The 134,216-nt window shown below is 41.2% G+C and overlaps 2 protein-coding genes across 3 annotated transcripts in view; both read left to right on the top strand.

Annotated features, from left to right (window-relative positions):
* Window positions 1–13,201: 13,201 nt before the first annotated feature.
* Window positions 13,202–86,902, top strand: LOC118117604 (xenotropic and polytropic retrovirus receptor 1 homolog). Its single transcript, XM_035169958.2, has 16 exons — window positions 13,202–13,674; window positions 48,369–48,420; window positions 61,131–61,232; window positions 61,486–61,709; window positions 62,701–62,850; window positions 64,175–64,258; window positions 65,843–65,924; window positions 67,055–67,144; window positions 67,438–67,535; window positions 67,913–68,092; window positions 73,480–73,645; window positions 73,735–73,929; window positions 76,347–76,501; window positions 77,014–77,153; window positions 78,110–78,331; window positions 79,925–86,902. The coding sequence occupies exons 1-16, from the start codon at window positions 13,606–13,608 to the stop codon at window positions 79,977–79,979; spliced, it is 2,064 nt and encodes a 687-aa protein (XP_035025849.1). The 5' UTR covers window positions 13,202–13,605; the 3' UTR covers window positions 79,980–86,902.
* Window positions 86,903–131,996: 45,094 nt separating this feature from the next.
* The window catches only part of LOC118103743 (aromatase-like), a 3,979-nt gene continuing 1,759 nt past the window's right edge, over window positions 131,997–134,216 (top strand). Inside the window, exons 1-6 of one of the 2 annotated variants that reach the window (XM_047342120.1) lie at window positions 131,997–132,141; window positions 132,234–132,437; window positions 132,530–132,684; window positions 132,775–132,939; window positions 133,091–133,205; window positions 133,310–133,421. In XM_047342120.1, coding sequence (XP_047198076.1) covers window positions 131,999–132,141; window positions 132,234–132,437; window positions 132,530–132,684; window positions 132,775–132,939; window positions 133,091–133,205; window positions 133,310–133,421 — 894 coding nt within the window. In that variant the 5' untranslated portion in view covers window positions 131,997–131,998. Of the gene's footprint in view, window positions 132,192–132,233; window positions 132,438–132,529; window positions 132,685–132,774; window positions 132,940–133,090; window positions 133,206–133,309; window positions 133,422–134,216 lie in introns of both variants that reach the window. The other variant, XM_047342119.1, reaches the window with a different exon arrangement.

Below are 134,216 nucleotides of genomic sequence, written 5' to 3'. Positions count from 1 at the left end.
AGCCAATTAGACATCAGATTAACAGAGGGTAAGGGAGTGAGCAGGGTCATAGCTGGGGACACCCACCATGACACACAAGATATAACAAGACACTTGATGATCCTGGTCATGGTTTATCATCAAAGGTTTGCGAAGCTGAGACTCAAACTGGGGGGAATCAAACAATATATAGTTAATGTTATAATTAATGTATCAAAAGTTTTTTTCAAATTTTTTGTAATTTCAAGCTTTTTATTTCATTTTGAAATGCAGGTGTGAAATAGAAACCAATCGACGGCCCTGCTTTTGGTGAGGTTTCCATCAAATCAAGAGTTGTTATGTTGATATGAAGGTTTATGTGTCTCAAGTTGTAATTCTGCTAATGAAACGCTGCCCTCTGCTGTTCATCCACGTAATAGGATCTGTGGCTGCTCAGTTACACCTCTCAGTGTTTCACATGCATTGTTTTATTTGTAACCACTATCACAATACTAACACACATCAACAAAAGATTGTTTTTCAATTTTTCCTATATCACACACACACACACACACACACACACACACACACACACACACACACACACACACATGTGGAAGAACTGTGATCAGAGAACTTGAGATGGATGTGAATAGTCTGATCTGTGTCCTGTAATTGGCATTAAATAGAGAACTATAGAGAAAGAAATATAGGAGAGGCTTGAGAAAGGATATGTTTATATATTATAGAGTATTGTATGGTGGTGGGTTCTGCAAAAAAATGTGCCCTGTGACTGATCTTTTCTTTCACATCACAATATTAGATTGTTAACACTGATGCATAATGCACACGTATTAGTTTAGTCAGGTGGTACGCAAGCTATAGGACCTTCCAAATGCTCACATGATGAATGTCGGTGGTTGTGAAGTGATTAGTGGGCGAGTGAAAAAGTATAGAAGTATTATGTTTTTAACACCTCAGTGTGAAAGGTAACTATAACAATGCTGGAACCAAGACACTCAGAGAACACTCAGGTCCAATAATCCAAGCAGACAAATCCAAAGGGAGCAGGCAAAAAAATCCAAAAAACTGAGTCAAGGCAAAAGTCATACACTCAGATGCAACACTAGGAAAACCTTGAGAGAGATTAGTACACACATGGTGTATGAGGAGGTGTGTATATATACTGATGGTGATGAGGTGCGGGTGAGGTGCGGGTGAGGTGAGGGCAGTGGCAGCAACCTGAACAATGGGAAGAAGTGAAGCTGGAGTTCATGAACAGAGTGAGTGAAAAACAAATAAAACAGGAAGTGACAAACTAAAATGCATGAAAGTTAAAGAACTGATGTTACAGTAACAGGGAATTATAGCTGCTAAAAAATTAGAAGTAGAAAATACATTTTATTCTGAAATGAGAAGGAGCAACAAACAAAAAACTAAAATTTGTTTAAGAAAGAGACATAGTTATTAGTTTAACAAATAATTTTGTTAATAACATGGGTACCACAGAGACAATGATGGGAGAGGGGGAGATGAAGAATAAGGGTGTGAAGGAGATGAAAGATGAAAAGGAAGGACAAGAAGAAGAAAGAAGAGAAAAGCATGTGGTCAAATTTGCTGCTCCAGCCTTCAGCTGATAAATGTGTATGATGATGTAACACACTGGAGAGAGAGAGAGTGATGTTGGTTTGAAGCGTCATTAAACTTTCCAATCAGCTCTTCTCCAGAAATGCTGCCAAAACAACTTTTTATTGATTCTCTTTTTATTGATGTAAAACAAGTTTCCATTTGGCCAGAAAGTTAACGTCATCTACCTGAGTCTGTGTGGGGAATTGAACAGAAGCATGTCATATTGAAATTAGGGAACATCACTGTAACACAGTCCTCCATCCCTGAGGCCACTCCAGCCCGTCAATGCTGGACTGACTCCCAGTCCAACAGCACTTAACTCACAGCATGAAGCACTGCAGCTGTCAAAGACTGCTTTCACCCTCAGAAGTCAGAATCAGTTCACAAAGGATTTTATGCTGAAATGTCCTCAACAGAAAATAGTCGTTTAAATAGTCATTTAGGCGATCTGGCAAAATCCCTTCAGGAGTTGAAGGACAGCAGAGTCACTATGTGACTGCTGCTGCCTTGTCATACAGACATGTCACAATTTGGCAAATTCCCATCGTCCAAATGCGTCTGTGAGGAAGACACTTGATTCCAACCACCTCCTGGTTTCTGTCCTGTACCTGGCTCTGTCTTCAGTCTGAAAAGAATGTTTCTCTCTTGAATGAATAAATCATCACAGTTGCAGCCAAATTCATAACAAAGTCAAGGGGGATGATGGCATCAATAGAAAAAATAGAGATATTCACATTCACAAGTGTCATACAGCCACGCAACAAAACCATGTAACCTTGCTAATGAGGGCACATAGTATCTTACATAGAAAACTGGGATGGCGTTTTGTTAGTTGTAAATGACTGATGTGTAATTTAGTGAAAAACTTGGTGCTATACACAAAATGTGTTTTGAAAGACAGAAATCCCAACAAGTGAACCCTGGGGCTTTATCCAGAGTCAGTGGCTCTATGGAAAACTGAACACATAGACAACAGACATCATAACCAGCCTGGAGTTTGAATATTCCACCGCTGCACTTTAACTTGAATGGGAATGTTATACTCTTTTATACATAAGGTTCAGTATAAGTGTCATTACCTCTTCTCAGCCTGCATGGGAAAACTCTGCCTCTGGAAGGGTATATAACTGCATCCAGGCCAAGCATTTTCAGAGGGACTAAAAGTCAGGATGAATCTACTTAAAATTCAACTTCAATATTGATCATAATTTTAAAATATCTGTCTCTTATGAGCCTGCCAAATTTATAGAAATGCAATGTTAGATTACTGGAGTACGACTGTGACTTTGCTGCATTGTAACAGCAGAGTTCGACTTAAATTTGATAGCAACAATAGCCTGCTCCATCATAGTCATAGATAAAGCTGTCAAAGGAGCTGTGATGCATGCAAACACAAGCTATCTTTTTGTGAGATTAAGTTGTGATGCAGATATGAGTATATGACAACAGAAAGAACACACAACGAGTTAATCTGTCTAAAGGTAACAGTAGCAGTACATATATTGTAAAAATGTTAGTTTGCTGTTTCAGGGAATTATGTGCTGTATTTCCAAACCTCCTGGATTTGGTTGCACCAGCAACTTTATATATCTAATACTTTGAAAGTTAAGTCCCTCTTAAGTTGGCAAAATAACTTTTTGTATATTGGGTTGAATCACAAAACTTAAAAAAATTCTTGACTAATGAAGAAGGAAGTGGTTGTTAGCAGCATGCAAACTTAAACAATGTTAACTGTAGCCTCGTACGATAGAAGCCTACAATTTCTAAGAAATATTTTAGATTTGCAAATTATACCTTTTCTAAATGTAGCTTAGTTAGGTTTCTTTTAAGAATCAAGTTCATTTATGTCTGTATGCATGAAGAAATACATTTATTTCACAGTAAGTACAGTTTGTAACTACAAGGGGACTTGTAAAAAAGCAGTGTTCATTTGCAACAGAAACGTTTTTTCAACATGCATTATTTTTTTCTTATCCAAGGTGGGTAAAGACCTGCCCACCCTGCTTCCTCCTGCTTCTAAACTCTGACCTTATCTGAGGAAGGGGAGGGACGGGCCTTTGTCCACCTTGAGCAGGTAAAAGTTAGACAGTAAACACATCACCATCTCCATTTTTACATTTGTTTTACTACTTTTTTGTCTGGGCCGAATGCGCTTTATCTTGGTTAAATTGACATGGTTGACAATTTATTGTGCCAATAGAGAGCAGCAGAGAGAATCTTTTCTATTTACAGTCATGACCAAACTCTGAAACTAAAACTGTCTCACAAACCAAGAAATGCAAACCACAAGTTCAACAATGCAAGCAGTGATCGTAGATGCAAATTGTGTTTCTTTACATTTCACAGCATTGCTCTTTGTTACAGCTTATCTCTGACTGATAGTTGTAATGGTTTTATCAATGAACACTGCATTGTGTCCCTGTAAACCAGACTGCTGTATAATAGGAAAACAGTGCAAAGTGACGGATCTAAATGGCAGCATCAACTGTACATGAGGCCTATCTTGGTCTCAAGGGCAAAGAGGGGGGAAGGGAGAGAGAGAGAGAGAGAGAGAGAGAGAGAGAGAGAGAGAGAGAGAGAGAGAGAGGGAGCATCTGTCTGAATGGTGACGTCACTCGCCTCATCCCAGCCCTCTGTGCGTAATCCACCACCCGCCCGTCCACACTGTCCGGGAGGATGAATCCAAACACTTTGATTTCATTTAACAAATCTGTCTCGAAAATTGAACCAATTATGCAAGATCATTTCTCAGCATCCAGGCTGTGGGAGGAGGAGACTGATAAGACACTGCGCCTCATCCAAAAGAGACTGCTTTTTATTTTTCCGTCTGACATGTGTTGTTGTTTTTTTGTCCAGGATGACAGGATGTGGAGAGGAGAGGAGAGGAAGGATGTGAAGGCGTGAAGGCTTCGGGACGGATCCTTGAGGAGATCATGCGACATGGACAAGACGAACAGCTCCGTGTTTCACTGCAGATATCGACGCTCGACATACTTAGGCAAATTCCTGCATGTTATTTTAAAGCATGTTTTACGATAAGAAGTTGCCTTTGTGCGCAGAACAGCCTGATGTATGCTGCATCAAACGGATTCTTCCCACTGTAAACTGATATATTCATGTATATCCCCGAGCTCCTTTCTATTGAATTGAACATATTGTGGATTCCTATTGTTTGGCAGAATGTGGTGGTTCAGGCCTTGGTGGAGCATATGGGCTAATGCTGCATAGCCCGGCCCACACACTGTAATAACCTGCTTCAGTTCATGTCGGGAGGGGTGACATGATATTATTATATCCCAGAAGGAACGTTTTGTCTGTCTGGACTTGTCAACATTCGGTTTATCGTGAATTTGTGGCAACTGAATTTTATTTTTTTTTATTCACTGAATATTCCACCAAGGACAATGTGTCTGTAGTAAACTATGAGTTCACTGCGGTGCGTGTAGTTCACGTAGGTTTTATTAAAATCCACGACATCCAATTAGACAATAAGAATATTTTAGTACTCTGACCTATTTGGTTATATTTTCTTTTCATGAGGAAAAACACTGTCACCATTTGGCACAAGCAAAGAGGAGGAGATTTCCATATAAACATTTTTTCCCCACAATTTGCTTCATAAATAATCTCTTATCCATCATTAATAGTTGAAATGCCCTGGTTTCCATTTGTTGACATTCTGATGGGGCTTCATACAATCCGGTTTTAGCCTCATTTAGCTCCTGCAGACTGGGCTCCACTCTGTAATGGCTGCCTGCTTGATGTGTCCTTGACATGTCATGATAAAGAGAGATGGAATATATTGTTGGTGTGTGCATGATTTTCATTGCAGAAGCAGACTGTGTTAGGGTGTAAAGGTATAAACAGTTTATGACTGCTATATATTACAGATTAAAAAGGAAATGTTCTGGAGGTATGTGTGTGACCTTTACATATTATCAGTCAGAAAGTGTGTTTGAGAAGAATTCTAACACAATTTATCATTTTGTCACAGCTTTTCTCTTAAAAGTCTCTAGTCATTTATACATAATTTCCTAGATGCCCGTGAGGTACTTGTGACAGTGCTACAGAATTTCAGAAATACATGCTATACGCCTGAATAGATTATTTATTTTGGACATTCCACAGAGATGAGTGGTATTCAGAGCAATACACAGTAAGTAGAAACACAATAGATGCACAGTAGGTTTAACCTCAGCACATTCTTCCTCAAGGTTATTTTCCCTGTTTGTCTATCACTCTGGGCTCCCTCTCTAAGTGTTCACAGTGGACCTTGATTTAAAATCAGTCAATTAAGGCACGCGGTGAATGCCAAGAGAGGAGCCTCACTACTACAGAATGGCAGGAATGCCCTAAAAGCTGCTGTACATGTTGATATGCCTCTCTGTGGAATGTTATATGTAATGTATTGTACTGTACCAGGCTCTGCTATGCTGAGAACAAATGTTTTTATGCATAATCAATATATAACTTATAATGTATTGTTTTTGGATCAATATAAAACTGTTAAAATTACAGCTTTACCGACTGTAACATCACAGTGATGCTTAGATATTATTGTATCAAAATTTTTTATCTGAAATAGGACATATTGCACAGTTAATTGTGTTACTTAAAATATACTTTAATTTAAATACTATTGAATCTTTATTTTTTTAATGCAAGACCTTCTCCTTTGTACAGAGTACTTCATTGAATAGTGCTACTTCCAGTTGGTCAAAGATCTAAGATGTTCTTCCACCATCGGTCAGACTAAAGGTGACATGAGCGCGCATTCAAGATTAAATATTTTTACTTAATTTAACTTTATATTGGTTTCTAAACTCAGCTATCAATGTATTTACCAAATGTCTTACTGTACTTTATGTTTTTATCTGATGTTTAAGGACAAATAAATAAATAATTTAATTTTGAGAAGTGATGTTTCTTGAGCTTTTAAAGAAGACCAGAGCTCCATGGGTTAAAGCAACCAAATGATATGTGAAAAGACCGGAATATATTATTATGTATTCATCATAAATGTATATTTTAAAATATATTTTCAATTAAAACAGTCCACGATCCTCTAAAAGCTATCTTTCAATGCATTACATAATGAATATGGTACCTGATACACATTCAATATTATTACGATACTCCACGTATTTTCTACTCATCTTGAGGAGTCGTAAGTCTTAAAAAAGTTCTGTAATGTCTTGTGTGTCTGGAAGTGATGGAGAAAATAACACTGATGATGTCATAGTGATGTCATTACAGTTATCTCACCTTGCACTTGAAGACCTGGACCTTGAAATATTGTATCACAAATCAGGGGTATGGCATGCAGAAAGGCTAAATGAGAGTTTACTAGGCAGCCATACTCAAACAGAAGATGCTTTTGTGTTGCATTTTGGGAAATGTAGGATCAAGCTTTTATAGTCTCTTTTAAATAGGGATACCTCTATATTGCTGACTATTTTATACTGAACCAAACAAAGCTGGTGTATTGCCCCACAGTGTGATTTTATAAGTAGCTACCAGAGTTCTGGAATCAGAGGAGTGACAAATGACGTGTAACACAACAGTGTCAATGTCATTCCAGGTCTTTTTCATGGACATGGATCTGGCTCTGTAGCTATCTCCACTGCCGCCTTAATGCTTGAACAACAAAGCCCCCATTCTGTGTATGTGCCTTTAATACAGAATTGTGAGGAGGAATAAAGGCACAACATTCTTGCAAAATATCTCAGCCTCTGCTATTCGTGCTTTGACTATTATTATTTAAATTAGTTCCCTTGCAAGTTTTGTAGAAATACAACACTGAATTGCTGAAGAATTGAATTTTAAAATATAAACAAAGCTAACATTATTTTTTATCTTTGCAGTTCTTTGCCAATTTGTGCAATTTTATCATTTTGTAATGTATTACAAGAATCATTTTTCTTTGTTGGCTGAAGGGCATTAGTCACACTGAATAGAATATAATCCTTAAAAAGGAAATGAATAAAGACATAATGCGATCTATCAACAAGGACAATAATGGTCCCAACAAGGATCTATATACTTCTGAGTTTTGACTGTTGGTATTTAATTTAAATAACCTCGAAACAGATTTAAAAGAAAAAGAAAATATCTGAAAATCAGAAAATCTAAAGTAAATATGAAAATGCAACCTACACACAATGAAAATACAAAAATGAAAATTCCTGGGAATTACTCTATTTTTTTTTTTTTTAACTACAGACAACAGCTAGTTAACATCTGAACAGCTTTGTTATAAAAGGCGAGCCACCCTAATCTTGCCCTGGCTGGCTGTTAATCCTCACTAATGACTGCTCTACATTTAGTCCTGCTGCCTCTCTGGATGTTTCCACAAGCAGCAGCTCATATCAGATACACTGTGTTAAATCAGTGTTCAGGCCCTGTCTATAAATTTATGTTTAGAGTTATGTTGTATGCACATACACATGCTTACACTCATCCACTCAGCTCCATCCAAACACAAACACAAACATGCCTACACAAACACACACATATTATGTAATCTGACACTATGTTTATTTGTATTGATCCAGTTACATGCTCAAATTTAACTGGAGCTCAAATTTTGAATCACATTTTATGTAACAAAATGATAATCAAATCAAATCAAATCAAATTTTATTTGTATAGCCCATAGTCACAAATCACAGTTTGTCTCATAGGGCTTTAACAGGGTGTGACATCCTCTGCCCTTAACCCTCAACAAGAGTAAGGTAAAACTACTAAAAAACCCTTTTAACAGGGTAAAAAGAAGGTAGAAACCTCAGAGAGCCACATGTGAGGGATCCCTCTCCCAGGACGGACAGAAGTGCAATAGATGCCACGTGTAATGGAGAACATCAGAAAGATAAGGGTATTTGCAGCATTGATTAGAATAAACACTTTGTAATAAGGCAACTGCAGCCAACACAGTATATTTTAAAGTCGGAAGTTGCAGTGAGTCTTCAGTTAGTTACAATATAGTTTAGAAACAAAGGCACATGAGTTAAACCTGTGTATCATTATGCATATAAAATTAATTAGTTATCATCCACAAAGAGCATTAGGATTGAGAAATCCAGATTCTCTTCCAAGAAACGAGATGAATGAAGTTAAAGAAGACAGTACTACAATGTATGTTTCAGGGGGTTGATTTTAGAGCTCTATAGAAACTTGAATGCATTTAAATGTATCATAAGGTTCTCTTGATATGTGCTATGCAAACTATCAACTGATTGTTGCCTCCCCCAAGGAGGTTATGTTTTCACCCCTATCTGTTTGTTTGTTTATTTGTTTGTTTGTATACCCAAACTTGGTCGAAGGATGGAAAATGTGCCAAGAAATAAGCCACAAAATGTTGGCATGGATTTGGAATGAGGGGTAGTTACAGGAATTTATTTTCTTTTCTTTAAAAAGGGTTTAATCTGTCTTTTTGAATACAAATACAGGCATCACTCGCTATTATAGCTAAATAAAATTACGCTTTACAAATAATGCCAGTGAGGTTGAGGAATGACTTGAAAATAATCAATACATGTGTTTGCCAATTAACAATAGTTGTCCTCAAGAGAACCCAGAGAGCAGCTGCAGCTGCAATCAACTAAATGATAACTTCACACACTAAATGATGAAACAATGAAGCAAGACTGCATGCAGTGATGACAGACAATATACACCACACAATGAATAAACAGTATTGTTTACAGTGTGTCTGTGTGACTAAGAGACAAACTGAAGATGTATCATTTTTCACTAGGATTCTGTATTCACACACATTTTGACAAAAGATCACAACATCATATATGTATTCATTCATTTAATTTATTCATTTATTATGATGATGTGTGAATAAATGTAATTTAGTAACAAGGCAGATAGTTATGACTACCTTGTACAGTAATTAGTTTGGCTTGTAATATAATTATTTTAAAACAAAATCATGAATAATATTGGATCTTAAAAAACAATATGAATGGATCCTAACAAAATAATAATCAGCTATTACAGGGGTTTTATATTACAGAGAAACTCTAATTGCTTCATGTTAAACCCTATGTGTATGTGAGCCATACACAACTGATAAGGGCTTCTTACATGACCTCTGGGTGGCACAAGAGGCTCAAACAGTGACTCACCTCAAAGATGCTGTGAATAGAACTAAAGCTAAGTCAGTTTAGTTTCATTTAAATGTTCTTTACAAACACTCACTCACACACACACACACACACACATACATACACATATATATAAATTTATATATAACCCTAACCCTAAATATTTGTTAATGTTTACATACAATACTTACTATAATGTCATTTAATGAAACAAGGAACATTTACTTTTGATGTGGGTTTTGTAAGTTTGAAGACTGGACACTGCAGTGATCCACAATCATTTACAACAGCAGTGCTTTCCACCTCCTGAGACAGGAATTTGTGAGTAAAGGAATGACGACACTGAACTGGATATGTATTCTGATGTTGTTGTTTATAATATTTGATAACTAACAGAGTAACAATCTTAGTTGATATTGAATTTTAGTGTTCAGCCTTGACTACTGCTACTGTGTGGATGCACCATGAATGTGCAGGGTCGTTAACTTACAGTACAGAAACATTGACAGAAAGATCAATCTTGGGATGCAATGTATTAAATAAACACCAGGGAGTGCTGTTCTCATTACCAATAACCCTATTTGAAATTGCAACAGTGATATAACTTTATGATCCATTTTATCAAAACAAGTCACAGTGGCATTAACATGTGCATTATTTACTGAAATTAATGAATGTGATAAGAGGGTTAAATAATGAGCTTCTCTGTATGTGAAATACAGACTGTAACCCATTAAAAGGTCGAATTTCTCTGCACTTTTTCAAAAATTCACCCTTCTATTTGTGATTCTATCCACAGAATGTATAGATACAGTGTTTTAGATAAACACTGAGAGCAAATGTGAATGTCTATGAGGTAAATAAATAAATAGGAGGACAGTATTCACAATGGTATTATGAGACAGATTTGTAAAACATTAGTCAGTTACCAAAAGGCATTCTGAGAAAACGTATTAAGAATTGGAGGCCCTTGTTCAGAGGCAGAACCCAAATAGTTATTTTTTTGTCACCATGACTCATTAGGAGCTGAATAAACCAATGTTACATTTGGCTGCCAAAGATCCTCCTGGTACTCCTTACTGACCAATCAGCATGCATTAGTTCAATGCTAGTGTTTCATGGGCAAATCCTCCCATTATATAAGAAATATTTAGGGATATTTACTTTTTTTCATTTACATTTTTATATATAATTGATACTATGTTTGCCATAGTAAAAATAAAATGTGGGCCTTTTGATAAGAACCAGGTGTCAGGGATTACCTCCTGCCAACTGGGTGCAATATAATGGTATTAATAGGATGTGCAGGCTCCCTGTGGATGGGCTTTGGTTAGTGAGCATTGGCTGTCCACTATTTGTACATGAAGTAGTAAATTGTAATGTAGTGAAGGATCTCTGTGTTTAGGTCTAGTCCAGGATGGTGTCAGGGCCAGGGATCGTTAAAAAGTCTGATGTCAGTTGGATAAAAGCTGTTCCTCAGTCTGGACGTTCTGCATTTCACACAGGGCAGAGGTGTGAACAGTTCGTGTTTGAGGTGGGAGGAGTCCTTAACAATGGAGCAGGCTCTTCTGTGGACTCTGCGGTGGTAGATGTCCTGCAGAGAGGGTAGTGATGTCCTTGTAATCCTCTCAGCGGTCTTTACCACACTCTCAAGGCGCTTGCGGTGCATCGCAGTGGTGCTCCCATACCACACGGTGATGCAGCTGGTCAAGATGCTCTCAATGATGCAGCTGTAGAAGTAGCTGAGGATCTTTGGTGACATTCCAAATTTCCTCAGCCTCCTCAGGAACTACAGCCGCTGTTGTGCTTTCTTGACCAGCTGGGTGGTGTTTAGTGACAGGGTGAGGTCATCACTGATGTAGACCCCCAGAAATTTGAAGCTGTTCCCCCTGTTCACCTCAAGCCCACAGATGAACAGTGGCTGATGAGTTATTCTCTCCTTTCTCATGTCCACGATCATTTCCTTGGCATTGTCCGTGTTGAGGGTGAGATTGTTCTCTTCACACCATGTCACCAGACTTGCCACCTAACGTAGTAAGTCCAATGACTGTGGATATGATGAGTCCAATACATTCAGACAGCACAACAAAATGGCATACTCACTCATGACAAAGACCCAGCATCCATCTACTGCTGTATGCAACATTTAATGTTTAGCAAGCAAATCTCACTGTGGGACTGTAAGATAGCAACAGTGGTTTGTCTTACAGTCATTATAATAACTATTTTGTTGGTCAGGGACATAAAATAATTTAGACGTGAAATTACCACCAATATGTTAAAGGATTAAAGGTAAAAAATGGAGTTGGCATCCTTTTTTGTATTTCTATCAATCCTTCATAGTACTAGGGTTAGGGTTTCCTATTGGTCTTTTTCCACTCTAAATGCTCTAAAGCTGTGAACCTATGTGCAGCTGATGGTATTTCAGTCACTTCCTACAAGAGATTTTCATTGTTTCTCAGTATTATATGTCCAGACTCACAACCAAATATAAATATGAATCATAAAATCCCTCTAATGTCACTGTAATAAATGTTCATCCCCCTGCTAAGCATAACCATGTCTGCTTCGTTTTGGCTCCTGTGACTGTTTCCATCAAGTAAAGCACCATCAGCAGAGGATCTGTGATGGAAACTTTCCACCAGAAGTTCCCCAGCCCCACTCAGAAAAGACAACCAGTATCAATGTCATCTTACCTCTTACTATCTATGTCACGTGTGGCATTGAAGTGTTATTGGAATATATATATATATATATATTTAATATATACAGTATATATATTTAATATATATTAAAATGATTGACGGTGTTTCTAAAGTTTGTCAGAGACATTACTGAACAGTGCATTAGAGATGCAGAGTGACACACATTATCTCAAGAATATATAATATAATAATAACTACGGTCAAAACATCTACCTATTAATTCCACAAACGTCTGTCTGTGTGTATGCATGTGGAACACATATCTCGCGAACTGTTCATTTTACCGGCTTCACATTTGGCATTATAACATATTATGACAAGGAATAATTCTGAAGTCTCTCTGGTGCATTAACACGGGTTCATTTAATAAAAACAGATTTAGAACAGGCATTGCACCAGACATGAAAGAGAACATCACAGAATTGTTACGGTGGAGCTCTGCTTGCTGTACAAAAGTCAAGAATGAAAAGGTGACTGCTTTTGCCATCAGGGCCCCTGGGCTTTGGAGTGACCTACCTGAGGAGATAAGGCTTGCAGTTGTGATGTTGTGTTTCTGCTTTTATGTGTTCAAGTTTTCATGTGACATAGCTCGATGTCACATTGCGTCTTGCTGATTGTAATTTCTCTTATATTTAATTTTCAATATGTGTCAAAGCACTTTGTTTATAAACTCTGTTTATTATTATTATTATCTGTCCTGTCTGAAGAACTCACCCCGCGTTCATGTGCGACCTAGGCCGGTTCTAGTATTTCCAACTGCCATGAAGGCGGCGGGAGACAGGAGGTGGAGACAGGAGGTGGAGGGAGAGAGAGAGAGAGAGCGAGAGAGAGAGAGAGAGAGAGAGAGAGAAAAGGGGGAAGATAGCAGGATCCAGTTAGCGTCAACATTGAGCTTGTTTACCTGAGGCTAAACGCTGCTTTTGCGCGACAGATTAAAGCTACATTCAATCATTGTCATGTGGCTATGAGTGTGTGTGAAACGACGAAGATATGTGTCAGTAGCTCGCTAGCTTAACGTGAAGACAGGAAGGGCATCATCTCTGGGCGAGCAGCACGAACGTAATCTTCAGATGGGAGTTAGTGTGTAAACGCTGGTGAACCATCACGGTCAAATAAAACGCGCCTGTCCTCTGCTGAGCTGAACCACCAGCTCCTGGCCCCGGTGACGGCAGGAGAGAGGAGTGCAGCCAAGAGTCAAGATGAAATTCACAGAGCATCTCTCCGCTCACATCACCCCGGAGTGGAGGAAGCAGTACATACAGTATGAGGTAAGTTAGCTTAATGTTAAAGCCGCTCTCTGATGGCTACTAGCTAGCTGACTGGCTAACAGGATGTGCTTCCACTTTCTCACCGGTTATTTGTGTTCAGAATCATTTGGGCATGTCGTTTAGGCGGTGGCTTCCTTGTTTTTCGCGGCTCTAATAACAGACGAAACGAGCTGGTTCAATTGTTACGGCCGCAAACCAAGCAGACAGTAGCCCTGTACTACTGTGTAAGCTAACACGGTGTTAGCTAGGTTTGTGTTTTGGCTCTGCAGGTGCGAGCCTCGGTCACATCCAGCCACACTGAGCCGCTGTGTGCGGCGGGGGCCTGCAGAGCCCTGTGTCTCTCCCCCATGTGTTTACCAGACAAAAGGAATTCAGCTGACTCATCATTTATTGAGCTGGTTAATCTTTGCACCCCCCCGACTGTCCTCAAAAGCAGATTCAGCTCCCATCATGCAGGGTCAGGGTGGAGGGGGGTCAATGAGGGATGCTGTCAGCTCAGTCTTCAACCTTTGATCCATTAATGCCATTAGAGTTTATCTTTATGATGCCTTAATTCTTAATTCAAATTACAGTGATCAGGGCTGTGTACTGGGATTGCGCTGTGTATGTTTCTGATCCTGAGAAAAGCCATATACTGAAGGCATATATCCAGCTTATAAGGGTAAATAATAGCTGTTACACAGCTGGTCTGTGTGATGGACTCATGTCATTATCACTAATCAATCTGCAATCAGTCCACATGAATCAGTAATGATCAGTAACTTAAAAAGCACACTCTGTTACAGAGTCAGTTGGGACAGAGGCCATGAGGGTGAACTATCACTCGAACAACACCAGCATTATCTCTGCAAGGGCAGGTGAATTGTGTCAGTTCAATGGCATTTTCTCAGTTGGAAACCAGTATCAAATCTGTGTATCATTCGTTCTTTTCATATTCAATTAGAAAACCAAAATCGGAAAATAAAAAATCAAGTCATTATTTCGTTATTCATTTATGAATCTGATACCAAAAAAACAATAATCAAAATAGAAAATGAAAAAACGGGTCACGGGCCGATTTTGATATCTAACTTGTATGATTTGTTTGACCCAGAAGTTACTCACTAGTGCTTTATTTTGAAAAGACACTACGCATGAACGTTTGTAAATTGACAGTAAATTTAAACTAGTCTAGGGACGTGCTCAGATCATTTCTTCAGGCGTTATGTTGTTAATCTAAATGGTTATCTATTCTGATTCTTATCGATTCCCCATTTCGATTCCAAAATGGTAAAAAAAAGAGGTCAAATGTTTAGATAAAAAAAATATCTTTATTGGACTGGACCAATGCACAGTAGCTGTGCTTCATGGTACACCCGGGCAGCAGTCGTAACGCCTTGTGGTAGAAAGGCAACATTACAAAAGAAAACCCACACGACTCATCTTAGAGCCTTATCAGACATGCTCAATGTCTTTAACCCAACTGTGTAAATAGTAACTGAGATAGAGGCAATGTTGAAACTTTTTGCCTTGAAAATACTGGTGTTTAAATGAACCAAACAACACATTGTCGTATTTGTGGATAATTAGTAGAAGAAAATGGTCTAATTGTCCCTGTAAACTAATGTTACATCAATATTTGTCAACTTTAAGATCTGTGATGAATATTAATCTCTAATATATTCCATAACAACACAGTTGAAAGCAGTAGCAGTTGAACCATTTGTGGATAATCACGTTTTGAGCTACTTGTTGTACGGCTTATTTATAGGAAACCTACTGACATAATTCATAAAAGTCATGTTAGTCAGCTTTACCTTTTTCTAAAATGAAGCCACACTTCTGACAGTTTATCGCGGCTCATGTTAGCCATGCATGCTAGGTCGCGTCTAAACAAATGGACAGGCTGTTGCATTGTGCGTGACGTAGTCGTGTAGGCAGGTCCTGGCAGATACATACGGCGTCCTTGCAGTTTAGGAACCGATAAGCAGTACCGAAATTGTATTTTTTTTACGGGTACCCGGTACTTGGCATTTTGGATTCGGTCCATTTGGAACCGAGTTTCGGTTCCCAACCCTACTAGTCAGTAACTTCCGGGCCCAACAAATCATACAAATTAAATATCAAAATCGGCCCGTGACCCTTTTTTCATTTCCTATTTTTGATCTGAGCAAAAAATTCAAACTACGAAAAACAAACCGTTGTTTGTTTTTCTAAACTGAAACGCTGCAGTTTAGAGAGGCAGTGTCATGCCCAAAAGCTGTAGCTCTAACCTGATAATGAGACTGAATCTATATCTCACATTATAAAACAACAACTGTAGCCTTTTAACTTTGTTTAATTGATTTATGTAATCAGAAATACCTTTTTAATGGAGAAGGCTCAGCAAATGTGGACCAACACTTGGTCACCAACACAGTTATGTTGAGTGCACATTGTTTTTTCTGCTCCTGCATAGAAAGTGTGGTGTTGATTTTGTCTTCTACCTATGTTCTTGAGGGACCACATGGGCCTAGCACATACTCAGCTAAAAGTTTCCTTTCTGTTTTTGTGTAGTTTACCACCATAATGAACTTGAATTAAATGACCTACAGCTACAAATTTTAATTAAACCAGAAAAAACAATTGTCAATATCAGTTAAAGATAAGAAGCAGGTTACCTGAAAGCTTTTTGCATTGTCCTTTGCTAATACAAAAAATAGCAAAAAAGGAGAAAATTAGGACTTTATCTATTGTTGATTAATCTTCACATTATTTGAACACATTGGGCTATAAAATGTAAGAAAACAATAACAAATGCTTATTGCAAATTTCCTCACACTTATGTATTTAAATTGCTAATTTTGTATAAACCCCAAGATATGCAATTTACAATTCTATTGTATCTGTATAGTGCCAAAATTAAACACTTTTCATAGTAAGGTTCCACTTACACTTCTATAGAGAGAGTCACCATCACATGATAAAAAGAAGAGCAGAAGATCTTCATCTGAGCAGCTCCAAGTGAATGTTTGGCATTTTCACCAACTTAAACGTCTCATAACAGTTGCAGATTTATTTTCAGTTTGAACTTATACAGGCCATTAAACTTAATGTTTCATTTCAAAACTGAGGATTTATTCTGAGAGTTGTTAATTTTTAGTTCAGTGAATATGTATAGGTGTGATTGTGATCAACCTAGAATCATCCAAAAGGCTAATATACTGGAACTCCTCCCTAAAGTGAATGTACTGTGTTGGACTATCATGCACAGATCTTGTTTATCAAGAAACGCTATTTTTGTTTACAATTCATTTTCGTATAATATTATGAATCATGCATTCACACAAGCATCAAACAAATGCAACAGGTCGATTTTGGTACTCCAGTTATGACTCAGTATGCAGAAGTAATTCATTAAACAATAATATGTTGTCACAGTCCATGTCAACATAATTGTGTGTATATATAAGCTATAAAGTTGCATCAGGAGGTGTAGTATTCTATGTTTCGATGCTGTGAGTGCAGATGTGGCAGTAATGCAGCTCTCGTGTTTCTGCTCCACCTCTCTGTACCTGTGACTGGTGTTGCAGTATTCTCTTAAGTCATTGTCTGCACTTTGCATGGTCACATACTTGTGCAGCTTAGTGCCTGCAGCACATTCTTTCACTCAGTGCCACATGAGTTCACCACCACACAAAAATCTTTAATCTTATGACATTAATTAGATCGGGAATGAGTTTCAAGTGACTAAATACCTATTTATAGTGTCTTACTATATATAGATTATTTATTCATTAGTATCATGCATTTGTCTGTTTTTCCAGTCAGTATAGCCGAGCTCTCTGGCTTGAAGTCAGATGCTATCAGTGGTCTTCTCTCTGCTCTTCTGACACATTGTTTTAATTCTGCGTTCCACAGTCACATTAGGCTTTGAGCCAAAAGGTCTTTTGCTGCTGGTACTGGCTGACTGTGCAGGCTGATGAGCAACTTCAGTCATTCTTTGTATAATTTACCCCGCTTAGCTCATCTCAGATCCAAACAACAACCAAATCAGCTCCAAACAGCCTCAGGTGAACTAAAAAGCTCAAAGAAATCTAAACTGGTCTTTAATGTTTGGCTGTTGTAAATTCTCTTGTCACATTTTTGTCTACTGAATTGACCTTGGTCTTTGTTAAAGTAAATTGTCTTCAAGAACAATTTAGTAGGAAACAAACTGCAGAGACAAAGGCAATGTTCATGTTGATATAAAATGTTTTTAAAGACAGATGCTTTCTTTGTGCTGTGGTCGTTTTTAAGTTTTAATTTTATTTACGCTTCGGCAGTGTAGCAGTTAGTACTGGCACTTTAAAGATTGTGGATTTAAGCTCAGGGGCCAGCCAGGCCTCTCTGTGTGGTTGTTCTGTTTGTGCATGTGTGGTTTCCTCTGTGTGCCCCGGCTTCCTCCCACAGTCCAAAAACATGCATTGTAGGTTTATTGGCAGCTCTAAATCTGTGAATCTTAGTGTGAATGTTGGGGAGTCAATACAGAAGTATGATTGACCTGTGGTTCTTGGTGTGTGCTTGTGTTGACTGAATATTTTTATATGTTGGTATTATCATCAACTGATGAGGCTGTCTGTGTGCACGAGCCTCAGACTCAGACCAAGAGGTGCAGCCATGCCTCTGGTGCACAAAGAATGCATGCGAGTGCTTGCTTATATGGGGACCAATTTCTAATCAATGTTTCCTGACTTTAAAATTGAAGTAATTAATTCCGTGTCCAGTGTAGCAGCAGAGCAGGGGATCAACCTTCATAACAAAAATGTAAATGTCCACAAGTAGTCTGTTTAAGGCAAAGATGCACAACCTTTAGCCACTGCAGCAGTCTGCATTGATAGCGCCCTCTCCTGTCACTGCAGAAAACAAATCAATCATCAGCTCTGCGACTCTGTTCGCCTTTCCTCTCTCAAGTTTGTTGCATCTATTAAATGTTATTATAATGTAGTTGTTTGAAAATGAAATGAAAAAGACTATGCCTCATTATCAATAAAAAATGGAAGTGAAATTGGTGCTCAATAATAGAATATAGCCGCAGCTTAGATTTTTGACCAATAATTATCATTTTAATAGGAATGTGTATCTCAGTCTCACAATGCTTCATACTGAATTTGGTGTTGATTGGTTGAAAAAAGTATTTTCAAGATTTTGGGAGATTGTAGCGCCCCCTATGGGCAAATCTCTACATGCTATTTGGACACGATACAAACATATCTACCAAGTTTGATGATGATTGGACTAAATGTTGATGAGTTATGGCCAATGGCCTGTTAAGCTCGGCCCTTTGCGAAAAGCTTTTGGTAAATAGCAGTCATATTTTTGAACTAATTCCGCTCATTTCTAAAATGTGTATCTCAGTATCATAATGCTGTGTACTAAATTTTGTGTTGATAGGATGAAAAACCAAAAAAGAGATGTCACATTACAGTTTTTCAATTTATGCAAATAAGTGACAAATTTATCACCGCAGACTTTTATGTTCCAAGAGGCTTTTTTGTAGAACACATTGAGCTGGTCTTGTGTGTCAAATTTCAAGTCAATCGGACTAATGGTGTGAGGGGCGTGGCTTGCCAAAATGTGTCTGGTTGAGGCCTAATTACAGCGCCACCATGAGGCTGATTGAGCTTATGTTTCACAGAAAGTTGATGAACACACATTACAGTTATTGTGCCAAGTTTCGTGTTTCTAGCGAAAGGGTTCTGACCCTTCAGGCCTCAAACCCTAATAACAAACCGGAGTAAAAACAATAGGGTTCTGGTCATTCAGGCCTCAAACCCTAATAATAATAATACGAATAACGAACCGGAGTAAATACAATAGGGTTCTGGCCCTTCAGTTAACGATAATTAGACGATATTTGGCATCCTTTAAAAGTGTTTGTAAAAAAGTATTGTATTATACTAGGTTGCTCTTGTTAAGTTAGGATATTAACTATTACCTACTAATGATAGTAGTGAAAACAACTTGTTAAAGGAAAGCAGCCCTTATTTATTTACTTCAAACTCAAGTATAAACAATACAAAAAAACATGAAATTACCAGTGCTAATATTACTGCTTTAATCATACAAGTATGAGTAAAGACTTTAAAATAGACACTTCCCCTTAATGTAAACAAGACATGAATCCAACAGAAATAAAACACTTAGAACCTAGAACATTAGAACATGAACATGAACAACATCTGGATAAACATTCACTACTGTAAGGTGAAGTGTGCAGCACTCAAGCAAGAACAAAACACAACATATTGTACATACAGTATGTCACCAATTCCAAACCTCAAGTTTTGTCAAATAAGTGAAATAAAATGATTTACAAAAAAACAATTATAAAACAATTGTGTAAACATTTATAACATGTGTAAACATATTACTTTCAAGTTCTGTCAAATATTACATAAAGATACTAGAAAAAAAACAATTGTAGAATTTGCTAAATAATGATACTCTTCTGTTAAGATTTACTATCCTGAGGAAACTTTAGGATTTGTTTGCAAATGCCACTAATGACAAAAAAATTAAATACTCATTATGGTCTAAAGCAATCACTGTTGATGGACAGAGGAAACTGGTTTTCAGAAGCTTGAATTTTGCGGTGAACTGGGTTTCTGGGGATCCACATTTACTTCAAGTTGTGTGACAAAAACACCAGCCTGTCAACAGCATCTGGCTTTAGAGCAGCACGGCTACATGTTACAACATTTCCTCCAGGCAGGGATGCATAGGTACTTTTTCGCAAGTTTCCCCAGTTTGGGGAAATTTACTTATTCTGTTTTCCAACAGTTGAGTGCATTTACATCACTGTCCAACTCGGGTATCATCAGGTAGCTCCTGATCTCATTTTCAATTAGTGTGCAAGACTCAACTCCTCTGAGTTCCTGTGTTTTCTTGAAATAACTGCCAAAATACTTTTTGGTCTTCTTCGCTGCCTCCCTTGTGTCATCACCTGCTCCAACTTCTGCTGCCATAGCCTGATCTGAAGAAGTTGAGGGTTCTGGGCTGTCTTCCTCCGTCACTATAGCCACGAGTTCTGTTGTTGCTCCTGCCATTATGGCTTTGATCCTGACATCATCATTGTACCGTTTTATGAAGTGGGGATCAAGTGTGGATGCCAAACTCAAAAGCTCATCCACACAGTCTTCTGTGTATTAGGGTTGAGGTACTCAAGAATGGATTGTTTGATTTTTTTTTTTTTGGTCTGTTTCATCAGACTTTACTGCCAGGACATCAGTGTTAAACATGGCCAACACAGGTTTTAAGTAAAGACTGAAAGAGCATTGGTGAACTCTAGAAGAGGGCCAAGTGCTTTGCTCAACATCTTGCCATGTTGGGACAAGGTGTGCTTTTTGTCTGCAGCCAACACATGATGAATGGCCTTTTCTTGCTCAATAAATCTCTCGATCATGTGCTGTCTTGAGCCCCATCTTGTTGGTGACTCTGTGATGAGTTTGTGCTCGGGAAGATTCATCTGCTCCTGTGCCTCAGCAAGTGCTATCTTTTTTTTATCCAGCTGGTGGAAAAAGCTCTGACAACCTTCTTGCAAACTCCAATTTTCTGTCTATTCTAGGATCCTGCGTGCTCCTCTCTGGAAAACCGTTAATATATATATTTTATGAGTCAACATTCAAAGTGTGCACAACACGTATGTATGATGACATTATAATATAGTATATGCTCTCACATAAATTAATAGGAATATATTATATTTATATTACATCATATTGTCTTTTTCATATAATTGTTCTTTTTAGCATCCTAACAAATACAAGATCTGTCTCACTTAAATTGCATTTCATTGAAGCACCCAAATAATTCACCAATGGCAATATGAAGTCTTTGGCCAAAACAAGGAAGCCTCTTCCAGTTGTTAATGCGTAGTGCACTGACAACATTAGCCCCGCTGTCTGTGGTCATGCAAACCATGCAGTCCTCCTGCAGCGACCATGACGACAGCGCATCTTTCAGACCTTGGGGAATGATGTTGCCAGTGTGGTCCTCTGGGAAGTAGGATCTTTCAATCAATCAATCAAATTTTATTTGTATAGCCCATATTCACAAATCACAATTTGTCTCATAGGGCTTTAACATGGTGTGACATCCTCTGCCCTTAACCCTCAACAAGAGTAAGGAAAAACTACTAAAAAACCCTTTTAACAGGGTAAAAAGAACGTAGAAACCTCAGAGAGAGCCACATGTGAGGGATCCCTCTCCCAGGACGGACAGAAGTGCAATAGATGTCAAGTGTAAAGGAGAACATCATCAAGATAAAGGTTTTAGCAGCATTGATAAGGGTAATCATTTTGAAGCATAACTGAAGGTCAATGAATTGGTGGATTAATGTCATTAATGGTCAAGTATCTGAGGAGAAATACTATGTATTAAGCAGTCCTGCTGCAATCATAGTCTACGGTCAGCTGCCACCACGATCATGATCCACCATCAAGATCGGATGCCACTATAGTCCACAGTCATTGTCCACTGCCGCCATTAGGATCCATCATCAGCTGCCACCTCGGTCGTGGTCCACCACCATTTATAAACAGTAGCTTTGCAGTTCCCAGGTTTGGTCGATGAAATGTACCGTCAAGGAGAGGTATGGCTCGAAGGGTTCTGCTTGACCCTAAATCTGTTGTTGCAAAGTATAAAACATTCTGCAGTTTATTTTGTAAAGTTTGGCGAATGAATCATATAATTTCGGCAGAGCTGTTTGACTGAAATATTTTCGGCCAGGAAGTGTGTATCTTGGTTCTAAAGTATTCAAAAGTTGCTTGAAACCATCTCTCTCAACTACTTGTATTGGCACCATGTCTTTTGCGATGTAACTGGTGACAGCGTTCGTTATGTCCTGCCATCAGTTACTCTTCTTGCGGTTTTATTTTAAATTTTTTTACTCATTAACGTGAGCTCACACATTGTTAAAACAACAATTAAGATATAATCGTAGACCATAAATATCACACATCCCTATAGGATTCTGGCCCTTCAGGCCTCGAACCCTAACAATAGGGTTCTGGCTGGACAGATGTTTTCTGGCGAACCCTCTGACACCGCAAACATCAACAACATTGTCAATTTGTTTCCATATATTTTTCTTATTATTTGTGTCCTAGTAACTTGTTAAAGACATATCATAGCAAATTTGGAGCGGGAGACTACGACAATCAGCCCTTGCCCTGGCAAACACTTTGTGGGTCAGTGATATAAAACTGGTACTCAGCCTAAAGTGCCTTTGTTATAGTGAATGGGGTAAGTGTGAATATCCTTCTGTTGCTTATTTCCACAGCAGTTTCACATAGAAGTGTCTTCCAGCTCCTGCAGGGTGTGGACACAGACCAGATGTAGCTTGTTGTTCTGTCCAGCTGTAATTCTGGCCCTGAGCCCAGTTAGTTTTAGTCCTGTGAAGATGTGGGACCCAGGCCTCTGAGGTTTGCAGAGCCATGCTGTCGAGAGCTGTTACATGCGTGTTGTGTTTTCTAATGATAGCTGTGTTTGGGTCAGACACTAAACAAAGGTGTACCCTGAGCTGCTGTGATGTGATGGGCGCTGAAGTAAAGACTGTCAGCGTATTTGTTTTCATGCTGGCCTGGCCTCTTTCAAACATGCCATGATTTATAAAAGCTCCAGCTCATCTCAGAGCGTTGACATTGTAATAATATGCAGTTCTTTTTTCCTGAATCCTTATCTGCAGATATGTGTGAAATATTCAGATTCAGTGTGGACAATAGAACACACTCAGACTTTGTTGATACTCATTTCCCAATGAAAATGTATGATGGAAGCAGCTTTATTGACAGATTTGTAGTGTGACGACCAGACCAAATATGAGAGTAGGCCTGATGAATTCAACAGACACATGAACTAGCTAAAAAGACTGCATGGTTGGAGCACTCACAGAGCAAACACAAATTCTGGGGTGCTTTTTATTTTCATTAAAAGTCAAGATGTTGTTAGCTGCGTTTAAGCAGAAAGTACATAACTTGTAAGATAAATGGACAAGTTAGTTGTCCCGGATCAGATTCATCACTATGAGCTGTTCTCTCGCTCTCGCTCTCGCTCTTTTATTAATGAGTTAAATCTTTCTTCAGAGCACCGCATTCACACATACTAACAAACAAACAGTGTGATCGGGCACATGTAAAAACAACAGACTTTATAAACTTAGTAAAAGTATGGAGCTGGAGGAGATGGGAGGGGGGCACTCAATTTGGTATGATGCAGTCGGGGCAGCGCACAGCGTGAATGATAGTCACAGAGGAGCAATAAATTACTGACAGAGCCGCTAAAGACTGTAAAAAAATTACTTTTCACGGTTCAAACATGTAAGAAAAGACCCACATTAACACTGTAAGTGGATTTAGTGGAGCTGTGTATGGCTCCCTGGTATATTCCCTGGACTTGGTGGCACTGTTACCGGGCTGTGCGCCTTCTCCCGGCTGTGGAGCTGTCTGTGGTCTCTGTGTACATAGCCAGGGACTGTTTATGTTCATTTATCGCAAGACACATCGTCATCGCGATATTCAACAACATTATCAATATCGCATGTTTTCCTAATATCGCACACCCCTACTAGCAAGTCCAGAATGATGCAAAAGTTCTAGAAACAGGGAAAGTGACTTGACAATCTTTTCATTGCTTGTTTTGTCAGACCAACAATCTAAAATCCAAACTTAGCTAAAACAAAAACAAAGAGACAATAAAAAGCAGCAAGAAGCTAGAACTCACAAAAGCTTAACTGATGTTTGCCTGAAAGAAATTCTCTAGATTAAATTAAATGGTCACAATAGTTGCAGAATCATTTTATTTTATCAATTGAGGAAGGGCAACTTTGATGATTTGAGTTCTTGCCTATTTTCTTCACATACATGCGTGGTTCACAGCCGAATAGACAGTGAAAATTATCATTCACCACAGTTTAAATGTCTACCTGTTGAATAAGTCACAACATAAATATTTGCAACACTTTCTGTACCCTTTTCAAAGTAAAACCATTCCCACATTTTTGTTCCTGAATCCATCAAGGTTTTTATGTTATTTTTATGTTACCGGAAGATACACAGCTTCATTCCATAGAGTCCTGGCATTTAGTTGAGTATGTTGGCTACTTATATTTAGGGAAATACAGTTGTCATACCAGAAACCTCACATTGCAGCTCTGCTGCAGGAACACAGCAGACCTGTGTGAACAACAGGTCATCTGTTGTTCACACAGGTCTGCATTGTTCCTGCAGCAGATCTGTGGCGCTCACACAGTCAGGGTGGCCCAGGCGTAAGACGCCAGTTTACACTGTGGTGCTAGCATATAACTTCAGTTACAGTGGAAATGCTCCGGTGCTAGCTTACTATCAAATCTCTGGGAGGCTCTTCGTGTAGTGTGTTTTTCCCTATCAATGTAACTGAATGACAACATTAAGTTAGAAGCGAAATGTAGTAATACCACCCCCATTCTCACAGGTAGTATGTCCTACACACTGCTGAGAAGAACAGATTAATCCTGGAATGGTACTGATGTAACACTATTATTCTTAAAGGTTCAGTGTGTAGGATTTATTGACATCTAGTGGTGAAGTTGCATGTTGCAGCCTCTTCTTCCAAACATTAAAAATAACCTGTAGTAGCCTTCAGTTGTTATAAAAACTCAAAGGATGTTTAGTTCGTCCAGTCTGGGCTACTGTAGAAAACATGGTGGCCTCTGTAGAGAGGACCTGCTCCTAATGTAAATATAAGGTATTTAAATATAAAGGGGCCATTCTAGGGTAAAGAAAACAACAATTCATAAAATTAAGATAAAACACATAGTGAAAACATTACAAGGATTATTTTATATTCAATTTCTTTCAGTAGATCCTTTTCACCTAAATCTTACACACTGAACCTTTAACAAAGTGACATTGTGATTGTCCGACTAATGAGAATTTATTTGGACAAGAACATATTGTGGGGATATCTGAAAATAAAGATTGTACAACAGACCTGTCTTAGTATATTTTTTAATAAGAAGCTTCAAACCTTTGCAAAGGGGTCAATACAGAGCCAGAGTCACCAAGCGTCTGCCAGAGATTGACAAAGTCTCTCTCTCTCTGTGAGAAGCTTTCATGCTCTTTATGTTATCTGGTAGGAAGGAGATGAAAAACGGATGTCCTAAGCATTGATAAGGTCTGCCACTAAAAATTATTTAATGATTGTTTTGCACTTTGGATGAGTTAATCAACTTTATGTCAGCACCCTGCAGTTTCTCACTCTTAAATAAGCAGGAAGAGAACAAGACACCATAAGTTCCATTACATTTCCCCCCTTTTGATTATCCTTGATCAACCTACATCCAAAATAAAGAAAAACCATCATCATGAAAGCATCTACAATGTCAGTTCCTTCAGAATTTTAAACATTACTTCATTAATTCACAATAGGGAAAGCATATTCATTTTTATCTGGACTAAATCATCTGAAAACAACATTAACAAAAACTCAATGTATTTACATCATTGTTACAGGGTTAAAATCAGGATTGTCAGTATCGTCATCATGGTAAGGTGGAATCCAGCCAGGTATAGGAAACAAGCCTCGATCCTTTGACAAGAGTGCATATTGACCCATTTTCTCAGGTAATTGACCTGATACTGTGTCACCTATCCATCTGTCCATTAGGGCCTTCATGCATGTTAAAGTACATGTACAGATACAAAGAAGTATGCCAAATTTAACGAGAACCAGGATCAGCAGTTGTGCAAGCATTGCACCCCATGGTCCTAGTTGATCTGTGAGCTATTTATTAAACGAATAACCTGCTGAGTCAAAGGGCCCAAAAGCACCTCTGGTTGCTTCAAGTGCATCGATGGCAGATGTGATGTCCGAGTTATCTGGGATGAGAGTTATGCACGCTTCTCCTGTACAATTAAATGTAGCACACAGTCCTCCAGTCTTGGCCAGAAGGAAATCTAGTGCCATTTCATGTTTTAACAGAGTCAGCCTATGCGATTTTTGTGTTGCAGAAAGAAACTTGAATCCTTTGATAGTTTCATTCGCAAATTGAGACATAGAGTAGGTAATGTTATCAATGTGGTCCACTAAGAATGTGACACCATACCAAGGAAATCATTCTATGCCCCATTTTTCACCTATTGATATACTATATGCCAATGATAAGACTCCAGGATGGTAAATGTAGCCATGTCACGTTTTAGTCTGTGTGGACAGATTTTTGTCACAATAATCTTTACATTAGAGATAGTGTGGTTTAGTAGTACAGAGCATCCATTCCACTTTATTGGCAGGTACATGTATGAAAATCCACCACATTGCCAATGTAGAGACACTGAAAAACCAGATCTTTGCTGTAGTGCACATCAATAATACCACCATATTCAGAGAAATTATTGGAGCACTTTGTCATACCAACATATTGACCTGTGCCGTTATTACAATAACAATGATTGTATTGTTGATGTGGAGAATAAGCCAATAAGGGTTCTGATTTCGGTGTTGGCTTGAACGGGAAGGACATTAGGCCTCTGCAGTGCCAATGAATGCAGGCCTCTCGGGTAGAAGTCATACGATTTGATATATTGTGTTGAGTGTATTTCAGGCACTAGGAGTCATTATAGGTAATTCTTCTTTTCTCAGCATAAGGTAGGTCATGAAGAGGTCCTGTGGCTGGTGTTGGAAGAGCTTCCTTCACCTGCTTGTGGATATCAGATGATACAGAGGAAAGGTTTGCACAATAATGCAGCATTTCATCTTCACAATGATCAGTAATTGGCAAGTCCAATACCTGTATTCAGTGGTTGACCAAAAAGGATTTTGAATGGACTAAGACCATTCTTTGGTCTAACCCTCGCTCTTATTTCCATCTTAGTGCCTTTGTCAAGGATAAACCTGTTTCTTCACAACATTTTGTCAATTTGTATTTTAGGGTGTTGTTTTCTCTCTCAACAGTACCACCACTGGCTGGGTGGTAAGCACAGTGTCTCATGTCAATACCAAAGTATTCACCAACTTTTTTCAAAGCAGCACTGACAAATGGTGTGCCATTGTCACTGCTGATTTTTGTAGGAATTCCCCATCTTGGAATTATTTCACGGATGAGAGCTTTGGCAACAGCATTAAAATCTTGTTTAGCTGTAGGGAAAACTTCAACCCACTTTGAGGACATGTCAATAATTACTAAACAGAACTTTTTCCCTTCAATTGGTGTTAGTTCAATAAAGTCAATTTGTAAGTGATCAAACAGTTTTCCTGGAATAGGATGTGCAACTTGTGGTATGCGGATGTCTCTTCCAGTGTCATTTGTCGCACAGATTACACACGACTGCCAAAAGTTTTGTGAGTAATTTGTGAAACTCTTTGTAAACATGTGTTGTGAAACAGCATCCATCATTCCAGTCAACTTAGCCTAATAGGGAAACAAATATTTCGGCAGGCATGGTTTATTATTGGGCCATACCACACCCCAGCTGTACAAACATAACCACTCTTTTTCCACAGATCGTTCTCTGTGCGATCAGCTCTCTGCTGCAGTTTCTGTAAATCAGCCATAGGAGTTTGTGGTTGATCTGAGTCACTGTATAGAAAACATCAGTCTTAATAAATTCCTGTTTTGCTGCAGCTTTAGCAGCTGCATCTGCTCTGGCGTTCCCCTGTGAAACCAGATCAGTTTTAGAATTGTGAGCTTCGCATTTACTAGGGGTGCAACGATTAGTCGACATAGCCGACAAAAATCGATGACAAAAATAGTTGCCGACGAATTTAATAGTCGATGATTCGTTGGTTACGTCATAGCGCATGTTTTTCGTGCCGTGCAGCTGAACTAAACGTCGTTTTACCGGAGGTGCTGATGGAAGTAGCTGAGGAGTGAGCCATCTCGCTCCCTTCCTATCTCTGAAAGTCGCGCATTTGCAATAGCGACAAAATATAGACCAATGGCAGCGTCTGTTGCAACACCATTGCGTACCAGAAAGTCAAAAGTATGGGAGAACTTCACCCTTAACATAGCCCGAAAAAAACAACCTGCAATATTTGTAAGGCGGACCTTGCTTTCCATGGAAGCAGGACACGAGCATTTGAAGAGGAGGCACGTTTGACATCGTAACGTAGACGATGCAGACTCGCCTCGGTAAGATAGCCTGTTATCTAGCTTGCTACAGTATATAAACTGAGTTGTCTTGGCAACTCCATCAATACCTGTGTGCAGGATTCTAGAATCCATTATAAAAATATGGTTTGAATGTAGATTTAGCGTAATGTTATACTATTGCCTGACAAACGTCTTTTTTAATCACAATTATGCAGTCCGAAGAAGACTGTAGTTTTGTTTGTTGATGTTTTTATTGCTGCTACTTTCCCTGTCCTTTTGTTTACAGAAAAAATGGATACTTGATTTTTAATTTATTTTTAGTATCGGCACTTGGCCTGTTCTTGGTTCACAGGAAAAAGGGAAACTTGAATTTAAATTAAAAAAATTATATTAGCACTTTGCCTGTCCTTGGTTTTAAATGGACAAAAACTTCATCTTTCATTGTTTTTGTATCAATAGTAGCCTAATATGCAGCAAAGTTTATTAAAAGACATTTTTGAGTGAAGTATCGATCTTTATTGTCTTTGTCAGTCATCACATGCCGCGAACAACCTCAAGCTAAATTTAAAAGCTGATGGCTAAATAAGAGCTTGATTGGACAGCAGTCAGATAGTAAAAGTGTCTAAATTTGCCTGTAAAATCATCTGTACACGATAATGGAGTTGTGTACTTTTCAAGAACTGTTTCACCTGACGCCCCGACGAAATTCACGTATCCGCCGCTCATTTTTGGTAGAGTTAGAAAAGAAAATCTGATTTGATAACAAAGTGTGTTGCACCAGAATCAACAAGAAATGTCACAAGTATTTGATTTACCATGAGTGTGTATGTGGGCATACCCTCATAATCATCATAATCATATTCAACTTATGTGCCTATTGGTAGTGTACTTTCTTCTTTCTGTTTCTTTTCTAGCTGATGTATTGCATTTTCAATATAAGTTCAAATGTGTGTCTGTTTGTGTTGTGCAATCACCAGTCTGATGTGTAGTTTGTCTCCCATGTGCGTCAGTGTAGTCAAAGTTGCTTATTCCTCCGCCGCCGCCTGAAGTAAATCTGCTTTCTGGACATTTTTCTTCTAACATTTCCTTGCCCAATGTCCTTTTTTACAACAGTGATAGCATTCATCAGGGCCAACCTGGCATTGTCCTCTGAAACCTCCTCTGCCACAGCCGTGACCTCGCCCTCTGGCGTATCCCTGGAACATTGTCAGCGCAGCCATGTGCAGATCCTTCTCGCGCCTTTCTCCTTTTGTCTTCTGGCCATCTCTAATGATTTTCTCAGCGTGCACACCATGTGCTTCAATGAGGCTTAATTTGCCTGAGTCCCATGTGATGCATGTGTGCTTCAGTATTGTGGAAATGTCTGATTTCATGCCATTCATATAACTGTTTCTGAGTTGAGCGTCCCACGGTGCAACAGCGTTATTGTGGCAGTAGACCATGCCACGGGGCTCTCCCACACACAGCCAGAGACACAAGTGTTCCTTTTAAGCATACTTTATTCAATCACCAACACACAGGTGCAAACATAAACTTGAATCTCAGATACCCCAGCAGTTTATGCTGGGGTATCTGAGTTCAGCCGAGGGTTCTCTTGTGTCATCTGTCTGCCGTGTCTCTGGAGTCTCGGAGAGTCCTCCTGAGGCAGCTCACATGCTGCCTTTTTAAGCGTGAGGACCAATCAGCTAACAGCTCTCACCTGTGCTGATTGATCCTCTGTGGTGCAGGTGAGGGTGCTCTCCCAGACCCCTCACCTCCACAGTTATCATTCAGATTTGCTGGACGCGTCAAACCGCTGTGTGTCATGTGCCTCAGTCAGATGTGTGAGGTTTCTCCATCCTATTGTCGGCAAGCCAAAATTTTGCACGTCTATTCTTACCGTCTCTGAGTTTTCGACAAAGATCTGTGATGACCACTCTAAAGGGACCATTGTCATTGTGATCCCACTAAGGGTTTGTCAAGTTGACATAATTTTCTGGATATCCCGTTGAGATTTTGGCCCAGTAAAAACCCATCTTTACCATTAAGAGTCTTCTGAGTTCAGAGGTTGTTGATCTAAATTCTCTGCAAAACACAATTAATTCTGCAGCAAACCTTTCCCCATCGACATCCGATGGTGATGGGAGGTGAGTCATTGCCTGTTTAACATCCTCCATGGTCCATGGTCTTTGGACCAACATCGGTGCACTGTCAGGGCCTGCTACTTCCATCATGGGCAGTGTCAGCTCCCTATGTGCGATTCCGTGTGATTCGGATCTTACTGGTGATGCAGCGCTGAATTGGTTGTAAGGCTGCACATCTTTATAGGGTTTGCTGGATCTGAGAAGAGAGGGACTAAAGTCACCTAATTGTCCTTTTCCCACTGCTTGTTTATTCAAAATTCGTTGAAGGTCAGATGTGTCAGGGTAAAGGAGTGGAGTAGGATTATATGGTGGGTTTGAATTAAAGCTCATCCATCTGAAGTTGTCGCTGAGAGTCAGGCTGACCATACTGTTCCACAGCCTGTTGATTCTGTCGTTGTCTTCTTGGCGGAGCACAGTCAAGGGTGGAATCCTGCATCTTGACACACTGAGACACAGATGAGATCTTATCTGTCCCTGCCTGTGTTTTTCTGTCCCTACTTTGTGCTTTTTCCATCAATACGCTAAAAGCCTTCCAGTCTACTGTGAACTTACTCTTGCGTTTCTTGTTTTCTGTCTCTTTTTTTTTTCTCTCGCAGCTGTTTGAGTTGTCTTTCACTGAGACTGCCTTAATCAACTTGATGTCAGCACCCTGCAGTTTCTCACTCTTAAGTAAGCAGGAAGAGAACAAGACACCATACATTCCATTACAATATCAACCAACCAATTGATTAGTTAAACAGGAGACTTCAGCCATAATAGTTGGCACCTTAAAGGGATAGTTCACCAAAAAGGCACATGAGCAGTATGAAGGCACGTTATGTTTTTTCGGTTTTACTACGTCTGAAGTCTCGGTCACCAGTTACTTCAACTGTATCAGATTCTTCTGAGACTCCAGATGTGTTTTGTGGACTCAAACACTTCACCCACCCCTCCATTGGCATAGTGGTGAGTAGATAATGAGTGAAGTTTAGTGAGTAGACTATCCCTTTAAAGGCCACCAGGAAGCCTTGGAGACATAGAAAAATGCGCACCATTTTGCCTTTGTATAATGAGCAAATTGCAAAAATATTTTCATCAGTGTTTTAACACAGCACCTAGTAAATTGAAACTGCCAATATTTAATCAAAGAATAAATAAATAAAACATCGAAACAAGCATTTTAGTCACAACTTTTGTGCTCAACACATTATTCATCTTTATTATATATTTTCCTTATCATACATTCGTCAACTTCTGATAATGCATTTTTTTAATATTATCATCACTGTTTTTATTTATGTGACCCATATTTTAAATGCCTAAAGAAAGAAACAGCCAACCTTAGATTTTTGTTCTATTTTAATACTCTGTTTGTGTCTTATGTCTTTTCCATTTGCAGTAAGTAACTATAGATAAAGAGTGAATAATGTGTAGGAGCAGGATAACCACTACACTCTTCAGTAGGCAGCAGCACCTGGTTTGTGATATAACTTCCATATGTCATTTACCTGAAGTGTTTTATTCTTTCATACTTTAATAAATTAGTTCCTTAGCTTTACGTAGTCAACATTATGCAGTGGTGGAAACTAAGTGCCAGTACTCTTAGTTCATGGGAAGTTAGTTTGCTGATGGTTGCTGGTTTCAGTTGAGTGATGAATAGAGAAGCTGACAGAAAAATATGGGAGTATCAACAGTCCTCAGTTTTCAACTGCAGTCATAGGCGTAGTCAGCAGACATTTCAAAAAAGGGACTCTGAAAAAAATACTGACAGCCTTTATATAACCAGTCTGCTTATTTTGTCAGCTTTTCATGTCAAGTTGTCTCCCTGAAAAAGTTGTATCTTATTCCTGACACTAACTCATTTATATTCATTAAATGTTGAAGCGCTTCATAAGATTATATTTAAAAAGAAATAAACACAGTTTCTAGTCACATGATGTATCTGTCATCATTTGTTTTAGTGCTAGTTTTCCCAGTATAGGGTCAGTGGTGGCGCAGCACGGCACAACGAGGCTCAACATGGCACATCACAGCTTTGCTAATGATATTAACAATTAGCTGCTAGCCACCGTAACTAAAATTAGACAAACTGTAAAATGTATTCAGGAACATTTGTGCAAGTATACATGTGCTAGCCCATGCAGTATCTATTCAACAAAAAGGTTGATAATACAACAACAATAATGATACAGCTGCTGCTCTGAACCAATATTGTTAGTTTTTCTTGCATCATTACCATAGCCTAGGGCTGGGTGATAAAATGACATATATCGATAATTATCCCAATATAACTTTTCCACAATAGAAATTTTAGACATGTCGATATAACGTTGATAGAACTCATCCCGTCCATGTATTGACAGACAGCACGAACAGCCAATGAGAATAGCGCAGCGCCGAACCAATCTTGTGGCTGGTATAGAGTTACACGCACACAGTACAGAGTGGAGGAGCAAGCAGCACACGTGTTAATGTTTGGGCTCCTGCACAGAGGTGGAGTCTGCATCAATGCAGTGACTGTACATAATCATGTTTTCTGCTATGTTCATAGTTTCAGCGGGTTTCCACCTCTGAATAATTATAACACTGCTGCTTCAGGACAGACGGTCATTAAAGGTCCGGTCGTCCTGTGTCGGAGTCTCTGTCAAAGTCTGCTTCCTCCTCACTCCCCCTCTGAACTGCGCTCACTATACACTTTAACAATAAACACCAGCACTGATCAGAAGTTATTAGGACACGTACAGGACTGACGTTTACTTTGTGTTTGTTTAATTTGCTCAAGAGTTTATGAGACACATGTTTAAACGTGCGACACAAGACGTAATGTGACACACGCACAGACAGGACATTAGTGTCGGAGTCATAATCTGACACCATCACTTAATAAGTAAATACAATGTGATTATCAGTTCGTGTGTGAAGTGGGGCAGAGACGAACAGACACACACACACCTGCAGACAGACGTTCCTCCCGCAGATCATGAAGCACCGCTGTTTTAACTTCCTTTGCTGCAGAAGAAGCCACGCCCTTTTTATCCAGGAACATTAATATGAATTAAGCAGGTTTTTATAAAGACGGGCGGGGTAATGCGCCTCAGTGCAGTGGTGCTGATTTAAATTAAGATTAGATAATATAAAACTTTATTGATCAGCACACCAACGAAATTCAGTTGTTACAGCAGCGAGCATGTATCCGAATGAGGTAGACAAGAGAATAAAGAAATATAAAAAGACAATAGAAGAGAATAATTGTTTTTTTAATTTAATTTAAAAATGCTGAGTATGTACATTATATACACCTTACTGTAGTGGTTTATATGAATTGTTATAGTATGAGCAAGTAAAATCTGTTTTTACACAAATTTGCAACATTTTTATGTTCTGGTTATTTAAATTATATCGTGATATTTATTGATATCGACTGATATGAAAAAAATTATCATGATAACACTTTTTTCAGTATAGCCCAGCCCTAGCATAGCCATGATTCCTTCGTCATCCCTATTTGACCTGAGAGCGGATGCACCTAAATGTCTCCTCATATTTCGTAATGCACCTTTAATTGCACCTCTAAAGTTCTTTACATTCTACCAAATTTTTCAACACATGGCTTGTTGGGGAAAAAAATAAGTAACAGGCTGTGGTCTTGAGACAAAGTTCATGCTGTTTGTGGGGAGAGTTTTAATACTTCAAATGAAGAAAGTAAATTATAATCTGCCCCAGTAGTCAACTGGAATTACGTTTCAATGCACAATAGATGGCCTGCAAACTGATCTAAGGCAATGGAGAATACTTCAGTATTACATCCACTATGGGACCGGTGATTAACAAACTGTTCTGACTTTACAACAACAGAAGATGGAGATAATGCTTTGCTTCTGTTGTTTACACTGGGCAGTGGATTTTTGTTTTGTCCCATTAGTATAATACTGTAAATTCACAAGTGACTGATCAGAACACGGACAGCTGATAAATATGACATAGTGATGGGATATTTACATGCAATGAGTAACATTTGACCAGCATGCAGTGGACCGTTGGATAGTCAGGGCCACCGAGCATGCAGTGGATGTATCCTCCAAAGTTTGCTGGATGTTGCCACATTTCTCAGATGTATTTGAAGGATCCTTCCAAATGAAAAGGGTCTTATCTTCCTATTGTGACATATTTAGTTAGGGCTGTGCAATTAATCGAATTTTGATTGTGATTTCAATTTTTGGGTCAAACGATCTCCAAACTAATATAATCGAGTTGAAACAATTTATTTGCGGCCCTGCTGACTGGCACTCACTCTCAAGCAGCTGTAAAGTGAAGGAGGCGAGTTGTGTGTGTGGTGACCGGCGGTATTTAAAAAACAGCGCGAGTGGAAAATGGCAGAGGGAGGGCAGCCCCATTTGATCGACAAAAAGGGTAGAAAAAGTTCTCTTGTATGGGAACACTTCGGATTCGAAGAATCCGACGAGGAGCAGCACCACACAATGTGCAATATATGCTACAAGGTGATATCTGCGCCACTTGGCAACACAACAAATCTATTCAACCATCTGAAACTAAAGCACAAAGTCACTCACGACAAATTAATAAACAAACAAAAAGACAACGCCACAACCCCCACGACATCAACGCAGAGACAGACATCGATCTCAGCCACACTGTATAATGCGACTCCTTATCCGCGCCGCGCCATTCTCAAGCGCGCAGCCGCCTGGCTGTTCACACCGGACCCGCATTTCTCCGCGCCGGTCAGCCCGCGATTCTCCGCTTGTTGTTGTATGTAACCCGTTCAATGTAGGGGTTCGGGGGTAAATGATGATGGTCCTCATAGCCATCCCCCACCCCTCTCTTTCTCTCTCTGTCTGTCTGCTTGTGTGCTTGTAGTGGGGGGGCAGATGGGGACATTTAATAATGAGAGGAAACTCGGGGAAATTTCAAAGTTCTCAGTTACAAAGTGTTTTTTTGGAGAGAAATACTGAATAAATGCATCATGTTTTCAAACTCAAAAGTAATCGTTTGAATAATCGTGATTTCAATATTGTCCAAAATAATCGTGATTATGATTTTGTCCATAATCGAGCAGCCCTATATTTAGTCATAAAATGCAGACTGTGTCTGTCAGCATGCTTGTGTTTTACTCTTGTGGCAGGTCCTTGGTGTTGCTGCCTTCTGCAGAATATAGTCATGAAAGGAAGCTGCTGATTCTGCTGGGCTTACATGATTTGTAAGAAAAAGCGAACAATAAAGGACAATGGAGGAGGAGTTGAAAAGAAAAGGGGGTCAGAGAGAGTACATAGAGAAAGCGAGAGAAAATTGAAGGAGAATTTAGTTGCAGAGATGTGGACACTAGAGATAACTCACAGAGATAACCGTGCAGGTAGAAAGATGGGCTTGGTCCATACAGGGGAGTTGGGAATAGCTGTGGAGAGGGATTAAAAGAAAGAATCTGACATTTCTTCAGGTTTTATTGCCATAATCCCTGTATGAACTCTTAATTGAACTTCTTTCTTGGACCAAGGGGAAACAGTTGGACAATGAAAATAAATATCTTTAGAGATTGAGAAAAAGAGAGAGAAGAGAAGAAGTTGGTAAAAAGATCAAAGGGATGTGAGAGACCAGAACTGAGTGATGACATCAGCTACCACTTGATTGGTATTAGAGGGTCGGGGTCCATACTTGAACATTGTCACTATTCATGCATGCCAACACACATGTCATGGATAGATGTCTTTTCCCATACCTGTCTCTCAGCCAAGTCTTATGTAAGACAAACCATGTGTTGTTTCCTTCTTTTTGCTTTGTTAACTTCTACTGCAGTTAGATATTTCAAGAGAATGCCCTTATTCAGCTCAAAGTAAGTAGAACAGTAGTAAAAGCACACAAACATTGTTGGTGCCCCGTTCCCCCATACCAAGTCTCACTATCACATAGACTTGCTCTGTGATATTCTTTGTTCATTTATGTTATACGGAACAAGGAGGCAAGGAGGCAAGGAGCAACCTTCCCTCCAGGCTTTGTAACAGGGACTTCATAAAACAACAAGGCTTGTGGGTTTTCCTGGTCAGCAGTGGTGAGTACTTACAGACAGTGGTAAGAGGCACAAAACACTGACTGAAGACAGGGTTGTGCTGAAACAAGCCTGGTCCATGGCAGATCCAACACACAACATACCGGACTTAAAGGGGACATAGTATGCCCATTTTACCACAAGTTGATATGGTTCCTTGGGGTCTTATTGAAATGTCTGTAACATACTTTGGTCAAAATACCACAAGGATCATTTAAAACAGCACCCTTTTTACCCTGTCTAAAACAGCCCTCCACAGAGTGACCTGTTTTGAGTGCCTGTTCCTTTAAATGCTAATGAGCCAGCTCCCCCCTCTCCCCACATGATTTTAAACGATATAAATTACATATTTTTTATGATATAAATTATCAAATATGCATCCATACTTTGTATTCCCCTTCTGTTGTCCTGGAGTTTTAATTTTCCCAATCACATAATTAAATGTCCCCCTCTGCCCATCCACTACAAGCACACAAGCAGACAGAGAGAGAAAGAGAGGGGTGGGGGGGGCTATGAAGACCATCATTTACCCCCGAACCCCGACATTCAACGGGTATAACAACAAGCGGAGAAAGCAGAATCGCGGGCTGACCTTATATATACAGTCTATGGGGCTGACCAGCGGAGAAATGCACGTCCCGTGTGAACAGCCAGGCGGCTGCGCACTTGAGAACAGCACTGCACTGCCTCGCAGCCTCGCTGCGTCCGGTGTAAACTCGGCGTAACGAGTGTGGGGGCTCTGTGTGTTTGTGCCAGTGTTACAGTAGTGCTGAACACTGCGGAAGTCTTCCACACTGCTGGCTGTGTGGCGTTGACACAAATTCCAGCTCACGCACGGGAGAGCGAGCGGTCGCTCCCGAGCAGCTGCTGCAGCCTCCCAGTCCCAAAGATCCAGACAAATGCCACATGTGAGTGAATCGCGGGCTGACCAGCGCGGAGAAATGCGCGTCCTGTGTGAACAGCCAGGCGGCTGCGCGCTTGGGAACGGCGCTGCGCAGCCTCGCTGTGTCCGGTGTAAACCCGGCGTAACGAGTGTGGGGGGGCGGGGGAGGATGAGGTGGGGGTTGGGCCAAGGCCATGTAGGGAGACTTCCAGTGTATTGTTACGACAAAATACACAGGAAGCTCATTCAAGTCACTCAAGCATTACGTTTCTGACTTAGAGGAACCATAACAAAACGCGCGAGTGTTTTTTTTCCAGAGTTTTGGGGTTGGTAGACATGCCAGATACCCACATTAACGTGTAGAAGCACTAACAAAGTGGAATTTGCATGCTATGTCCCCTTTAAAGGATCTGCTGCTAACGTCTTGGTGCCAGATATCACATGTCATCTTTAGAGGTCTTGTAGAGTCCTTCCTCACAGTTCTGAGCTGTTTTGGTGTCATGTTGAGGACTAACAGCTTATTAGACAGGCGTGGTCATAATGCAGTTAGTGTAAAATAAGGATGTGAACCCTTTGGATGAGCTAATTTTGTGCATTAATTGGTCATGAAATGTGATCTGATCTTCATTCAGGTCACAAGTGCAGACACTTGCTTAAGATAATTATCTACACACAATTGCGCGGCTGTGGCTGAGGGGTAGAGTGGTCGTCCTCTAACCTGAAGGTCGGCAGTTCGATCCCCAGTCTTCCCAATCTGCATGCCGAAGTGTCCTTGGGCAAGATGCTGAACCCCGAATTCCCCCTCATAGAACAACAAAGTGCTGCTAATAGATGCACTGTATGAATGTGTGTGTGAATGTAAAACTGTACTGTAAAGAGCTTTGAGTGGTCATCAAGACTAGAAAAGCGCTATATAAATACAAACCATTTCCCATTTACCAATTGTAATCCTTTGTGTCTTTATTGACCACACCCATAAAACATACTCAGTGCTGATGAAAACAGCAAGTGAAGCCCTTGCATTTAGAAACCGGTTGAAACTTCTTTGGCATCATAGCCTCAACCCAGCATCCAGCATCAACTACAGTGAGCAACGGTGTCCCACACACAAGCACTCTGGCGAAGCATGCAATGATCAGGATAAGAGAGGGGGAAAGGAATGTATAATGGAGATTAGGAAAAGTTGTAAGAAAGAGGAGAGAGTGAGCAGGGATAGAGATAGTCAAGGTCAAAGGGAGGAAAAGGGCTAAAAATTATGAAATGAGCAATTGAAGAATACATTGGAAAGCAATCAAAGAGTAAACAAAGAGAGATGGGGAAGATACCATCAGTCCTGCAGATTTTTGGTCAGTGTTAGTGATGCAAAATTTGCCTGGTAATCACCACAGGTTGTGTATCTGGATCGTGTGTGTGACAGAGGAGAGAAAATGCTCTCGACTGAGTTTACAAGGACAGCAAGATAGCGAGGTAAGTGAGAGAGTTCGAGAATGAGAGAGTGAAGAGGAAAAGGAGAGAAGTAGGGTAATCTGTGAGGATAAGCAGAGCTGCCCTGCTTCCCGCAGGGCTGCGTGTGTTTTGTTTTGGAAACTTGTGCCTTAGCACATGCTGAGCCAGCCTACTCACACACACCCTGTGGGCGTCAGGAGAAGTGACAGAAAGCTTGTTGTGTTGCAGTGTCTTTGTGAGCTTGCTGCTGAGGATAGCAGTTTGGTGGAAAAAAGCAGTGAGCAGTCAGCATATATCAGCATCATAATAAGCGAAACTGTTCCATGTGGCTCTACGTTGTCTAAACTTTAGGATCGGACAGACGTGGTTGAGGGGGTAGAGTGGTTGTCCTCTAACCAGAGGATCAGCAGTTTGATCCCAGTCTTTTGACTATCTGCATGCCGAAGTGTGCTTGGGCAAGATACTGAACACCGGATTGCCCCTCATCGAAAAAGTGCTGCCCATAGATGCACTGTATGAATGTTGTGTAAATGGGTAAATGGCAATAAACTAGGTCTGCACGATATATGGGTGGTAATATATCGTGCGGAATCGCAATATCAATGTGCACGATAGACGTATCGCAAAAGACTGCAAAAACTGCGAGACATTGGGTTACATGCACCACGCATTCACGCTCTGCATGTCAATATATTTGTCAAATCAGATGGAGCCCTGCTGCCCTAAAAGATAAATTAAAGATATTCACATCATTGACAGGTTTTTCCGTAGTCAATCATTGTCGGAAGAAGAGAATAAGAAGAGAATAGAGAGAAAAGAGAATTTGAAAACAGGGATTAGATCTCGCTCCACCACGTCCAGACTAAATTGTATTGTGGAAACTTCTAGTGATCATGTTTGTCCCGAGTTAAATTCATCACTATGGAAAAGTAACAGCGCACACACACTGACTCCACATCTCTCTCTCTCTCTCTCTCTCTCTCTCTCTCTCTCTCTCACAGACAGACAGACAGACAGACAGACAGAAGACAGACAGACAGACAGACAGACAGTGTGATCGGACACATGTGTAAATTCAGTCTGGGTAAAAACAACAGACTATAAATTAAGTAAAAGTATGTAGAGCTGGAGGAGATGGTGTCGCGCTCGGTTTGTTTTGACGCGGTTGTCGCAGCACACAGCGTGAATCATAGACACAGAGAGGAGCAGTAAAATACTGACAGAGATGCTAAAAACCGTAAAACCGCTAACTTCTCACTGTCCAATGTATGAAAAGATCCCATATTAACACTATAAGTGGACTTAGTGGTGCTATGCATGGCTTCCTGGTGTCTCCCCCGGACTTGATGGCGCTGCGGCCGGGGCTGTGCACCTTCTCCCGGTTGTGGAGCTGTCCATGGTCTCTGCATCCGTAGCCAGGGACTGTTTATGTTTATTTATCACATGTCATATCGTTATCGCAATATTAAACAACGTTATCACATATCGTATGTTTTTCTAATATCGTGCAGCCCTAAAATACACTAAACTATAAAGAGCTTTGAGTGGCTTATCAAGACTAGATAAGTGCTATATAAATACAGACCTATTTACATCCCAGTCAAATACAGACAGTAGTTTGTCATTACTTTTAGAGCAACAAAACAAAAACACTTAGATTTTTTGGGGCAAGACTCTCCATGCAGGTACATCCAAAGAACTGATCCCTATAGAAGATTTGCTTGTTCATATTGTATATTTGGTCTTAGTGAAAAGCAGAGAGCAGTACATAAGCTCTGAGATTAGCTCAGTTTCTATTCTGTGGACACCAGTGTTTTCATGACTGACCATCTTCAAGTAATGAACATTCAAGCTTCTCTCACCTGCATTAATGTTCTCTGTCACTACGACATGTATCTGGACAAAACCCCAAAATAGCCCCTGGGTTAGCTCTGCACGTCTCTATCTCATGTTGTGACTTGTCAGTCAGGTTGTTTGTCTCGTATCATGATATGTCCTTGATTGGTCAGTAGGGAACAGTAGCTATTTATTAGTGAGTATGGAGCTGTTTGGGCTCATAAAACAAATTACTGCTGAATAGGAAATTACTGCTGAAAAGGAAATGAGCCTACTCCTATTTTCTCAGGATGTTTACACCACTACTTGCTTCAGTGGAAATTTCCTATAGAAATTAGATAGAGAGACACCTATTGGGCAGAACTACATATTTATGGAACATATCAATTTGTGACTATAATCTTGACTGAGATTTCAATGAAAATTATTTAATATTAAAAATGACCTAATTAGCTCACTTGGAACTATATTACATTTGAATCACTTGTCAATATATGTGCCGTTATTTACTGATAGCGAGCAGCTGTACTGCTTCCTGTATCTGTAGGGAATGACGGCTTCAGCTGGGTTTATTACAGGGCCCGCCAGTCCCAACTTTTTTTTAAATACTGTATGTTGCAAGAATCAAAATTCATGAGGTTAAACATCATATAATGTGCTTTTGTATTGTTTTTATTGTAATACAGGTCAAAGATCATTTATAAATCACTGTTCTCAGTTTAATTTTAAATGTAACATACCGTGCCAACTTTTTCTGATTTGGGGTTGTAGATTGACTGAAGACTCAGTGGTCTCAATAAGTTTTCATAAGAAGTAGACACACCATCCCCATTCTCGCTCTTAAAATTATAGTAGTGCTTATTGAATGATTACCTTTTTAAGGTAACTGATGAGTTTGTGTGTGATAGATTTTATTCTGCCTCTCTCATGGCAAATCATGAGGACAATAAAAATTAAGGTATTCATAATATTCCCTGGAAATAATGGCAGTTATGTGAATCTTAAGGTATACTTTGTCTGACTGGTTTTCTGTTTCCCACACAGCATGTTGAAACGTTGATCCCAAGTGGAAAAATGATCTAAGTAAAAAACAGGAGGCCTGACTTGGGAGATAGCTTCTACTCGGCTTGTGCATATATTGTGTTTGAGTGAAAAGAAACTGTTTGTATAGTGAAGGCTGTGGAGCTGATGGGAATGCTAGCTGAAGTACATGGGGCTCACAGCAGTAGACTTGACTCCCTCCTATCCTCTCTGTCCCCTCCACCTGCTGAGTGTTTTATCTCAGTTTACACTGACAAACTGTTTTGTATTGATCCTGAGTTCTCTTCTCAGATTGTAGCTCTGGTTTTATTGTCACTCAATTAAAACACAAAGAATTTATCATAAGTACATAGCACTGTGGTACATTGATTGCATTTGCAGCTTTTTCTGTGCGTTTAGGTAAGACATGGCTCTAGAAAATTGCTTTTCCATGTGCCGCCTTAAAGCCATTACGTCACCATATATGTGACTGTCGACGTCTCAACGCCTTAGCTTTATGAATGAACTTAAATTATGTATATCCATTCATTTATTTAATGTTCGCTCACTCTCTCGCATGCAATGACTCAGCTGACGTCTCTGGGATGCTACAGTTTAAACGTTGATTTGTTTGAAATGAACGCCGCAATATCAACACTAATCAACGAATAATGATCTATGTTTTTCTTAAATTAGTCAAATCTTTCTTCATAGCTGCACATTTATTCTTTTATTTGCCCCCCGACTCTGTGCTGAGAAGCACACACACGCAAACACACTATGCCATCTGATACATGTGTAAACTCAGACTGGGTAAAAACATCATATTTTGCGCTTCACCAACGCAAATGTCCTGTTTTGCACACAGAGTAGTGTGAGATCCGATGCCAAGTGGTCACAACAAAGTTGTGGTTGTTCTTGTTGATCACGATAATCCCGCCCTCTGAAGTAGGCAGTACTTGCTTCTAGACCAGCAATGAGTTGGTGCCACTCTCGAACCAGTTTTTCTGGCCAAGAGCCAGTTCTTTCGCTGTCAAAACACAAAGAACTTGTTCCAGATTAGGCACTGGGTCTGAACTGGCCCTGTAACTGCCTTGGTGGAACAGGCCTTCCTGTCACCTGTTAGTTGCAGTGACAACATGAAGAAAGTCCTTTACTCTTATATTTATGAGGAGAGGGTTAAATCACCTAATGGGATCTAAATGTTTCTTTAGTGAGGCAGACACACTGAAGGATGGGAGACATCGTACTGCCATCTCTTTGATTTATACGTGATATTTGCTGTTGCTTACCCTGTGTGTGGTGTTGTTTTGTTGTTTACATTGCTGTGGTAAAACGGTGAGTATAAACTGACTGTGTAGGCAAAAACATGACCTTGACTTGCTCTGTTGTTGGCTGCAGAATCCAGTGTGTCCCACTGAGCTGTTCTTTAACTGGCTGGCAAGCAGGGTGGCACACAGTGAGGCCATTGTGGTCTTGTGCTCTGTTGGCATTCTGCAACACTAACTCACCACTCTTCTATCTAACCCTTGATCGAGAGCGGATGAAAAAGGCTGTCTCTGTCCTCTTGTCTTACCAGCACTCACTGAGACTGAATGACTGTTGTCCTCTCTACAGCAGAGACAAGCTGCAGTATACACTGCAGACTCATTAACAGAGAGCATGAAGGAGACCGTGTCACTGCATTAACAGAGCGCAGAGTGAGAGCATCACAGACAAATGCATCATAATAATCATCTTAAAACGAGGGTGGGAATATCATTAGTCAACACTAGAGCTGGCATTCTATTGGTTGGAGAATTTTGACAGAATTGCATAAAATACCCAAGAGCAGAGGAGAAATCTGAGAGCATACGTTTCACACGCACACTGAACACACTAAAGCAGTGTAAAGGCGAGGAGAGAAGAGCTGGAGCAAAGGAAAGAACAACATATGTTTCCAAGCGCATAGTTTGAATACAAGCAGAGCAAATCTAAGCACAAGCAGGGGCTATTTGAGAGTGACCACAGGGTTTTAAATGAAAGCATAACAAAATCTGAAGGTGACATCAATAGACCCTGCTCTCAAACTGAAAGACCATGAAAGACAAGGACTTTTTAACTAGCGCCAGTCAGGCTGGAAAAGCCTATGTTTAGGCGGAGGGAGAGGAAACAAGCCAGGCTACATGTTAGGCTAAAGGCTTGTCTAAGGGCGAGGCTAAAGGCTAAGCCATACAGACCAGCACTCCCGAGTTTGTTCCTTGCCAACTCAATGTGTCCTACAAACAAGATGGATGAGATCAGAATGAGAATTACGATACATTACCTCATCACTATGCATCCTAGAGGTGTGGAAATTTCTGAATGAAGACGTGGACGACTCTGCATTGATGCAGAGACGGAACATAATCGATTAATGTTTACTGCTACGTTCATTGTTTTAGCGATGTCCTCCCGCTGAATAATTATAACCCCACTGCTTCAGGACAGACGCTCATTAAAGGTCTGGTCGTCCTGTGTCAGAGTCTCTGTCAGAGTCTGCTTCCTCCTCACTCCCCCTCTGACCTGCGCTCACTTAACAATAAACACCATCACTGGTCACAAGTTATTAGGACACATACAGGACTGACGTTTACTTTGTGATTGTTTGATTCACTGTAGAGTTCATGAAACACACTGTGCACACACATGCCACTGCTTCACACAAAACGAGACGTAACGTGACCCGCACAGTCAGGACATCTGGGTTAAAGTGACCAGAACGATCTGGAGACATGATCCGACACCATCGATTAATAACTGACTGATTGTATTAATTGATGAAGCAGCCATGTGCAGTAATATAGAAAATTGAGGATGTGATACATTGAAGTGCATCGTTTTCAATTGAATCTTTGACTGCTGAATCGTAATCGAATCGTGAGGCTAGTGAAGATGCACACCTCTAATGCATCCTGCAAACAGCTGTGTTTAATGGTTTGGTTTGATAAACCAGCCAACTTTAAGCCCCTATAAATTGAGTGACTTGGTATTGTCTCAGGTCGGATGTTCCATTTTCCCACAATAAGAGGACAGGGGAAGTATGGGTTTCTCATACTTGTATAAATGTATTTAATGCTCAATGGTCATGTTAAATCAGTTCTAATATTGTTGGAAGATTGTCATTACTGCTAGTGTTTTCTTGGTGTGTGTCCTGAAATCACTACATGTGTCTTCACTAATTACAAAACAAATGCACATGCTGTCTGGACAAAGGTTTTTACGACAGGTGACAGTGGAAACACTTTCGCATTTGTTCACAGAGGTGCCAAAATCAATGAAATGAAAAGTTCCTTGTAGTAGCTTTAAGATTTGGGGGAAAAAACGATATACCTGGTCACTGGATTTGTTTGTTTGTGCATGTGCACCCCGCTCCCAACATGCAATAATTAATTCTGTGGGAAACACTGCAAAGAAAGTGAAAAAAAATCTTGCTTCTGCCGCTTTATTTGGGTTTGCACTAAAGTTAAATGGATTCCTTCTTGGTCTATGTCCCACCCCTTCCGATAATTCCATGGAAATCCATTCAGTAATTAGGCCCAAGCACCGAACGGTGGGAGGCCCTATTGAAATTGTAAGGATTTTTATTATTATTTCCCTTTGGGGGACTTTTTCAGGGCTTAGACATGCTCAAAAGATCATGAAACTTTGCCGGAAATTCAAGACCTACGGATATTTTACTATTCTGGAGTTGAAATGGGCGTGGCAAAATGGCTCAACAGCGCCCCCTGGAACGCAGCCCCTAGGTTTCCCTTTGACCGATCTTCACAAAAATCGTAGCCCAGGTGTATCATGACCAGACAAACAAAAAAGGGGCATTATGAAAAACGCAACAGGAAGCCCGCCATTTTGCATTTAGTGGCCATTTTGGCCATATTCCACATTTTTACTTTGACGAACTTGTCCCAGGGCTTTCATCTGATCAACTTCAAATTGAGAAATTCATCACAACAAGATGGAGATAAAAAATAACCCAAAGATGGATTTTTCGTCACACGGTGTGACCGTGGCATGGCGTCAAAGTTTGATTACACGCCATCAAAACACGAGGTTCTGTATCTTGGACATACATGGTCCAATCGATTACAAACTAGACATGTAAGACAAGAGTCCGGCCTGATGACATCTACACAGAAATCATGACTTAAAATCACAGCGCCCCCTGGTGGCAACAGGAAATGTCTTGTTTTTGGAACGTCTTACACTTGGAGGTATTCCTCCTCACCCACTGCCCGCAGCCATGTCAAACTGTATCAAATGGGTCTCAAGACATTGATAATGAAGGCATAAGATTACTGTGACTTTTCGTCAAACGCCATAATAGTGACGTGGCGTCAAAGTTCATCAACTCGCCGTGACACACGAAATTACTATAACTTCGGTGTTGGAGGTTCAACCTCCCTCAAACTACATTTGTGTAACAACAGCCCCCCCCCTGCAGACATTCAGATGGTTTTAAGGAATGGGTGTGGCAAAATAACTGACTAGTGCCCCCTAAAGTGCAGCCCCGGCACTACGATTGGCCGACATGTACAAAAATCTATAGGGTCATGTGTCTTTTCATAACAAACAAATAAGTCTCTTGGAAAGATATGCTAGACCAAACAGGAAGACCGCCATTTTGACTTTAGTGGCCATTTTGGCCATTTTTCACATTTTTATTTTGACGAACTTGTCCCAGGGCTTTCATCAGATCAACTTCAAATTGAGATGAGTGTCATCACAACAAGACGGAGATAAAAACTAACTCAAAGATCGATTTTTCGTCACACGGTGTGTGACCGTGGCGTCAAAGTTTGATTACACGCCATCAAAACACGAGGTTCTGTATCTCGGACATACATGGTCCAATCGAGTCCAAACTAGACATGTAAGACAAGAGTCCCGGCCTGATGACATCTACACAGAAATCATGACTTAAAATCACAGCGCCACCTGCTGGCTAAAGGAAGTGACATGTTTTATACTTTGATGAACTGCTCCTGGCTGCTTTACAATATACAGCTCAAATGAGCTCAGTCAAGTCATTGGATCATGGTCAGAATTGTGACATTTCCTCAAACCGTGTCAACATTGAGGTGCGGCGAAGGATCATCCTTCGCCAAAGGAGACGATGTTGTCATAACTCCAGTGTGCATTGTCCTATCACCGCCAAACTGCTGTCTCATGATCAGAGACCAAGCCTGAACAGCTCTGTGTCAATATTTCCTCAGTGTCATAGCGCCACCTACTGATTCGCCATGAAACAGGAAGTACTTTGTAAATCTACTCTGCACTATCCAACCGGCTCCAAACTACTGACCTATGATCACAATCCTGACCTGAACAGCTCCATATATTAATATTAGTTCAGGGTCATAGCGCCACCTACTGATCAGTGTGATAATTAAGTTGCTGTTACATTGTCCAATTGACACAAAATTCCTCACGCTACATCAGAGCCCCTAGACTACAGACAGACAGCTTTCATTTTAGCTTCTCCGTAAAAATCTACTATTAGCTCAACCAGTGCACTGTGTACTGTACGGGCCCTCTTAGTTCGGTAGAGACTGTGGTCTGTGAAAATCCCAGGAGATCAGCTCCTGACCTGTATCTGGAGAATTGTATTCATTGCACTGCTGCCACATGATTGGCTGATTAGATAGTATGACTATGCGGATGTACAGGTGTTCATTGAGCTCATCTCACCTGACAAATCAAGATGCTTCATAACATTGATTTAAAAAAAATCTTTTAAAAATGTATATCTGGCACAAAGCTGTCATGCTGAGTGATTTGTTGTGTTGATGTTCTTGAAATGTCACCACATGTGCAGACTAGGGCTGGGCGATGTGGCCTAAAACAAATATTGCTATATTTTTGGGATACATGATCATCAAAGTCCCCAGGAAGTGGCTAAGCAAGTGGACGTTAGCATTTACGACGGTCCCTGAATGCACCTCGTCGTAAGACATCGGCGCACATTTAGGCTTAAAATACAGTGTAAATGACCTCGTTTGGAGTCGAATATAAATGGCAGGGTTTGCCTTCTGATCATTGAGCAGCTGTGGATGTTTGTCTCCACTGTTCCTCAACAAACTCACTGACCGGCTGCTTCACGTGAACGTGCCCTCTCTCTCTCTCTCTCTCTCTCTCTCTCTCTCTCTCTCTCTCTCTGTCTGTATTTGACAATATAAAATATCCCACTAATGTATTAATTATAAGACCTGATTCAAAAAGATTATGCAATCAATGTAATTGTTTAATTTCTTCCTCTTGCAGGCTTTCAAAGAGATGCTGTATGCTGCTCAAGACCAGGCACCATCTATCGAAGGTATTACATACTGTATGTGTGTGCGTGTTGTCCTGGGTCTATTGACTTGAGCATTTTATTTAGAACATTTTAATAAGTAAAATATTATGTAATTTAATACATGATACTGTGGGAAATGACTTACACTACCAGAGGGTGTAGGCAGATGGCATTTATTTGGCTTAGATTTGTCAAACCGCTGCTATCGTACCTTAAATGATTTTACATACAGACCTTGATTTAAATGATTACTGAAATGAATATAAGATTAAAATGAACAGTATTTGTTTGTGTCTGTCACACATTCACAAATGTGAAGGCAATAGCAAGTAGGGCAGGGGCGACGACGTTGCATCATGGATTAGGTAAATACGTCGACTGGCAGAACGAGTGAAATGGGAAAAGTCAGACCTTTATTTTAAGATGCCTTTTTCAAAAGCTCTTTTTTATTATTTTATTTGTTATTTTGTCAGTTTTTGACTTTATACAGACATTGATACAACAACTAGGCTACTTCAAGATACATTTTTTTGATCGACTGCTAAACTAGAATTTACAGTGTTTTGATATTCCTCCAGAAAGTTGCTTGAATTTTACTATGGTTTTCATTTATTTTGCTGTTGGACAGCATAATGTAGATTGCTATATTCCTTTTGCTTGAATGGAACAACCTCTTGCACTAATTTTATTTTGGAGAGATTTTGTATGGGACTGTAAAAGGCAAATTCGCAGTAAGTAAGTTTTTATTTTTTGATAAATTCATTATTATATTAATCGAGTTTTAAAAAAGAATCGTTATACATCGAAAAGATTATCGCTAGATTAATCTAAAAAAGAATCGTTAGATTAATCGATAAGAAAATAATCTACGGTACAGCCCTAATAGCAAGGCAAGTAAACTCACCGGCCACTTTATTAGGTACACCTTGCTAGTACCGGGTTGGACCCCCTTTTGCCTTCAGAACTGCTTTAATTCTTCGTAGCATAGATTCAACAAGGCGTGGCATTTAAACAATGCTCAATTGGTACTAAGGGGCCCAAAGTGTGCCAAGAAAATATCCCCCACACCATTACACCACAACCACCAGCCTGAACCGTTGATACATGGCAGGATGGATACAAGGCAGGATGGATCCATGCTTTCATGTTGTTTACACCAAATTCTGACCCTACCATCTGAATGTCGCAGCTGAAATCAAGACTCATCAGACCAGGCAACGTTTTTCCAATCTTCTATTGTCCAATTTTGGTGAGCCTGTGCGAATTGTAGCCTCAGTTTCCTGTTCTTAGCTGACAGGAGTGGCACCCGGTGTGGTCTTCTGCTGCTGTAGCCCATCTGCTTCAAGGTTCGACGTGTTGTGCATTCAGAGATGGTATTCTGCATACCTTGGTTGTAACGAGTGGTTATTTGAGTGACTGTTGACTTTCTATCATCTCGAACCACTCTGCCCATTCTCCTCTGACCTCTGACATCAACAAGGCATTTTCGTCCACACAACTGCCGCTCACTGGATATTTTCTCTTTTTCGGACCATTCTCTGTAAACCCTAGAGATGGTTGTGTGTGAAAATCCCAGTAGATCAGCAGTTTTTGAAATACTCAGACCAGCCCGTCTGGCACCAACAACCATGCCACATTCAAAGTCACTTAAATCCCCTTTCTTCCCCATTCTGATGCTCGGTTTGAACTTCAGCAAGTCGTCTTCACCACGTCTAGATGCCTAAATGCATTGAGTTGTTGCCATGTGATTGGCTGATTAGCAATTTGTGTTAACAAGCAATTGAACAGGTGTGCCTAATAAAGTGGCCGGTGAGTGTATATGTTATTTATAAAGCATGTTTCATACACAGAGGTCGCTGGTCAAAGTTCACCAAAGTTGAACTCAAGCCAAGCCATGCTGCGGATTTGCTGCACCACGGGAAGTGAATGTTTTAATTGCCTCCTCACTCACACATTTGTGTATGTCTGACCGTGCCCTTAGAGGGAGATATATGTTTCACTTGGTCTGAATGTGAATGTTAATTAATGTGTCTTTGTGAAAATACAGCCAGAGTATGACAAGAATTTTAGGCTTCATACAGTCTTAGAAAATTCTTAAAATCCGTTATCAGAGACCTTATTTTTGATCATGTAATTACAGGCCTCTCTGTTCCACTGGGCTGTTAGCTCATGAAATGATACAGAACAGTGTGACAAGCACAATATGTTCTTCCTTGTATCTTTCATGTTATATTGACATTGAATTTTACCAGAGCCTCCATCTATCTAAAATGTTAAGCACGTAACTCATTAAAATAACAAAGGGAACAAACGGCATCGATGCCGTTGGTTCTGTTATAGTAGGGGGACATGTTACAGGTTACGGTTTACATGTTAAATATTACTTGGTGCTATACACACACAAATAAAAACTGGAATGCAAATTAGGCATTTGAGCCTCTTCAGGAGCAGGGGTTTCTTTGGATGGTAATGGAGAAAAGAATCGAAGAAGTGATTGACAATATTGTAATGCTTTCACCATTGCACTGCAACCCAGAACTTTTGTAGACATTACCTAGAGGAGCTGTATATGAGAAGAAAAATGTCCAAATCAGTCAGAGATTACATTAAACAAACCCTGCCTTTAGAAGGACGGTGTAATTTCCAGTTTAACTGTTGTGTGAACTGAGATGGTTGTTGTCTGGTGATGAACCATCCGAGTACAAACACAAGTACTCACCACTCTGGTTTATTAGCCAATATGTGTGTGGTATGATTTACACTGTATAATATTTACCTTTCAATGTAGAGCCTCTTTTAATAATTTTTTTTTATGTATTTATGCCACTGCTGTGGCCACCAAACAACCTGTCTTTCTTCACCTCCAACTCCAAAAAAACCACCTTGATGTCAGTGTCAGACAGTTTCACTTCTTCTTCTCATAGCTTGATGTCATGATTCACCATAGAAAACCATTGGTCAGCATGAGAATTTAATATTCATGATGTGCTTTGCATTGACCATTTATGGTTAAATGTGGGCGTGCAGACTTTGAGGCAGATTCACATAGGTACGTCTTCAGGCGGACTGTGATTAATAAAGGGAACATTGCCTTGAGGTGTGCGTGCACCAGTTTTATAAATCTGAATCTTTTTTTGCATATGCAATTTGCGCACGTACAGTTTTAGTATGAATCCTACGTACGTATAAATGAGGCCCCAGATGTGTGGACATTGTCTAGAATTCATATGAGAAAATGACCTTGGGTGGTTGGTCCAACACTTGAGCTCATTGTAAAATATATCAACTAGGGCTGCACCTCTCGATTTATTTTTTTTGTGATTATTCTAACGATTATTTTTTCGATTAATATAATAATGAATTTATCAAATATAAAAAGTAAAAAACTTAATTTATATCTATTTAACCCTTGTGTTGTCCCTGCTTCCCCCGGCTGTTGGCCCCCTCACATAGCCCACCCCATATTAGGACGCACACGTAGCGCAATAGACAAGTGAGCAGTCCGTGCAGTCCCTCCGTTACATCGAGCACTACCCGCAACCCCTGGTTCCGTTCTGGGCGTCCGCCGCTCGGCTTTCCGGTGTACACTTGCATCTTCCAAGCGTAGCTTGATTTCGCATCGCAGGCCACCCACGACTTGATTCCGTATTTCGCCGGCTTGCTGGGCATGTACTGACGGAATGGACACCGGCCTAGGGAGAAAAACAGGAGGAGAAGAGATGAGATGAGGACGAGGACTAGCAGCCGCTATCTACATAACATAACATAACATAACTAACATAACATAACATAACATAACATAACATAATAATAATATGAGAAAAAAAAAAGACTAACCTCTGAACAGAACCAGTTGCTCGTCCACGGTCACTTCGGGCCCCGGGTTGTAGAGGTGCGGTAGCCGCGACACCCACGCGTCCCAGACCTCTCGCACGGCCGCCAGTTTGTCCGTGGCTCGTCTCGTGCGTCTCGTCTCGCGGTCGTCAAAGCGCAGCAGTCTGGAGTACGTGTGGAAGAGTTTTAGGGGCATCGTGGCACGAAATTTCGCCCGGCCGCTCTCGGCGTCCCACAGGCTGGCGGCGCCCTCGCACCGGGACCTGTACACGCCCGCTAAGATCAGCAGCCCTACGTAGGCGCGCAGGTCGGTCTCGTCCATCCCTTTCCATTCGTCACCGTATTTTCGACGACCCTCCCGATTCGTCATCTCCAGGATGATGTTCTCTACTGTCGGTGTGATGAACAGGTGGAACGTCGAGGCTAGGTCACCGGTGCGGGACGTCGCATGGATCGTGGGGCCCCGGGGGACCCCGCTTTGAGCCGCAGCAGAGGAGGAGGAGGAGGAGGAGGAGGAGGAGCATGTTATTTCCCCGTTTCTTGAGGGGAAGGTCTCTCTTTCCACGAGTCCGGTGGTGGTGGTGGTGGTGGTGGTGTCTTGTCCTCCTCCTTCTTCTTCTTCCAAGGATGAATAATCTGCAGAAGCATCACCCACTGGGTCGTAGTCTTCGTCTTCGTCGCTATCGCCGTCGTCTCCGTCTCCGTCTCCGTCCTCTCTGTCTGCTTTTCTGTCCGCTTCTCGGTCTGGCTCTTTCGCGTCCTCTTCGGGTTCAGAGGATGGTTGCTGGGAGAATAGCTGTTGGAGAACCTGTTCTCTGGTGAAACGCTCCTGACGCGACATCGTGCCATGGTCCGTGAGAGAGTGGCACACTGAGACTTATATGTGGGTCTAATGTACCCCCCCTTGATTTCAATTGGAATCAGGTGTGGGTCTAAATGACCCCACAGAGCACCACAGCGCCCTCTCTGGGGGTCTAAATGACCCCTCCCATGACAATCGAGAATGACAATCCATTGGTCTCAATTACCCCAGGAGAATTGGATAATGACAATCCTTGGGTCACCCTAACCCTAACCCTGACCGGCCAGGGCTTGCGTATGATCACACGCACGCACACACAGACACACACAGACACACACACACTCTGGGTCAATTCCACCCAGGAACAACACAAGGGTTAATAATCATCTGTTACAAACAAATCTGACAAAAACAAAGTATGGACTGCAAGGCATTTTTCCACAACAAAAAATAGCCCAGTCTGAACTTCTATTACAGTCCCATATCTCTCCAAAATAAGATTAGTGAAAGAGCTTGGTGCATTAAAGTAAAAGGAATATATCAATCTACATTAAGCTGTCCAACAACAAAATAAATGAAAACCAAAGTAAAATTCAAGTAAATTTCTGGAGGAATATTTACACTGTGTAAATTCAAGTTTAGCATAAAAAAAAAACAGTCTTGAAGTAGCCTAATAGTTGTATCAATGTCTGTATGAAGTCAAAAACTGACTGTCAAATAAAACAAATAAAGTACAATTTAATAGTATTTCAACAATGTTTATTATTAATTTTCACACTGAACTGAAGTGTACTCTAATAATTAATTAACTATTATTTTCTCATTTCAAGTACATGTACATTGTATTATTGCATTCCTTTTGCTTTTGAAAATAAAAATAATATAAAAAAATAAATAAAAGGTTTTCTTTCCAAAATTTTATAAAAGACTTTAAAAAATGGCATCTTTAAATTAAGTGCTTAATTTTATAAAAAAAGTTTCCCCATTTCTTCTTTTTCTTAATATATAACTGCATTACACATATGAACAATCTCAACAAACAAACAGCTTAACAGCTTTAACTTTGATCTTTGTTCCAACTTTCTATGGTACAGTGAAGTAAACTCTACCATATGCTGCCAGGATTTACTACCGTAAAGACGGAAAAAGCTGCTCAGGTTAAAATAAGACTACCGTATATGCTAGAAAAGGTGTGCACGTTAAAATAGAAACGCTCTCACTCACTTTGGAGTGAGAGCCACCTCTGTTCATTATTAGTACTTTCTGTAACATAAGCTGCTTTCAGAGAGATTTCTCAGGAGGAGGTTTTTGTGTGAACCTGAATGTTCGAGTGAGAACCTCCAGAGTTTCTGCAGACTTTCACTGTCAGGCCCCCATCAGGTATAAAGTCTGCAGGAACTATGGAGAAGTCGATGTGAGAACACAGCGGGAGGTCCTCCTCTGTAGGATTCACCTCGAGAAAACAAGCAATGGATTTATCCTTAAAATATCAAAGCTACATGCCCAAAGCTATTAGCATGCCTGTCTGTGTCCGCACAGACAAGACCACATATTTCAGTCCTGCAGCTCTGAAGGAACAGTCCGCACAGGCATTGTAATATCTTGCATTTCACTTGTACTATATGCACTTAAACACAACCCAAAGTGGTTTGTGTTTGCCTCTGAGCTTTGCCCAAAAATGGTAACCTGTACCAAATACTGTGCTTGATAGCAGCATCCAGTGTAGACACAGACAAAGAAGTAAAACAGCTTCTGCACCTTCTGTGTAGACATAGTGTTCAGTGCGTTATATACTACCATACTCCATTCTTCTTTTTTTATCAGTTATGGTATGACTCATTGACTGAGTAATTAACAGCCTGGCCTTTGTCTCTCTAACCCTAAATATATGTTCTATACAGAAGTCTACAGTCACATGCTGTCACTCAATATGACCGTGTGATTCAAAGTCTTTTCCATTCTCATTTTCTGACTAATGAATAAATCCACCTGACTGTCTCGCTGGCTGTCATTTTGTTTCATTTCTTCTCCTTGACTTTGGTTTATTTTCAGATTTGACTCACAGGTATAGTTAATAGCTGGAAATGTTAAATGTATACGTTGGCCTGAAATCACCTGCTCTCCCGAAGAAATTCCCTTCTCCTCTTCAATGCTAGTGTATTGGTGTAAATTATACAGTGAATTATCAGTTTAATGGCTCATTCTCACAATTATGAAACGTTAAAATACACAACCTGTAAAATGTCCACTAAATCCAAAATGGCTGACTTTCTGTTGCATTAATCAAGTTGGTGGCAGGGACTTTTTTATTCCGTCTGGCCATGATACACGTGTGTACCAAATTTTGTGAAGATCGGTTAACCCAGACAGAATTGCTGCGTTTAAGGGGGCGCTGTTGAGCTATTTTGCCATGCCCATTTCCAATTACTCCAGAATACGTACATTATTACCATGCCTGATGTGCCTGCAAAGTTTGGTGAGTTTTTGAGTATGTTCAAGCTGTAATAAATTCGATAAATTTGCCTGAAGTCATAAAGCATGGCACTGATTTAGGAGACGGTGGACTTTGAGACACAAGCAGATTTAAGAGATGTTGGCTATTATTGCATCACATGAACAGAAGCTTGTTAAATCAATCCCACTAACCAACTACAATGCCTAAAAGTATTCACTCCCCTTGGATGTTTCACCCTTTTGTTGTATAATTTGGCTTTTTTGACAAGAATTTGCACAAAAAAACTCTTTAATATCAAAGTGAAAACAGATTTTTACAAAATAATGTCAATTAATTAAAAATATATAAGGTAAAGTAAATGATTGCATAAATATTCACCCCCTTCAGGTCAGTATTTGGTAGATGCACCTTTGGCTGCAATCACAGCACTGAGTCTGTGTGGATATGTCTCAATCAGGCTGGCACATCTGGACACTGCAATTTGTCTCCATTCTTCCTTGCAAAACAGCTCAAGCTCTGTCAGGTTGCCCGGGGATCGGGCGTGAACAGCTCTTTTCAAGTCCAGCCACAAATTCTCGATTGGATTGAGATCTGGGCTTTGACTTGGCCACTCCAGAACATTCACCTTGTTGTCTTTGAACCATTTCTGTGTAGCTTTTGCTGTATGCTTGGGGTCGTTGTCTTGCTGGAAAATAAATCTTCTCCCAAGTCGTAGTTCTCTTGCAGACTGAGTCAGATTATCCTCCAGGATTTGGCGATATTTTTCTGCATTCATGTTCCCCTCTACCTTTACAAGCCTTCCAGGGCCTGCTGCTGAGAAGCATCCCCAGAGCATGATGCTGCCACCACCATGCTTCACGGTGGAGATGGTGTGTTTGTGGTGATGTGCAGTGTTTGGTGTTCGCCAAACATAGAGTCTAGTCTGATGGCCAACAAGCTCAATTTTTGTCTCATCAGACCAAATAACCTTCTTCCAATTGACCTTGGAGTCTCCCACATGCCTTTGGGTGAATTCCAGGCGAGATTTCATATGAGCTTTTTTCAACAGTGGCTTTCTCTTTGCCACTCTCCCATACAGCTTCGACTGGTGAAGAACCCAGGCAACAGTTGTTGTATGTACAGTCTCTCCCATCTGAGCCACTGAAGCTTTGAACTCCTTCAGAGTGGTCGTAGGTATCTTGGTGGCCTCCCTCACCAGTCTTCTTCTTGCCCGGTCACTCAGTTTGTGAGGACGGCCAGCTCTAGGCAGATTTAAACAAGTGCCATACTCCTTCCATTTCTTAATGATGGATTTAACTGAACTCTGTGGGATGTCCAGTGAGTTGGAAATCTTTTTGTAGCCATCTCCTGACTTATACTTTTCAATGATCTTTTCTCTGAGTTGCTTGGAGTGTTCTTTTGTCTTCATGTTGCAATTGTAGCAGGAATCCTGATGAACCAGAGACTGGACCTCCCAGACACACGTGTTCTTATACTCCAGTCACTTGACACACATCAACTGCACTCAGGTGATCTCCATTTCACTAACTGTGACACTAGCTGGACCTCTGTTGAATTAGGTCAGTCACTTTAAAGGGGGTGAATATTTATGCAAACACTTATTTTACACTATATATTTTAAATTAATTGACATTAGTTTGTTCTGTTTTCACTTTGACATGAAAGAAGCTTTTTTTGCAAATTCTTGTCAAAAAAGCCAAATTATATTGACCATGATTTCATGTATAAAAGCAACAAAAGGGTGAAACATCCAAGGGGGGTGAATACTTTTTATAGGCATTGTATCATTTCATTATATCCCTTCACCTTGTACTATGCTCTCCCTCATGATCTATTTGTTTTCTTTACTCACTCTGTTTCCATTATCCTCTCTCTCTCTCTCTCTCTCTCTCTCTCTCTCTCTCTCTCTCTCTCTCTCTCTCTCTCTCGCTCCCATGAGACCAACTTTGGCTTCAAACTGAAGTGACAAAATTCTTTTGAACACAGCAGCTTGATACACTATCAGGAATTGCTTGCACAGCATTTGAAAGACAGGGTGCCTGCAAAAATCCATTGAAGATTGCTGCATTTTTTTTTTAAAAACATGACTGACGTTTACTAATGAAGTGGAAAGAGCGCAGTTTTCAATTAAAGCTGAGGCAATGATAATTTAATTACACGGCTGTTTGTTTTGAGTGTAAGTTGTACAGTAAGTCTCATTTACTGGGTTTGGGAGTAGTAATACATATAATTGGCTGGTATAAAGTTTGGAAAGATCAACTTAGAGAAAAAAATGCAACTATGCCATATACTATGAAGGGTACTATATGAATTGTCAGGTTACTTAAGTCTTAATTCTGAGATTCTTACATAATCTTTGTTTTCCATTTCCCTGTTATGAAAGGCTCATAATTCTTAGAGGCTAATCCCTTGTTGTCACCAGATAATGTGTCAGTGTTCCCTCGGCACAGTCTGTCTGCTGGTTGCCTGTTTAACCACTCCTGTGCCTCCCGTTCAGCTCTGGTGGAACCTGCATCACAGTGTCTGTCAGTCTGCATTTAAGTTCCACCTTAGGCCTGTGTAAGTGAGGCATCACAAAATCTGGCTGAGCAGGTAACCAGCATGAAACATCCAGACTCTCCTGACTATTTAGGGCAAGCATCAGGCATGAACAGCCAAAATACAGATGGCACTTCACTGCCCCACCAGGGAGGAAAACATACAGGACCACTGCTCCAGCTTATTGAAGGACTACAACTCAGTTACTTGTGTAGCTTTGAGACTCTGATCACTTTCTGGTTCATCTTTTCCTGCTTTACAAACATTACACAATAACCCCAGTTCCCAGTCCCAAACAAAAGCCTCCATCACAGGACCAGATGTTCCGATAACACTTTTCCCTTCCTGATACGGAATATGATACATGGACATTTTTGTTACCAGTGCAAAAATACCAACATATCTTAACAATATGTTACTAACCCTGTATGGAAGTGATGTTTGCTATCATTGTTGTTTGACCTGGCACAGTTTAAACCCTTTGAAAATCAAATACATACAGCCATAGAACTTCTTTTATTATCTAATTTGAGAGTCAAAACTGAATAAGACAATATATATATATATATATATATATATATAAGCTAGAACAAATAAAACCAGCCTTTATCATTTTAAATGGAAAACTATGTCCTTGTCTAACTACTGCAGAGCCATGATGGCAGAAAACACCTCTGCACTGGGTGGCGAAGTGTAAGTGTGTGTAACTGAGAGCAAAGGAGGGTGTTGCTGAAAAACCAAAAAACACCAATTGACCAGTGGAAAGTACAGCCTATTACTGAGAGACAGACATGTCATAATGGTAATAATGATAATAATCACGATGGCATGAGCTGAGACACAAATAAAAGAGCAAAATAAGGCCAAAAAGGGATAATGAGATTACTGTAGTCTGACTGTGGTGGCTGTTTTTGTGTTTGTGTGCTGGTGGGAAAGGGGGAGGGAGGGGTGAGGGAGGCAGGGAATGACTGGGACACTCCAATTTAGTTAATTTGGTGTCTTGTCTAAAAGCAGCCAGTCTGAAACACAGTGAATCACTGAGTGTGCACAGCCTGACTCAAAACCGCCTGCCTGGTCTGCTGTTTGGTTGTTGTTGGCGTGACAGTGGGTGCATGTTAGTGGTTGGACACACAGGTTCTCTGTGTCCACTGTTCAATTAGTGTTTACCAGACTCTAGACTCTCTACCAGCACCAGTCTGAAAGACTTGATATCAAAAATTAGAAAGTTTACAGGATTCTGTAAAGGCATCTTAATTGCTTAAACAGCACTTATACCTTCTGCCATACCACTGGAGTACATATAAGTACTGGGAGTAAATATAACTTTATTATATTTCTGATCACACAATCTGATCACATAACATTTTGTTGGAAAAACTTTATACTTTGCAGCTTTCAAAAGATTGGTTTCTAATACATGTTTTTCTTAACAACCTTTATCAGAGATTTTAGATGATTTTTTTTTATTGGCACATAACAGTGGGCTCTGTTGAAGAAGCTTTAGAGTAAATATTGACATGGATCTGATCAGGGCGGGACTCTGATCGTGTAATACAGTTTTGAGGCTGATTGGACAATGCACAGAGGAGTTATAATAAATCCCTCTTTTTTGGCGAATCATCAAAATACGATGCCACGCCACGGTAACACCGTGTGACGTACACAAAAAAACTGAGGTAGTTTTAATCTACATGTTGTTGAGATGACACTCACTGAATCTAAAGTTGATCTGATGAAAGCTCTAGGAGGAGTTCGTTCAAATACAACAAGTATAAATGGTCAAAAATGGCCACTAAATACAATGCTCCTTGAGACTTTTTTGTTCGTCTAGTCATGATGCACGTGTGTACCAATTTCCGTGCAGATCAGTGGAAAAGCAAACTCGGGGTGCGTTCTAGGTGGCGCTGTTCAGCCATTTTGCCACACCCATTTCAAATTACTCCAGAATGCTGACATTTTCACAACTTTTGAATTTTCTGCAAAGTTTCATGAGTTTTCCAGTACGTTTAAGCCCTCAAAAAGGCAATTAATCAGTTTCCATAGGGTCTTCGCAATGTCTGTGCTCGGGCCCTAATTACTGACTTAGAGACGGAGATAACCTGAAAGAGAGCACAATGCCTGATGACAGTATTGAAATTATCAGCTCTTATGTTGGGATCAGATCCCATTTTTAAACTGGTTTAAGTGTCCCAGCTAAGGCCCCATTAGGCGGGGCAGTCTGAGAGGACAGTTGATGGAAATGGAAAAGATTCAGCTGTGTTTACAAATGGTAGCATGTTGTGGAGCAGTGAAATCTGGCACCTTTCTGTGCATGTCAAGAATGATGGAAAGCTGTGACTGGTTGGGATGTAGAGAGAAGTCTCCACTTATCTGATAGAATGCCTATCTCAAGAGACACAACTATTATGTTGTCTTGATCCCAGCATTAGAAGTCTTAATTACAATGTTTGACATCCTGCTAGTGTTAACACAGATTATAGTAAACAGGGCAAGCAAAGAGTGCAGCCTCTTCTAGAACATAACTTTTTAATCCAATGACTATAAAATTTAATTCATCTTTTAATGGGAGTTAATTAGCTGGTTTGTCTGTGAGGGACACAAACAATCTGAAAACTATTGTGTTGTGTTCTCCAATGATATTGTATACAGAGTGATTTAAGTTCATTAAGCTGATTGAACCTATTTTTGTACATTTTAACAAATTAACAATTTTCTTACATCAGGATGTGACTGTGACTACCTGTTAAAAATAATGATTCTAACCCTCCTCTTTCTTCTCAGATCTTCATCGTCATAATTTTTTACATGTTATATGGCTTTATTCATATTGGCTTTTTCAGATAGCATTAGATTATTTGTGTGTGTGTTCCACAACAAAAAATGTCAATGGAGAATCTGGAAGCAGGACACCTACTGCTGTGTCTCTGCTCCACCTGCTGGTCAGAGCAGGACAGTACAGGGCTTTGCTGTATGAAGTGTGATAAAATAAGAAGAAGACACACATAAACAGAACTATACACACAGTCACCTGTTTATTTCCCATCTAAATTCAGGTACATTAAGGTCTCGTTCATGAATCTAATGACTCTTATCTTCTCACAGTCACGGATGAAGATACAGTTAAGAGATACTACGCCAAGTTTGAGGAGAAGTTCTTTCAGACATGTGAAAAAGAACTGGCCAAGATCAACACCTTCTACTCTGGTAATGACTGCAACTGATTAGATTCGGGATATGGTAGAAATGGAGTTGGTTAGCATGAATGTGCAACTGACAAATCTGCAAAAATATTGTAATACAGGAAGGAAAGTTTCTAACATCTTTAAGAATCCAGAGCAAAGGGATGAACTACCCAACATTAGTGGGGCATTCCTAATAAAGTTCTGTTATTTTAACTGTGTTAAATGGATAGCATCCTTTCTGTCTTTTAAATCGTTTTCCATTACTCTCTCTTCAGAAAAGCTAGCTGAGGCTCAGCGGCGTTTCGCCACACTGCAGAATGAGCTGCAGTCCTCACTGGATGCCCAGAGAGAGAGCGCGGTTAACAGTAGTGGCCTGAGGAGGAGGAAGACGGTGTTCGCCCTGTCGCAGCAGGAACGATGTAAACACAGAAACATCAAGGATCTGCAGCTGGCTTTCTCCGAGTTCTACCTGAGCCTCATACTACTGCAGAACTATCAGGTACACACACGTACACACACACACACACACACACACTTCATCTCAACACTCACAAATAACCAAACACAAGGGACACATTTTTACTGCTTGATTCAATTTTCCAAGGCTCAATGAAAGCAAAAACTGCGTTTCTGTTCATATACATACAACATAATAATCATTCATCTTTAAATAATTCAATTAGTACAGACAGGTTGACACATAGTTAATATTATTTATTCTTCATAATTATGGTTTGAGCTGCACCAGTTATGGTATTTTAGGGCCAATCATTTGTTTGTGTCCTTTCCTCATTGCTAAAACAGGTGTTACCATAGCTAAAGAGAACAATAAATGTCAACTTCTTATTTTTAACTATTTACTCAGTTTGTCAAGTAAAATCAAACCAATGCTGCACTAATCAGTCATTTAATCAACTTTTGGTATTAAAATAAATATGTGTAATGTAAGTGGTGTGATGAAACCATCGAGGACTAGCACCATCATCCACTGTTCACCCCTGCCTATCACCATAATATACGTCAGTGATTAGCTGGTGAATGTAATGAAGCATTCAGCAGGGAAGTTGTGGAGACCAAACCAGACCAAATAACTACAACTTCTAATGTTGCTCTGCAGCTGCTGGATGTGTGAATACACTGCTATGAGCTAAAATGTTCACCATATTAACTTTATAATATAGATGTCCACAGCTTGTTCTCACTCAGTCAAAGCCAATTAAAACAGTTTTAAGTAATGAAAGGAGGTTGTGCTTGCATGTGTAGATGAAGCCGCTTTTATCCCCACTGTTCAGTCATTGCAGAACAAGCTTATAATTCACATCCAGTCTGCATTTCATCTTCTTACAAAACACAGCTGGACCACATGCAGAGCTCTTACTCCTCTTTAGCTCATTTCACATCTTTCATCAAGTGTTTAATCAGCTCGTATTGATTGTTCTAATTCTTTTTTCATCAAACACTGTTCTGTCTCTCCCTCTGTGTCTCTACAGAACCTGAACTTCACAGGTTTCAGGAAGATCCTAAAGAAGCATGATAAGATTTTGGAGACTTCGAGGGGGGCCGACTGGAGGGTGGCCCACGTTGAAGTGGCTCCGTTTTACACATGCAAGAAAATTACACAGCTCATCTCCGAAACTGAGGTACACACACAATTGTTTATATGTAGAGTTAAATAAAAAAATCCAAGTAAAGAAGTTTGGTGTACAGAGCATGAAGAGAATGACTTAAACTGAAGCACAACACAGGACAGGAATGCATCAACAGCATACCTAAGAGCAAACAGATTTGAGCAGGAGCAGAGAGAATCTGCCCTTGATCAGGGGTTATTTGAGAGAGAGGACAGGGCGGTGAGGGAAATCATTACAAAATCTGAAGGTAAAATGAAGAAAGAACTCTCTCAAAATAAAAAAGCACACTCTTGAATAAAGGAAATAAACACAAAATCACATGCCAGAGTTTGCACTTTTCTTCAGTGTTTTGGGGTTCATCTGTCACATTTTCATGAACGAGGGGGCCTTGAGGGAATTTCATCAAATTTGACAGAAACGTTTACTTGGTCTTGAGGATGAAATGTTTACAGTTTGGTGGTCAAAGGTCACTTCTCACCATTATTTAACAATAACACAGAAGTTAAGTGAGCGACTGTTTACTGACACTTGGCTGGTTGCTGCTGATTCTAGACATTTCATTATCTTCGACATTTGTAGGCCAAGTGAGTAGCTGTCATCAAGATTTGACAGGGAATGATAAATTCTCTGACTCTTTGTGTGAACACTCAGCAAACATAGGCTCGAAGCTGACTGACTGAGGATCTGAACATGAAGCTGACTGATGCTATAAAGCAAGAAGAGTCTTCCAGACTGAAATCTCAAAGTGAAATGTGGAAGACCAATAAAACATAGAGATAAAGCTGCAGGTCGGCTAGACCGAAAGAAAAACCCTCACATGACTGCAGAGGAGTTGACAGTTCAGAAATAACACAGAATTAATAGAGTCTTATGTCTCATGAGGAAACCTCATATGTGACTTCAACACAGAAGTCAACTGACTGACTGCAGAACATTCACATGGATGTCCTGCAGTCAGTCCAGAAAGTTAAAGTGAAAAAAATACAGATCCACAGGACATTGACCCAAAGCTGAAGCTAGAACTCCACCATGCACATATTCAATAAACATGCTGAGACTTCTGGAATAACCCTCACAGTCCCGTGAATTAACATTTTTGAAGAATGAAGAATTTATGTCTATCTGCTGCAGTGTTTGGAATCACCTCTTTTCACAACAAAAACATCAAGTATTGAATTTGTCCAGGGGCGCATACATGTCGTCTTGCTCATATTCACATATACACATATACCTGATTGCTACAGTAGGTTGTATGATATCTACAGTGTTACGATTCTGAAAGAAGTTGGCATGATCAGAGAGGAACAGGACAAATCTCTAAATCTCTGTTTCTCAGGCGCTGGTTACAACAGAGTTGGAAGGTGGTGACAGGCAGAAGGCCATGAAGAGGCTGAGGGTACCTCCCCTGGGAGCTGCACAGGTCAGATGCATGCACACACACATACTTTTTAATTTGTCACTGTACTGCCTCTGTGAATGAATAGAGAGCCAGTGACTTTATAACCCATGCTCCAAAAGTAATTTATTGCATCGTCTGTCTATCTGTTTCTGTCAATGTTTAACATTTTTAAAAACAATAAAAACTAAATAATACAGTATCGATATGAACAGCTACACCACAAAATGATTATATTCTCAATGTATTCATAATTTGCTGGACTGCATCCCTCTTACAGTTGTCAAGTTATAATCATTTCATCATTATGTCAATCAGTAACATTCACCAATGCTTAAAAGTTCAAACTTTTAGTATTGATACATTTTAACAAGGAAGCACTTATTTAATATGTATAAGAGTGTAACATCTCTCTCTCCAGTCTGATAAGAAGTCTTTTGAATATGATCACAGAGATAAGATGTGGAGAAACTCGAAACAGAAAACATCTCTCTTTTTATATTAATTACAAAATTATACTCCGTGTATTGCTACCTCCCTTAACCTCTGCCTCTCTGATCAGTTCATAGAACAGCTGCTTCAAATTGAATGTGCTTCACTTCAACTCTACATTACTGCCAAAGCAAATGACATGTTGTTAAATCTATATGCAAAGATACTGTTTGTTTTTGCCGTTTTAGACATAATTAAATAACAGAGAACTGCAGCAGTGCTTCTGCAGAGATACAAGAAGATAACATAATATAATGTCCGTATACATATTGAGGTGGATGGGTGGGGGAGTTGGTGGGTGGATGGTGTAGCTATTGTTATGGAAGTTTTCTGGAAGCTGGTCAAAGGAGAACTCAGGAAGGGGCTGATGTCTTATGCAGAAGGTTTTAATGTAGACTTGATGCATCAAGGAGACCAGAAGGAAACAAATAACAGAAAAACAGTAACAATATACAAACGCTAACAGAGTAACGAGCAATTGTCACCCCCAAGTCTGAAGATGTCTCCCACAGCATCCCCATATATCTTCCTCTACTTGCGTCACCCATTCCAACAGCACATCCATGATTGGCTAGAATTGCTGTCACTCTCTATGTTACATGTAGGTGTTCGCATCCTATTGGATAGTTAAGCCTAAAGTAAGCATTCCTAAATAACGTTGTGTCCTTACGTCTTGCCACTGGTGAAATACGCAAAAGAGTTAAAGTTGGTGAGAGTTGAAGTTGGTGTCTCTCTGTCTGGTGCATCTGAGTTAGATATGAAAGTCCCTAAGCCAGCACCCTAGACAGGCACTATTCTCTTAATGGTGTAAAGTTATGATGTAATCTACACTATAAGCATCATATATAATGGCATATACAGTAATGTGTGAGGATGTTCAAAAACTCCTCAACAGCTATCTGTGTACAGAAAAAGCTCAGGGGACCAGTTATGTGAGATATCCACACACTGGTTTACAGTTCAGAATATTTATAATGTCTATATAAATCATATTAAATATATATATATATATATACAATTTTTGAACACTTTAAGTGTTTAATGATATTGCTTGTGTTTCACTCTGTATCATATCATGATATCCTGCTAAGATGCTGCCTGTGTCTCTACCTGCAGCCTGCACCTGCTTGGACCACGTTTAGAGTCGGACTTTATTGTGGAGTATTCCTTGTCTTAATGGTTACAGTGGTCATTACAGGTAGAACAAACACACGCACACATACACACAGACCACAGGATCTATTATTATTGCGACTTTAAAGGTCTGATACTTAAACATGTGGTTAGTGTAGGTCACAGCAGGAAAAAAAATTAATCAAAACAATAAGGAATTTTTTCCTTTGACCAAGAGCTGTAACATTTTTCAGAAAGATTTAAACCTCTGTTTTATAGTTTGTTTTCTATACTACAAAATGTAGGGCTGGATGATATGGAAAAAAAATCTTATCAGGATAATTTTTTTCATATCAGTCGATATCGATATATATCGCGATATAATTTATATAACCATAAAATAACTTTTTTGCACATTTGTGTTTATGTACAATGTTCTTATGTACAATTTTTTTTTCTTATGCACAAAACAGATTTTTACTTGCTCATACAATCATCCTGTGCCACTGCACTTTACTTATAACATTTCATACAAAACACTACAGTAAAAAGGGGATATACAATGTACATTCTCAGCATTTTCTTAATTTAATTAAAAAAAATTATATTTATTCTATTGCCTTTTTATATTTCTTTATTCTCTTGTGCTCCACATTCTGACGTGCCTTCTGCTGTAACAACAGAATTTCCCAAGTGTGTGTATCAATAAAGTTTGATCTTATCTTAACTTAAATCAGCGCCACTGCACGTTGGCACATTACTCCGCTGGTCTGCAAGTGACTCTGCTCCTCAGATGTTTTCTAATCATCACACTTGAACTGATCTTTATAAAAACCTGCTGAATTCATATTTATGTTCCGCGATAAACGGGGCGTCGCTTCTACTGCAACAATGAAGTTAGAACACCACGCTGCGTCGTAATCTGTGAGTTCTATCGATGTTATATCAACCTGTCTTAAATCTCTATCGAGGAAAAGTTATATCGCGATAATTATCGATTTCGACCGTTTTATCGCCCAGCCCTAAATGTATATATTTGACATTGTGAAAATTGGTTTATATGACTTTGCTAGAATGAATGAATATGCCTTTGGATCCACCTTTGTTTAGACACTTTATTACTATAGCAAAAAGTATTTGGAAAATGTCTGCTGCTGAAATATGTCTTTCATTTGTCTGTTTTCTACGGTCTCTCTCACCTGTCACTCTCATTAGGAGCTGTGATGATTCGTAGAGCTAATGTGTGGCCCATGGTCAGGATCTACAGAGGAGGATTCCTCTTGATAGAATTTCTCTTCCTGTTAGGTATTTACACACACACACACAGAGTTGCTCCGATGCAAATTTTTTAGTTGAGCTGAGGACAAGGACATTTCTCAGTATTAGAAAACAAACCTAGTTGCACCTGAAAATGAAAGAATATCCACTGCCACGTTAATGTGACAGAAGTCAGTTAGGCAGATTGATGTATGCACATGTGTAGGCACAAACACAAAAACAACTTGAATGGTTCCTTGTCCGACCGTCTCTCTTCTCAATGATCACACAACACACAACCTCCTCCACTAGTCTTACTGTTTCCTGTCTTCATGTTCCAGGCATCAACACGTACGGCTGGAGGCAGGCAGGAGTCAACCATGTGCTCATATTTGAACTCAACCCCAGAAACAACCTGTCCCACCAACATCTGTTTGAGGTCTGAGTGCACACACACACAAAACACACACATGCACACCTGCGCAAAAACGCTCGTAACAAATGGTTTAGAATATGTAGTAAGTTTCTTGGCTAAAATTGATTATAAAAATAGTTGATTAGCCGGGCCTATTATATAGCACGCTCCCATAACAACACTGTTGATTGGCTCCATTTCCCCTTGCAATCCTCAAAGGATAAGTGTTATAGATAATGAGTGGATGGATGTTGTATGTTCATTTGTGTGTGTTTGTGTGTGTGTGTGTGTGTGTGTGTGTGTGTGTGTGTGTGTGTGTGTGTGTGTGTGTGTGTGTGTGTGTGTGTGTGTGTGTGTGTGTGTGTGTGTGTGTGTGTGTGTGTGTGTGTGTGTGTGTGTAGATTGCAGGTCTGCTGGGTGTGCTGTGGTGCGTTAGCCTGCTGTCCTGTCTCTTCAGTGACAGCATCCTGGTACCAATGCAGGCAAACCCTCTGGCTCTGTACGGCTTCTTCCTCCTCTTTCTCATCAACCCTCTCAAGACGTGCTACTACAAGTCACGATTCTGGCTGCTCAAACTCCTGGTAACTACTCATTAAATAATCACACAGACTTCATTTTGTATCAACACTGTTCACCTTTTTGTTCATCAACACAGTAAATTGTGGTCTTTATAGTTCACAAAGATGTTTGAAGTGGTTGGCAATTTTAGTGATCTAACATCATTCTAATATTTATGGTAAAAACTTCCCTACCTTTATCTAACTTGACTGTTAAACAACTAGTAGGTCAGACATTCAACAAAGTGCTGCTAATAGATGCACTGTATGAATGTGTGTGTGAATGGGTGAATGTAAAACTGTACTGTAAAGAGCTTTGAGTGGTCATCAAGACTAGAAAAGCTCTTTATAAATACAAAAAACATTTAACCATTTACATAAGATATAATTCATCTTCCCTTTCTTTTCCATAAGAATTGGGGAGGTCAGGGGTGAATATCTGTGGGAAATATTTTAAACCAAAGAGAAGATGTCTGTTAAAGGCTTTCCTTATGTTTTCTTGTGTCTACAATATCTTTAAAGGGCCATAACTGTAGAACGATTTCAATGAACATTTCACGAATGATTAATCTGCCAAAGGTTTCATCTTTATGTTGCTCATTTTGTCAAAAAAAAACTGTCCAATTGCATTTATGTATAATCCTCACTTTTAACAAGGTTAGGACATTCTAGAGTTGATGAATAGATAACAAGTGATTATTGGTTTCGGCTCAACATACACAATAATGGAGAAGTATAATTTAGATAAAGAAGCAGTTGTATATTGTAGATAAACGATTTGTGTGCTACTCATTTTTGATTGCAGTAAAGCTCCTACTTTTTACTTTAAAGGGCCCATATTGTGTATAATACATTTTCTGAGCTTTTACTATACATAATTACTTGAAGGGGGTCAGTAGGTACCCTCAAAGTATGAAAACAGTCACTCCGCGGACTTTTTCACTCTGTCCATTCGAAGAAATATGTTATCGAAACATTGCGTTTCGTACTTCCTCTCCGTATGATGTCATCATGGAATCGCACTCAGCCCCACCCAGCCGGTACCAGTCCAGCCTCCGAACCCACCACCACCCCTCCACACCGAACTCGACACGAAGCAGACATGTTGCTGAGCTAGCAGCTTGTTAGCTACCACAGGCTAACCACAACAAACAACACTGAAGAAACACTGCAGCGTGGAGGGATGCAAGGAAGAGAATGTGTCCGCGCACATTCCTCCTAAGAACGTTACTGTTCGAGACCAGCGGTAAAGCTTTATTTCTGATGTGCCGTGTCGCTGTGCTCAGTACGGAGTACCGCAGACGTTACTCCGTAGTGTAACTCTGGACTTACTCCTACATTGGCCAACTGTCCTGCTAAAACTTGAACAAACATGAGGCTGGTGTAACTTACCGTTCAGAAACATCCTGTTGTAACTGACTGTGAATATGTGGCTCGTCTTCTAAAGCTGTATCCAAACATAACAACGTGACTTTCAGCTGTGTTTACCAGAGAGATCGTCAATGCGCCAGAATGAGACCGTGATAAGACTTGTCACGTGTCACTCAAAGTGCACTCAGCCATCAGAGGAGGGGATGCAAGGAAAACAGCCTGTTCTGTCTAGAGGGCCAGAGAGAGGCAGAAGAGGTACCAATACCTCAAATTAAATCCCAGAAAGGTGTAAAATATTGGCCCTTTAAGAATCAATGATTATTGAGATGGTTGACAATTATTTTTCTGTAGATTGTATCCATTAATCACCCAATTATTTCGGCAGTGGAGCTCCCACTAACAGGGTAAAGATGAAAGAAAGTACCAAAACACAGTTAGCTCATATAACCTAGGAAGAAACTAACCATGATGCTGAGGAGCTCCAGTGGCTCCAGACAGTGCTGAGCCCCCTTCACTTTTTCATGCCTCAGTGGCGGCGATAGCCAGCGGCCTGAGGCATTATGCATTCAGGCTGTCTGTCCATCCCTCCGTCTCATTCTCGTCCGTCTTGAAGGATTTTCTTCAAATTTTGTACAAATATTCACTTGGACTCAAGGGAGAACTGATTCGATTTTGGTGGTCAAAGTCACGGTGGCCTCACAAAGCAAATTGTTTGCATGGTTAATGCGATTTCTCCATATTGCTATGGAATATTCACATTCTATCTTTTCACATTTGGCACAAATTTTCACATAGACTCAAATGTGAAGTGATTTGATTTTTGTGGTTGAAGGTCAAAAGGTTGTTGTGATTATTATACCTTAAGCGTGACACCATTAAATGGTGTGCCTTTGGGTATTCAATAAATTTGGCTATCAGAAAAATATTGAATATTAATATAAAAAATATTAATATTAAATAATAACTTTAATTTACATTAAAGCTACCTTAGGGCACCACCCTTGAAAGGAAGGGAAACGATTTATTGATTAAGTCTCATGAAATTACTAACTACAATTTTGGAACACATTAATAATTAAATTAATAACTTTAACCAAAATTACCACATCAATAGCTAGTAAGTTAAAGGATATGGCGTTCTTGATAGTGTAGAGCAGAGGTCTTCAACAGGGGGTCCGCGGAGGTACTGCAGGGGGGTTGAGAATTTTTTTATAGTTGATTCGACAAATTTTTATATTTTTTTAATTTTAAATTTTTTTTCCAATCATTTTTTTTCACACAAATTTAAATGTGTTTAAATACACATTAACATGCATCCAACATATTGTGAGGCTGATATGACCCTCTGCCTGACAACCTCCATCCGTCCAAGGTTAGATAAGTTGTGTGCTACTCATCAGGGTCAGACATCTTCACTAATGTGGGAGTATGTGTGCCATCCACAGATGGCTTGAGGATTCACTGTCCCTTCTACATGTATGTTTAAAATAAAAACATGAATCTGTGAATTATTTTAATAGCTCAGTGTTGTATGCAAGATGTATGTTTATAAATGGCAGTGGCATGGCCACCCTGTACCTTGCACATGTTTAAATTAAAAACATGAATATATGAACCTGTGTAATATTTGAATAGCTTAGTATTGAATGCACAATAACAGGGTAGCTATGTTTATACATGGCACTAGGCCCAGTTTAATATAAAACATAATTTTATACAATATATATAGTAGGGGGTCCCTGCTCCATCTCTCCACCAGTTTGGGGGTCCTTGGCCTGAAAAACGTTGAAGGTGTTGTGGTGTAGAGGTTAGCAAAATTAACACTTGCAACATAATTAGGACAACATGTGTGTTAAAGAATAACATTTATTATGAAAAAATTAAACACACGAACGAACTAAAGGTGTACTTACTATATATAGATTGTGTGTGTGTGTGTGTGTGTGTGTGTGTGTGTGTGTGTGTGTGTGTGTGTGTGTGTGTGTGTGTGTGTGTGTGTGTGTGTGTGTGTGTGTGTGTGTGTGTGTGTGTGTGTGTGTGTGTGTGTGTGTGTGTGTGTGTGTGTGTGTGTGTGTGTGTGTGTGTGTGAGAGTGAGTGAGAGTGAGAGAGTGTGAGAGAGAGTGAGAGTGAGATGGCGGCTGGCCACTATGAAGACGAAAGACTCCCTGGATTGTTGGGGTCATGTGGCTGACATCACATGCATGTATTAAGTTTGGGGAGATGAGTGTGGGAGATGTTGGTGCCAGGTCAGAGAAAGTTGCATGCAAAGAAAGTCTGTGAAGAGTATAACATAACTAACATTAGCTTTCAAATAACCTATTACCAAATATCACACTTAACAAAAATCTCACTTATAAAACATCACATGAACAGAATTCAACATTCCTGTGCATAACATAGTGTAATTATTAAGCCTAGTTGTGTTACCAGTCCATGAAAAGGGGGAAAAGGTTGATGTGCGGTTCGAAGTCCAGTTAAGTGGTCTTGCTGGCTTGTGGCCCCAGTTGTCGTGGTGCTGCTGGCAAGACGTTTGGTCGAAGCAGCTTTCGTGCTAAAGTTCTTAGGCAGGGTCTTGCGTCGCTGCCTTTCAGAAGGTTTTAGCGTTCTGCTCCAGGCAGGCCTGCTTGGAGGTTGGAAGAGTTTGGTTAGGGAGAGTTTCTCCCTGGCTGGGTCAGCAGGAGAGCTACACCTCTCCTCCAGGAGAGGTGAATAGAAAGAGAAAAAAAAGAGGGAACTGGGTTTATATTGGCCTGGTGACTTCATGGGTCATGGGGCCCAGAGTGACCAATAGTGGTTGAAAGTTGTGTCCAGGGGCAGTTTTAACACCTTGGTGTGAAGTTGAAGCACCCTGGGAGACTGAGTCCTGGAGGCTCTCCTTTTTCATCAGAACAAAGGAAACATGTTATTGCAGGCTTTGGCTACATGTAGGCCCAACAATTTTTTACAAATCCTAGGTCCCACAAGGTCAAGGTCACGTGACCTCACGTTGTTGTGAATGCGGTATATCAGAACTGCCCAAAGGGAATTTCAAGCATTCACTTGGACTTCAGGCTGAACTGATTTGATTTTGGTGGTCACAGTGACTTGACAAAGCACTTGTGATATATCTGGAACGCCTTGAGGGAATCCTTTCACATTTCGCAAAAACATTGATTTGGACTAGGATTTGATTTTGGTACCCAAAGGTCAATGTCACAGTGACCTCACATTCCTGTGAATATGATATTTAATGACTGCCAGTCGGGAATTTCATTAATATCTGGCACAACTCACTTGGATTCATAGATGAGCTGAATTATAATTTTGCACACATGGTTACGCTTTTCTAGTCCTGATGACCACGTAAAGCCCTTTACAGTACAGTTTTACATTCACCCATTCACACACATTCATACAGTGCATGTATGTACAGCACTTTCTCTTTGAGAAAGGTCAAATTGGGGTTTAGTATCGTGCCCAGGGACACTTTGCCATATTTAATTGGTCTCAGTGATTAAGTGAACAAATTTCATTGGTCAAATGTCAAGGTCACAGTGGCCTCCAAAAACACTTTGGCATATCTCAAGACCGCCTTGAGAGAATTTCTTCAATTTTTGATCCGTTGTCACTTTTGATCCGTTGTTGACTTTTTTTAATGTAGAAATATGTAGACGGAAACTGCACTGGTTGACAGATGCATACAACCACTGTGCTGTAATTCTAGTTACTCTCTGTATGGTGATGTAGATTTCATATTTTCACCCATCAGGCAACACTCAATAACCCATAATTACAAAGTCAAACCAAAACTGAAATCTCTTATTTACCACTGCTCTGATATATAAGTAAGAATAATTTAGTGCATCTTGCCCTGTAAGGTTATGGCTGGTTTCAGCCCTGCTGTTAGAAGAATTGTTTACACTTTCAACTATGGTCGAAGGCACACTGAGACCTTGACTTCCACCTACTGTTTATAACATGCCAAATGGATATGTTGTGAAAACTCCTAGTTTATTTTGTAAAGAATCTGATCTTCCTCATTTTGTTGTCTCCTCCACAGTTTCGAGTGGTGACAGCTCCATTTCATCGTGTTGGCTTTGCAGACTTTTGGCTGGCTGATCAGCTGAACTCTCTGGTGGTGGTTCTGATGGATCTGGAGTATATGATCTGTTTTTACAGTTTTGAACTGGACTGGAAAAAACATGATGGACTAATCAGCAGTGACGGTGGGACTGTAAAATAAATGCTACTGAAGGCTGTGAAGACTGATCTACACCTTATCATGACCACACTCCTTGCATGTCATTGTTTGCAGATAAAGCCGTGTGTAACTCCTACTCCTACGGTGTCCGTGCAGTTATCCAGTGCCTTCCTGCTTGGTTCCGATTTGTCCAGTGTCTGCGACGTTACCGTGACACCAAACGGGCCTTCCCTCACTTGGTTAATGCGGGGAAATACTCAACGTCTTTCTTTGCTGTCACCTTTGCTGCCCTGTACAGTACACACAAAGGTAAAGCTGTTCTCAGTGTACATATGACATAGTTTACACACAGAGCACTCCAGACCTTTATATGAAACTTTATTTCTTATTATTTAGTATCATTTCCTACAATTTAGGAATGGTACTACGTTAACTTCCTTCCTGTTCCTTGTTGTCTTAAAGGGGACATAGCATGCCCATTTTACCACAAGTTGATATGGTTCCTTGGGGTCTTAATGAAATGCCTGTAACATACTTTGGTCAAAATACCACAAGGATCATTTAAAACAGCACCCTTTTTACCCTGTATAAAACAGCCCTCCACAGAGTGACCTGTTTTGAGTGCCTGTTCCTTTAAATGCTAATGTGCCAGCTCCCCCCTCCCCCCTCTCCCCCCATGATTTTAAACGATATAAATTACATATTTTATATGATATAAATTATCAAATATGCATCCCATACTTTGTATTCCCCTTGTTGTCCTGGAGTTTTAATTTTCCCAATCACATAATTAAATGTCCCCCTCTGCCCATCCACTACAAGCACACAAGCAGACAGAGAGAGAAAGAGAGGGGGCTATGAAGACCATCATTTACCCCGAACCCCGACATTCAACGGGTACAACAACAAGCGGAGAAAGCAGAATCGCGGGCTGACCTTATATATACAGTCTATGGGGCTGACCAGCGCGGAGAAATGCACGTCCCGTGTGAACAGCCAGGCGGCTGCGCGCTTGAGAACGGCGCTGCGCTGCCTCGCAGCCTCGCTGCGTCCGGTGTAAACCTGGCGTAACGAGTGGGGGGGCTCTGTGTGTGTGTGTGCCACTGTTACAGTAGTGCTGAACACTGCGGAAGTCTTCCACACTGCTGGCTGTGTGGCGCTGACACAAATTCCAGCTCACGCATGGGAGAGCGAGCGGTCGCGCCCGAGCAACTGCTGCAGCCTCCCAGTCCCAACGATCCAGACAAATGACACATGTGAGTGAATCGCGGGCTGACCAGCGGAGAAATGCTCGGCTGCGTGCTTGGGAACGGCGCTGCGCTGCCTCGCAGCCTCGCTGCGTCCGGTGTAAACCCGGCGTAACGAGTGTGGGGGCGGGGGATGAGGTGTGGGGGGTGGGCCAAGGCCATGTAGGGAGACTTCCAGTGCCTTGTTACGACACAATACCCAGGAAGCTCAATAAGTCGCTCAAGCATGACGTTTCTGACTTAGAGGAACCATAACAAAACGCGCGAGTGTTTTTTTCCCCGAGTTTTTGGGTTGGTAGACATGCCAGATACCCACATTAACGTGTAGAAGCACTAACAAAGTGGAATTTGCATGATATGTCCCCTTTAAATGGCCCATATTGTGTAAAATACATTTTCTGGGCTTTTACCATCCGTAATGACTTGAAGGGGGTCAGTAGGGACCCTCAAAGTATGAAAACAGTCACTCCGCGGACTTTTTCACTCAGTACATTCTAAGAAATATGTTATTGAAACGTCTCGTTTTGTACTTCCTCCTCCATATGAGTCATACGGGATCACACTCGTCTCAGCCCCACCCAGCCGGTACCAGTCCAGCCTCCGAACCCACCACCCCCGCTCCAAACCAAACGCGACACCAAGCAGACTTGTTGCTGAGCTAGCAGCTTGTTAGCTACCACAGGCTAACCACAACAAACAACACTGAAGAAACACTGCAGCATGGAGGGATGCAAGGAAGAGAATGTGTCCGTGCACATTCCTCCTAAGAACGTTACTGTTCGAGACCAGCTGTTACACTTTATTTCTTCTGACGTGCCGTGTCGGTGTGGTCACTACGGAGTAAAGTCTATGTTACTCCGTATTGAAACTCCATTGTGAAACTCCGTACTGTAACTCGGGATGTTACTCCTATACATTTGCCAACTGTCCTGCTAAAACTTGAACAAACATGAGGACGGTGTAACTTACCGTTCAGAAACATCCTGTTGTAACCGACTGTAAATATGTGGCTGGTCTTCTATAGCGGTATCCAAACATAGCGTGACTTTCAGCTGTGGTTACCAATGAGAGTGAATACGCCAGAATGAGACCAGTGATAGGCCTGGCCACGTGTCACTCAGTGCAGTCAGACAATCAGAGAAGTGTTTTGTACAAGTTCAGCTGAGTACTTTTCTCATGCTTTTATATAATTAATATTTATCTTACCTTACAGATTTTATTCTGTTAATGATTTATTCTGAAATTCCTTCCCTAGGCTTAATTAGTAATAAGCAGCTTTCCCCTGCTGTGTGTCAGAGGCCACAGTAGCAGCAGGTTAAGAGTCAGAAAGAATTTTGTGTAAATATGAGCTTTTGATAATCATTGGTATGTAGTTAAAGGTGTTTTGTACTCTCCAAAAATATGTTAAGTCAACATCATTAAACCCATAAATCTGATAATGTCTAACCTCATGCTTCATCCTGTTTCTCTCTTCCTCAGATGAAACCCAGATCTTCTTCTACTTGTACATCAGCTGTTTAGTGGTCAGCTCATGTTACACACTGGTCTGGGATCTGAAGATGGACTGGGGCCTGTTTGACCGCAATGCAGGAGAGAATACCTTTCTGAGAGAGGAGATAGTCTATCCTCATAAGGTATTTCTCCTCCACAAAGGGAGGAACCTGCACATGCTGACACAAGTTTGACAAGTTTCATTATCGGAACATAAGCTGTTATGTATGATTGTGGCAGTAGACCATGCCACAGGGCTCTCCCACACACAGCCAGAGACGAAACAGTTGCTTTTCAGCATCTTTATTGAATTAAACAAACACAGAAAGTCAAATTAAAGTGCCAGCAGTTTCTGCTGGTGTCTCAGCTTTGCAGCTCTACTCGGTGTCTCTCAACACGTATATCTGTCCATCCTCTAGAGGCAGCTCCGCTGCTGCCTTTTTAAGCTGAGGATCAATCAGCTAACAGCTCTCACCTGCGCTTATTGATCCTCTCGTACAGGTGGAGGTGCTCTCCCAGCCACCTCCACAATGATGTTAAGCCCTTTGAGGCAAAGATGGATTTTTAAATAGGTGCCATTCAAAAAAAAAATGTAATTTGATTGATTGTTTCATTGACTAATTGATTGATTAATGTGTTCTGTCTCTCCCCACAGGCCTATTACTACAGTGCTATAGTGGAGGATGTGCTGCTGCGTTTCTCGTGGACTTTGACTGTCACCCTCAGCGCAGTGTCTGAGTTTCAAGGCATCTCTGATATTCTGGCTACTGTGCTCGCCCCAATGGAAGTCTTTAGGTGTCTATCAATCAATCAATCAATCAAATTTTATTTGTATAGCCCATATTCACAAATCACAATTAGTCTCATCGGGCTTTAATAAGCTGCCCTTAAACTTCAACAAGAGTAAGGAAAAACTACTAAAAAAGAACGTAGTTACCTCAGAGAGAGCCACATGTGAGGGATCCCTCTCCCAAGGCGGACAGAAGTGCAATAGATGCCACTTGTAATGGAGAACATCATCACTCTGTCTTGTGACTTTTCTCTCCTCTTAATTGCATCCATATCTTTTTCGTCCTTCTCTTATTTTCCCTATTTCCTACCCTTGCCCAGATTTTACACGTTAAACTGGCACAGCTGCAGAACTGGATTTGGTTCAGATTACGCCTGTTTATAACAGAAAGAAACAAATTTCACAATCATGTCAATCAGATAGTGAAGTGGAGCCTTTTGATATTTTCACAAGAGAAGTATTACGACTTCAGGTAAGTTTGAAGGCAACAAATATTCTACTCGTTTAGGTTGTCTGGGTGCTAAGGTATATGTCATCTCATGGTGACATTTGTTTCCAGTATAGATTTATCAATTTACGATCACAAAATCTCTTTGAACCAGGGCAAAGTCTTAAAATGGTTTATTTTGCCCTTTCAATATTCAAAAACTCATAAGCTACAAAAATAGTCCTCAACATTTGGAAAAACTTGAAACAGCAAATATTGATATTTTTGCTCAACAAATGTCTGATTGCAGTTAATTTATTACAGTTAACGATTCAGATGCTGTGCCATTTCAATGTTGCTGCTTCTGATAAAGGAAATGCTTTAATGCCTGTGCAAGTCCATTAATTGTGTGAAATATATAAACAAAAAAGTGATTTGCTTTTTACATTTGAAATCTTTTATGTTTTGTTTAAATGTGGTAAAAGGAAGGAGGATTAAGATTAAATGCTGATAGTCAGTGTTTGTCCTTGGCAGGCGTTTTGTGTGGAACTTTTTCCGGCTGGAGAACGAACATCTCAACAACTGTGGTGAGTTCAGGGCTGTCAGAGACATCAGCGTAGCTCCGCTCAATGCTGATGACCAGACCCTGCTGGAGCAGATGATGGACCAGGAGGATGGAGTCAGAAACCGGCAGGGCAAGAAGAGCTGGAAGAGGAGCTATAGCATGAGTCTACGTAGGCCAAGGCTTGCCTCACAGTGAGTCTTCAAAACAACAGCTGCAGCCATGTGATGGATCTTAAAGGGATCCTGTACCCTAAAGTGTGACTGACTTACTTGACTGGAATGAATGTTGTTTATGAAATGTGTTCATCTCTAAACCTCTGTTATTCATTCGCGTTGATGGTCTCTTTATTTAATATGTAGAGTGCAGTTCAGATTCCCAGACAGACACATACACAGTCATTTATTTTTCAGTTCTAATGGACACATTAGCTTCATGCAGCATTTAACAGGCCCTCACACCACTGTCAGTCAATCTTATTTTATGTGTATAGCCCATATTCACGTACACAGTCTTTTCCCCATAGGGCTTAACAAGGTGTAACATCCTTTTCCCTTAACCCTCAGCAAGAATGAGGAAAAACTACCAAAAAAAAAAACTATTAACAGGGGGGAAGAAACAACGTAAAAACCTCAGAGAGAGCCACTTGTGAGGGAGCCCTCTTCCAGGATTGAAAGAGGTGCAATAGATGTTTTGTGTAACAGAGCACATCAACAAAATGAGAAAAGAGCTTACACCAAACATGCATTTTATTGCTGTGTATACCGTGTAGACCAGACCACAAAAAATGTCATGTAACTGGAATGATGTAGGTGGAAGTAGGTGGAGCTATGACTAAATATTAGCTTTTAGATGTCTTCAGGCACAGACTTTAATCAATCGTGAAGTTTTGGCGAGAAGCTATAACCATTTCCTGTGTCATTGCAAAACATTACCAATTTCATTCCATCCTATGGACACTCCATTCAACAAAAATTAAAGATTTCTTTCTCATGGATGTCTCCTGATTACATACAGCAATTAATTATGATTAATTAAGTTAATCTGATTACTTCTGTTGAAGGAGTTTGTTAAATACAACGCGTAAGACTGAATATAGCAACTGGATATAACTGACCAGTTGCTATATTCACAGAGGCTCTGTATGTAACGCATCAAACAACAGCGACAGTAAGATGAATTGGATTACTTGAGGTATACAGCCATCCCACTGTATCAATCAGCTGATCATGGCTTAAAACTAAAACTAATAACAAGTTATTGGAATTTGTAAAGTTTTATTGTATTTTGTGTCTGTTTTATTCACTCTAGAGTCCACGAGACATGCACACGCATATAAAATTCTGGGTGAAACACTGGAATACTAACCTAAAAGCTCATGTAAATCATAACCATCCTATCCTGTTCACTGAGCAGGTGCCAAATGTTAAATATTTATTCAATAGCAATTGACAGAGCCAGAGAGTCCATTTTCTTGATTGTAATGGTTGTGTGTGATTTATGTTTTATTTATTTAGAATATTTTAACATTTTTAATTCTAATTCAAATATCGGACTGAATATTCTTTAGAATTAAGTTTGTTACTCTTTAAAAGGGTGTACTTGCATGATTATACTATAATATTATCATTATACCAGTGGCTTAAAATGGTTTCACAATGATGACAATAATATTATTTATTACAGTTATTTCTGGGACAAAATATCATCCAACTAAAATTATTGTGACAGGCCTACCTTAAAAGAATAGTTCACCCAAAAATCACACTCTCCCTTTTCACCTCCAGGTCCAAGACCCGTGACACCAAGGTTTTGATAGAAGACACTGACGATGACTCCTGACATCAGGCCACACCCCTCGCCTGGGTCCAGAATTTGTTCAAAGGAGGGAACTCCACCTCCTAACCTAGGAATTACCCAGCGAGTTGGGCATTGAACTCTCAACCAAGGACGAGTTTTAAACTCTCATGCCTACATAATCTGTTTTCAGGAGCCTCTGCTCGGGTTCAGAATTATTTCAAAACAGTAGAACTTAAACAAACTTGTACAAACATCCTAGCCGAAAGGCCATCAACCTCCTACTGCTACCTTCAATAAGACCCAAGGGTGGGCTTATCACTTACACTCTACCTTACCCAGCAGCGGGTGACAAACCTATCCCCCTGACACCCAAAACCACACAGAGGTGGACTCCAGAACTACACTCACTCCTTTACCATTGCTTTGGTTCTCCTCAAAGCCTCAGCCTAGTATGAACAATGCAGCTAAATGGAACGCAAGCCGATCGCTCTGACGGAAGTGTCCCCGCTCCCTGTCCGTGCCACATTACTCAACACAGGAAGAGACTGCTTCAAGCTGACTGCTGTTAAAATGTTGAAAAGTTTTACTTCTGCCCTATAGCTGTTAGTCTCCTCCTACACTCCGAGTGTCCAGATAACAAGGCCTTGAATAAATGATGTACCACCTCAAGAGACCTCAAGTTCATCTGTAATTTGGACCCAGGAGTGAATCTGAAGCCCTTTCTTCTAGGAGAATAAACAGTTATAAAGTAAACTGACCCTTGGCGTTTACGCTGGCCAGCAGAATGTGCAGACGCACATTTGGACTGTCATTGCTTTTCAGCTTGTCGCATCATCACAGAGCTGCCTATCTACACCTTACATGCTTTAGAAACACACAGAAACATGCACTTTGTAGGAAGAGTATTGGAATGCCTGTTGTGTTCACACACACACACCTACACACACTCACACACACTCATAAGCAGTGATTTTAAGATGTTTTATTGAACCTGGGTTGAAAAGAAACACACACACACACACAAACAAACACAAGCTATAGATTAGTTGTAACCGTGGTTGTTGTAAATATGAAATGGACCAAAGCAGGAGGTGGTGTGAAAATATTCCGAAAAATGAAAAACTACTGTATTGAACAGCAGCTGGAATGACTGTTCAGCCAAAGAGCTGAGAAGGAATTTTTTGTTTGTATCCTGCAGTAACTCCCAGTCACCCTGTGTAATGAAAGACCATCCCTTGGAAAAGTAAAACCATTTTTGTTGAATATATGCCAACGTATTTATGTATGGATGTGTGGGAGCGATGCCTAAATACCACCAGTCATCCCATTTAGGCCAATCACTTTTCAAAAAATGAAATTGATTGAAGGTGAATCCAGAGGAATTTTTAATTCCGTGCCCTAAAATCTTGAAAGAAAGATTGAAGACTGTCTGATTGTAAACTGCTGGTTTATGAAACTTATTGTCATCTGTCAAACTTGTTCACTGAAATGTGATGCTGGTGATAAAGAGGGGGGAGGTTGTCTGTCAGTCACATGCTAGATTTTAACTGTGTGTGTGCGTGTAAGGTTTTTCCTACACACAGACATGTTTGTTTTTCTATAGTTGCAAGGACACTCATTAGCATAATGCATAGCCTGGCCCATAGGCCTTAACCCTCAAACGTCTCTTTGAAATTGTGAAGACTGACCAAAGTGTCCTCTCATTGATGGTTTTGATGGTGTACAATTAATACCAGTCAGGAAAAATGGAAGAGTTGCAGCTTTGATATGTACGTATGTAGAACACAAAATGAAAAATTAGTAAAAACACTGGTCCAAATCAGTTCTGTGGAAATGTATTTACTTACTATGTTTAATTTATTACATGAGAGGCATTATTCTTGGCTTCAGGGAATGTCATCCTCTCAGTGTTTTTCTTATTTTTGACCAAACCATTGTGGTTTAGCCTCTGTAGTTTGACAAAGTGTCCATCAACAGCATCACTGCAGGCACTAATTTCAGTGTTTGTTGCCAATTCATCAGAGCCATAAAACAGAATCCTCTGCTCTGGTTTTGAAGAGACAGTTAGTTGTGTTTACACTGGAGAAACTTTTTTAATAGAGTGAAGGTTGTAGTTTAGCTTCTTTTATTTTCACCTTCCCAATAAGATTAAGACTTCTTAAAGGAAAAACTGTTTTTAGCTGGTATTGTCAACAACTGTTGTGACCATTTAGAACATCCATTAGTACTGCATTGAGTTCAGCTTTGTCCCACAAATTAACTCAACTGACCAACTGCAAGCTGTCCTGACGTTGTTTGCCTTTGAAAAGACGGAGTGCTAAAGAGTCCAAAAAGGATATTGCTATTGTAGCAAGTAAAAATTGTTCAACAACAGAGGATTAAATTGAAAATAATTAGCAGTTATATCTTATTGTTCCATTATTAACCAAGCTAAGCTCATAGGCTCCTTAGCTTAAAGACTTTTATTTGTTATCAGACGTTTTGTGAGCAGCAGCAGAGGATCTACAAAAGTCTTTCTAGTGCTATATCTGCGGATATCTCAGCAGCCACAGCAGAATAAACCCTGTCAATGAATCAATCAATCAAATTTTGTTTGTATAGCCCATATTCACAAATCACAATTTGTCTCAGAGGGCTTTAACAAGGTGTGACATCCTCTGCCCTTAACCCTCAACAAGAGTAATGAAAAACTACTAAAAATAATAACAGAATAAACCCTGTCAACAGCTGAACTCATCTGCATCGCTCTGTCGTGGGACCAGGCCTTAGAGGTCCAGTGTGTAAGATTTAGGTGAAAGGGATCTATTGACAGATATTTTATATAAAATAATTCTAGTGATGTTTTCACGAGTGTGGGTACTTTATATCAGGAGTGGTCCTCTCTATGATACTTTTTATGAAAACTGAAGCTTACCACAGGTTCTCTTTCATGTTTGGAAGGGGAGGATGAGGTGAGGGGTATTCAGCTGCCACTTGCAACTTCACCACTTTATGTCACTAAATTCTACACGCTGCAACTTTAAAGGTTCCACTATTGAGCAGGCTGATAGTGTGAAGTGACTCTTGGCAGCACTGGAAGTAGCACAAGAAATTTTGTTTCACGATAACCTTAAAAATGTATGCTGATCTTAAACTAAACATAATGTGTTATAACCAGTTCTTTAGTTTTATACATGAAATCTCCATGATGAAAAGTAGTGTAAAATTCATTTGCAGCTTTTCTTTCTGATAAAAAGCTTGACTTTCATACTAAATGTCGGTCATTTGATGCTAAACGTTCTTGTAAGAATATTTTCAGAGAGCAGTTAGATCTCTGCAGCTCCGGTACTGACACACACACAGACACAGACATAATGTCGCCATTCATTGACTTGCATACATTCCTTTCCTGGAGACAAACTACAATTTGCCTTGCTCCTAGCTACACCTAACTTTCTCTTAACCTCACCCTAACCTTACTATAAACTTAACCTGAACATAAACTTACTCTAACCTTCACCTAAACCTGAAGTTAACCTAACCCTAACCGTACCTTAATCTTAACCTAACCGTAATCTAAACCTATCCCCTGACCATACATAACTTCCCCATGTTATGGGGACTTGCTTTTTGTCCCCACATTGTGACTGTGTGAACAGATCAAGGTTCCCACTAGTTTCTGTATTCAACTAGAGCTTTGAAATTAGGATGTTGTCCTCACTGCTTCTGTCTTCAAAACATGCTATCACACACACTTGTTCGACCCTGAGAGAACTGTTGAGTTTTCTCCTTTTAAATGCACAACTTCTGTTTTCTCCTTGCTCTGGGTTTCATGTGAACACGTCTTCCTTTAGAAGAAATGTGATTAGAAACCCATCCCTGTGTAATGAACGACATTCCAAAGTGACACTAAGATGAAACCTCAGGTCTTAGCGAGTGTGTTAGGCTGTTCATTCACAAGCTGGACGTAAGCTTCTTGACTGCTTTAGCTTAGCTAATGAAAGCTATAAATGTGCATCCAAATCCAGGAAAACACAAATAGGGTGATCCCTCTGTATGACAACCAAGCCTAACAGCATTAGATGTTTTACTTATTATGAATCTGTTCATATAGTTTTAACAGCAGCATTTGGTGATTTGGACCTTGTTTGACTGGAGTTGTTATTTTTGGTCTCTATCTACATTCCACATTATGCCTCACACTCCATCACACACACGACCAGCCCAATCGTCTGTAAAGATGTTTTGAAACTGTGACAGACAGGTGAAACAACCTCCCCTTTGCCAGCCGTCAATCAAGTAAAATCCATCAGTTGAGGGTTGGGCTGGGTATCTAGCCCCAATATGTTTTTTGGCACTAACAGTAATGTGAATGCCTCACAGAGTATATCATGAGCTTAAAGTGAATGTCTGGTCAAATTTATGATTTTCATTTTAGATGTTTTTAGACACAGTTATGAAACAGCTGCTTGATAACATTTAATACTTCAAAAGTGAGATGTAGAAGTTTGTGTTAATAATTTGCCAAATAAGGAACCAAAACTCTCGATACCCAGCTGTAGTCCAGACTGGTGGAATCTACTTGATCAAAAAGAAGTTCTTTCAGAATTTCTTGAAGATTTTATGATGATAAATATGACTCTCTGTTGTCAACAGGCCTATTTCCCAAGATTTCACAGCGCACCACTTGTATATGACCAGGATCTCATTAGTTATTTCAAAACAAAGCTGCACATTTGGCCTCATGCGAGAACTTCTCTGTACTCTTAACCCAAAACTTCACTTACTTTTATTTTGCAAGGTTTGTCCATGTTCAGATTCTCAAAATCCCTTAACTGGACTCACGTGTTGTAAATGGTTTGTTTAAAGCTGATTGATGTTACCTGCTCATATTCATGAACCTGCCTTATCATGGCCCCTAAACTATTAAACATCATACAGGAATTCATTAAAGTCAGCTAATCTTTTCTTATTTAGTTGTAAAGATACAAATTCTATTTTGTTGATTCAGCTCAACATTTCTGGCTTTTATTTTCAGATCACCTTACAACGAATGACTTCACTCAGCTTATTAAATAAGGAATAAGAGATATCCCAGCATTCAAGTTCAAACTCCCCAGAGCATTGTTTCATGTAGTTTGAAGAGAAGCAACATATTGCAGTGTCTATAATACATACAATGATAAGTCTTTTTTTTTTCATAATGATTGGAACCATTCTAACAATGATGAAGATTATTGCGAGTTCTGTCCCCATCATCCAAACATTTCAGAGCTCTTAGTTCTGACCCAGTGTAACATATAGTATGTCAGTGTCACTGACCAGGTTAACATTTAACTTATTATTTTCAGTTTGTTGAACTTGTTTTGTCCAGTTAAATCAGTAAACTCAAATTTCAAGGCAGAAGTTGTGTTTTTAAGTTAAAGGTCCACTGTGTAATATTTAGGTAAAAGTGATCTATTGGCAGAAATTGAATATAAAATAATCCTAGTGATGTTTCACAAGTGTGTTTCATCTAATTTGTATGAATTGCTGTTTACTTTACCCTACAATGGGCCCTTTATATTTAAATACAATGACGACCTCTGTAGAGAGGCCGCCATTGTTTTTTTAACAGTCGCCCACCTGGGCAAACTAAACACCTTTTGAGTTTTTATGATAACTGAAGGCTACCACAGGTTCTCTTTCATGTTTGGGAGGGGAGGGTTGCAACATGCAACTTCACCACTAGATGTCACAAAATTCTGCACACTGCACCTTTAAACCAGTTTAATAATGAATCAACTTTTGCCAAAGAGATGACTGATTTAACTGTTTCAGTGTAGTAAAACATTTAGAACATATTCATACAATATTAACACAGACAGCAACATGTTATCATTAGTTTGTTTTAAATAAGTGTTTTACCATGGTTGGTACTTGACTTGAAAGACAGGTCTGGACCACTTAACTCTAAATACAAAAATGGATGAACATCACAAATTTTGTTAAGCCACTTGTTTGCATCACTTTAGAGCAAATGTGTTTGTATGAGACGTTACTGCAAGAGGCCTAATGTCTTGAATTCCTCAGACTTGATTGATGCACCAGAAAGACTTTGTCTTTTCTTGCTGTTTTGTCCAAGTCTGAGTACATTTGAACCAGGACAATATTTAAAGCTTTATTGAAGCAGTTTTAAAGGTTCTGATCAAAAATCAAGTGGTGTGATCGAGTATGAAGTCCTCATGTTGGAAACAATCCAAGTTATGTTGAAGTATTTGGTTCTTCTAGGAAGTGACAGGCATCTCCAGGGTTTCTGGCCTCAGATCGATCTGCGTTAACAGGAACACAGGGTTGCTCCGAGACATCCCTGGTGCTATATTGTTGCAAAACTCTTTCAGGATTAGTTTTTCTCCTCAAGTGAAGGATTGTGAATTTAAGAAGTCTGATCTTTAAAGATATTTGGTGTTTGTTGAGCCCCGCCCTGTGAGGCCCGGCCACCAGCTCTGTATGCACGAAAACACACCGGTCATCATCCTGCAGTCGTCACTGGACCACCTGGCTTGGAGCATGGAGCCTCTTAGAGGACGAGGATCCAGTGACAGGGTTTATTTTAGACACAAAGCCATGCTGTTCATACGATCATATTGTCTTTGTATATTTTAAGCGTGCCCCTTTTTATTCTTTTTTTTTTCCGGATGAACTTGATAAGATGATGATGCCTGAGGATCTGAGACTCTTCATGCTCACTGGCCCAAAGCTTCTCAGCATGGAACAAACCATCCTCAACCTGGATCAGAATCCTCTGATATCCACATCGTGTGACCCAGAGCGGTTGATTATACAATACATTATATACTGATATAATATATTGATTAGAAGCACTGTATAATGAGTGACTGTGCCGTGGCTGTTGTCTCGTATTTACAGTAGCAGCGTGATGCTACAGAGGTGCCTGGTTCACCAACCCCTGTTACAGTTTTTCAGTAAAAATCAGCTCAAACATGTATGTGACTCTTGGTTCTCGTTTTATCTCTCTTATCATTATTAGTATTTATTACGATGACGCGTGATACTGATGTTAATGTATGTGTTTACCACACACATGAACTTCACCATTCAGGTGACATATTCTCTCAAAAAGTAACACATAGAACACAGTGACACCTTCAGACTCAGACTGGATACATGTAAGCAGTGGTGGAACTTGTAACTAAAAGTACTGTATTTAAGTACAGTTATGAGATACTGGCAATCTACTTGAGTGTTGTGTTGTACTCTTTACAGGTGTAGTTACTGATTACTTTTCAGATCAAGGTGACAGATTAAGATTTGACAATAAACTTGTCCACTTGGGGTCACTGATCACATTTCAGGGGAGTTAACCTTCAAGATATTTGTTCTGATGATTTTGATTTAAATAACTATAAAATGATCTATATTTGAAGAAGCAGCCATCTATGATAAGGTATGATTATGTAAATGTTATGTCTTTTATTTATACATTTGTAAAAGTCATTTACTCTGAGAAATCTTTATATAAATTGATCCACTTTAAAGTTGTAATCATTCATGTTAAAACCAGATTGAATTGACGTTTCCTGTGCTCCTCTGTGATGAAGATTAATTTTTAAATGTCCAGACACCCTTAGAAAATTAGGAAATTTTAATATGATGAAAATCTTAAGGTTTAAAATCATAAATCGATAAAGGAAATATGATGCCAACTAACTGGAATGAAATGCGGATCCACTCTATCCTAAGGATTTTTTTTCCATTGAAGGGGAAAACATAACGGGAATTACTAGGAAAACTATAGTCTGAGTAAAGAGCTGGACCAGTTCAGTTACACAAGAAAAGCAGTAGGCAGGATTTGGCAGAAGTATTGCATACCACTGTGCAAGTTTGCGAGTGCATCTGTCAGCTGCATAGTGACAACATTCAGATGAAACACATGACAGACATGACTCCACATTCTGAGCACAGAAACAGGCTGATAGACTTGTTCATATTGTCCACATTTAAACATAGACATGCTCTGTCAGCTGTGGAGGATAATGTGTGACCACTGTAAAGTCGAGGTCTTCTGCCTGCAGTTGCTGCTGGTGACCAGCAGGGAGAGACGTTGGGGAACTTTATGGATGAATGTAACGCTCAGTTTATATTTCATAAGGTCAATTTTACACCCTTTTTGAAAAACACTGCTGGAAAATATATGACATAATGACAAAATGATTCTGGGTCATGAATTTGTTTTATTTATACCGTATCTACACTAATATAACATCTTAAGGGATTCAGTTCTGATTACTGATGAAGTGCTTTACAGAAGGCCCCTGGGCTCTGCCTCTGTACATACCTGAACCAACCTAACACCTGAGGGATTCAATAAAATTATCGATCAGGCGGATTTGGGTAAAACATCGCCCCTTGGAGGCCACGATGGCTCAAGGGAACCTGCAGGAAAACCTCATGTGACTGTCTAAGCTCCAATAATTTTGATTTGCAAATTAATTTGAGCATTTATGAAAAACAAATAAATAGACTGGTGGCATAATAGTGAACAACTTTAAGCAGCACTCTGTTTCTTTACTCAGATTGCCATAGCTGTGTGCCCAAGGTCAAAGAAAAGCTCTTTAAGTTTATGTTTCCTTTAAAAAGCACACAAAATCAGTAAAAAGTTAAAATATATATATATATCCAGAGGTTGCAGGTTCAGGTCCCACTCCTAGCTAAATCATTATGATCATGATGCATAGCAGCAGATAAATCCAGAGACAAACTGCGGAGGACAGGTAAGACATAGCAGTTTAAAGACGAATTTCAGAAAACCTGTCAGTTTATACAGCAGAATTACTGGGTATTCTGTTTCCATTTGTGATGGAAATTCATCTTGAGATTTGAAATAATGAAATTCTCAGACTGGAGTTGCCTTTGAGTCTTTTTAATAGTAAGCTCTGCAGAGGTTACACAACAAGCACAGGTGCTCAAAGTGGAACTGCCCCAAAGTTCACAAAAGCCAGAACATATACAAAGAGGCGTTTCATAAAACATAATATTGTAGCGTCCCCGCCTCACAGACGACACGGAACTTCTTCTCTTATTTGTAAATTTATTAAAGTCAACCCGAACATGTCACACTTCTTGTTCTTAACCCCGACACTCCTAACCACAACTTCGTCTTCTTCACTCCCCTTCCTCCTTCACCCCTGACCCGCTAACAAACCAGCCAATGAGAGCCTGTCATCCCGCACAACCCCACAGCCATTGGTCTAGAACTGTCACATGCCCCACCCCGACCTGTTCACTGACCCTCAGGACATCTCAGAACTTATTTAATAGTGTACTTAGCTGAACATAAGTCATAACGACCACATAGCAGTCAAACAGAACATAATCCTAACTACCAGTCCGTTACACTACCTCCCCCCATCAAAGTCCCTCGTCCCCGAGGGAACAACAAAGACTCCCAGGCGGTCAGGAGGTCTGCGGTTCCTCTGCAGCCGCGGCGGCCCTGCAGCAGAGGGGGGTCCAGCCAACGTGGAATCCGGGGCAGGGACCCAAAAAAGGGGAAAGGATCCTGACTGTGGGGAACTTGATAAGGAACACGGCACATCAGAGGGGTATTGGGGAGAAGATCGAACAGTGTCCCTGACACCCTGTGTTCCAGTCTCCAATCGCAGTGGGGTCACCGTGCCCCGATAGGGAGCCAGTCTATCTCTGTGGAGGGCAACCTTCCTTCCTCTCAGCGGCAGCTGGACCCTGTACACAACTTCACTCAGCCTCTCCAGGACCCTGCAGGGCCCCATCCATTTGCTGTCCAGCTTTGGGCACCTGCCTTTCTTCCTCTGCGGGTTGTACACCCAGACCAACTCGCCGGCTTCGAAATGCCGTCCTCTGGTATGTACGTCGTAGTTCCTCTTCTGCCTTGCCCCTGCACTCTGCAGCTGGCCCCTGGCAAACTTGTGAGCGGACTCCAGGCGGTCCTGTAATTTCCTGGCATATTCAGGCCCAGGAGGATCCACCGGGGTGTCCGGAGGTTTGCCCATCATCATTTCAGCCGGAGTCCGGATTTCCCTGCCTAGCATGAGTAGGGCGGGGGAGCAGGATGTGGAGTCTTGGGCAGCAGACCTGTATGCCATCAGCACGAGGGGAACATGGGTGTCCCAGTCTCTTTGGTGTTTAGCCGTCACTATGGCAAGTTGTTGCGCCAGTGTGCGGTTGAACCGCTCGACCAAGCCGTCACTCTGCGGGTGGAGAGGTGTGGTGCGTGTCTTATGGGAGCCCAGCTTTTCGCACATGGTTGCAAACACACGGGACTCAAAGTTCCTGCCCTGGTCGGTGTGGATGACCTCGGGTGCCCCGAACCGGCTGAACATTCCTTCCACCAAAGCATCTACAATGGTCTCCGCTTCCTGGTCAGGCAGGCTGTATGCCTCTGGCCACTTGGTGAAGTAGTCCATGACGGTGAGGACGTAGCGGTTACCCCTTCCCGAGCGGGGGAATGGCCCTAGAACATCGACCCCGACTCTCTCCATGGGACCCCCTGTTGGAAACTGTTGGAGTTGTGCATGGGATCTGTCTGTGGGTCCTTTGCGTGCGGTGCAGCTGTCACAGCGGCGACAATAATCTTCCACATCTCGCCTGTGTTGGCCCCAGTAGAATCCCTGTCGGAGGCGGCGGAGAGTCTTAGAGATCCCAAAGTGACCAGATCCAGGAGCTCCATGTACAGCCCGGAGCACAGTCTCCTTCAGAGCCCCTGGGACCACCACCTGCCACCGTGTCTCTCCTGTAGCTGGTTCCTTCCACCCCCTTTGTAGAACCCCATTACACAGGCGCAGGGTTTCAAACACTGACCATAGTCCCTTTGTGGCCCGAGAAAACACAGATACTTCCTCCCACCGCGGTTTGTGTCGTGCTGCCACCCACATGCATACTGGCCTGATGTCACCATCCTCCTCTTGATTTTTCCTCCACTCCACTGTATCCACAGCCACTAGTCCCTGATCGGCAGACGGACCCCCAGGTCCCAGAGCTGCACATTTCACCTCAGTCTTTAAGCATTCGCACTCCTGTGCCTCCCTTTTTTCGCAGTAGCGGCAGCCGTCGCTGTCGCAGGGCCGACGGGAGAGTGCATCTGCGTTGCCATGCTGCATACCTGGTCTGTGTACCACTGTGAAGTCATATGCCTGTAGTTCCTCGATCCAGCGTGCCAGCTGGCCTTCCGGCTCCTTGAAGGACATTAACCACTGTAAAGCGGAATGATCAGTCCGGACAGTGAAGTGGAGGCCCCCCAGGTAATATTTGAAGTGCCGGATGGCACTGACCACAGCGAGCAGTTCCCGCCTGGTGACACAGTAGCGACGTTCAGCCTTGTTGAATGTCCTGCTGTAGTACGCCACCACTCTTTCTCCCCCAGGTGTCACCTGGGCCAATACAGCACCTGAGCCGACGTTGCTGGCATCCGTGTCAAGAACAAAAGGGAGAGTGAGGTCAGGCGGGGAGAGGATCGGTGCCTCCAGCAGGGCTTCCTGCAGCGAAGTGAACGCTATCTGACACTTTTCTGTCCATAAGAACGCCTCCCCTTTCTTCAGCAGGCAGAACAAGGGCGCAGCTATGCAGGAGAACCCCTTCACGAACCTCCTGTAGTAGGAGGACAGGCCGAGGAAGCTCTTTAGGTCCTGTACAGAACTGGGGGTGGGCCAGTTCTTCACTGCTTGTACTTTCTCTTCCATGGTGCCAACACCACCCTCGCCAACCGTGTGACCAAGGAAAGTCACTTCCCGTCTCATGAAGCAGCACTTCTGGGGATGCAGTTTCAGTCCTGCTGCTGCCACCCTCTCCAGCACCCATTTGAGGGACCTGAGGGCAGACTCAAAGGATTCTCCGTGTACCAGGATATCGTCCAGATATACAACACACTCTCGGCGGGGAATATCAGCCAGCACCTTGTCCATCAGCCTCTCGAACGTGGCGGGGGCATTGCAGAGGCCAAATGGGAGGACCTTAAACTGCCACAAACCTCCGTTGGTGATGAAGGCAGCTTTGGGTCTGGCCTCAGGGGCGAGAGGGACCTGCCAATATCCGCTGCGCAGATCCAGCGAGGAGAACCAGGAAGACCCCGCCACTGAATCAAGGGCCTCATCAATGCGCGGAAGGGGATAGGAGTCCTTTTTGGTCACTTTGTTGAGGGGCCTGAAGTCCACGCAGAATCGGAAGTCGTCCTTCTGCTTTTTGGGGACCATGACTACTGGGGAGGCCCATGAGCTAGAGGAGGGCTCAATGAGTCCAGCCTGTTGCATCTCCCGCAGAGTTTTGTCAGCAGCTATTTGTCTGGCCAGGGGAAGGCGTCGTGGTCTCATCCTAATGGGCTGTGCCTCTCCAGTTTCGATGTTGTGTTCGATGAGATCAGTCCGACCAACATCGTTCTCTGACAAAGAAAAACAGTCCTTGAACTCCAGCAGAAGCTGTAGTAGCAGACTCTGTTCATTGGGGGTTAGTCCATCACAGTTGTTCTGCCAGACCCCCCTCACCGCCAGTGCTCTCTCTTCTTCCTCAGGCTGTGTAGCAGGGGCTGGTCGTAGGTGCAGGCCAGTGGTTGGCGGGGTGGAAGATGGCGTAGGCAGCGCCTCTGAGGAACTGTAGCACCCAGGCATGCCTGTCCCGGTCTCAGTTGTCCCTGTTGTAATGTTGTGAGTCACAAGACAGCCTGGCTGGGGTGGTCGCCGATACATCTGGATAGTGTGTCCATCTGGAAAAGTGAGGGTCCCCCTCCTTGTACTAATGACACAGTCCAATGCCCCAAGAACATCCAGCCCCAGTATGCAATCTTCGAGGTTCGCGACCCACACTGGACAGCGGGCAAACCTCTTCCCCACCCCCAGAGTCACTAATGTTTCCCCCTCCATAGGTGTTCGCTCCCTGGTGACTGTCTGAAGTTTCACTATGGTGGGGAAAATATTTGTTTTATTCTTTACCATCTCGGGTTTCACCAGCGTCGCTGAAGAGCCTGTGTCCACCAGCGCAAAACACTCTGTCCCCTCGATAGTCAATGGTGCATACCAGCAGTCTCCAATCCACGTTTGGCCCAGCATGATGAGCCGATCCAGCTGGCTGTCAACCTCATCTGCTGATGGTAGCACTCCCACCTGATTAGTGCAGCTTAATGTCTCTTCATTCGAAGGGGGTCGGGAAACAAAAGCAGGTGTCCACATCGTCCCGATTATGCGGTCCCTGGCTCGTTTCCCTGATTAGCCGGGTTGCGAGGGCATTGTCGAACCAGGTGGCCAGGCTGTCCACATCCCCAGCAAACCCTTGAATGAGGTCTTGGAGACCGCTCCTCTCGCAGTGTGGTGGCATGCACGAGCTGCGTTAGTTTTTCCACCCAGGCAGGTTCTGCTGTACTTAACTCGGCTCCACGCGCAGCTCTCACTTGTGCAGTAATATCCACCGCAGCATCCCGTGTCCCAGCGCTCAGCATCTCTCTTTCTGTGGCTAATTCCAAAGCCTCCTGGAGGGACCTGGGATGGGCCAGTAATGTCTGGATACGCAGGTCAGCTGGTAATAAGGCCTGCAGGAAATGATCACGGGCTAGCTCACTCTGGATGACAGGGGGCATGTGAGTATAGGTGCGGTGGACCAGCCCCTCAATGTCGTTGGCGAGATCCCTCAGCAGCTCCGCAGGCCGACGCTGTCTACTGCACAGTTCAGAGCGAAGCAGGCTGGCTGTTGAGCACAATCCGAACCGTCTCTTTAAAGCCCCCACTAACGCATCATAGTCGCTCCTATCAGCGGGGCTTAGCAGCAACAGGCTAGTCAGAGCATCCCCAGTAAGGCACATAGCGAGCTGGAGGGCTTTCTCCTCCGTGCACCACTTTCCAGCGTGGGCTAACAGTTCAAATTGTGCATGGAATGCTTCCCAGTTAGCTTTCCCGTCGTATCTGGGGGTTTTCATTGACGGCGGGAGGGCTTCTCTGCGCGGCTCCACCCGCGAGCTGTCGCCCGTTATTCTTCCCTCCAACTGCCCCCGATTGAAGCCAGCCCCTCCGGCCATTCTCCGGGTCATTTCTCTCACCCGCTCTCTGTGTTCGGCCGCACCCTGGCCCTCGTCAGCGCTGATGTATTGCCGACAGTCGGCTTCCTCCTCCCGCTTAATTTTCTTTAAGCTCATCTTGCTAACAGGGCAAAAGTCACTGTAGCCCGTTGTGAGTATGCAGCGGGATCCAGAGGCAAACTTTTTACTTCTGACACCAATGTAGCGTCCCCGCCTCACAGACGACACGGAACTTCTTCTCTTATTTGTAAATTTATTAAAGTCAACCCGAACATGTCACACTTCTTGTTCTTAACCCCGACACTCCTAACCACAACTTCGTCTTCTTCACTCCCCTTCCTCCTTCACCCCTGACCCGCTAACAAACCAGCCAATGAGAGCCTGTCATCCCGCACAACCCCACAGCCATTGGTCTAGAACTGTCACATGCCCCACCCCGACCTGTTCACTGACCCTCAGGACATCTCAGAACTTATTTAACAGTGTACTTAGCTGAACATAAGTCATAACGACCAAATAGCAGTCAAACAGAACATAATCCTAACTACCAGTCCGTTACAATATGAAAAAAGGTGGAGAAAAGTGGCTAGGCTGGTCGTACACCTGAGCCACCACACAGTAAGATGTTTCCATCACTCTTTTCTTAAACTTATAATATGTAACGTGTCTACATTAAAAAGTGTAAAAATTACTGCACCTACAGGTATGTTATATATGTTGATGATTTGAATATCTACATTATTGTTCCAACAACTCTCCCACCCAAAATTCGATTGAAGTAAGGGGGCATCTGATGTCAACTTTCAAGTTTGATAAGTGAGGTCATTGAACGTAGTTAAACATAAAAGCTAGATTTTGTTGTCGTTTTACAACAAAGACAAAAACACTACTTCCACCAAAAACACCAGACTACTAGATAATGCCATCAATCTATTTCTTCTGTTTTCATTATTTAGATTCAAAGACCCCTAGCAGTTACATATTGTGCATTTAGGTATTACTGTGCCCCAAGTTTGTCGTTTACTATACAGGCTATAATAATGAGAATAAAACGTATAAATGTTATTACATTCAGACCAGCCTCTCACAGTATGTTGGTTAAATGTAAGGACACAGAGCAGAGAAATAAGGTGCTTACATTTATAACAATATGCAAAATAGAAAGAAAAAACAACAGTGGAGTTAGAGGGGTGATATCAGGAATCTATTAGGAAGCAATTAAGGGAATGCTGATAGGAGGAACTGTTACATGAATTTGACGGTTGCAAGCAGAAACGGTTAAAGGCTGAACAGTCAGTCAGTTCTACTAGAGTTTAAAGATTAAGTTCTTCTGGAAAAAGTCATGGTGGGATATATGAGCTTTAAAGTACGTGCATATATTCCCCCAGATTTAAGATTCTTTAAATGTCAGAGATACGGTCACATTGAGAATGTATGCAAGGGCAAACAGAGATGTATAAGGTGTTCGGGGGAGAGCATGCTTATGGAGAGTGTAGAGAAAACAGCTAAATAAAATGCTGCAACTGTGGTGGGGAGATAATAAGAAAACATGCAGTGAAGGTCGAGAAAGTCAGAACTGAGCAGAGAATAACATGCAGAGGCAGTCAAGGTCATGGACAGTGGGAAAAGAAATCAAAGTACGAGTCAGAATAAAGAAGTAAATAATGGACAATGCCATGTATCACCAGACAGACTTAACAACAGATAAACTTGTTCTGTTCCTTGTATATGTCATCAATTGCTCAGAACAAGCTAAGACTAAAACAGAAAAAATCAAGATTATAGTGAAAGCAGCAGCAAAATTCTTAGATATGAAAGAATTATCTTGGGAAGGGGTCTCAGAGGGCAGTCAACCAATCATTGCATAATGTTAATACTTCAATGGATGGCTTGAAGCTTGAGTGCAAACGGACAAGAATTAAAAGGATATATTAGCGCATTAAAAAACAAACCAGGTATCATCTTTATACCAGAAATGTGTCTCAAACCGGTTTTAGAATATGTTCTTACACGGTACTCTAACAAACGCAAGGATAGAGTTGATAGAAATGGTGGTGGGTGTGCAACATATATATATAAGAAATGGAATACAATACAGACAAGTAGGAGCAATACAGGAGTTGGAGGTAGTAGCTGTCAAAGTATGGACCAAGAAAGGAAGTATTTAAATAATTAATTTCTAGAATCCATGCAAACAATTAAAGAAAGAAAAGTTAGATGCACTATATCAGCTGTGTCATCGTGTGACAAAGTCCCAAAAATTTGCCCTCCCAAACTCAGCACCATATTCACATGTCCATGGCATACTAAGCTGTTGACTCTGCTGAAATTGCCTCATAATTTGGACTTCAATTGTCCTATTGTTGTTATTAAACTTTCCCAGTATTCCATTAAAACACTCAACACTTTTATCCAAAGCGACTTACAATAAGTGCTGTTGGGACCTGGTACTACTACAGTTCGGCCTAGATGTGTAGTCAAAAGCCTAAGGCCACATGTCCTTTGTTCTGGAGAAAACCAGAGCCTCCAGAACTCAGTCTATCAGGGTGCCACATGCTACTGGATCTGGCATGTCTAGACAGGTCCAGTAGCCCTCTAACAGAGCAGGTATGTGTTTTCCGAATTGTCTTTACATATGTTTTACAGTATTACAACCACGGGAGTAGCTGTGTTTAAACCCTGACACTTGAGCGAAAACTTTTAAGCTGTAATTTTTAACTGTGTGGTGGGGAGTAGTTCTCGAAGTACCGCTAACGCAAGCTAACGTCAATGCTTTTCATGTCGTCACATGTCACTGTACACCAACTCTTTCGGCTCTGCCTGTCTGACTGATATCTCTCAGTGGATGTCTGCACACCACCTGAAAATTAACCTTGACAAGACTGAACTACTTTTCCTTCCAGGGAAAGACTCTCCCACCCATGACCTGACTATTAACTTTGACAACTCTGTGTTAACCCCCACTCAGACTGCTAGGAACCTGGGTGTGACACTCGACAGCCAACTCTCCCTTACTGCCAACCAGGCACGTGCACAGATAAACCCCTAGTGGTGCTCAAGCACCTGCCCTTTTGCCCTGGATGAGAAAAGTGCCCCTTCTGCTGGAGCCCAATTTTTTCTTCATTCATCAATATTTAAGAATAAAAATTACTCTCTCTGTCATCAATTCCCCCCAAATGTGTTTTGATATCTGACGGGGCATTTATTTGAGTTCTTGTGAGAATCTCGCCCCGACATGCTCCGCGGCGCTCACAAGCCCCCGCCGCGCCCCTCCCTCCTCCTCCTCCACTTAGTGCTCATGCAGTGCTGAGCGCCAGGCCAAACGTCTGCAGCCTACTTCTTCTCTGACCCGCAGCATCAGACAAACAGGTAATGACGGTGTTTGTGCAATCCCCCAACGTTGTTTGGTGATAAATTAACCACAACATTAGCGCTGCTGAAAACATTACGTCGCAACTGGTCCGACGTTTCCTAAAAAACAAACAAACAAAAAACTCACGAAATCTGTGATTTCAAAGCCTTGTCCAGCTGTTTACTGACGTTTGTCATGTTTAATGAAGAGAGAGAGGGAGAGAGATACAGGCAGACAGGCAGGCAGGCAGGCAGGCAGGCAGGCAGGCAGGCAGGCAGAGAATTTAAAGGCAGTTTTACTGTTCTACAAATTAGACAAGTTCACTAGTTTTGTTTCATTTAACAAAATTCAAATTCAAATTATTGAAATGAAAGGTAGGTCTTAAGTTGAGCTACATGACAGTCTGGTGAGGTTTTGTGGTAATATATATTAATATTGTGGTATATTATTAGTGTAATGCTACTTATGCTTCAACTCTGTCAGAAAACAGTAAAAAAAAAATGTGTGTGTACTGTGTTGTCAGCTTTATAGAGATTATGTAAGTCACTCTTGATTATTATGCACAACATTGATTTATCTCATTTACAAAATGTGCAGCATAATGCCAAGAAAAGAGAGACTCCAAAAGCAGAAGGACAGGGAACTGCAGCAAGCAGCTTAGGGTAGCAGCTCTCTTTTATCTTGGATCAGGCCATCAACTAGTAAAACAAATGAGGGAGAATCAGTAACCCTACCTGGTCCAGAGGAGCCCATCACAGATGAGGAAGGACAGACAGAGTGTAGGACTGAGTTATGTTCAGGGGCAGCAACAGAAACAGTGTTGCCTGAGGAGATGAGTCAAGAAGAGGGTGAAGTGACAGCAGCTCCCTTTACATCACAGCAAGGGCATGTGGAGGAAAGAGCTGTTGATGAAAGTGAGGATGCAATTTCAAAAATAGCCACCATGCCATACGGATCCGTCCCATGTTGAAGCATTTCACATCAGGTGCAATGAGAGCTACATTGCTATGTGCTGCAGTGTAGGGCCCTGTCAACCAGAAATGTTTTTTCCCAAAAATGCGGAAGGGCGGTCATTCCAAAAGCATTGGTTTTCTGGAAATGTGTGGCTGGAGTATTCCCCAAGTTCTGATTCAATGCATTGTCGAATGTGTACTACACATTTATTGATAACTTGACTGCGGAGCTCAACAGGAGATTCCAGGGGAGCATCACTGGAAGTCCAACTGGCACAATCATACGGTCCTTCCACTCTCTAACAGTGTGTGCCAACTGGACAAGCACCCCAAACCCAGAGGCAGAGGAAGCTGTCCATGTTCTTTGCGACTTTTATGAGGAAAATGAGGACCAGCTGAAGACAGAGCTAAAGGTGTTCCACTCCAGCTTTCCATCGAAGAACCTGCAAGAAATCCTTGCCATTGTGGAGGAGAACACTGGCCACCTCATCTTTCCAACATTTGTGAAGATGGTAAGGATCTATGCAACACTGCCAGTGACAACAGCTTCAGTGGAAAGATCCTTTTCAAAACTGAAGATAATAAAGAACAGGCTCAGGAGTCTCTGTGGGGAAGAAAGACTCTCCGACCTTCTCCTGCTTGCCATTGAGCAAGACATTGAAATAAATCACAGTGAAGTAATAAAAATCTTCCAAGAGATGGCACCAAGGAGGATGCTCCTGTGAAGATCCTTTAATTTATTCAGAGCAGAGTTTTGATAAGTTTTAAGTTAGAATATTTTTTGATTATTTAACATATTATTTGGTAATACAATATGGCCTTGTTTTGTCTGTTTTTGCCTGTTATTCATATATTTATTCAATTTGATAATTTGAGTTAGTTTGTTAACAAAAATAAATATATAAGTTGAAAATATCCTACTGTGTTTTTTATTTATTTATTATTATTATTTTTAATTTCATAAATAATTTTGGCGATGGGTGCCGGTTTTTTTTAGGTTTGAGCACCTGCCCCCCAAAATGTCTGTGCACGTGCCTGCTGCCAACATTACTGCAACAACACGTTCCTGTAGATTCATGCTGTACAACATCAGGAGAGTACGCCCCCTTCTCACTCAGAAAGCGGCGCAGGTTCTGGTCCAGGCCCTGGTCATCTCACACCTAGACTATTGTAACTCGCTCCTGGCTGGTCTACCTGCTAGTGCCATCCGACCTCTGCAGCTCATTCAGAAAGCAGCAGCTCAACTGGTTTTTAACCTAAATTCACTCACACTACTCTGCTCCTCCGCTCCCTTCACTGGTTACCAGTGGCTGCCCACATCCAGTTCAAAACATTAGTACTTGCGTACCGTGCTGCGAACGGATCTGGTCCAGTCTACATCCAGGACATGGTCAAATGTTACACCCCAGCCCGTTCACTCCGCTCTGCTTCGGCCAATCGGCTTGCTGCTCCCTCACTGCGAGCTAAACACTCAACAGTTTGCTGTCCTGGCTCCTAAATGGTGGAACGAGCTCCCCATGGACATCAGGACAGCAGAAAGTTTACACATCTTCCGCCGCAATCGAAAAACACACCTCTTCCGACTATACCTTGAATAACATTTTTAAAAACTAACAATTTAGTAGCACTTAAAATGGCACTTACTTATAGCACTTGTAGTTTTGCTTTTTTGAAGAAATTGTACTTTCTCTATTCTTGTTGTTCTGGGTTTGTACCCTCATGGTTGAATGAACTTATTGTAAGTCGCTTTGGATAAAAGCGTCAGCTAAATGAAATGTAATGTAATGTAATGTAATGTCAGGGGATTTGACCGCGCTGCGCAGCGTCAGCTTCGACATCTGCACCTGCATTTCTCGGTCTTCTTTCTTAGAAGACAGGACCGTTAACAGGCAGGAACAGCGATAAAGAGGGGGGTGTCTTGTCCGAGGGACACACCTGGCTCCGGAGAGCTGGTCCACCGTGGGAGCTGGACTGACGCCGGATCAGACCTTTCATTTCTCTCTTGACCATCTGGCAGTAAGAGACTTGTCTGTTGTTGAAACCGGCCGCGTGAAATGTCCATAATTGTGCGTTTGTGTGTGTGTGATCGCGTGCGGGCGTACGTACGTGTGTATACGTGTGTGTGATCGCGTGCGTACGTAAGTACATGTGTATAAGTGTGTGTGATCGTGTGCGTATGGACATACGTGTGTATACGTGTGTGTGGGAGAGAGAGAGAGCGAGAGACTACCGCCTGAAGTCATTTACCTTAACTTTGAATATAACTACAGCCCTTGTATGAGTTTTCTGGTGTAACTACAGTATTTCCTTGTATAAATGTACTCCTGTGTACTCAAACAAATACTAGTACTATACAGAATAAAGCCGTGCATCTTATGCTCCTGCTAATATTTCACAATAAAACTCTTTTAAAAACAAATTAATGGATTCAGTCAACAGAAACGTGGTAGGTGCTATTATTTTGAAACGGTAGGTTACAGGAAGTGTTGCACACATTTTGTGACATATTCTGGAGATAAACATTGAAACTGCTGGAAGATAATTTTATTTGTATATTCTGCTATGAACTGCAGTAAAAAAAAAAATCTAGACCAGCACAAATGAGGCGAACCCTGCGAGCTAGTTCAGGCAGCCAACTCCAGCTGCGCTACTCCAATCATGTGACAAAAATCAAGTGACATACCTCACTCTCCACAACCATCTATAATACACACCCACCTTACTAGGCGTCTATTTAAGCAGAGAGAAATTTCCCATCACCCTCCTTGCTCGCACTGCTGCGGTTGCCAGTTGCTTCAGCCCCTCCACCACCCCAGTATCCACCTGTAGGCTCCGACAGGGGTTACAAGTATTTGCTACAAACTGCAACATAGAAAACAAATACTGCAAAAATATTTTAAAAAGCATCACTGCTGTACAGTGTAGAGTCACTCAAATGGTCTCCTCCTGGTCAGACTACAACCCTCATTGAGAAAATATGTCCAGGCATAATTTTGAGGAATTCTTATTAATAATTAATTACCGCCCGTGTGGAGTGTAGGGTAATTAATTACTTAAATTATTATTTAAGATTTAAGATAAAATGGGTGAGAGATTTACAGCTGAAATCCATCTATAAGCTTTGTTTTACCATTGTTATTTTGTCATAATTTGGTATCACTCACAACTTAACTAAAGGACATTATTCAGTGAGTATATTTATATCGCTTTTGAATTTTTTATTAAAAGCTACAACCTGTGTGGTATGTGTTTGTAATGATAATTGTTCGAAATGTTGTGGTAATGCAGAGTTTTTGTCAAATAATAATCACATTTTCTTGGAGGACGACATCTTGACCAAGTGTACACCCCCATCTCAACCACATCACCTAACCCCTCGAGAAACCAAGGGATAAAATACCATTATTGTTGTTTACTTTCTACAAAGAAGAGTGGCTTGTGGCTGTACAAGTTACAATTTAAAATTAACCTCCTCAATTCCTTCCCAAATTTTGTCTTTCAGATTGAAATGAATGCAGTGCAAATTCTGCAACTTCATTCACGCCAATGAAACTGTTCTCCTCAAACACTACTGCCTTCATCACAGAGGAGTAAACTGGCCTTGCATCTACACAGACTGCTTGTGCACTTTCAGAACCTTTGGTGCATTGAAGTCACATCTTTCAAGATTACACAGGACTGTCGCAAGGCAAGAGAACTCAACATTTCATGTTGTCTTAATTCATTTGCAAAATCACCTTAAACACAGAGAGCTAGTGTGTTGCCCATTGTTGGGGTGCAGCTTTAAAACCAACCATTCGAACAGCTTTACTGTTCACATATCAAGGAAGCATAAAAACCATACGATAAGAGATTTTGGGGCATCAGTCAGGGTAGTAAGTGGTGTTCAGTCAATTGACACAGACCCACCAAGTAATGAAGGAGATGAGACTGGGTTTTCATTGGCCAGTAGTTCGAGATTAGAGTCCACAGAAAATGATGAAGCTAATTGTGTAGAGAATGTTGATGCAAAATTACTCGAACAAAAATTAGCATCCCTTTTTCTTCGCATGCAATGTATGTTACATGTGTCTAGACAAGCAATACAGACAGTTATAGAAGAATTAAATAATACTTTATCATTTTCCAAGTTCCATACAACTGCAGTTCTCAAAGAGGTCTTTGCAAAACACAACATTGATATTGAGGAAAATGTTGTTGAAGAGTTAACTAACACTGTAATTCAAACAAATCCACTACTTACTACTACATCAGAAAAATTATCAACCGATTACAGGAGGAATAAATATTTCAGGGAGCATTTCTCAATTATTGAGCCAACTGAGTTGTTGTACGACAGGACTTCAAGAAAAACCTTTGTTTATGTTTCTGTGAATAAGGTTATTGAACTATTGCTAAATAGAGCAGAATTTCTGGAAAAGCTTGTTTTCAATGAAGAGACTGCACCAGGGCTTTACAAGTCTTTTCAAGATGGCCATTATTTTAAACAAAACCAGCTTTTTGTAGGACAAGATCTGCAAATTGCATTAGGGCTCTATATAGATGATTTTGAGTTGTGTAACCCATTAGGCACGTCGAAGAAAATACACAAGTTTACAGCAGTTTATTGGGTGATTCTTAATCTACCTCCAAAGTTTCGTTCTAGTTTACATTCAATTAATCTAGCTTTACTTGGAAAGACATCTGATGTTAAGCTGTTTGGTTATGACAAGTTTCTTGATCCACTAATTAAGGATTTAAAGTCACTTGAACAGACAGGGCTATTTGTTCAAACCCTTGATAACTGCGTAAAAGGTACCGTTTTTTGTGTCAGTGCTGATAATTTAGGAGCACACGGATTTGCAGGTTTTCAGGAGAGTTTCATTGTAAACAAGTTCTGTAGACTTTGTTTGATAAGTCGAGGCAATATCAGCAACCACCACAAATTTCTGACTTCCAGCTGCGATCCAGAGAACAGCACAATACTTTTCTGGTGCAACTTCATAGTGAAAATGTTCCACATGTAAATGGTGTTAAAAGTGAATGTGTATTAAGTAAGCATCTGTCATATTTCCACCCTGTCACTGGTTTTCCTCCAGACATTTTGCATGACTTTTTTGAAGGTGTCATTCCAGTAGAACTTTGTTTGAGTTTGTGCCTAAAAAGGTTGATTTTGAAAGGCTTTATTACTTTGGACAGTCTGAATAGCATAATATCTTTGTTGCCTTATAAATACTCAGATAGGGTGAATAAACCAAAGGTAGTTTCTAAAGCAAGTTTTGAAAAGGGCAGTATAGGTGGCAATGGCCATGGAAATTGGACCCTGTTAAGATTCCTCCCTTTTTTTATTGGAAAGAAAATACCAGAGCAAGAACCTGAATGGGAGATATTAAAGGACCTCAAAGAAATTGTTGAGATTGTTGTATCAGCTGTTTTTTCGGAGGAGCTATTGCACTATTTGGAGATCAAGTTGTCTCACAAAAAGCTGCTCACAGACACTTTCCCTGATTTTCACTTGCGTCCTGTGGTGGCAATTTCTGTTTAATAATGATACTCTATTGTATAATAATACACACATAACACTGTCTCTCGGAAAGTTCAATTCTAACACCTGCAGGTGGGCTCACCCCACACAGCCACCTAGTGTAACATGTATAGAATGAGCACAGAGCACAGGAGAATCACTTCACTTATACAATCAGAAGCCCCTCCCTGCGAGGAGCAAATGGTATTCTTCAGCCTCTTGATCTCTGACCAGGTTGGGCAGAGTTCCTGTCTCAGATCTCCGTCCCAGACCCCTGGTGTGACTTCTGGTGTGAGACAATCTGTCTCCGAGATCCCTTATCTTCATTTACAACATCAAAAGACCCCAGTCCTGTATACAATGCAGTGTTCCCCTCACCCATCTATATCAAACACACTGAGTGAGTCCTGCAGTGAAGCAATTGCTCAGTCACACATGTGGGGGCCATAAACACTTATAGTCCCCTCTGCAACTCTCGTAAGTCATAGAAACACATTTGTTATCTACTTCTTCTAAATACATATCTGTTCTTCTATTAAACATTACACAAATGCAAAATCTGCCATTACAATTCCCCCTTTGAGCCTAAAAGGCTCAATATCCTTTATACATCTTTATACCATCTCATCATCCTGGAAGGGAAGCATCCAGGATAGATGAGTGTCAGGAAGTTGAACATATCGTCCAATCATAGACTTGATTAAGGAAATAACCATAGTCTTAAACTCAAAAGACAATACAACAGCTCAACAACACTAGTACACACATGAAAATCCAAATAGGTTTCAACAAACTTCAATAACATATTTTGTAATCATTCAAAAGTAGGCTTGACCATCAATTCCGCCCTTCAGGAATCTGAGTGTCCTTGTTCTTTCTCTGGACAATAGGTCATTTCAAATTTGAAACGATATGCATCATATTGTCAAAAATGTTCACTGTGTATGTGCCACAATTCGTCCTGATTATGTGACAAACACCTTCGGCTGACACACATGATTATTGGTGGCAGGACGACAATGACGGTGTTCATGAACAGGGAAACCATCATTTCCCTCGAACTGCATCCCAGTCGTCCCATCAGGTGCCATTGTTTTTCCCCCTTCGGCGCTATTGTATCAGCAGTGCCCCTCGCCAACCCCCTCTTCAAAGTGTTGCCTCTTCTTGAGATTAGAGACGTGTGGCCCTAATCATTTCCACACCTCTCCTTGCTTGCGAACACGAAACAATTGAAGGCTGAAGGCTCGCACACTGACACAACGCACGCTCCGTCCTGTAGAATCCACTCGTGGCTCCGGAAATCCTCCTTCAATGGCTTGCATGTCTCCAGGTTGACCTTCACTTCCGTCTGTGTGGTGAGAGGCACTTGGTTTGCACTCGTTCCATCGACGTGCTCTCCTGGTTTCCTCCTCACGTCCTTCACCACAATCCAGTCTCCTGGTCTCAGATCATGCAGTTTCCCTGTCTATGGATTTCGGTAGGGAGTCCATCACCTGCCTGTGGATTTTAAAGAGTACAGGGGACAGGTTTACACAATATCTACCAGTTCGTTTTTCAATGTGCTGTTGTCTCTTTCCACTGTTTGTTTCTTTCTACTGCGGGATGATAGGCACGATGTTGCCTTGTGTCGATACCCATACTCACCAGCATCCTTAAAGGTGTGCTTACAAATGGGATACCATTATCAGTGGACATCTTTTTGGAATTTCCCAACGTGGAATGAGTTCTCCGAGCAGTGTCTGCGCCACTGCTGAAGAATCCTGTCTAGATGTGGGGAAAGCTTCTACTTGCATAGCATACATGTCAACAAGAACAAGACAGTATTTATTTATTTATCTAACTTACTCAATTCAATTTAATCTTTATCAAATTCCTCTATAAATGATCAAACTGTTTGTTTGGTGGTGAATGTTCACTTTGTGGAATCTGGATTTCTTTACCTATTTTAATTGTAATTCAATTACGCGACTCAGATAAAAAAGTTTTATTGAGTATTGTTTAGAGTGTTGTTTTTGTACACCCAATACATCTATATCTATATTCCTCCCTTTTGACACACTGACTACAGTCATGTGTCAATTCAAACTAATGAAGAAACATACATAAGTTAAACAATATCATCCATGTGACCCACATCATAAGTCTGTCATCCATCAAACAGTTTACTTCTTAAACTTAGTAAATTAAATCTGTATTCTTAAAAATTTTTTAATTGCGATTGACCCTTGTTTATAGCTCCTATAACCTACTTTAAGTGTTATTATTTAAAAATCTTTAAACGCACTCCATATTTGCAGACTGCATACAGTTTGCATAATAACACAGCATCTATCAGCACACAGATGAAAGTGTGAAGTGAAATAGGTTCATGAATCTCCTATTCAATCAACTCGGCCAAAATCACATGCCACCCCCATGCAAACCTGCTATTAGTGTTGATCTTGACACTCTTGTCCCTAGCATATTTGCATTCTTCAGTCAATGCACAATAGTGTGATGGGAGTGGTTTAGCCTCTATTGTATCACACAGTCGTAAACCCACTTGGTTATCTCAGTTGCTGCATCCTTTGATGCTGAACTTATCACCAAACAACTCCACTTCTGCATAATCAGCTGTTTATCTTTTAAATCTAATCTAATCTAGGAGAAAAAAACTTTTGTTTTTCTTTAGTTAAGAAAAAAACTGCTACACAATCATGTGGCTATCCCTACTGATGTAGGGAAGAGAGTCGCATAGTTAAAAACATTGCATCTCTAAATAGTGATGTCTATCATCTAAGGCAATACTGTCCCATATCTGAGCCACCTGGTTGTTAAAAGGTGGGAGGTATTTTGCTCAAGCAAAATCATCCTATCAGCATATTGGCACCAGTAAAGTCATATATCACAGCGTCACATATCACACATCAAATATCACAGCTCTCTCAAAAGTTGTCGCAGCTCTAAGACATTGTTTGAAGCTCTGCTTCCTTTGTTTTTCCTTACAGGAAAAAAGTAGTGTGTTAACAGACAATCTTTACATATTCTATACGAGGATTCAGATATTCTTTTCTATTTGAGTCTTATCCCTTGATCAGACCCAAAACATATTTGTGCCCGGTCCACAAACATGACGGTACCTGTTTCAACTCAGGAATATCATTAATGTTTACACCAAAACTAAAAATCTTAATACATTTTATCAAAAGATTTACAACATTCAGGAATGAGTTCAACACTCCTAATTTCATTCATCACTATGGAAAATCGTTTGCGATTAACCTTTAACCCTCTTTTAAAATATCTTATTGGTATTAAATGTCTTTTCCCCTCCAGTAATATTATAATCAAAAGTTGATATTTTAACAAATCTTTAGCCAATGAGTCTATCAAACTACTAAGACAACACAGTGTTAACTATCTCAATACAACCAACTTACTTTATCCTTTCTTTAATTAACGTCCTCTATAACCTTCTTAAACTTAGTTTGCTCTTACTTAAAAGTCCGCTTCTCTGAGTGAATAACATCTATGTTCACATTAGTCTGAAGTCTCTCTGCCTCTGCCTTTCGCAAGAGGGTGTTACTTCCAGAGAGTAGAAAAGAGTCTAGACCTCCCATTGATATGCTAGTGTCAAATCCCCCTTTCTCTATCTAACAAATGCAGATGTTATTTAGACTCCAGTTACCTCTAATGCCCTGCGGTGTTTAAAATTTAACATACTACTCAATGAACACATCAAATCTTTACCCATAAGATTTATCAGGCAGTGTGGTGACAACAAAAATGAATCTTAAAAAAATCCCCTTCAACCACATCATGAAAAATAGCAATTGTACAGTGCATCTCTCTATCACTGTTGTACCTGTTGCTCCAATCATTATGAGATATCCAACATTCATTTTAGGAGTAATATCACACTCTTCACATTTATTAACTGATTCCGGTTCCTGAATCTACAAATATATGTGATGTTTCTACCACTCACTGTGATTTGTGTGTTCGGGCATTAGTTTATACACATCATTGTGAAAATATTTAGCATAAAGTACAGTAGGCCTCTCTACTGATCTTCTGATCAAGCTCACAATGGTCAATAGCAATCTTAATCATCTGTTCTATGTCTAACATTAATTCACATGGTGTGTGTGTAACCGTGTTCTTACTATAGTGACGTGCTTGAAACTCTCTCTCTCCATCTCAGTGTCCGCACCAGATGAATTCCTTCACTGTCCCCAGCTCACCGCTAATCAATCGCACTGTGTGCGATGCTTCCCAGGGCATTCTCTTGCCCAATGCTCTTGGTGGAGCTGAGTCCAGATCAGAATCTAGTCGGAAACACTGAGACTAGAGATTATTTCAGTTCCTGCATATTCACTTCAGTTAAACAACATCCATACACTCTTCAATCCAGCACAAATATCCCTACATTCATTTTCCCTTTTTCTTTGTCCTCTCTACTTCGTTCTTATTCTTTTTATTTCTCTCTTTTCACACGCAGTTTAGTTTTGAGTTACCAAAGATAATTTAAACTCAAACTTCCCATGCTCCGAAAAGACACAGTCATCCTCTCTATTTTTAAACCTATTTTCTCAAATAGGTTGTCTCAGCAATTGTGAACCCGACTCTTATTTTATAAATTTTTACCCTGGTTTGTTCAGCAGAATACGAAATTTGGAAAATAAAGTTCTGCTTATCTGGGAAAAGAACTTAAAAGTCTCTTAATTTAATTTTTAAACCAATCGTTTTCTATCTCTTAAAAAAATATATTTTAAGATTTGTTTAGAGTTTTTTATTTTCCTTTTACTATTAGCCTTTAAAACCCAATTATACCCCAAATATATTTAAACATATACTCACCTTTTTCTCCAGTTTGAGGATTCTTAGACTCCTCTTTTTCTTTTCTTCTCTTTCTCAGCTGAAATCCTCAGCTTAAATACTCAGTTTAGTTTCATCAAATTCTACAGGTTTCTTCTTTCACAGTCACTCATATTCATCAACAAAATTTGTTAAGTTTTAGTTTATTAGTGTTTTAGTGTTAGTAACCTTAAACCTTCAACCAACCTCCAAAATGCTTTTGTAAGGAACAATAAAGACCATCTCCAATATAATGTTGTCAATTGTAATTAGGGCCCGAGCACCGAAGGTGAGAGGCCCTATTGAAATTGTAAGGATTATTCTTATTAGGGCCCGAGCACCTCCGGTGGGAGGCCCTATTGAAATTGAAAGGATTATTCTAATTAGGGCCTGAGCACCTCCGGTGGGAGGCCCTATTGAAATTGAAAGGATTTTTATTAGGGCCCGAGCACCGAAGGTGAGAGGCCCTATTGAAATTGAAAAGATTATTATTATTATTATTAGGGCCCGAGCACCTCCGGTGGGAGGCCCTATTGAAATTGAAAGAATTATTCTTGTTAGGGGCGAGGCACCTCGGTTGAGAGGCCCTATTGAGTGAAAGGATTTTTATTGGGCCCAGGCACCGAAGGTGAGAGGCCCTATTGAAATTGAAAAGATTATTAGGGCCGAGCACCGAAGGTGAGAGGCCCTATTGAAATTGAAAGGATTATTATTATTATTATTATTATTATTAGGGCCCGAGCACCGAAGGTGAGAGACCCTATTGAAATTGAAAAGATTATTATTATTATTATTATTATTAGGGCCCGAGCACCGAAGGTGAGAGGCCCTATTGAAATTGAAAGGATTATTATTATTATTATTATTATTATTAGGGCCCGAGCACCGAAGGTGAGAGGCCCTATTGAAATTGAAAGGATTATTATTATTATTATTATTATTATTAGGGCCCGAGCACCGAAGGTGAGAGGCCCTATTGAAATTGAAAAGATTATTATTATTATTATTATTATTAGGGCCCGAGCACCGAAGGTGAGAGGCCCTATTGAAATTGAAAGGATTTTTATTATTATTAGGGCCCGAGCACCGAAGGTGAGAGGCCCTATTGAAATTGAAAAGATTATTATTATTATTATTATTATTATTATTATTAGGGCCCGAGCACCGAAGGTGAGAGGCCCTATTGAAATTGAAAGGATTATTCTTATTATTAGGGCCCGAGCACCAAGGGTGAGAGGCCCTATTGAAATTGAAAGGATTATTCTTATTAGGGCCCGAGCACCGAAGGTGAGAGGCCCTATTGAAATTGACAAGATTATTATTATTATAGGGCCCAGGCACCGAAGGTGAGAGGCCCTACTGAAAGTGAAAGGATTATTATTATTATTAGGGCCCGAGCACCGAGGTGAGAGGCCCTATTGAAAGTGAAAGATTATTAGGGCCCGAGCACCGAGGTGAGGCCCTATTGAAATTGAAAGGATTATTCTTATTCTTATTCTTATTCTTATTATTATTAAGGGCCCGAGCACCGAAGGTGAGAGGCCCTATTGAAATTGTAAGGATTTTTATTTAGGGCCCGAGCACCGAAGGTGAGAGGCCCTATTGAAATTGAAAGGATTATTCTTATTATTATTATAGGGGCCGAGCACCGAAGGTGAGAGGCCCTATTGAAATTGAAAGGATTATTATTATTATTAGGAGGCCCGAGCACCGAAGGTGAGAGGCCCTATTGAAATTGAAAGGATTATTAGGGCCCGAGCACCGAAGGTGAGAGGCCTATTGAAATTGAAAGGATTATTATTGTTATTATTAGGGCAGGCACCGAAGGTGAGAGGCCCTATTGAAAGTGAAAGGATTATTCTTATTAGGGCCCGAGCACCGAAGGTGAGAGGCCCTATTGAAATTGAAAGGATTATTAGGGCCCGAGCACCGGTGAGAGGCCCTATTGAAAGTGAAAGGATTATTCTTATTAGGCCCGAGCACCGAAGGTGAGAGGCCCTATTGAAATTGAAAGGATTATTCTTAAGGTGAGAGGCCCTATTGAAATTGAAGGATTATTCTTATTATTGGGGCCCGAGCACCGAAGGTGAGAGGCCCTATTGAGATTGAAAGGATTATTCTTATTATTATTAGGGCCCGAGCACGAAGGTGAGAGGCCCTATTGAAATTGAAAGGATTATTATTATTATTTATTATGTAGGGCCCGAGCACCGAGGTGAGAGGCCCTATTGAAATTGTAAGGATTTTTTAGGGCCCGAGCACCGAAGGTGAGAGGCCCTATTGAAATGAAAGGATTATTCTTATTAGGGCCCGAGCACCGAAGGTGAGAGGCCCTATTGAAAGTGAAAGGATTATTCTTATTATTATTATTATTATTAGGGCCCGAGCACCAAAGGTGAGAGGCCCTATTGAAAGTGAAAGGATTATTATTATTAGGGCCCGAGCACCGAAGGTGAGAGGCCCTATTGAAATTGAAAGGATTTTTATTATTATTAGGGCCCGAGCACCGAATGGTGAGAGGCCCTATTGAAATTGAAAGGATTATTCTTATTTGTGGGCCCGAGCACCTCCGGTGGGAGGCCCTATTGTATTTCGAAGGATTTGTATTTCCCTTTTGGGGCTTTTTCAGGGCCTAGACATGCTCAAATTGTTACCAAAGTTTGCAGGGAATTCTAAACCCCAAAAGTAATTGTATTCTGGAGTAATTTGAAATGGGCGTGGAAAAATTGCTCAACAGCCATCTAAGGAAAAGCCCCTCAGTTAGCTTTCACCGATCTTCACAAAAATCGTAGCCCAGGTGTATCATGAGCAGACAAACAAAAAGGTCAGAGGTGCAATTGGAAAAAAGCAACAAGAAGCCCGCCATTTTGACTTTAGTGGCCATTTTGGCCATTTTCCCATTTTACTTTGTCGAACTTGTCCCAGGGCTTTCATCAGATCAACTTCAAATTGAGATGAGTGTCATCACAACAAGATGGAGATAAAAATAACCCAAAGATCGATTTTTCTACACGGTGTGTGACCGTGGCGTGGTGTCAAAGTTTGATTACGCGCCATCAAAACACGAGGTTCTGTATCTCGGACAAACATGGTCCAATCGAGTCCAAACTAGACATGTAAGACAAGAGTCCTGGCCTGATGACATCTACACAGAAATCTTGACTTAAAATCACAGCGCCCCTGGGTGAAACAAGAAATGTCTTGTTTTGGAGCGTCTTACACTTGGGGTATTCTCCTCACCCACTGCTCGCAGCCATGTCAAACTGTATCAAATGGGTCTCAAGACATTGATAATGTAGGCATAACATTACTGTGACTTTTCATCAAACGCCATAATAGTGGCGTGGCGTCAAAGTTCATCAACTCGCCGTGACACACGAAATTACTATAACTTCGGTGTTGGAGGTTCAACCTCCCTCAAACTACATTTGTGTAACAACAGCCCCCCCCTGCAGACATTCAGATGGTTTTAAGGAATGGGCGTGGCAAAATAACTGACTAGCGCCCCCTCGGTGCTTGCGAGGTTGCATTTAGGCCATGAATTGTCCTTTTTCCATTTTGCCGTGGAATATGGGCTGCCACATATGGAGTGGTGTATGCTGAAGCCTGTCCAAATCCTCCGCTGCAACAAGGTCGGAGTCTGGATAGAGGTTAGGGCGGCTGGAGCTGCTGCCTGCGCCCTCTGCAGCGGTAGCAGCTGAGTGTCGACTGGTCATCAGGCTGCACCACTGCTGGCTGTGGTTGTTCTCTTGGTGGAGCTGAGTCCAGATCAGGGTGTAGTCGGAGACACTGAGACTTGGAGATTAGGTCAGTCCCTGATATTCACTTCAGTTAAACAACATTCATACGCTCCCCAATCCGGCACATTGCAGTTTAGTTTTGAGTTGCTATAACTGATTTAAACTCAGACTTCCCATGCTCGGAAAAACCAGTCATCCTCTCTATTCTTAAACCTATTTTCTCAAATAGGTTGTCTCAGCAGTTGTAGAAACCTTAAAGGTTTAGTGTGTAGAATGTACAGGCAGCATAATGCATAATGCACAAGCCCGAATTCAGTGCTGATGGTAGTCGTGGATTACTACACCAAATGGGTGGAGCTTTAGCCCTGAAGGATGCTAAGACGCCAAGGTCTGTCAGGTCCTGAAAACGACATTTTCACTCGCTGGGGTTCCCAGCTACCTGGTGTCCGACCGGGGCCCCCAATTCACAAGCCAGCTGATGGCTGGTCTTTGTCAGTCGTGGGGCATAACCCATAAGCTCACTACGGCCTACCACCCACAAACCAATCTGACAGAGAGGGTTAATAGGACATTGAAGACAATGATCGCCTCTTTTGTGGGGGACTACCATTATGACTGGGACCGTGGCTGCCAGAATTTAGGTTGGCTATCAACACTGCAGTGCACGAGACCACTGGTGTGACCCCTGCAGTGTTAGCTCTTGGGCGCACCCTCAAAGGCCCACTAGAACGTCTCATACACAAATCCCCTGCACCTAGCACATCACCTTACCACATCCTACATTCACACACACAATTGCTCAAGGAGGTGGAAAGACATGTTGGGGTGGCCAAAGCCAGACAAGCCAGGTATTATAATGCACGACGCAAAGATGTACACTTTGCTGTTGGGGATCTGGTCTGGGTTAGGGCACACCCATTGTCTAAAGCCTCAGCTAAATTCTCTGCCAAATTTGCACCCAGATGGTCAGGGCCCGTAAGGGTAGAGAAAAGGTTAGGTCCTATAAATTACCGAGTTCGTTGGTTGTCTGACAAGATGAAGGTGGACAATATAAATGTGGTTGACCTGAAACCCTACTATGGTCCCGATAAGCCGCTGGCTGGGGGGGGGGAGTGTAAAGGTCACCTAAGTTCACCTGATGTACAGGAAATGTGTTAGGGAGGACAGATAAATCTGTGCCTTTTTGTCTACATGTTTTATAAGTTCTGTACATAGCCCAAACTGTCAGAGGCCTTAAGGTATAAGGACAAGGGAAGGGATCTCCATATATATTTGTTTATTGAATGTGTTATGGTGTATGTATTTGTTTCTTTAACACCAAAATGTGATAAATGAGGGGAAGTGACGGCACGGCCGGGGGGGGTTGTTTTGGTGTATGCGGGCCGGCAGAGGACCAGCCACGTTCCAGTCGACAGCGGTCCGGAAGACCTACAAGGGATTACTTCGGCAGATTATTTGCCTGGGTGACTTGCAAGGATTTCCGCAGGGCGGAACTATTTTCTGGCCGCTCAGAGGTGGAGAGGATAGCGCGGACCCAGTTTGGTATTGTTTGCGGCATCTCGCCCGCGCCACACCGGCATACATTTTTGCTTTGGGACGTTCGGGGATTGTAGGCGGGGGCTGGGGAAATATTGATGTATGGGATTGGTGTAAATTGTGGTGTTATGTTCACGTTTTCAGCTTTGTTGGCGGGCACACGTCCAGGGGGTACGTGGGTTTGATTGGGTTGGGTGTCAATACAGACCATTGTATACAACATCTCTGTGTTTATTTCGTTTATATATATATTAGTTCATATGTGATGGGGCCGATAACAAGGTTATCGGCCTTATAGAAAGAGTATTCGTTTATTGTAAATTGTCAGGCGGCGGCGTCCGTACACAGCGGGACAGGTCCGCCCGTGCTCCTTTTTAAAATAGCGTAGTGACTTTCCCCTTCCAACGAAACGAGGCGAATTGTTACAAATTATTAAAAGATTCAAAATCGAATAATTTGTTCTCAGGATTTATTCCACTGAGACTAAAGTTTTGCTGTTTACAAGCTGAAAATTCACTGTTCACAGGTGCAAGTTTAGTTTCTTCCTTTAATTCATCAGCCATCAGCACCTTCACCTGAACTTAGCTCCAACAAGCTGCTTATAAGGCAGAGTAGAGTGACCTCATTATGGCTGGTGATCAAAATAACGATAGTAAGCATCTAACTGTCAGATATTTTCCAGATAAGACACAGTTGCTGCTGACTATCAAGTAAATCAAATACAGTGTTACTTGATTGTGTTTGTCTTAATTTTATGGAAATTTGAGATCTCAACTAATTCGATTTTGGAGTTAAATTTCTGCAGGAAGAGGAAATATTACAACTGCAACATGTTTTTATATCTCACTTATGTAAAAAAGCAAAAAGAAGAGTTAATATGATTAATATAGGATAAGATGCATATAATATCCCTTGTCGTCTGAAGGTCTTCTGCACAAATTACCACAAAAAAATCATTAGATGTTAGCAGGTGTTAGGGCCTGGCCCGGATATTTGGGGACATAACTTCCAGTTGTGCACCTTAGCGTCATCAAGTGTTTTGACCTTCTGATCAATGATACAGGCAGGAACTCGAGGTGCAGCTGAGGATAAAGGTGAATCAAGCTGGCTGCTGGGTATTATGGCAGTACTGAAAGCCATGTGGCTGCTCAGTAGATCAGACATCATTACCTCTTTAGCCTTTTTAAACTAAACTCTGTACCATTTTAGAACATAGAACAAGATGGAGAATATTCCTTGTACGTTCGACTGCAGCAATTGCCTATTGCCAGTTGATGTTAGCAGTGTTAAGTGACCACCAGCGGATGTTAGGGACATATCTTCAGTTGTACCTTAGCGTCATCAGGTGTTTAGGTCTTTTAATCACAAGACATCCTCTTTTAAGGCAGGTCCACCACAGGTTGATCCAGACCTGGGTGCATGTCCCCTAGCATCTTGGGGCCCAGTTGGGATCTTTCCTCCTGATCCAGAGCCATTGGCTGCAGCGTTCTGCAGTGTGTGATGTTTCTTTTATGGTCAGCGCAGGGCTTGTCGATGGATCTCCAGATCTTTGTGCAACCCTAATGGTGCAGCCAACCTCCACAGGGCAAGCTGTTGCTTTCCAGCCACATTGCTGTGCCTCCAAATGCAAGGTCTGCATACAGCCTTTTCCTCTCATTTGCTTCATCAACATTATCCACCTAGGGTACTATCAATTCTAAAAAAGTAGACGATGCACATGGTATTAGACAGATTATCAGGTCAGGTCTTAGGGTGGTAGTGACAATATGTGATGGACTGTAGAGTCGCTGGCCCACATCCGCAGCATCTCCCAGTCTCGGACTTGCTCAACTGACCACTACTGGCCAGTGGAGAGGCCCTCTCTCTTTCCCTGTTTTCCTCTATTAGGATAAATGTTGTCCTTTAAACTGCATTCGATGTTTTGGATGGCAAGGCATTGTGTAGTTCACTTGGTTTTCTAGTGTTGCTGCAAGGCATTATCTGGTTGTGTATCAGCGTATACCTACCTTAGGAGATACTTATTTTACAACTTGGTGAAGGATGTGCCTGACCTAGCGTAATAATGTTAGTTAGTTGTCTCTATATGAATCCATTCATGACACAAAATGACTTCGAGTGAAACTGATCTGACTTAAATGATCTGATTATTTTACAACCGTAGACCATACAACAATTGACAGTCTAGGCAAAGATATCCAAACTGAACAAATTTAACTTTTAACATTCTTTAGTTTTCAACAATGATTCTAAGCTGACTTCATGTTATCATTTGATGCAGTGTTAACCTTTAAACTCTGATGTTGGACAACATACTGCAAATGTGAAGAGGAAAAATTGGACATTAGCTTTAGAGAACAAACAAATTCAGATTAAATCCTGTAATTCCACAGGCAGACACTGGTTATTTCGTTGATTTACATTCACAAAACGAGCCAATGAAACACATCGTTTATTTACATGGAAACATAACATTTTATAAGTTTTAGATCTTTTTCAGAAAGGCACTTGATCAAATTCTTGTTGCAAATTATCAACAAGATTAAGGAAAATTCTATTCGGTAAAGGCACATAAAAAAAAAAAAAAACACACGAGGAAAAGAAGACATGGAGGTGTAAACAGAAGCTGAACAGACCATTTTCAAACTTTGAATCACAGACAAAATGGCAATCACGACTCTATCCCAACACAGTGATGAAAAGTTGTATTTCTGATGATGGTTTAAGAACTACAATGTAAAGTTAAAGGTGCGAGGAGTATTAAAGGGCCCTCGCTCCTTGGATAGATCAGCACATGTAGGTGAAGGTAATGGATTCTACTTCTAATCTACAAAACTTCTGCTTTGTAAATGGAGAACGAGACGGTGTGTAACATTTCAGAAGTAGAGTGACAACGGAATGGGCAGAAAGGAACAAAGATGCACTTATTATGAGAAATTTCATTATTATTCTAACCAAATGAATTGGCTTTTTGAGAGCTTTAACATGCTCAAGGCTATGAAACTTTGCTGAAAATTAGAAAGTGGTGAGAATGTCGTATTCTGGGGTAATTTGAAAATGGGTGTAGCAAAATGTCATAGCGCCACCTGGAGCACTTGACCCTGGTTCCCTTTGACCGATCTTTACCAACGTAGGCCAGGTGTATGTCGTGACCAGTCATACAAAGAAGTCTCAAGGAGCATTATGGCTTGCAACAGAAGCCCGCCATTTTGCATTTTAGTGGCCATTTTGGCCATATTCCCTTTTACTTTTGTGAACTTGTCCCAGGGCTTTCATCTGATCAACTTCAAATTGAGATGAAGTGTCATCACAGCAAGACGGAGATATGAACTAGCACCGAGATCGATTTTTCGTCACGGTGTGACTGTGGCGTGGCATCAGTTTGATTACCGTAAAACACAAGGTTCTTATCTCAGGACGCCTGGGCCCAATCAACTCCAAACTAGACATGTAAACAAAAGTCGGCCTGATGACATCTACACAGGAAATCTTGACTTTAAATCACAGCGCCCCTGGTGAAACAGAAATGTCTTGTTTTGGAACATCTTACACTTGGAGGTATTCCTCCTCTCCCTGCTTTCAGCCATGTCAAACTGTATCAAATGGGGTCTCAAGACATTGACCGTGTAGACTTAACATTACTGTGACTTTCATCAAAGCAGCCATAATAGTGGCGTGGCGTCAAGTTCATCAGCTCGCCGTGACACAGTACTATAACCGGTGTTGGAGGTTCAACCTCCCTCAAACTACATTTGTGTATTAGCAGCCCCCTGCAGACATTCAGATGGTTTTAAGGAATGGGCGTGGCAGAGTAACTGACTAGCGCCCCTCGGTGCTTGAGGTTGCATTTAAGCCATGAATTGTCCTTTTTCCATTTTGCGTGGAATATGGGCTGCCACATATGGAGTGGTGTATGCTGGAAGCCTGTCCACATCCTCCGCTGCAACAAGGTCGGAGTCTGGATAGAGGTTAGGGACGGCTGGAGCTGCTGCCTGCGCCCTCTGCAGCCCATTGCCTTCTGAGTGTCCCGACTGGTCATCCAGGCTGCACCACTGCTGGCTGTGGTTGTTCTCTTGGTGGGCTGAGTCAGATCAGGTGTAGTCGGAGACACTGAGACTTGGAATTAGGTCAGTCCTGATATTCACTTCAGTTAAACAACATTCATACGCTCCTAATCCGACACATTGCAGTTTAGTTTTGAGGTTGCTATAACTTCAGTTTAAACTCAGACTTCCCATGCTCGGAAAAAACAGTCATCCTCTCTATTCTTAAACTGTTTTCTCAAATAGGTTGTCTCAGCAGTTGTGAACCCGACTCTTATTTTTATCAATTTAAACTCTGGTAATGTAATTATTTTCCATCTTTTAAATCTAAATGTGGTCTTAGGATACTGAATACCTGACCAATAGAATCCTAGAAACCTTAAAAAGGTTTGTGTGTAGAATGTACAGGCAGCATAATGTTCCCCATGTGTTCATTGTGAACCTGCTCTTCAGCTTTTAGTTAGTTACTGGATTTGGTACATATGCACCACTACTGATATTTCTGTGAAGAGCTCATATTGTTCAGGTTTTAACTGCTTGGCTTGTGTGATGCTGCGCTAAATCAACTTTAACCCACAATCAGAATCCAGATTTAGTGTCACTTCTATAATATTCACTCAGCATACACAGGAATGATGAAAGAAAGAAAATGCCTTTCTCCACAGATCAGTCATACATAGTAAAAACTGACATTTTGAAAAAAGCAATAGAAAAAGGACTCCAGAGTCATTTGTATTTGGAGTTGACAAAGTGCTTTGTTAAATATATGCTTAATACAAACCATAAAACAAAATGGCAGATCCCAACTTTGGTGCTGACACAGATCAGACAGTGATGACATTCATCACTTCTCCAAATGAAAAATATGTAATTTTGTTCTAATTTTATCTTATGTCATTTGTTTTTCAACTGCAGAACAAATCCCCTGACATTGCACAAAGTATTATACAATGGACATGAAGGGTAACGTGTTACTGTAAGGAACTAAGTGAAGCAGTTTATTAGGTACACCAAGCTAAAACTAATACAATCCAACACCAACAGCCCTAAAACATGTCCTACCTTCATGAAATGTACAATATTTATAATATATGGCATTTTGTATGGGACTGCATTAGTTCCACTCAGTGTACCTAGGCATTGGTTATTAAATTAGGCATTGCTGTATTTCAAATAAACACATTTTCAGGTACAACTGGGTGAAAGATCTCTCTCACCTAAGATGGAGCACAAAAATAAGGGAGCATCAAAACTCTATGATTATATTTATATACATTTTCCAAGTTGGGGGGCCTTAAAATATGTTGGGAAAGGGACTTTGATCATGTGATCCCAGAAGATAACTGTAAAAAAAACTTCTTTGTGTCATGGTATTGTCATAGATTAAACAGAGTATTTTGGACTGATTACATATCTACTGAGTTGGTGCACCGTTCCTAGAGGTACTGCAATACAAGGTCGATTCAAGATTCAAGATTCAAGAGTTTATTGTCAAATGCACAACAGTTACATTAAGCAGTCGCTGGCAATGAAATGCTTGGGTCACAGGCTCTCTTATAGCAATGCTCCGAATATTACAAGCAAAAAAATATTGAATAAAATAATAGAAAATAGAATATCAAAAATTTAAAATAGAAAATAAAATATATACAGCATATCTAAATATATATATATACACCTAAAGAAAAAAAACAATAGTGCAATTATGTGCAATAGTGCAAATATGCTAAGGTGCTGGTTTAGTGGAGTTATTGCAGATTGGAGGAGTTTAAAGTCTTATGTGGGGATGAAACTGTGTCTGAGCCTGGTGGTGGGCGGATGCTCATGATTACCCCGTCGGCCAGGCTGACAACAGAGCAAAACAGTTTATAGTTTCCTTTGATCTATTAGTCACATCATAGTCCTTTAACCCCTTTGTTTGAATTTCTTAAACCTCCCTTTGCTTCAATTCCTTTAACCCCTTTGCTTCAATTCCTTTCGCTCCTTTTAGCTGATTCCTTTCTATTCTTTAAGGAGTGCTCTTTATCTCAGAAAAATAAAGTGAAGAATCAGTCTGCACTAACCAGCGAATTGGTAGAACAAAGAAGATAAGAGATTTTCATGAGGAATTTGAAGCACATCTTGAACAGCGAAAATAACAATTCGTAACACACATTGAAACAAACAACAGTCGCAATGGAGATCACTCGGAGAAGTGAAACAAATCGATATAGAGGTAGAGACTGTCCGCCCGTGCGCCGGTCCTTTTTACGAAGATCACTGCAGAGCAGTGGGGCTGAAGTCATACAGAGCCGGATGAAGCTACAACATTTATGTTGGCAGATCTTCTGCTGAAGTTAATGGCGACCGTTTCGTGCCATTGCAAGCGTGATGTCGATGCACCCTTGTCTGAGAAGAAGTTCGGTCCATTCTGGGCGACACTCTCATGACAGTCTTTCACCAGGCACAACAAAGTCTAAGAGTTTGGATAAACCACAGACTTGGTTGTAGAGGAGGTGGCGAGGCTGTCGCTCCACCTTGTCTGCAAGCTCCACCTGTGTGAGCTCTGAGAAATACATACCAACCAGCCTCATTAACCCCGCTAAAGTCCAGAAGATGATCTGTATGCCTGCGAGACGTTAAAGGCAGATTTGAAATCAACTCTTGCTCAGTGTCAATCGCGCAGGGCGAAGTCGGGCCATTTCCTCAGAGGAACAGTTAGCTTCAGATGATCCCATTCTGATGTGTAGGACCTCTTCAGCTCCCCACTCTTCAGGAGTCAGCTCCAAGTCAGGTAGTTCCTCAGAGGGAGGTTCAGCAACAAGCAGTATGGACAGTGGGAAGATGCTTGTCCAGAAACAATCAACAATAGTTTGACTGACATCACAGACTTCTTTAATGAGTTCAATGACAGCCTCTTTCTCAGGTATCGTTTTTTCTCCAGAGATTGATATGGCTTTAGATGAAATTATTGAGTCAATCAATAAGGAAAGCAAAAATGGAAAGATCTCACAGCCAAACCTCTCAATCAGTAAAAGGAATAGGACGATCAATAGTCTTTTCATAAAGACTTTTGCCACAGCAGGGGCGCTTCAAATGCTGACAGGGAGTGGCGAAAAATTCGAGAGGAGACCAAAGTCAATGGGGCTGACGATACAGTCATTGATGGCTAGTATTGACACTGTGCTTCTGGAGAAGGCCGGGAGGTGTGGAAATGAAAGTTCTGCATTCCAAACACTGAAAAAAAGCCTACATCTGAAAGGTTCTTGTATTCACAAAACAGCTTTCAGATCTCATCTATGCGCACATAAGCACCTGGAAAGGAATTCAGACATTAGTTCAGGTCCAGTGAAAAAGGTGAAACATTTCCTAATGCACACAGGGGCATATATGCAGACATTCAGACCAGGGTGTTTTGTTTTCTGTCCTTAGGCAGCTGGTGGCTGAACAACCAGAAGTTAACTGCCACACAAAGAGGTGTCAGAGGCTTTATGGCCATCGACTCACTGGAAACAAACAAGCAGTCATCATCATCAGTGGTCAGCAGCATTGAGGAGAAAACATGAAGCCCAGTCAGCATCATCAGAGGTCAGCAGCGGAAATGAAAGACCGAAGAAGTCAGCACCAGCAGTGTTCAAGCGGGATTGAGGAGAAAGGGTCCCGAAGCAGACTTCATCAGAGGTCAGCCGGAGGGCGAGCAGTCAGCATCATCAGAGGTCAGCAGCATTGAGGAGAAAGATGCGAAGCAGTCAACATCATCAGTGGTCAGCAGCAGTGGGAATAAAAGATTGACAGTCAACATCATCAGAGTTCAGCATTGAGGGGAGAAAAGATCCCGAAGCAGACAACACCAGCAGTGGTCCAGCAGCATTGAGGAGAAAGATCGAGAGCAGACAACATCATCAGAGGTCAGCAAGAAAGAACTCAGCATCATCAGACAGGAACTCCAGGAGAGATTGCAAAGATGCTGGCAGCAGACAGATGTAAAATGTATGTCAGTGTTCTCTTGGACCAGCTCATCACGAAGCTATAATAAGGCAAGGTGACCTGGACTGATGATCGACATAACAGACACAAGTCATCATCACTGGAAAGTGGGCAGGAGTCAAAGACATTGACTCAACTTTCAACCCCAACACAATCCTTGATGAGGAGGTCATTTTCAGGTTGTGGCAAGAGTGGCCTTGTCCAGAGATGCTATTGGTTTCCTTTCTTTTAAGAGATCCAGAACTTGAGATATCAATTCGCTCCTCTTTGAAAGAGCCTGTGCAAAAAGCCTGGCTTCTTCTCCTCTTTCAGGCAGGCTTCTCTTCTTCTTCCGGAGATAAAGGTGGATGATGTTATTCCGATATTGCTTTCAAATTTAAATATGTTTTCTCCAGGTGCTCCTGTTATCCCCACATTTATAAAATGAATAAAATGTATAAAATGGAATTATTTGCTCTCAGTATTTATTCCACTCAGACTTAAGTCTTGTTGTGGCTTTTCTCCAGGTGCTCCGGTTCCCTCCCATATTTAAAACAATTATTAAGATTCCAAAATCGAATCATTTGTTCTCAGGTTATTCCACTGAGACTAAAGTTTTGCTGTTTTACAAGCTGAAAATTCAGTTTCACAGGTGCAAGTTTGGTTTCTTCCTTTAGTTCATCGGCCATCAGCACCTTCACCTGAACTTAGCTCCAACAAGCTGTATAAGGCAGAGTAAGAGTGACCTCATTATGGCTGGTGATCAAATCGCGATAGTAAGCATCTAACTGTCAGATATTTTCAGAATAAGACACAGTTGCTGCTGACTATCACCGTAAGCTCGATACAGTGTTACTTGATTGTGTTTGTCTTAATTTTGAGAAGGAAATTTGAGATCTCAACTAATTCAATTTTGGAGTTAAATTTCTGCAGGAAGGAAGTAGTAACTGCAACATGTTTTATATCTCACTTATGTAAAAAGCAGCAAGGTTTATATGATTTAATATATAGGATAAGATGCTGGAAGATATCCTTAATAAATGAAGGTCTTCTGCACAAATTACCACAAAAAAACATTAGATGTTAGCAGGTGTTAGGGGCCACCAGCGGATGTTAGGGACATAACTTCAGTTGTACCATTTTGGGACATAGGACAGATGGAGAATATTCCTTGTACGTTCGACGCAGCAATTTGCCCCTGTGCCAGTTGATGTTAGCGGATATTGACACCAGCGGATGTTGAGGACATATCTTCAGTTGTGTGCCTTGTGTCATCAGGTGTTTAGGTCTTTTAATCACAAGACATCCTCTTTTAAGGCAGGCCCACCACAGGTTGATCAGACCTGGGTGCATGTCCCCTAGCATCTTGGGCCCAGTTGGGATCTTTCCTCCTGATCCCAGAGCCATTGGCTGCAGCGTTCTGCAGTGTGTGATGTTTCTTTTTTATGGTCAGCGCAGGGCTTGTCGATGGATCTCAGAATCTTTGTGCAACCTAATGGTGCAGCCAGCACTCCACAGGGCAAGCTATTGCTTTCCCAGCCACATTGCTGTGCCTCAAATGCAAGGTCTGCACGCCACCACAGCCTTTTTCCTCTCATTTGCTTCATCAACATTATCCACCTAGGGTACTGTCAATTCTAAAAAAGTAGGCGATGCTGTAGTATTAGACCAGATTATCAGGTCAGGTCTTGGGGTGGTAGTGACAATATGTGATGGGACTGTAGTCGCTGGCCCACATCCTGCCCAGCATCTCCCAGTGCGGACTTGCTCCAACTGACCACTACTGGCCAGTGGAGGCCTCTCTTTCCCTGTTTCCTCTAAGCCAGGATAAATGTTGTCCTTTAAACTGCATTCGATGTTTTGGATGGCAAGGCATTGGTAGCAGTTCACTTAGTTTCAGTGTTGCTGCAAGGCATTATCTGATTGTGTATCACGTATACCTACCTTAGGAGATACTTATTTTACAACCAGTGAGGGATGTGCCTGACCCTAGCGTAATAATGTTAGTTAGTTGTCTCTATATGAATCCATTCATGACACAAAATGACTACAGTGAAACTGATCTGACTCAAACAATCTGATTATTTTACAACCGTAGACCATACAACAATTGACAGTCTGAAATAAAAGATATCAAACTGAACAAATTTAACTTTTAACATTCTTTAGTTTTCAACATGATTCTAAGCTGACTTCATGTTATCATTTGATGCAGTGTTAACCTTTGACTCTGATGTTGGACAACATACTGCCAAATGTGAAGAGGAAACATGGACATTAGCTTTAGAGAACAAACAAATTCAGATTAAATCTGTAATTCCACAGGCAGACACTGGTTATTTCGTTGATTTACATTCACAAAAAGAGCCAATGAAATACATCGTTTATTTACATGGAAACACCAACATTTTATAAGTTTTAGATCTTTTCGAGAGCATGATCAAATTCTTGTTGCAAATTATCAACAAGATTAAGGAAAATTCTATTAGGTAAAAGGCACATAAAAAAAAAAAAAAAAACACGAGGAAAGACATGGAGGTGTAAACAAACACAGGCAGGTATTTTCAAACTTTGAATCACAGACAAAATGGCAATCAGACTCTATCCCAACACAGTGATGAAAAGTTGTATTTCTGATGATGGTTTAAGAACTTCAATGTAAAGTTAAAGGTGCGAGGAGTATTAAAAAAAGGGCCCTCGCTCCTTGGATGAATCCAGCACATGTAGGTGAAACAATACAGGATTCTACTTCTAATCTACAAAACTGCCAGTAAATGCATTTTTACTTTGTCGAACTTGTCCCAGGGCTTTCATCTGATCAACTTCAAATTGAGATGAGTGTCATCACAACAAGATGGAGATAAAAACTAACTCAAAGATCGATTTTCATCACGGTGTGACTGTGGCATGGCATCAAAGTTTGATTACACGCCATCAAAACACGAGGTTCTGTACTTCGGACATACATGGTCCAATCGACTCCAAACTAGACATCTAAGACAAGAATCCCGGCCTGATGACATCTACACAGAAATCGTTTCTTAAAATCACAGCGCCACCTGCTGGCTACAGGAAGTGCCATGTTTTATACTTTGATGCACTGCTCCTGGCTAATTAACAATATACAGCTCAAATGAGCTGAGAGAAGTCATTGGACCATGGTCAGAATTGTGACATTTCCTCAAACCGTGGCAACATTGCGGTGTCATAACTCCAGTGTGCATAGTCCTATCACTACCAACCTTCTGTCACATGATTAGATTCCAAGCCTGAACAGCTCTATTTGTCAATATTTCCTCAGTGTCATAGCGCCACCTACTGATTCGCCATGAAACAGGAAGTACTTTGTAAATCCACTCTGCAGTATCCAACCGGCTCCGACCTACTGACCTATGATCACAATCCTGACCTGAACACATCCATATATTAGTATTAGTTCAGGGTCATAGCGCCACCTACTGATCAGTGTGAAAATTAAGTTGTAACATTGTCCAATTGACACAAAATTGCTCACGCTACATCAGAGCCCCTACTAACCAAGAAAACACATTCACCTGGAACCTTCAGGCCCTCTGATGGTCCCAGGACCACTACCCATTTTAACCAGTAGGTGATTCTGCATCAGTCATCACTGTACACAGTAATACCTACAGTATAGAAATGTATCTGCCGCCTCTCCCTCATTAACAAAGGACCAGCAGGTGCCTCATCTCACCGGGACCATGGAGTAAGTCATCATCATCATCATGTCGTCCTGCACATGGGCCTTGTGGTAACTCTGGCTGTGTCGGTGCTTGTGCTTCAGCTCATTCTTCATCTTCTTCTCTGCCTCCTGGCTGACCCCTGGCTGACCTCCTGCGGATAGGCGCCTGTTCCTCCTCCTGCTGAACCTCCTGCTGATGCTCCTTCTCCAGCTCCTTCTCCTTCTCCTTCTCCAGCTCCTTCTCCAGCTCCTCGCTCCTCTTGTTCCTGGAGTACTGGTACTGTGGATGTTGCCCCGTGTTCGCCCGCAGCCCCGCCGCTCCCCTGGGCACCTCCTGGAGGAACTCCATCCCCGAGCTCTGCTCCACCTCCACCAGCCTCGCCTCCGTCTGCTCCAGCCTGGCATCCTGCTGATTCTGCCGCACCAGCAGCACCAGCAGGCCCACAGAGTTCAGCAACGCCACAATGCACGTCCCATACAGCACCAGCCGCTGAGGCAGGGTCATGCTCGGTGTCGGGATCCACATGGTCACCTCTTCACTTCCTCTTTTCTGGGGGTCACCTGCCAGCCTCAGCATTCACAGGGGAACACAAGTCCAGTACAGCAGTGAATGTAAAAGCACAGACCTCAAACTACAGAGATGAAGCTTTATCACCTCGTGCCAACAAAACTCAAACCAAACTAATTAAAGACACACTAATCCAACAGGAAGGAGATTTTCAGATGAAAGTCAAGGTCCTGTCCAAATTATTTGTAAGCTCCAAATCGAGTCCAGTCAGCTGCGTTGTCTGAGCTCCACCCGGGCGGTCGATCTGAAGGCAGACTGGTACATACACTGCTTGTTGTGTTGTTCACCAAGTGGACGAGGGGTTTTGTGTACGTGTGTGTATGTGCTTGCATTCAAACCAGTAATGTAGGAGTGGGCATTACACAATCTTCTGAGCTTGTCTGGGAAGAAACCCCCGCCTGTTCAGTCACCTGATTTATATTCATCACAACCCATTCTACTGCACCGCCGTGGGCAGACTGACATCACACACATGCACACACACACACACACACACACACACACACACACACACACACACACACACACACACACACACACACACACACACACACACACACACACACACACTTACAGACAAAACACTCAAAAACACAACATGTGAACGCATGCATTGCTCCTGACAAACTGACTGGCAGAAGATGTTTATTTATATTCTAGGAGTATAGTACTTATATTTTGTATGAATATTCTTACTACAAACCCAAATTTCGAGTGAAAAGAAAACCCATGCCGTCAAAATCCATCAACGTCACTTCTTGGTTCCACTTCTTCATGCCCTCTCTTCTCCACCTCCTCCTCCATGTCGCCCCCTGATGCGGTGCTTTCTCCCTGTGTCACATCTTCACAGCTTCCATTCACCAACTGTAACCACGACCCATTTCCATTGCTTTGAATCTGTCCAATCTGAGGCCAATCTGTGGTTAAACTGTCATTTCCCCAGAAAAATGTCAGCTTAACATAAAACATTATGGCAGCATTTGAAGCAGTCTTCACTGCGAAAGGCTGTAATTTACTTTTTGGACTTGTAGGTAGGTGTAGCTGGTGTGTTTTCTGTGACTGCCCAAGTCAGTAAATTGGCCTGTCTGCTGACATGGTGCGGTGCTGGACTCATGTAGCTGACCCACATGCCCTTGCAGCAATGCTATGCCCCATATAACACACACACACACACACACACACACACACACACACACACTAAGAGGTTTGTGCTGCCATCCTTTTCAAACTTTGCATTGACTCCATTCATGGTGGACAGCCGAACCAAAACCTTTACCTCAAAGGGATAGTTCACCCAAAAAAATTCACTCATTGTCTACTCACCTCTATGCTGATGGAGGGGTGGGTGAAGTGTTTGAGTCCACAAAACACTTTTGGAGTTCGGGGGTAAACAGCGTCCGGACCCCTCCATCGGCATAGTGGTGAGTAGATTATGAGTGAAATTTCATTTTTAAGTGAACTATCTCTTTAAAGTAGAGTGTAGTGGTTATTCAGCTCTTGTACTGAGAGCAGATGACGAATGATAATGACTTTATTGAGAGCTGGATGATCTTTCATATCACCCCACAGGGGAAACCCCTCACAAGCCATCACTATGTTTCTCTTCTACCTGAGTGGTTTAATATTTTTTCTGTTGTTTTTATACGTTTGAAGAAGGAGTCACCATTTACCTCTATTGTATTGGATTTGGCTGCAACGCTGTTTGCCCTTTAACCTAATCACAACTCACATCTTATCACTAACCTTAACCAGGACCTCAAAATTAAAGTTTTGCCTCATTAAAACCAGACCTTGGTCCTCATGAGTTCTACTGGTCCTTACAGGTTCAGGTTCAGTGTTGGAAAAAGATGTCACAAAAATGAGTACACGCACACGCACACACACAGACACACACACACACACATTCCAGCAGATGTGTGCATGTGTACGTACACACAGTCCTATAGAGCTGGAGGTCGTTCCTTTGTTGCCTCTCACTCACCGTGCTCCGAGCGCTGCTGAGTGAGAAGCAGGGAATTGACCCACAATGACGTTAAAGGAGATTTCATATCTGGACACTTGAATGTTTGGAAAGCTGCAATCATTTCGACCCAATAAAATGAATCACGCTGTGGGAATATGTCAACACGTCCACATATTCTTCGCCACCTCTCTTGCAGACCTCTCTCTGGATGTGTTTCCTCCTCCCTGGGGCGCAGCTGCTTTGAAAGCGGCCTTATCTCTCTTGGGCTGAGGGGTCCGAGTCCGTCCTGCTGCTCCGGGCCAAGGACAGAAAGATGACCTGATGTGTCGTCCTACAAACGTAATCCTCCCACCCACCTCCTCTGCCTGTGAGACAAAGTTCAGCTCTGCTTTTCATTGCACTGTTAGAATAAAGAATAAGAAATCACTAAAGCCTTAAAATTGCCACATTAAAGACAACAGCAGAAAGCAAATAAATTCACTAACTGTAAAAAATATATACATTTAACTTCATAAAATAATCTGAATTTGAATTCAACACAATGAGAAATAGATACTGCTCAGGAAATTCACAGATCTTTCAAGTTAAACTATGTAGGTTGAGTACAAAAGAGTAGTGAACAAAGACTGGAGCTGCACAAGTCGCAATATTTGTAGTGATCATATGTATTTGCCAATTGTCTGAATACACATCCACTCTCTTAATGCACGTCATCCCTCTGTGTCTCCATCGTATGTCTACTGTTCATTTCCCGACTCACACAAACACCCTGAAGATGCTTGTGGATTGTTCCCTGTTGTATAAACATGATAAAGTAAAAACAGAAGGTAACAGAGGAGTCATAGATTCCGCTCAGACTTCATACATGTCCTGACATTTATTGGCTTTCTGTTGCTCTTGTTTGTTCACTTACTGAACAAATTCCTACACATGGGAAACCCCTCACAAGCCATCACTATGTTTCTCTTCTACCTGAGTGGTTTAATATTTTTTCTGTTGTTTTTATACGTTTGAAGAAGGAGTCACCATTTACCTCTATTGTATTGGATTTGGCTGCAACGCTGTTTGCCCTTTAACCTAATCACAACTCACATCTTATCACTAACCTTAACCAGGACCTCAAAATTAAAGTTTTGCCTCATTAAAACCAGACCTTGGTCCTCATGAGTTCTACTGGTCCTTACAGGTTCAGGTTCAGTGTTGTGTTGGAAAAAGATGTCACAAAAATGAGTACACGCACACACACACATTCCAGCTCTGGTCAAAAGAGCTCACGACCTGAATCTCTAACAGTAATGTTGTCATGTCTGCTTTCCTTCACCACTCTTACCTCTTCCTGCCTCTCTCTGTGTGTGTGTGTGTGTGTGTGTGTGTGTGTGTGTGTGTGTGTGTGTGTGTGTGTGTGTGTGTGTGTGTGTGTGTGTGTGTGTGTGTGTGTGTGTGTGTGTGCTCCTGCCTGAGGCTGTAGGTCACTGAGGTCTCTGACAGCTTGAATTGCTCCAGCAGATGTGTGCATGTGTACGTACACACAGTCCTATAGAGCTGGAGGTCGTTCCTTTGTTGCCTTTCACTCACCGTGCTCCGAGCGCTGCTGAGTGAGAAGCAGGGAATTGACCCACAATGACGTTAAAGGAGATTTCATATCTGGACACTTGAATGTTTGGAAAGCTGCAATCATTTCGACCCAATAAAATGAATCACGCTGTGGGAATATGTCAACACGTCCACATATTCTTCGCCACCTCTCTTGCAGACCTCTCTCTGGATGTGTTTCCTCCTCCCTGGGGCGCAGCTGCTTTGAAAGCGGCCTTATCTCTCTTGGGCTGAGGGGTCCGAGTCCGTCCTGCTGCTCCGGGCCAAGGACAGAAAGATGACCTGATGTGTCGTCCTACAAACGTAATCCTCCCACCCACCTCCTCTGCCTGTGAGACAAAGTTCAGCTCTGCTTTTCATTGCACTGTTAGAATATAGAATAAGAAATCACTAAAGCCTTAAATTTGCCACGTTAAAGAAAACAGCAGAAAGCAAATAAATTCACTAACTGTAAAAATATATACATTTAACTTCACAAAATAATCTTCAACACAATGAGAAATAGATACTCCTCACGAAATTCACAGATCTTTCAAGTTAAACTATGTAGGATGAGTACAAAAGAGTAGTGAACAAAGAGTGGAGCTGCACAAGTCGCAATATTTGTCGTGATCATATGTATTTGCCAATTGCCTGAATACACATCCACTCTCTTAATGCACGTCATCCCTCTGTGTCTCCATCGTATGTCAACTGTTCATTTCCCGACTCACACAAACACCCTGAAGATGCTTGTGGATTGTTCCCTGTTGTATAAACATGATAAAGTAAAAACAGAAGGTAACAGAGGAGTCATAGATTCCGCTCAGACTTCATACATGTCCTGACATTTATTGGCTTTCTGTTGCTCTTGTTTGTTCACTTTCTGAACAAATTCCTACACATGTGGTGGAGACAAAGATGTGGTTGAGTGTGGGCGGTGAGTGAATTCACAGAGTCCTTTATACAGAGCGAGCAAATGGAACAAAGGCAGGAACGAAGCCAGAGAGCATGATGTTTGTCAGAAACGGAAAAATAAATGAATCAATAAAAATGTATTTATTTAATAAAATTAAAATTAAATTAAATAATCCTGGATGGACTTAAAAATTATGCAGAAATAAAAGACAAGGGGCAAATACTTCATAAAAATATTCATCAATAATAAAACAACAATAGTTAGTTACTCAAAGGGTATATATGAATAAAATACTATCTAAATGTTAACACAAAATCATCGTTAGTGTTATATATTTGAAACACAATATATATTTCTGTTTCATTTATTCATATATATATACATCACATTACAAGTTGGTTATAAATAAAAATTACAATGTTTGTTACTCACAGGTTTCACAGTAGATACAATATGTTTCTATGTACAAAGACATTAGAAAAACACAACAAAGGTATAAAAGAGCAAACTAAATGAACAAAAAAATACTATATAAAATGAAATAACGCAATGGAAACATGGTGGTGTTAGAGGTTATAAATCTGGACAGAAACCCAGAAAAGAATCTGTAAAATACCACTTTTAATTTTAATGTGGTATCTGCCAGTAAAATCTAAAATGAAATGACATATGTATAACATTAAATCAATGGAAAATCAACCCCCAAAAAAGATTATCTAATGATATAACCACCTGGCTTTAGTATAGAGCTCAAGAGCCGTTGTTATGAAAGTATATGGTTTTGTTTTCACAGCTTATGTCACAGTAAACATCTTTAATATGGATCACAGCTCTGCTTCTCCATCTACTGGCAGTCTAATGGAGGAATCTGAGGGTAATTAGAATTTGTCACTACTATGACAAATTCAAAAGCCGAGGGAGCTAAAGAGGAGATTGTTACAGTATTTATCATTAAAAAAAACTATATTCAACATTTTAAAAATTCTGCTTTCTTTTCTCTTTCTCCCTTTGCTAGAAAAAACCTGAAAGAAACCTCATCTTAACCTGCAGACAGAAATTGAAAGTGTAATTTTGCCAGACTGATAACTTTACAATACCACAAACAATAACACAGATTCCATCTCAGAGCCCAGGTGGCAGTTCTCAGCGTTTCATACCAGATCCTTTTGATGTTCGGCGCATCACAACATACCCACGGAACAAAGTCCTGTTCGCTCAAGGGCGCTGGCACCGCTCCACCCCCTCAAGGTTACAAGTGTATTGTTTACCATTTCACTGCAGTGTTGTGGCGTTTGCATTACCCTGACCTGGCTTGTAACCAGCTCCCACTGCCTATAAAGAGGAAGGGATTGTCTGGGGCAGCTTTCATCATGTTTGTGCAGTCGTGTGCGGGTTGTTTTTTTCAAATTCAAGTCTTCCTATGGATCGGATCCCTGCTTGTGACATGGCGATGACTCCCGTAGGTCTGGCCGCACTGGGGGACCTGGTCTCCACGTCCCCAAACGCCACCGCAGTGGGAACACCGGGCGTCTCGGTGGACACCAGGACCTTGATCCTGCTCGTGTGTGTGCTGCTGGTCGCCTGGAGCCACACAGACAGGAGAACCGTGCCAGGTGGGTCCTCTAGTCGTGTTTGAGCTTTGACACTTCGCAGAGTTTCTTTACTTGTGCCCGTGCTGAAGTATATTTACTGTCATTCGCTACAACAGGTCCACCTTTCTGTCTGGGTCTGGGGCCACTTCTCTCATACGTGAGATTCATGTGGACGGGTATAGGCACAGCCAGCAACTACTACAACAAGAAGTATGGAGACATTGTCAGAGTCTGGATCGATGGAGAGGAGACACTCATCCTCAGCAGGTTTGTCCTGAGTGCTTAAGTATATTCTAGGTATATTTCTCATGATAATTTACAATCTGTAAGTGATTTATTCTTTTTATTTTCACCATAAGGGCATCAGCCGTTTACCACGTGCTGAAGAATGGACATTACACGTCACGTTTTGGGAGCAAGCAGGGACTGAGTTGCATCGGCATGTACGAGAGAGGCATCATCTTCAACAACAACATGTCCCTTTGGAAAAAGATACGCACCCATTTCACCAGAGGTAACATTCTAACACCTTCAGACATATTCACAGGTCCAGGTATTCAGGACTTGAATATTAAAGTCCAGGAAACGTGTGTTTCTGTGTCAGCTCTGACAGGTCCAGGTTTGCAGAAGACAGTGGAGGTCTGCGTCTCCTCCACGCAGACTCACCTGGACGACCTGGACAGTTTGGCTCACGTCGACGTCCTCAGTTTGCTGCGCTGCACCGTGGTCGACATCTCCAACAGACTCTTCCTGGACGTGCCCGTCAATGGTGAGGAGGCATGGATGGTTCATTCTGAAGATGCTGCAAACACACAGGGACTGTGACAGTTTGAGTTCATCAGCTTGGCTCAGTTAAGATGAAGTGAATTTATGCTCCATCTGCGTTGTGTATTTGATGCATCTGTGAACTCTGTGTGCAGAGAAAGAGCTGCTGGTGAAGATTCGGAAGTATTTTGACACGTGGCAAACTGTGTTAATCAAACCAGACATGTACTTCAGATTGGACTGGATCCACCAGAGGCACAAGGCGGCAGTGTGAGTCCACGTTCTCACTCAATTATTCTTACGATCACACTTCTCCAGGTGTTTTTAAGTTATTTTTCTCTTCAGCCAAATATAATATGTCTGTTATCTCACAGCAAGGAGCTGCATGATGCCATAGGGGACCTGGTGGAACAGAAGAGGAGAGATGTGGAGCAGGCAGATAAACTGGACAACATCAACTTCACCACAGGCCTCATATTTGCACAGGTCAGTCTGGGAATCTCGTGTCTGCCATTTCTTTGGTAAAAACTATGAAGTAGGGATGCACCGATATGGAAATTCTTGGCCGATACCGATATTTAAAACAACAATCTAGCCGATAGTCGATACCGATACCGATATTTGTTTATTACTTGAATAATATGAAAAACTGAAAAAGTGACAAGTGTAACTTTAGATGCCTGGCTGTTCACACCGGACCGCATTTCTCCGCGCCGGTCAGCCCGCGATTCTCCGCTTGTTGATGTATGTAACCCGTTCAATGACGTATTCTCCAAGCAAGCCTTTAGCCCCCCCTCTCTTTTTATCTATATGACTGCTTGTGTGGCTGTAGTGGATGGGCAGAGGGGGACATTTAATTATGTGATTGGGAAAATTGGGAAAATTAAAACTCCAGGACAACAGAAGGGGAATACAAAGTATGGGATGCATATTTGATCATTTATATCATATCAAATATGTCATTTATATCGTTTAAAATCATTTTTCAGTCTGTTTCCTGGAGCGTCACGCCTCACGCCGAAACCATCGGTGAAGGGTGCTGGCGCGGAGCGGGCGCATCGCAGCCCATGTGAACCGCACAAAGGTTTAACAGGGGGGTGGATGAGAGGCGCCTGGCTTTCCTTGGCGCTGCGCTGCGCGGCGCTGCGCTTCAGCGCCCGGTGTAAACCCGGCATCAGTGTACCATAATCTGGATGCCAGATTGGCAGGCTGCAGAAAACATACCAATGAACATCGGCCAATGTTATCGGTGAAAGTCAAGTTTATTACCGATACGCCGAT

Source organism: Hippoglossus stenolepis, chromosome 11 (genome assembly GCF_022539355.2).
Source record: "Hippoglossus stenolepis isolate QCI-W04-F060 chromosome 11, HSTE1.2, whole genome shotgun sequence".
Taxonomy (NCBI): Eukaryota; Metazoa; Chordata; class Actinopteri; order Pleuronectiformes; family Pleuronectidae; genus Hippoglossus; species Hippoglossus stenolepis.
The sequence above is the reverse complement of the archived record's forward strand: the minus strand, read 5'-3'. Positions and strand labels throughout refer to the sequence as shown.

Bases quoted from the DNA above. Each gene is read 5' to 3' on its own strand.
- LOC118117604 (XM_035169958.2), top strand. From the start codon at position 13,606: ATGAAATTCACAGAGCATCTCTCCGCTCACATCACCCCGGAGTGGAGG. The intron at 62,851-64,174 runs GTACACACACAA...TCTGTTTCTCAG, and splicing joins AGCTCATCTCCGAAACTGAG to GCGCTGGTTACAACAGAGTT. The intron at 78,332-79,924 runs GTGAGTCTTCAA...TTTCACCTCCAG, and splicing joins AGGCCAAGGCTTGCCTCACA to GTCCAAGACCCGTGACACCA.